Source organism: Eriocheir sinensis, chromosome 14 (genome assembly GCF_024679095.1).
Source record: "Eriocheir sinensis breed Jianghai 21 chromosome 14, ASM2467909v1, whole genome shotgun sequence".
In the NCBI taxonomy this organism is placed as follows: domain Eukaryota; kingdom Metazoa; phylum Arthropoda; class Malacostraca; order Decapoda; family Varunidae; genus Eriocheir; species Eriocheir sinensis.
The window spans coordinates 10940253-11047752 of record NC_066522.1 but is presented as its reverse complement, the minus strand read 5'-3'; the positions used below and the strand labels follow the sequence as shown (position 1 = coordinate 11047752).

At 43.1% G+C, this 107500-nt stretch overlaps 4 protein-coding genes and 1 long non-coding RNA gene across 6 annotated transcripts in view; all 5 read right to left on the bottom strand.

The window, feature by feature from the left end:
• Positions 1-5961: 5961 nt before the first annotated feature.
• On the bottom strand, positions 5962-24872 carry LOC126998438 (serine protease 7-like). The gene is made up of 7 exons (XM_050860120.1): positions 24725-24872; positions 16768-16955; positions 14205-14310; positions 8371-8558; positions 7705-7818; positions 6935-7078; positions 5962-6777 (listed from the first exon to the last, which is right to left on the bottom strand). The coding sequence occupies exons 2-7, from the start codon at positions 16952-16954 to the stop codon at positions 6620-6622; spliced, it is 897 nt and encodes a 298-aa protein (XP_050716077.1). The 5' UTR covers position 16955; positions 24725-24872; the 3' UTR covers positions 5962-6619.
• Positions 24873-29986: 5114 nt separating this feature from the next.
• Positions 29987-31617, bottom strand: LOC126998440 (uncharacterized). The gene is made up of 2 exons (XR_007752874.1): positions 30322-31617; positions 29987-30256 (listed from the first exon to the last, which is right to left on the bottom strand). It is a non-coding gene; the product is annotated as an uncharacterized LOC126998440 (long non-coding RNA).
• A 2842-nt stretch (positions 31618-34459) lies between these two features.
• On the bottom strand, positions 34460-56718 carry LOC126998435 (phenoloxidase-activating factor 3-like). The gene is made up of 9 exons (XM_050860117.1): positions 55533-56718; positions 46552-46631; positions 46239-46365; positions 45837-46045; positions 42826-42931; positions 37825-38012; positions 35339-35452; positions 35016-35174; positions 34460-34872 (listed from the first exon to the last, which is right to left on the bottom strand). The coding sequence occupies exons 2-9, from the start codon at positions 46628-46630 to the stop codon at positions 34715-34717; spliced, it is 1140 nt and encodes a 379-aa protein (XP_050716074.1). The 5' UTR covers position 46631; positions 55533-56718; the 3' UTR covers positions 34460-34714.
• Positions 56719-56859: 141 nt separating this feature from the next.
• On the bottom strand, positions 56860-78945 carry LOC126998436 (phenoloxidase-activating factor 3-like). Of its 2 annotated transcripts, none has more exons than XM_050860119.1 (10): positions 78799-78945; positions 78478-78690; positions 77605-77684; positions 77292-77418; positions 76902-77110; positions 75825-75921; positions 60306-60493; positions 59344-59457; positions 58401-58559; positions 56860-58218 (listed from the first exon to the last, which is right to left on the bottom strand). In XM_050860119.1, the coding sequence occupies exons 3-10, from the start codon at positions 77681-77683 to the stop codon at positions 58061-58063; spliced, it is 1131 nt and encodes a 376-aa protein (XP_050716076.1). In that variant the 5' UTR covers position 77684; positions 78478-78690; positions 78799-78945; the 3' UTR covers positions 56860-58060. The 2 variants fall into 2 exon arrangements, with proteins under 2 accessions (XP_050716076.1, XP_050716075.1); XM_050860118.1 differs by having other exon boundaries at positions 75825-75924; positions 78799-78944.
• Positions 78946-96578: 17633 nt separating this feature from the next.
• LOC126998439 (protein transport protein Sec31A-like) overlaps positions 96579-107500 on the bottom strand; it is a 59159-nt gene continuing 48237 nt past the window's right edge. Inside the window, exons 22-25 of the mRNA XM_050860121.1 lie at positions 98840-98962; positions 98525-98719; positions 98133-98204; positions 96579-97513 (exon numbers count right to left, since the gene is read on the bottom strand). Coding sequence (XP_050716078.1) covers positions 97325-97513; positions 98133-98204; positions 98525-98719; positions 98840-98962 — 579 coding nt within the window. The 3' untranslated portion in view covers positions 96579-97324. The remainder of the gene's footprint in view (positions 97514-98132; positions 98205-98524; positions 98720-98839; positions 98963-107500) is intronic.

The window sequence follows — 107500 nt, the reverse complement described above, 5'->3', positions numbered from 1 at the left end:
AGGCTGTGAGGGCGGGCAAGGATCATCATTAGCAGCTGAGTGCAAACATTCCTCTCGACGCTCATCAGTCTACATGTTTTATAAATCATAACCTCGAAAATCATTTTGATATAATAATAAGGATAATTTGAAATATACTGGAGACACAAAAAGACGCCAAAAAATCGCCAAGCAGGACAGAAATCCCCCCCCAAAAAAAAGCCAGCCCGCCAGCGTCAAATTTTGCCCGCCAGTGAAGATACAAAACCGCCACATTTGACGGGAAACCCGCCAACCTGGCAACCCGCCGACTGGGGTCACTGGGGACTAGGGAGGAATGGGGAGGGCAGGGTTGCCAAGTCTCACGAGGCACGGCCACCATATCAGCCGGAGTTCCAGGCCTATTCTTGACTTAATGGCCAAATCTAAAAAAATAAATAAAATAAATTTTTTTGTCTTAGCTACGAAGGGAGGGGGCGGAGGCCCCAGCCGTGTGATGCCATGAGGGTTCTCCTCTCTGGAGAGCGCCCTATCCCTCCACATGGACCCAGCAACATGAAACTGCTTTAAGATATTTACATAGATTTACATAGAAAATCAGACCACACAGACCCCATGGTCCAGACTAGGTGGTCTGTCCTTAAACCTAAGTGATTTTACATTAATCAGAAAGCTCCTAAACGTTGCATTTCTACTCTAGTTGATATTAAGTTGAAGGAAGTGACGGTCGAGCTTTTTTTTGAAGGAGTCAATCGTGTTACACTGGACCACTGATGGTGGAAGCTTATTCCATTCTCGCACTACAACGTTGGTGAAGAAAAATTTGGTGCAGTCTGAATTTACTTGTCTACATTTGAGTTTTACGCCATTGTTCCTCGTGCGCAAAGTGTCATCGATCATAAACAATGTTGATCTGTCTACATTCGTGAAACCATTAAGTATTTTAAAACATTCGATCAGTTTTCCTCGGAGGCGACGTTTCTCAAGAGAGAACATGTTAAGGGTAGAATATTATAGAAAGCCTTTCTTCGTAGGATTTGTTGCGCAAGGAAGGGATCATTTTCGTTGCCCGACGCTGAACACCTAATTTAGCAATATCCTTTGCATGGTGGGGAGACCAAAACTGTACCGCATATTCCAAGTGGGGTCTGACTAAACTATTGTAGAGCGGGAGTATTACATCTTTATTCTTGAATAAAAAGTTTCTTTTAATGAAGCCCAACATTCTGTTCGCTTTATTTGTTGCATCGATGCATTGCTGTGAGAATTTGAGGTTTGACGCGATTTTGATCCCCAAGTCCTTGACGCATTGAACGCTTTTGAGTTTAACGCCGTGCATTTCGTAATCGAACTTCTTATTCCTCGTTCCAACTTGAAGGACCTGGCACTTGCTTACGTTAAAGGGCATCTCCCATCTATCCGACCAAGCTGAAATTTTGTGCAAATCCTCTTGGAGGCTTTGCCTGTCTTCGTCAGTGAGAACCGAGTTACCAATCTTTGTGTCGTCTGCAAATTTACTAATGCGATTATTGAGTCCAACATCCACGTCGTTGATGTAAATAATGAAGAGCACTGGGCCAAGAACCGAGCCCTGAGGGACGCCACTAGTGACCGGCGCCCACTCTGAGTTAAATCCGTCAATCACTACTCTTTGTTGTCTGTTGCTCAACCAATTCGCGATCCATTGGTGTACTTGACCGTCAATACCTGTTTCCTTTAATTTGTAAAGTAATTTATGATGTGGGACTTTATCAAACGCTTTCTGGAAATCAAGATAGACTACGTCCAGTGATTTGGTTACGTCATAAACAGTGAAGAGGTCGTTATAAAAGGTTAATAGGTTTGATAGGCAGGATCTTTTGTTTCGTAAGCCATGTTGTGAGTCCCCAATTAATGAGTGGCTTTCAAGGTAACTCACAATTTTGTCTCTAATTATGCCCTCAAGTAGCTTACCTACAACCGAAGTTAGACTAATGGGCCTGTAATTACCTGGTTCTTTTTTGTCTCCTTTCTTAAAAATCGGTGTCACGTTAGCCTTTTTCCAATCTGAAGGGACGATGCCTTGTCGCAAGGACATATTGAATACGGTTGTGAGGGAGGAGAGTATTTCGCTCTTTGTTTCTTTCAGCAGAGTTGGATATACTTTGTCAGGTCCAGGACTTTTATTTGTTTTAAGTGATTTGAGGGCTTTAAGGACTTCATCGGGTTTTATTTCAAAGTTAGGCAATGCATGCTCGGGATTTACATTAGTACTGGTGTTGGTGGTAGTGGTGGGAGGACTGTTATTATTAAACACCGAGGAAAAGTAATTGTTTAATAGGTTTGCAACGTGTTGGCTGTCAGTCACTAGTGCACCGTCGCTGTTTGTTAAGGGTCCAATTCCACTTCTGATTGCCTTTCTGTTGTTTATGTAACTGAAGAAGGATTTCGGATTATTTTTACAGTTGGCTGCAATATTTTCTTCATATCTACGCTTTGCCTGACGCACTAATCTGTTTACTCGTCGCCTGGCATCATTGTAGAGTCTAATGTTTTCGGGCGTGCTTTGTTCTTTCTTTAACCTGTAAAACAATTTTCTCTCCTTGACTGAGTGTTTAATTTCGCTATTAAACCAAGGTGGGCTTTTATTAGTATTAATTCGCTTCTCGCACAAGGGGACAAATGTATTCTGCTGAGTGAGTAAGTGATTTTTAAAGCTTAGCCAGGCGTCCTCTACATTGCCATCATCTGATAGTTGCATATCTATTAGTTTTCGTCGGATTTCTACGAAGTTGGCTCTTTTGAAATTGGGCACCTTTACTTTATTTTCAGTCACCGATGTTTGAGCTCTAATGTCAACGCGCACTAGTTTATGATCCCAGGAACCGAGGTGTTCTCCTACCGTGACATTACTGACTAGGTTATCTTGGGTCGCTATAACAAGGTCAAGTATGTTATTTTGTCGAGTTGGTTCAGAAACCATTTGGCTTAGATAATTTTCCTCTAAAAATTTGATCATTCTATGGGACTCACCTTCTGTACCCGACAGTGTCGCCCAGTCGATATGGGGGAGGTTAAAGTCTCCTAGTATCAGTGAGTCGCTGTTATTAAGTGACTGCCTTAAGACGCTGTACATTTCAAGATCGGCATCGAGTGATTGCTCCGGAGGCCTGTAAGTGACAGATATATTTAAATTGACTTTTGCAATGTTTACTCGCACGCACAAATGTTCAACGTTACTGTTTCTTGGTGTTTGTCGGTGGGTTGTAAATAGCTTTTGACAAAAAGGGCGACACCACCACCTCTACGGTTTACACGATCATTGTTGAAGAATCTGTAGCCATCTGTGTTGTATTCGGAACTTAAATCAATATTTGTGGTGTCGATAAATGTTTCAATGAGAATAACTTGGAAGGGAATTAGGCACAAACATACCTTGGCCCCCCAGGGCCCCTTCTTATGCTGACTCTTGACTGGGTCACGGGTGGCAAATGAAAGCTCTGTTAATACAGATTAATAATCAGAAAAAATTGGAAAGCACTAAATAAATAAAAAAGTTATAAGCAAAAAACTAGGACGTGTCCAAATCGCGGCAAAAGGGCCGAAAAACAGGCTATTTTGTGACGGCTCGACGACAAACTTGGAATCGAGCTATCAAACAATCCTTCGAGCTGGTCAAACTACATTGCCAAGAGGGGCTACATGCCAAATTACAGCCTTCTAGAGGCAATAGCAATGCCATACTACACAAAAACGGCAAAGTGTCTGGAGTTCGTCAAAATCGCTCTCAAAAGGGTTTACGTTTCGAACTCTAGCGACGAAACTACTGGGAGTAGGGAAATGTTATGCATCATATTGGAAAGCACATTGGTAGGGCTAAAGTATTTGTTAAATATGTTTTTGAAATTCTCAAAAAATGAGTGGGTTTCAAGGTTGGGAACTCAAAAATAGTTTTTTTTCAGAGTCGTTTTTTGCGAATTTATTCGATTTTTTACCCTTTTGAGTCGTTTTTTGAGCCCGGTATAGTCCTTTAATTTTGCCCTTTAATTTTGCCGTCGATTGATACCAAAAACATTTCTGTAGCCCCAGAAATAAGGGAGTTATGGCGATTCGCACCAAAGCGGTTGATTTTCCAAAATTCGCGGCTTAATGACAGGGCTGGGGCAAGTTTCCGGTCCATAGTGTAGGGTTCACTGACTATAGTTATACTCGACTTGAAATATTCAATTCAATGTTGGTCCCCTTTCTATAGAAAAAAAAGCTTACTAAAATTGGAGAAAGTGCTAAGGAGAATGACAAAACTAATGTAAAAACTGAAACAAATGAATTATGAAGAGAGATGTGGAAAATTATGGCAAACCAAACTAGAAAAGAGAAGGTGCAGATATTTGATTGAAACGCAAGAAATTTCAAGGGGATGAAAATATTGATAAAGGCGTCTTTGAGTAGTGTGAAACAAACACCAAATCCAATACATGCACACCCATGAAAAGAGAGCACTGAAGGCCCATGATCCGAGCAAATTCCTTCAGCATTAGAGTTGTAAATGACTGGAACGCCTTACCTGAAGAAGTGGTAGATGCTCCCTCAATGAGCTCATTCAAGACTAGACTGGATAAATGTTCTAGAATATAGACTGAGTTTTGCCAAAAATTATAAGAGGAGAGAGAATAATAGTAATGGTATCAGCCTTATAACCGATAAAATCTATTGATCAGGAAGAATAAAAAAAATGCCATACAATACGTTTATCTTAACCTCAATTGCAAAAGAAATAGGATAGCTTAAAATAGCAAAGCTTGTCAAGTCAGGCACATCTGCAGGTGCCGCAGTTGCTTATGAGCCCCAAGTTGCATAAAACGTTTCTTTGGGCCAGCATCACTGCTATCCTGATATATCAAATGAAAAAAAGGGCAAAATTATTATACTACAAGCAACAAGAGAGCTCTCACTCTCACTATGAACTTCAAAGGGGTAGGCAGTGGCTGAGTGGTTAGCGTGCGGGCCCCGCATTCACCGCACCATGGACGACGTCGGTTCGAATCCCCACGTTACCACCTGGGAATTTTTAGTCGCCGCCGAGTGGCCTTAGACTACCCACATGCTGTCCAGAAGACCACCCATCAGCCCGGACTCTAGAAGAAACCGTCCAAGTGAATCAAGAATGAGTTCCGGGGGGCAGCATGAGCCAAGCATAACTGGCGCCACTATAAAAATTGCCTGCGCCATGACGGGCTTGGGCCGACCACCAGGCCCCTGAAGAAAGCGCACCGGCGCTACAGGCGGAGATGTAAAAAAAAATAATAATAAACCTATACAATAGGACTACAAAATAACAAATGTCTCATAGTTCTCTTTCTTTCCAAGCTCAGTGCTGCCCCAGCACATATTACAAACAACATTAGGGAGCTCCTTGTCAATATCAACCATTACACGGCGTGAAAAAGATCAGTGAGATGACAAATGTCAATGTCATTTAGCCATCTGCGGGTCGTCGGTCATAGCCTTGCTATCGAGACGGGTCGCTGGAACCGGCGTGGCGGGGACGTCTGGAGGTGGCGGAGCGGCTCTGTCCGTGCGGGGCCGTGCAAACCGAGTTGCACGTACTTGAGTCGTGTCCTCTGGCACGTGACATATGTATTAGATATAATTTTACCTCCCGGATTCAGCTTATTGTTGATGATGGCCAGTTCCCTATTGCGGAAATTGTGCATAAGGTTCTTTCTTGTTTTCCTTAGAATGTCTAATCTGTCTTGTTGTCTGAAGGCCTGTAACTGCAACTCTTCCCAATGTAATATCCTTTTTTTTTGTTCTTATTGTTTTCGTATTAGTAAAGTTGTGTAAATACTTTGTATGAACCTCTAACTGTTCAAATAAATGGAATTTATGTTGTTGCCAGGTATTTTGTTGATTTGAACTATCATTAATGTATTATATGACGCACCCAATATGCCTTTAATGATGTTTATTAAATATGGACTATAAGGGTTTAATAATAATTAATTTTATAATTTATTATGCTAAAGCTTTTATTACTTGAAATATTGTATATATAATTGTAAATTGAGGTTAATAAATGCTTACTTACTTACTTACTTACTCGGGCTGTCTGTTGTGTGTGTGTGTGTGTGTGTGTGTGTGTGTGTGTGTGTGTGTGTGTGTGTTACCACTGTAATCATAGTGGTAAAGCTTCACCATTTCCCAAGCTCAATTAACAGACTGCACCAGAAGGGGAACATGCAAAGTTCTGGCTCGGCAGCAAGATTTTATGTGTGGTGTGAGGTCCTGCTGCACTTCTCGCAAACGATGTTAAGTATTCTACTGCTGCGCGAATGAAGGAGCAGGTCACCTGGGACCTAAGCAAGTGTGGGGGGAAGGGGAGGGGGTACTTCCACACCATGCAAAGCATGAGGCAATCCCTCGGGAGGTTTTTCTGAGATGGAACAGCCGTGGTTTTCAAATTCACTGATGCTCTCAAACCAAAAGTGTTCATTTGAGGTTATCTTTTTTTTCTAAGAGATTTAAAATTTAAAGAAGTCTCATGCTTAAATAAGTCTGAATTTGTCTCATTCTCAAATAATCTTTTGATTTTGTATAATGCTTAAGTAACAGCTCTGATTTATAAAGATCTTTTCTTCCATAAATGTTGGTGTATGGCATTCTAGGGACGAAGATTATCAATAATCCACTGCGCGTAGTAGTGAACGTTGGTGTATACTGACTGAGTGCCGTTTCTGCCGCACGGGACAGGGCCAAAACTGGAGAGGCCGACAACAAAAACTTTTGTTGCAGGGCTGTTGGCGAGCATCAGTGGCATTCCTGTAAGGAAGAGAGGCACGTTTATATGATGTTCCCTGTTTTTTTACATAATTGCAATTTGGTTGCGTTTTGCTGTATAGAAGTTTATTTGCTATGTTTACTTGTGAATCTCAATGAGTATATGAGTTTATGACCAGAAGCGGGAGGATGTGGTCACCTGAATCTCCACCGCAGGTGTCTTTGCCCTGCCCGCCAGCACAAAGGGCCATGCGAGGGTCAGGAAAGTCTCTTTTGAACATCGATAAACAAAAGTCCCCTTCTTCGATGGGGAGGAGAATCTGTCGCAGTGTAGTTCCGCGTTCTGTGAGGAAAAAGAAAGTGATAAGTGGGGGATGGGAACCGCGAAACCTTGAACTACAGGAACTTGAACCACTTTAATTTTTCACTCTAGTGAGGCCTGATAACGATAAGTTGCTTAGCATCATGCATATGATTGCAGAACTTTAAAATGTAGCAAAGTCATTTAACTTCATTACATTAAAAAAAGACAAGGACAGGTGGAGGACGACGAGATTGAAGAGAATGACAAGAAGGGGAAAAAGGAGGACAGCAATGGGTAATGAAGAATGAGAGAGAGAGAGAGAGAGAGAGAGAGAGAGAGAGAGAGAGAGAGAGAGAGAGAGAGAGAGAGAGAGAGAGAGAGAGAGAGAGAGAGAGAGAGAGAGAGAGAGAGAGAGAGAGAGAGAGAGAGAGAGAGAGAGAGAGAGAGAGAGAGAGAGAGAGAGAGAGAGAGAGAGAGAGAGAGAGAGAGAGAGAGAGAGAGAGAGAGAGAGAGAGAGAGAGAGAGAGAGAGAGAGAGAGAGAGAGAGAGAGAGAGAGAGAGAGAGAGAGAGAGAGAGAGAGAGAGAGAGAGAGAGAGAGAGAGAGAGAGAGAGAGAGAGAGAGAGAGAGAGAGAGAGAGAGAGAGAATCTTAAATTTCTACTCACCAAAAGAAGGCGAGTTCAAGGTAGTAGCATAGGCAAATTTCCCTTGAAACTCCTCCTCCGAGAAGCCCATGTCCTTGAGAGGATCGACCGGCAGGCAGATGGGTACCACATGAACTGCCAAAAGAAAGAATCAGTTCAGCAGATGGAGAGTACGAAGTGGAGTCACCGCAGGGATTACATCGAAAGAAGCGGTAAACACAGAGAGGAAGCTAGGAGGAAGCCACTGTCTCTGTCCATGAAGAGTCACACAATCCTGTAGCATAACTAAATGACTGTGGGCACGTTGTAGCAATTTGATAACTGATACTAGAAACCTAAGTTGATAATGTAAATGCTAGTGTATGACTGGATAAATTAACTTCATATTTATTGACCTTACCAGTACCACTCTCTCCCCCTATTTACCTCTCCATTACTTCACGTCAAACACCTCCGTGGTCTAGTGGTTAGTGTGCCTGGCTACTAATACGCGGGACCGGGTTCAAATCCCGGTCCCGGCAGTCGGCGCACAGCTCACCCAGCTGTTCCTCCTCCCTTTCAGGCTTGTCGATAAATAGATATCTGGGGAACCATGGAGAAAGTAAACGGTGGTATCTCAGATGTCACACTGGCCCTATGTTCCGGGCCTAAGGGGTTTTCTCACCACATGCCACCACGTCTACTTACGGGGGTGCAGTGTGGCGGGCCTGGCCAGTCTGAGCAGCGCGATGTCGTTACACGTCCTGCAGGGCGACCTATACTGCGGGTGTACAATGACCTGCTCCACCGGGATGTCCTGGGGAGTGGGGGCGCACAGGTTTTGCTGGCAGTCAGGGTCGGTATCGAGGCTGTGCTCGCCCAGCCTCACAAACTCCCTGCAAACACACACAACAAATGGGTGGCTAATGTTATACTTCTTACTGTTGGGGGGGGGGGGGGGGTCGGGCACGAAGAGAGAGAATTACATAGAATTACATAGAAAATCAGACCACACAGACCCCATGGTCCAGACTAGGTGGTCTGTCCTTAAACCTAAGTGATTTTACATTAATCAGAAGGCTCTAAAACGTTGCATTTCTACTCTGGTTGATATTAAGTTGAAGGAAGTGACGGTCGAGCTTTTTTTTGAAGGAGTCAATCGTTTTACACTGGACCACTGATGGTGGGAGCTTATTCCATTCTCGCACTACAACGTTGGTGAAGAAAAATTTGGTGCAGTCTGAATTTACTTGTCTACATTTGAGTTTTATGCCATTGTTCCTCGTGCGCAAAGTGTCATCGATCATAAACAATGTTGATCTGTCTACATTCGTGAAACCATTAAGTATTTTAAAACATTCGATCAGTTTTCCTCGGAGGCGACGTTTCTCAAGAGAGAACATGTTTAGGGTGGAAAGCCTTTCTTCGTAGGTTTTGTTGCGCAAGGAAGGGATCATTTTCGTTGCCCGACGCTGAACACCTTCTAATTTAGCAATATCCTTTGCATGGTGGGGAGACCAAAACTGTACCGCGTATTCCAAGTGGGGTCTGACTAAACTATTGTAGAGCGGAAGTATTACATCTTTATTCTTGAATAAAAAGTTTCTTTTAATGAAGCCCAACATTCTGTTCGCTTTATTTGCTGCATCGATGCATTGCTGTGAGAATTTTAGGTTTGACGCGATTTTGACACCCAGGTCCTTAATGCATTGAACACTTGTGAGTTTAACGCCGCGCATTTCGTAATCGAACTTCTTATTCCTCGTTCCAACTTGAAGGACCTAGCACTTGTCTACGTTAAAGGGCATCTCCCATCCATCCGACCAAGCTGAAATTTTGTGCAAATCCTCTTGGAGGCTTTGCTTGTCTTCGTCAGTGAGAACCGAGTTACCAATCTTTGTGTCGTCTGCAAATTTACTAATGCGATTATTGAGTTCAACATCCACGTCGTTGATGTAAATAATGAAGAGCACTGGGCCAAGAACCGAGCCCTGAGGGACGCCACTAGTGACCGGCGCCCACTCTGAGTTAAATCCGTCAATCACTACACTTTGTTGTCTGTTGCTCAACCAATTCGCGATCCATTGGTTTACTTGATCGTCAATACCTATTTGCTTTAATTTGTAAAGTAATTTATGATGTGGGACTTTATCAAACGCTTTCTGGAAATCAAGAGAGAGAGAGAGAGAGAGAGAGAGAGAGAGAGAGAGAGAGAGAGAGAGAGAGAGAGAGAGAGAGAGAGAGAGAGAGAGAGAGAGAGAGAGAGAGAGAGAGAGAGAGAGAGAGAGAGAGAGAGAGAGAGAGAGAGATTTTTACATAGACGGATTTACATAGACATAGATTAACAAAGACAGATATACATAAATGTTCAGGTAACATAGACCCTTTGGTCCACACAAAATGGTCTGTCCTTAAAACAAAAAGGTTCCAATAATGGCCATTAAGACACACTTCTAACTTAGGGAATAGTAAGATGAAGGAGGTGTCTGTCGAGTTTGTTTTTGAACCGGTCAGCTGTGTTGCACTGAACCAGTAAAGGTGAGAGTTTATTCCTTTCTCGTGCTACAACGTTGAAGAAGAATTTGTTGCAGAGTTTATTCCTTTATATTTAAGTTTTGTACCATTAATTCTCATTCGAGAAGTTTCGTCCATTACAAACAAATCTAGAGAACTCGTCTTGGATGCTTTTTTCTGTCTTGATCTGAGAAGACCGATTTTCCAATCTTTGTGTCATCAGAAATTTAGTAATGAAATTATTGAGCCTAACGTCGTTGTCACTGATGTAAATCATGAGCAGCACCGGACCTAGAAGTGAGCCCTGAAGGACACAAGTAGTTACAGGTTTCGCCTCCGCCTGTCAACATCTACCTTTCCTTCCTGCTGGAAGTACGCCTTCGTACAGCCTGTACCGAAGAAGGGTGACCGTTCCAATCCCTCAAACTAACGCCCTATAGCTTTACTTTCCTGTCTATCTAAAGCTTTTGAATCAATCCTTAACCGGAAGATTCAAAAGCACTTTTCCACTTCTGACCTTCTATCTGATCACCAGTATGGGTTCCGCAAGTGGCGTTCTACTGGCGATATTCTTGCTCTCTTAACTGATTCTTGGTCATCCGCTCTTAGCCGTTTCGGTGAAACTTTCTCAGTTGCGCTAGACCAGTGAACCCTACACTATGGACCGGAAACAGGCCCCAGCCCTGTCATTAAGCCGCGAATTTTGGAAAATCAACCGCTTTGGTGCGAATCGCCATAACTCCCTTATTTCTGGGGCTACAGAAATGTTTTTGGTATCAATCGACGGCAAAATTAAAGGGCTATATTTTCTAATAAGCGACTTCCTTAATTGGCATATTGACTGATATGGAGTAATGTAGTGACACATAACAAGCAGTCAAGACGATTCACCTGAGTGCACGGACCGTCCAGCCGATTCACCTGAGTGCACGAACCGTCCAGACGATTCACCTGAGTGCACGAACCGTCCAGACGATTCACCTGAGTGCACGAACCGTCCAGACGATTCATCTGAGTGCACGAACCGTCCAGACGATTCACCTGAGTGCACGAACCGTCCAGACGATTCACCTGAGTGCACGGACCGTCCAGACGATTCACCTGAGTGCACGAACCGTCCAGATGATTCACCTGAGTGCACGAACCGTCCAGACGATTCACCTGAGTGCACGAACCGTCCAGACGATTCACCTGAGTGCACGAACCGTCCAGACGATTCACCTGAGTGCACGAACCGTCCAGACGATTCACCTGAGTGCACGAACCGTCCAGACGATTCACCTGAGTGCACGAACCGTCCAGACGATTCACCTGAGTGCACGAACCGTCCAGACGATTCACCTGAGTGCTCTACTCCTCCAGATGACTCGCCTGAGGGTTCTACTCATCGTGAAGACTTCGCTCAGCCAGGTAGTGATACTCACATACACACAAAAAAAATGTTATAAAAGGTAACTGATAACTAATGTGATTAAGCTCAACACCACATGGCAAGTCTGTCACCATTAATTAAATGCTTTCTTCTGTTATTAAGCTAACAAAAATTGCATTTATGCCTTGTTTTCGTTCATTCAGATGGTTTATCCGAGGGCTCTGCCTATCCAGACAGTCCACCCTGTGACCAAAATCCTCAAGGAAGACTTCATAAGCTCCAAGAAAACATAGCACTTCAACGGTCCAGAGCAGCAGCTGGTCAGTAAGCCCAAACTGAGCGCATGGTCAAACGTAGTCGTTTAGATCATGTCCCAGGTAATCCCGGAGATAACGTGACAATTCCCATCCCGTTAGTTGATCGAGGTAAAGGTGATCCACGAAATGTTATTGGTGTTATCTTAGATCGTAATGAAAATGACATGTATCGAATAGCCGTGAGAGAAGGAATACTCAAGGGATGTTACAGTAGAAGTCAATTTGATATTTGTACCCAGCAACTGTATATAGTATTGGTGACGTGAGTGCAGACAAGGATACAGGACTTCGTCAGGCAGTACAGCAGTCATCTAGGTTTGGTGGTCAAGGTGCAAGGTGCAAGTGCAACCGTACTATAAGCAACAGTGTCAAACAAATCGCTGTAAATGTTACAAAGAAGGTTACAAGTGCAATAGTCGGTGCCACTCTAGTTTGAATTGTAAGAATAAAAACTGATTTAATGTTTTATTTTAATGTCACATTTTATTCTTTATTTTTTTTACTTTCACACTCTATCGTCACATAGGTTTTAGAAAATAAAATTTTACTCAAGAATACTGTTTGTTTTTCTGTCAGTACATTACTCCATATTAGTCAATATGCCAAGAAAATAATGAGCTCTGAGCTCACACTGAGAGGGTAACGGCTGGTAGAATAAAAGAACATAAGAACGTAGGAGTCTGCAAGAGGCCGGTAGGCCTGTACAAGGCAGCTCCTTTGAACCTAAGCTCCCGTGTATCTAACCCCACCTAATATCGCTGTCCATGAATTTATCTAATCTATTTTTGAATGTGACAATTGTATTGGCACTCACCACGTGACTGCTAAGCCTATTCCACTCATCCAGTACTCTGTTAGTAAACCAATTTTTGCCAATGTCCCTGTTGAATCTGAATTTATCCAATTTAAACCCATTACTTCGTGTCCTACCCGGTTCTCTTACCAACAAAACCTTATGAATATCCCCCTTATTAAAGCCCTTCATCCATTTATAAATCTCGATCATGTCTCCACGCACCCTTCGCCTTTCTAGAGAATGCAAGTTTAACTGTTTGAGTCTTTCCTCGTATGGCAAGTTTCTCAACCCCTGAATCATCTTAGTCATCCTCCTCTGCACCGATTCTAACATTTTGATATCCATTCTATAGTAAGGTGACCAGAACTGAACCGCATAGTCAAGATGAGGTCTAACTAATGCTAAATATAGTTTGAGAAAGACTTCGGCGCTTCTGTTGCTTACGCTCCTTGAAATAAATCCCAGTACCCTATTTGCTCGATTTCTAGCTTGAATGCATTGGAGATCAGAGCTCACTAACACCCCTAAATCCCTCTTGCACCCTGACCTGCTTATGAGAGTGTCATTTAAGCAATAGTTATGTGAAGGGTTGTTCCTACCTACACTCAGAATGCTGCACTTCCCTACTTTGAACTCCATTTGCCATTTATCCGCCCCGTCATACAATCTGTTTAGTTCATCCTGGAGAATACTGGCGTCCTGATCCGACCCAATTACTCTACCGATCTTGGTATCATCTGCAAACTTACTGACATCACTACTAATTCCTGTATCTAAGTCATTGATATAAATAATAAACAAAAGTGGACCTAATACCGAACCTTGTGGGACCCCACTCGTAACACATCCACAGTCAGATCTTTTACCATTGATTTGCACTCTTTGCTTCCTATTGCTAAGCCACGCCGTGACCCAGTTCAAAACTTTACCCTCTACTCCGTGAGCCTGTAATTTAAGCAATAGTCGTGGCTTGTTGCGGGTTCGTTCCTGATCAGACCTTTTTGAACTACACACACACACACACACACACACACACACACACACACACACCATCATGCAAATTGCCAATAGGAAAACTGGCCAATTACCCATACCAGGATTCATTTCAGTCAATATGCCAAGAAAATCTATCAAAATTTAAGTCACTTTGTAAATTGTCTGCAATTTTGTAGCTGATTTTTAAATTGACTGGGTGAACCAGGCAATTCACATACTGCCTGAAAAGTTCAGTCACTTTACAAATTGTCTGGATTTAAATATTGACTGTAACATATAAATATATATATATATATATATATATATATATATATCTATATATATATATATATATATATATATATATATATATATATATATATATATATATATATATATATATATATATATATATATATATATATATATATATATATATATGTATACAATCCTGATAATTGCACAATCAGTATAGGGACTCTCGGAGGAGTTGGAACATCCCGACACGCTGGTTGTCCAACGAAATATTGTGTGAAAATAATTAGAACGAGCAGCAAGTCAGACTCACAGCTTGGGGGCTACTGGATTTGCGAAGCAATTGCCAACAGAGAGCACGTAGCGGTCGTTGATGAGGACGCCGTTGCAGTACCTGGAGGACACTGGCTCAGAAGGTTCTGCAAACAAAAAAGAACTGCAGATTCTGATTCAATAATATGGTTGTGCAGGTGAATGTCAGGGAAAATACGGTGGTGAGGCTACAGTTGTGACTTTTCTAACATAGAAACATGGAAATACAGGCAACAGAAAGACTTTTCTTACAGCAAGGGAGGCAGCTAAAGGGCAAAACACAAAAATAGCAACAAAAAAGTCCGCTAGACGCTGCTCCGACACACACACACACACACACACACACCAAAAAAAAAAAAAAAGAGAGAGGCCATTTACGAAGTAGCCCGCTCTAGTGATTAAATCTACTCGACAGCCACATCGTGCCCGCAGAGCAGGGCAGAGCACTTCGGTACATAATGTTTGGTTTACTTTTGTCGCAATAAAGGAGCGGTCGATCCGATTTTTAAAAGAGTTGATAGTTTTCTCCCTACATATGAAAGAAAATTGTTTTAGTGGCGGGTAATTCGGGTTCAGAACTCAGAAGAAGCTCCTGCCAGTGTCTGTGCTACTTCACTTCGATTAAATAAGTAGACAGCTGTTTCTAGTTCTTGAGTTGGGTTTTTGCTCAGAGAACTTGAAGTGATCGTCGTTACTGAACATTTTTAGGTACCTGGATTATATCTCCTCGCAAGTGTCTCTTTTCCAGCGTAGAAAACGAGTCGCCCCTCATACGGCTGAGCCCTTAAGAGCGGAATCATTTTCGTAGGGCCTTACAAAAAGTGGCCTGCATAATCAAGGTGAGGTCTTACCATCAAGTTATATAAAAGATAACATTACTACCGGGGCCAGACACTCGAAGATCCTCAATATGAACCCGAGCACAGTGTTGTCTTTGTTAATTATATACTCTTGTACTTTGCTTTGTTTGTTTCACGTCACTGCTGAAGGTGACCCCAGGTTCCGATTTCTCCTCCCCAACTTGCAGAGGCCTCCTATGCATGTTGTATGTATGGGTACTATTTCTTGGCCCAAAGTGCATGACTATTTCTGAATATTAAATGACATTTGCTACTTTTCAGACCCTTAAGTGATTTGGTCATTTTGGGTGATTTCGCTATCGGCCGTCGTCAGCATCAAACTTCGATCGAAAAGAATTTCAACCCTGTTTCTGGATTGTGGATGTATGATATACATCAACGATCTAGAAACAAGACTGAAATCCCTTATGGAGCACCACAAGCATCAGTGCTTCGATCTATTCTTTTTAATATATTGTCAAAAAGAATGCGTCCCCACACTGATCCTTGCGGTACTCCACTAGTGCTAGAAGCCACTTTCTATCTGATGAATAACACTCGTTCTTTTCTATTAGCAAGTCAATCTCTTATCCATGCAGTCAGATTGTTTCCTATATCCACTGGCTGTAGTTTCATTAGGAGTCGCTCGTATGGTACCTTGTCAAAGGCTTTCTGAAGGCCCAGATAAATACCAACACTGGATTGTGATCATCCCAGTTATTGTACATACCTTGGAAGAAGTCCAATAGATTTGTTAACATGAGCGCTTACCTCTGATATCCTGCTATGTATCAGAAATTATATTATTGTATTTTAGAAAAATGACAGTCTCCAATAATTTTTTTTAGGATTTTGCCAGCTACAGATGTCAAACTTGTGGGCCTGTAGATTAAGGCAACGCTCTTGTCTCCTATTTTGAAAATCTGTGTTACGTTCACCATTTTCCAGCCTTCAGGAACCTTGTTCATTTGGAGCGACCGGTTAAATAACTAGTGAGTGGCTGAAATATTTCATATTTCAGTTCTTTCAACAACCGCGGAGTTAAGTTGTCGGGTCTCATTGACTTGTTCGTATCGACTTTGTGCTGGTACTCTCTCACAACTTGGTCGCCTTTTGTGTCCGTTTCCATGGGTGTGATCCCCCTCGGCGAAATAGGCCCCTCGGGTATGGTTTCGATGTTCTCGACCATGAAGTTACTGTTGTGGATTCTGGCCATGTGTTTACTGACATGGGTCAATGATCCGGTCTCATCTGTCAGGGGACATAAAAATACTTATAAAAAGCACTTACCGTATGTCTTGGCGTCTTTTTGTGTGAATGTCAAAATTAACAGCATGTATATATTTTTTTTTATTATGCTGCATCTTCTGACTTTTTTTAAATTGTGCTGTACAGATTTTTTTTTTCGGGGTTGGTGGTCGGAAGGGGAGGGGCCCTTCATTAGCCATGGAATCAAGGGCAGGAGACCCCACCAAGTTTCAGACATTATGAGCTCTATATGGTCCTAGGAACTAGGTGAGAATTGTGGACAGTTTGGCAAACATTAACTGCAGACAGATTGGCAAACAGATTTAGATAAACAGCAGACCGCCAAGCGGCCAGGCAAGAAAGGCTCAACTCGATTTGAGGATTTAAGGATGCAAGGATTCCATGTGATCCTGGAGCATATCTCACACACCCACACACAACGCTCAGTAACCCGTCGCCTTCCCCATCAACACTTACGTATGCCGTAGAGCAATGCCACCCAGGGCCAGGCCAGCGGGTCAGCGTATCCGCCATCAATGATGCGGTTAGTGAGGCCTGACATCCCGCAACGAGGAGGCAAAAGGCCCAAGCTTTCCTGAGCCTCGCTACCCGTCGCCACCACCAGCACCACCACGAGTGTTTCCGCCAAGTTCAGACGACCCATACTGTTGATGAAAAAGCAGGTAGTTTCAACATTGTCAACAAACAGTCATATAATACGGGAATATGCTACAATATTCGTATAGGGCAGAAAATTCAATTTTTTTTGTAAGGTTATTCTAGGAAAATGCAGTTATTGCAAACAACGGCAATAAAAAAACACTGAGCTTGCCTCATTATTGAAATGCCAAAACTGACCATTTTTAATCCCCTCGCGCACTCACCTGGCGCGCACAGGGTTACCTGCCACCACTCCGTTCCGCATATTTAACAGAATTCTTTTTTTACGAAAATTGGCACTGAACGAATTTCTTTCAGATAAGAGCGCAGATTATTTAAAAATGGCCACCATGAGTGGGTGGCGTCCATGACAATTACAAATCCTAAATATCCAAGTTAGAGTAGGGGGGAAACAGATGCAAAATGCTGAGAAATAGTTGTGTAGGAAGTAAAATAAACATATGAAGCATATCTAAAATATCTTGTTGAATAACTGCACAGTCACATGACTTAGTGGTGACAAAATTTTGTAACTGACAATTTCTCGAAATCCAAGTTATTTCATAAAACGATCCCTAAAGTTCAAAAACTTATTAAACTATCTCTAAATGTTTTTTTTTTTACTCAAGAAAGAAATGAAGGCATATTATTATAAGAATAAAAAAAAATCCACTGAGGGAGGGAGGGAGGGAATGAGTGAGTGTGTGTGTGGGTGGGTGGTTGGGTGGGTGGGTGGGTGAGTGAGTGAGTGAGTGAGTGAGTGAATGAGAGAGTGAGTGAATAGGTAGGCGAGTGAGTGAGTGAGTGAGCGAGCGACTGGGTGGGTGGATGGGTGGGTGGGTGAGTGAGTGAGTGAGTGAGTGAGTGGGTGGGTGGGTGAGTGAGTGAGTGAGTGAGTGAGTGAGTGAGTGAGTGAGTGAGTGAGTGAGTGAGTGAGTGAGTGAGTGAGTGAGTGAGTGAGTGAGTGAGTGAGTGAGTGAGTGAGTGGGTGGGCAGGTGGGAGGTGAGCAGTGAGTGGGTGGGTGGATGGGTGGGTGGGTGGGTGAGTGGTGAGGAGGAATGAGAGAGTGAGGAGGAGTGGTGATTAGGTGGTGGTGGGGTGGTGGTGGGTGGGTGGGTGGGTGGGTGAGGTGGTGGGTGGGTGAGTGAGTAGATGGGTGGGTGGGTGGGTGGGTGAATGAGGAGGTGGTGGTGAGTGGTGAGGGTGGGTGGCTGGGTGGGTGGGTGGGTGGTGAGTGGCGTGGTGGGAGTAGATGGGTGGGGTGGTGGGTGAGTGGTGAGGTGGGTGGGTGGGTGGGTGGGTGGTGGTGGGGTGGTGGTGAGTGGTGGGTGGTGGTGGTGAGGTGGTGGGTGAGGTGGTGGTGGGTGGTGGGAGTGAATGAGCCAGTGGGTGGGGTGGGTGGGTGGGTGGTGGTGGAGGGGTGGGTGAGTGAGGTGAGTGGAGTGGTGAGTGGTGAGTGGTGAGTGAGTGGTGGAGTGGAGTGAGTGGTGGGTGGGTGGATGGGTGGTGGAGGGTGAATGGTGAGTGGGTGGGTGGAGGTGGAGTGGTGGGAGTGAGTCAGTGGTGAGTGGGTGAGTGGGTGGTGGAGTGGGTGGTGGTGGAGTGAATGAGCCAGTGGGTGGGTGGTGAGTGAGAGACTGAGTGAGTGGGTGGGTGGATGGGTGTGTGGGTGGTGGGTGGGTGGAGTGGGGTGGTGGGTGGGGTGGGTGGTGGGTGGGTGAGTGAGTGGGTGGTGGGTGGGGTGGGGTGGGTGGGTGAGGAGTGGTGGGTGGGTGGAGGAGTGAGTGGTGTGGGTGGGTGGGTGGGGGTGGGTGGTGGAGTGAGTGAGTGAATGAATGGTGAGGAGTGAGTGGTGGGTGGTGGTGGGGAGTGGGAGTGAGTGAGTGGAGGTGGTGAGTGGAGGAGTGGGGTGGGTGGATGGGTGGAGGAGGAGTGAGTGAGTGAGGTGGTGGGTGGGTGGTGAGTGAGTGGAGGAGGAGTGGGGTGGTGGTGGGTGAGGTGAGGAATGGTGGTGAGTGAGGTGGAGTGCGCCAGAGGGGTGGGGTGGGTGAGTGAGGAGGAGGGTGAGTGAGTGAGCGAGGTGGGTGGGTGGATGGTGGTGGAGTGAGTGAGTGAGGTGGTGGTGGGTGGTGGGGTGGAGTGAGGTGAGCCAGTGGGTGGGTGGGTGAGGAGTGAGCTGGGAGTGAGTGAGTGAGTGGGTGGGTGGGTGGGTGGGTGGGTGGTGGTGGGTGGGTGAGTGAGTGGTGGTGGGTGGTGGGTGGGTGGGTGGTGGTGGTGGGTGAGGAGTGGAGTGGTGGTGGTGAGGAGGTGAGTGAGTGAGTGGGTGGGTGGGTGGGGTGAGTGAGTGGTGGGTGGTGGTGTGGTGAGGGTGGGTGGGTGGGTGAGGTGGTGGAGTGGTGGAGTGAGTGGTGGAGTGAGTGGGAGGAGGTGGGTGAGTGGTGAGGTGGGTGAATGGTGAGTGAGTGGAGTGGTGAGGAGTGAGGAGTGGTGAATAGGTGGGTGAGTGTGGGTGAGGTGGAGTGGTGGTGGTGAGGGTGTGTGGGTGGGTGGTGGTGGTGGAGTGAGTGAGTGAGTGAGTGAGTGAGTGAGTGAGTGAGTGAGTAGGTGGGTGGGTGGGTGAGTGAGTGAGTGAGTGAGTAGGTGGGTGGGTGGGTGAGTGAGTGAGTGAGTGAGTAAGTGAGTGAGTGAGTGAGTGGGTGTATGGATGAGTGAGTGAGTAAATATGTGAGTGAGTGAGTGAGTGAGTGAGTGGGTGAGTGAGTGAGTAAATAAGTGAGTGAGTGAATGAGTGAGTGGGTGAGTGAGTGAGTAAATAAGTAAGTGAGTGAGTGAGTGAGTGGGTGGGTGGGTGAGTGAGTGAGTAAATAAGTGAGTGAGTGAGTGAGTGCGTGGGTGAGTGAGTGGGTGGATGGGTGAGTGAGTGAGTAAATAAGTGAGTGAGTGAGTGAGTGGGTGGATGGGTGAGTGAGTGAGTAAATAAGTGAGTGAGTGAGTGAGTGAGTGAGTAAATAGATGGGTGTGTGGGTGGGTGAGTGAGTGAGTGAGTGAGTGAGTGTGTGGGTGTGTGGGCGAGCGAGTGGATGGGTGGGCGGGTGGGCGGGTGAGTGAGTGATTGAGTTTCTCTCGTGCGCAGAAAGAAAAGTAGATATGAATATTATGAAGCAACATAAAATCACTCATCAGTTTGGAGCATAATAATCGACTTTCAGTATGCAAAAAATATATATAAAAATTACCATATATAATAATTTTCAGGGTCTTGCTAGAGTAGATTTTTTTAAAATACTTATGCAAAACTTCTGCTGCTAAATCCTTCAACCTTGCCCCATTTATCCTGGTCATCCTTGATTTATTGCGTAAACATCGAAGATCATTATATATTTCATATCAGAATATCGCACTAAAACGGCCGCCGTCAAGGTAACACGCTAGAGAATGGTAACACTTCTTTCTTTCTTTGGGAGGGTTATGACTTACTCTGTCAACTAAGAATATTGACAGGGCTTACATTCTCTCTCTCTCTCTCTCTCTCTCTCTCTCTCTCTCTCTCTCTCTCTCTCTCTCTCTCTCTCTCTCTCTCTCTCTCTCTCTCTCTCTCTCTCTCTCTCTCTCTCTCTCTCTCTCTCTCTCTCTCTCTCTCTCTCTCTCTCTCTCTCTCTCTCTCTCTCTCTCTCTCTCTCTCTCTCTCTCTCTCTCTCTCTCTCTCTCTCTCTCTCTCTCTCTCTCTCTCTCTCTCTCTCTCTCTCTCTCTCTTTCGTGCGCGACCGCATCGCCTGACCCGACGTTATGAACTAACCTCTCACTTTAATTTTCGCTTTTCTTCCCAGATATATAGAGCAATGGCGCTGAAGAAATGTTCATCGTATTCCGGGAATTTTTCATGCCATTATTTCACAGGACGCTCGTCCGTCTGAAAGATTTGCCTGATGAGACAACAGATGGAAACCAGACTTCTTGAGCAAAACGAGAGGCTGACAGTTGGCCCGGAGAAAATCACCGAGTTAACCCGTACCGTTGAAACCTTGCTGGAATTTATCCAGGCCGACATCGTCATACTTCCTATCACTGACGCCCCATCACCCGCCACGCCTGCTCTGCAAGCCCCGCCATCAACCGAAAATGTCTCTTCACAGAGGAGTGGAAGAACTTCACATGGCACTGCAGACTTCATTCCCGTGAGAGGAGGAGCCAGACCAGCCCCCCGCGCCATTTACCCTACTCATTGCTCCAACAGATTTGCCATACTAGAAGAGGAGGAAGAGGAGGTGAGCACTTTCTTGGTTGGGGACTCTATGATTCGACACCAGGTGGTTGAATTCTGTGGAAGAGTCCTCCATCGTAGGCGTAATTATTGTTGTCCTGGAGCTGGAGGTGATAACATCACAGCTGCCCTCGACGAGGTCTGCGTTGAGGCTTCTAATGACTCTCTTTTTGTTTTCCACATAGGTACAAATGACATCTATAAGACCCGGTCGGAGGAACTGCTGGATAAGTGCCGTAGGTTTATCCAGCAGTACAAGACTAAATCCCCTAACATTGTTATTTCAGGAATTCTTCCACGGATGTCGGCAGCGAGCCGACCAAAAGTGTAATTGGATTCCTAACTAATACTGACGGCGAATTTGTGACTTAAAGTCAACACGTTGCGAACTTGTTAAACAATTATTTTTTCTCGGTACTTTTAATACTAGCAGTCTTCCCACCAATACCAACAACACCAGCGACGACAATTGTACCAACGTAAATCTCATTCATGCATTGGCTAGCTTTGTAATAACTATCGATGAAGTCCTAAATGCTCTCCAATCCCTTACAACAAATAAAACTCCAGGACCAGACAAAGTATATCCTATACTACTTAAAGAAACAAAGAACGAAATACTCCCTTCTCTAACAGCCGTTTCAATATGTCCTTGCGACAAGGCATCGTCCTTTCGGATTGGTAAAAGGCTAACGTAGCACCGACTTTTAATTTAAGAAAGGAGACAAAAAATACCAGGTAATTACAGGCCCATTAGTCTAACTTCAGTAGCAGATAAGCTATTCGTGAGCATAATTAGAGACAAAATTGTGAGTTACCTTGAAACCCACTCATTGATTAAAGATTCACAACATTGTAAGGCACTAATGTATATAATATCATGTACATTGTACATATGAATGTAGGAATGTAAGTGTAGAAACATAAGCTCTGTATCGCGCGACCAGATGTTTTCTAATCTTTCCACCTTTCAGAAAACATCCGGTGGCGCGATACAGAGATTGTGTTTCGACACTTACATTCCATTATTCATATGTACATGATATTATATACATTAGCGCCATATAACATGGCTTTCGTGACAAAAGATCCTGCCTGTCAAACCTACTGACCTTTTATAACGATCTCTTCTCAGTTTATGACATAACCAAATCATTGGACGTAGTCTATCTTGATTTCCAGAAACCGTTTGATAAAGTCCCACATCATAAATTACTTTATAAATTAAAGCAAATAGGTATTGACGGTCAAGTAAACCAATGGATCGCGAATTGGTTGAGCAACAGACAACAAAGAGTTGTGATTGACGGATTTAACTCAGAGTGGGCACCGGTCACTAGTGGCGTCCCTCAGGGCTCTGTTCTTGGCCCAGTGCTCTTCATTATTTACATCAAAGATGTGGACGTTGGAATCAATAATCTCAAGTAAATTTGCAGACGACACAAAGATTGGTAACTCGGTCCTCACTGACGAAGACAGACAAAGCCTCCAAGATTTGCATAAAATTTCAGTTTGGTCCGATAGATGGGAGATGCCCTTTAATGTAGATACGTAAGTGCCAGGTCCTTCAATTTGAAACAATAAATAAAAAGTTCGATTAAGAAATTCGCGGCGTCAAACTCAAAAGCGTTCAGTGCATCAAGGACCTGGGTGCCAAAATCGCTTCAAACCTCAAATTCTCGCAGCAATGCATTGATGTAGCAAATAAAGCGAATAGAATGTTGGGCTTCATTAAAATAAACTTTTCATTCAAGAATAAAGATGTTATACTCCCGCTTTACAATAGTTTAGCCAGACTCCACTTGGAATATGCCGTTCAGACTTTGCTTAATTAAAAGGTGTTCAGCGTCGGGCAACAAAAATTATCCCTTTCTTGGATAACAAACCTTACGATGAAAGGTTCTCAACCTTTAACATATTCTCTCTTGAGAAACGTCGCCTACAGGGAAAACTGATCGAATGTTTTAAAATATTTAATGGCTATACGAATGTGGACAAATCAAAACTGCGAACGAAAAATAATGACACAAAACTTAAATGTAAACAAGTAAATTCACACTGCACCAACGTTGTAGTGTGAGAATGAAATAAGCCTCCACCTTCAGTGGTCTAGTTAGATGTGGTTAGAAGTGCTGAGTGGATGTTGGATGTTCTGATTGGATATGTTAATTGAATGTTGGATGTTCTGACTGGATGTTGGATGTTCTGATTAAATGTGTTAAATGAATGCTGGATGTTCTGATTGGATGTGTTAATTGAATGTTGGATGTTCTGATTGGATGTTCGTTTCCTGGCGGTGACGGTGTAGGGTCGCCGTGTTCTCCAACAAACACGACGATACTGAGGCAACAGCAGCAAAGGAATTTGGCCTCTTTCTCCTGCATTGCTAAAACATTATTAACTGCCTTACGTCCCAAGTAGTACAATACCATTTATAATGAGCTCAGAGTATGCTTTCACTCTCAGTATGGCCGCCGTCTCCAACACCTGCTACGTGAAGTGTTCTGTATGTTTGTTATGTTGGCTGTCATTAATCTTCATATTGCTTTTTCTTTTCTTAATCTTTACGCTCGCAAATCTTGACTGCAGTAATTTAGCTTTTCTGGGGGATGTTTTTAGCATGAGCAAAATGATGACCTTGGCCTCGGAGCGCATCTTATCTTCCTTGAGAGGACGGAATGACAACAACACAGCAATACCACCGTGTCAATTGAGCGTTGGTTCATACTCAAAGCAGATTAAAAACTGAGCGAATTTGAGTTTCACGCCACCCATTTCATAAACGAAACTCTCATTTTTTCCTTCCAACTTAAAAAAACAAAAACTGAAAAACGAGCTGAAATTTTAGGAAAAACTTATTGGAGGCTTTATCTGTCTTCATCTGAGAGGACCGAATTTCCAACCTTTGTGTCGTATGTTGTAAGCAAATTTATTAAAAAAATATTGAGTCCAACGTCAATGTCGTTGATGTAAATCTTAAAAAGCACTTGGTCAAGAACTGAGTCCTGAGGGACACCATTAGTGACAGGTGCCCACTCTCAGTGAGATCCATTGATCACCCTTCTTTGATGTCTGTTGCTTAACCAATATGCGATCAATTGAAGGAAGAGAGAGAGAGAGAGAGAGAGAGAGAGAGAGATTATCATGGTTTAGTTACCCGTCTCCACACCATTTTCTTTGTGGAGTACCCCCCCCAACACACACACACACACATACACACACACGCAGTGGAGATAAAGTGAGGTAACCTCACTTATCTCGATCTTTGTTATATTACCCTACGCACTCTTAGGTCTAACTGAAAGGTATGTTAGATGGCGCCACTATAAACGCTCGCCTGCGCCAGAACGGGCTGGGCCGACCATCAGGCCCCACCTGGAAGAATCCTTGGGCCGACCATCAGGCCCCACCGGGAAGATGCCTACCGGCGCAATAGGCAACAACGTAAAAATTTTTTTTTAAAAATGTTACAGCTGCCACAAGAAACACTGAAACACAGACTATCAGCCCACCTTGCCCTCTCTCCACAGGTTCCACCAGCAGTCTGTACAGCACGACCCTTCCTAGTGACTGCGGCGCAGCGGCGGACTGGTCACGACTCACTAGGGGTGGGCACTGGACAGGCAGGGTTGCCAAACACTACAGTTGGAAAAAGGACAGACCTGCTTTAAAAAAGGACATTTGCCCCCAAAAAAGGACAGCACTACGAAAATTATATATATATATATATATATATATATATATATATATATATATATATATATATATATATATATATATATATATATATATATATATATATATATATATATGGCATCCCCCCCACCCCCTCCCTGGAGTTGGATCCGCCACTGCGTGGCTTTCATTGATTATTAAGAAGCATTGGTACAACATTAGTTATGCAATTGTTCAGGAGGCAGGACCTAATTACTCAAGTAGCCTGAAGCAAGAAAATTCCACTTAGAAAGACAGTTTTCTAGATTATGCTGTCCAGTTTTGGTGCCCACACTACAGAATGGACATCAACTTGCTAGAATCAGTTCAGAGGAGGATGACCAAGATGATTCAGGGGCTGAGGAACCTCCCATATCAAAATAGGCTGAAACATCTAAACTTACATTCACTAGAGAGACGAAGAGTGCGGGGAGATCTGATAGAAGTATTCAAATGGGTCAAAGGGTTACAACAAAGGCGATATAAGTAAAGTACTGAGAATTAGCCAGCAGGATAGAACTCGCAGTAATGGGTTTAAATTAGAAAAGTAAAGATTTAGGAGAGATATAGGCAAGCATTGGTTTAGTAATAGGGTGGTGGGGGAATGGAATAGACTCAGCAATCACATAGTTAGTGCAGGGACGATATCTTGTTTTAAGAGTAGACTGGATAGCTACATGGACGAAGACGACAGGTGGCAGTGAGGTGTGGGTGCAGTAAGGTGACAGGGTACTGGTGCGTGCATAGTAACGCCGGTATAACGAGGATCAAGCCTCTACCTGTAACCCCTATAACTACACCTCACCCACCGTGAGTAGTGGGGGGGATTCTGGAGCTGCCCTGTGTAGGCCACCCGGCCTCTTGCAGTTTCCCTATGTTCTTATGTTCTTATGTTACTCCTTTATGTGTGTGTGTGTGTGTGTGTGTGTGTGTGTGTGTGTGTGTGTGTGTGTGTGCGCGCGCAAAACTGCAATATTTGGCAGACGGAATCACGCCCCCTGTATCCAGCTCACGCCCCCCAGTTTGGGAATCACTGCTGTAGAGGCTCTAAAGGCTTTTCGTCTCATCGGTTTCTTTCCCCTACCTCTTAAATTCCGCCGCAATATTTCATCGCTTTCTATCTTCTATCGATACTTTCATCCTGACTCCTCTTCTGAACCTGCTAATTGCATGCCTACTCCAAGCCTACTCCCCACCCCCCTCCCACGGTCCCACTGCACGCGACTCTCTCTACCCTCGTATGCAAGAGTCAACCAGCATATTCATTATTTTATCCCTTCCCCTGGTAAACTCTGAACAGCTTTCCTTCGTTTGTATAATTTCCTCCTGCCTTCGACTATAATTAATTCAAGAGGTGAGTATCAAGACACCTCCCCACTCGAAATTGACCATTCGTTGTTTTTGCTTTTGTTCGGAGCAGCGTCTAGCGGGCTTTTTATGTATATTTGCCCTTGAGCTGCGTCTCACTGTAAAAAAAAATAATAATAAAATAAATGCGGGGTTATGTTCGGAAGTAGGCTGGCCGCACATCGGGCAACGTAAAGTCGTGCCCAGTGTGTATTTATTGTTTTCAGTTCAATGTTTGTGTGTGGCCTAGTCTTTGTGGTGACTGCATGTAAGTAAGCATTCAAAATTGCATCGGTGCTACGTTAGCATGCGGTCTACCCGTCCGTTTCTACTTTAGCATGCGGTCTACCCGGCCGTTTCTACTTTAGCATGCGGTCTACCCGGCCGTTTCTACTTTAGTATGCGGTCTACCCGTCCGTTTCTACTTTAGTATGCGGTCTACCCGGCCGTTTCTACTTTAGCATGCGGTCTACCCGGCCGTTTCTATTTTAGCATGCGGTCTACCCGGCCGTTTCTACTTTAGTATGCGGTCTACCCGGCCGTTTCTACTTTAGTATGCGGTCTACCCGGCCGTTTCTATTTTAGCATGCGGTCTACCCGGCCGTTTCTACTTTAGCATGCGGTCTACCGGCCGTTTCTATTTTAGCATGCGGTCTGGCCGTTTCTACTTTTGCATGCGGTCTACCCGGCCGTTTCTACTTTTGCATGCGGTCTACCCGGCCGTTTCTACTTTTGCATGCGGTCTACCCGGCCGTTTCTACTTTTGCATGCGGTCTACCCGGCCGTTTCTACTTTTGCATGCGGTCTACCCGGCCGTTTCTACTTTAGTATGCGGTCTACCCGGCCGTTTCTACTTTAGCATGCGGTCTACCCGGCCGTTTCTACTTTAGCATGCGGTCTACCCGGCCGTTTCTACTTTAGCATGCGGTCTACCCCGCCGTTTGTACTTTAGCATGGGGTGTACCCGGCCGTTTCAATTTTAGTATGCGGTCTACCCGGCCGTTTCTAATTTAGCATGCGGTCTACCCGGCCGTTTCAATTTTAGCATGCGGTCTACCCGGCCGTTTCTACTTTAGCATGCGGTCTACCCGGCCGTTTCTACTTTAGCATGCGGTCTACCCGGCCGTTTCTACTTTAGCATGCGGTCTACCACCATATTTACAATTCAGCGTGCAGCCTACCTCACTACAGGAACCTTATACTTCAGGATAATGAAAACAAACAACAACAACAACAACAACAACAACAACAACAACAACAACAACAACAACAACAACATCATCAACAACAACAACAACAACAACAACAACAACAACAACAACAACAAACACATCTTCATCATCATCATCGTCAGACAAATTCAAGGTGAAGAAAAAAAAAGTAGGAAAAGTTGCCCACATTCTTGATCCCCCCTTTGCCTACAATCCTCCTCCTCCTCCTCCTTCTCCACCTCTTTCCTTATGCTACCCACGGTATTCCCGACAAGCCCTTTAGTTATCAAAAGTGTGTATCCTACACACACACACACACACACGCACACACACACACACACTCCGATAGCTCATTCAGTCAAAGCTCTGCGCTCCCAGGCTTCACGGCGTGGCAGGGTTTTTCCGCTGACTAGGAGTGATTATTGTCCCCCCTTGAGCAAGGGGTTGGGGTGTGTGAAACACCTGTCCCATATTCTTCGACAACACTCAGCTGTCACCTTCTTCTGTACTAAACATCCTCGGTCTATTCTTAACTCAAAATCTTAACTGGAAAGTTCACGTCTCTTCTCTTACTAAATCAGCTTCCTCGAAGTTGGGCGTTCTGTATCGTCTACGCCGCTTCTTTTCTCCCGCACAGATGATGTCCATATACAAGGACGTTGTCTGCCCTCGTATGGAGTATGCATCACGTGTGGGCTCTACGTCTCATCAACTCCCCTCCCTTACTGTCTGTCTCCTACCTCTTAAATTCCGCCGCAATGTTGCATCACTTTCTATTTATTACCGATATTTTCATGCTGACTTCTCCTCTGAACTTGCTAATTGCATGCCTACCCCAATCCCGCGGCCCCGCTGCATTCGACTTTCCTCTCTTGCTCACTCCTATGCGGTCCAAATCCATTATCCAAGAGTTAACCAGCATCTTCATTCTTTTTATCCCGTTATATATATATATATATATATATATATATATATATATATATATATATATATATATATATATATATATATATATATATATATATATATATATATATATATATATATATATATATATATATATATATATATATATATATATATATATATATATATATATATATATATATATATATATATATATATATTGCTAAGATCCTCTTACTCCCCTATCCCAGGTTCTCGGCCTTAGCTACTTTTAATGAAAAACAACACGGGAACAGGTAGACCACATTAATAATTAACAATACTAGTAAGTCAAGTGTCTTTATACCGTAGCTATGAGAAAATATATGATTTTAAATAAAAGCAAAAAAAAATAGTAAGAAAAATATGTGGACGTACGCCGCACGCGTATTTATTTTGGTAGTTCCACCAGGGCCACCAGATGGTAGGTAGAGTTCAGTGATGGACCCAATTGGCCTTAACCTAGGGAGACAGTTTAACGGAACCATACGGCCCAGCTCTAGAAGCTGGGTATTCTGTCTCGGGAGCGTACAAGTAGCAATGCTTGGCTTCCATGTAGTGACCTAGGCTGCCACAACAGCATGAATGTTGTGTGCCTCTGTCCCCGTCCACTTCTGCTTAAGTAGCTTTGGTTAGGTCCCCCAGATTTTTGTTTGGCTGTGAGTATGAGCTGAACGGATGACTGTATGAATGATGCTGACAAAAAAAGACAAGTAAAAGTAAACAAATCCAGCAAACTGAAAAAAAAATGTTTATCGCCAAATAGCCCAGACAGGGCTGGCCAGTGTGGCCAAAATGAAAAAAAACAAAAACTCCTTCCTCATGCTACCCACGGTAGCCGCGACAAGACCTGCAGAATACCAAATGTGTGTATCCTACACACACACACACACACACACACACACACACACACACACACACATCAAGCTTAATCATGGTGACGAACAGTGAGTGCAGTTCGTTTGTGGTGCCGTGAAGACATTGAGGAGCAGAAATGGCCAGCGGGACGCCGACGCGGCCTTTCCATCCAGCCGACGCCCCAGGTCCCCTCAGGTACACCAGCCCGACCATCATGCTCCTGGGAGAAGTCGGTTCAGGTGCAGTGCAGTGTTAAGGGCCGTCACTCAGATGGGGCAGTGCAGTGCAGTGCAGTGCAGACGATAGACGTTCCCACGTCTACTGCCGCTCGGTCGCCTCTTCCCATCTTGTCTCGCCGGCTGCATGGATTATAATAGCAGGTCATCGCTAAGCCCATAAGCTGAGTGACGACCGATACCCCCTCTACCTGCACCCCCGCCATCAGCTGCGACCTTACCCTTTTCGACCTGGGGTTGACCTGGGGCTTTACACCTTACTCCCACCCGGAAGACGACACCGCCTCTCGCACCAACGCACTGAACTCCACCACCTCCACCACCCCGCCTTCTTCTATTTCATCACAACTTTCCCACAACAGAAACCACGGACCCCATATACCCCTTTCATATTGTACTTTTTCAACAATGTATTTTTAATGTGTATATTTTCAGCTTAACAGCTGCAATCACTTGATAAAACGATTATTATTATTTTTATTATTACTTATACACACACACACATAAACAAACAAACATATACCTCGAAATGCTTGTACTTCTTCTCCAGCATTGGTGTGTTCTGTTTCTCTCGCGTGATGATAACTGGGATGTTTGGATCAATTGAACAATTGCCCCCCAGACCTCTCTGGTGGGGCAATTTTTCAGTTGGGCAGAGTTGGGGGGCAATTCTTCAATTGATGACAGGACTATAGCGGGCGGCCAAAAACCTCAGCAGTTGACCTGACCTCACCTTAACACCTCACCGGTAGACCTGACATCAAGGGATCAAAGCCTCAGCAGTTGACCTGACCTCACCTTAACATCTTTGACTAACCTGACACAGTTTTAGCACCATTGGGTTCATGTATTCAGTCTGTAGTTCGCCATGGCCCGTGACACATTCAAGTCTGTCGTGCTCCCTCTGCTGACTGAGGCTCCTTTGCCTGTGATCAATTGGCTTAAACAACATCGACTTTTAAGTAATGAAGTGAAGTGTGGCAATTGTGACAATGCGATGAACTGGACTAAACATGCCAAGCGTAAGGATGGTTATGCGTGGAGATGTCAAACGAAAGGCTGAGTTAAGTTCAAATATACAACAGCGATAAGGACTGAATAATTTTTTGCCAACTCCAATTTATCACTTCAGACCTGGATCCATGCATTGTACATATGGAGTTAAGGCATTGGCGAAAAACAAGCATCCCGTCAAACAGGTGTTTCAAAGAAAACTATGGTCGACTGCTACAGTTTTTTTCGAGAAGTGTGCAGCAGATACCTTCAGGCCAACCCCATCAAGCTTGGCGGTCCTGGGACAGTGGTAGAAGTGGATGAATCCTGCTTTTCTCATAAGCCCAAGCACCATCGGGGTCGAGGACCACACACCTCTATGTGGGTGTTTGGCATGGTCGACACCAGCACATCACCAGCGGTCGGCTACTTGGAAATCGTGGACGCCAGCAATGCTGCTACCCTTCTCCCTATCATCAACACAGTGGTGTAACCAGGGTCCGTCATTCATTCTGATGAATGAAGGGCATACCACAACATCACATGCACAGGACGGTCAACCATTCTCTGAACTTTGTTGATCCTCAAACTGGGGTTCACACTCAAACAATTGAGTCATATTGGAACAAACACAAGTCCCACCTCAAGACGATGAGGGGCTGCAGGCGAGACTTCCTTCACTCATATCTGCAGGAATTTATGTGGCGCGACCGATTTTTTTCCCAATGCCTTTGAAAATCTGTGTATTCATATTTCCACTCAATACCCTATGTGAAAAATGCAAAAAATTAAGTGCTCCACATATGCTGTGTATAAGATTATGCATAATAAATGGCATAAACCAAATATAATATATAATTTCCGATATTTTTAGTTTGGGGGGCGATTCTTCAGTTGAGCAGAGTTGGTGGGGCGATTCTTCAATTGATCCGGATGTTTTTCTTCACGGGTCTGCAATCTTCGATTGCAACACAGTTTGGTGTTTTTCGGGCGTGTAATAACGTCCGTCGGCGGGCAGCCGCACCCATGCCTTAGTTTTAACAAGCCTCAGGGCCGGAAGCGATGGGTGGCTGAGGTGCACATTACTTTATTATTATTTTTTTTTTTCGTTTTCGCCTGTAGTGCCGGTAGGCTTATATATATATATATATATATATATATATATATATATATATATATATATATATATATATATATATATATATATATATATATATATATATATATATATATATATATATTCGCTGAGTGGTTAGCGTGCGGGCCCCACATTCACCGCGCCATGGACGACGTTGGTACGAATCAGCCCGCTACCACCTGGAATTTTTCAGTCACCGCCGAGTGGCCTATGACTGTAAGTGCCGTTAGTGAGTGTTCTAAGCGCTAATTGGTTAACGAATAGAGAAAGGCAATATCCGTCACGGTTATTTATTTGAACAAACATTCAAAAGTCATTAAGACAAACGCAACACATAGAAATGGTGTTTGTGTGTGTATGCGTTTGTGAAGATGTAGTGTAGTGTGAATGACATATAAATGTTGGTGTGTGTAGTAAAGAACTGTAGCAAGACGAGGACAGACAGTGGGAGATAAACAAGTAACAAAAGATAAACAATTGAAGATGCCAAAGAAACACGGAGCACAGGACAAAAGAGCACAACAATATAAACATCACGAGAATACATTAATAGCAAAGTTTGTCCTGCTGCACCATTTTCATTGAGTCACCGGGGAGAGCATACGATGATTTGTATGGGTGACTAGCTGCTACATGACTACCCACATGTTGTCCTGAAGACCACCATCAACTTGGACTCTAGAAGAAACCGTCCAAGTGAATAAAAAATGAGTTCCGGGGGGCAGCATGAGCCAAGCATAAATGGCGCCACTATAAAATTTGCCTGCGCCATGACGGGCTTGGGACGACCACCAGGCCCTTGAAGAAAGCCTACCGGCACTACAGGCGAAGACGTAAAAAAAAAAAATAATAATAAAATAATAAAATAATGTACGCCCCAGCCACCCATCGCTTCCGGCCCTGAGGCTTGTTAAAACTAAGGCATGGATGCGGCTGCCCGCCGATGGACGTTATTACACGCCCGAAAACACCAAACTGTGTTGCAATCGAAGATTGCAGACCCGTGAAGAAAAACATCCCAGTTATCATCACGCGAGTGAGATAGATCAAACCAATGCTGGAGAAGAAGTACAAGCATTTCGAGGTGCCGCGTGTGTGGTATAGTCTGCCTTCTTTACTCCTCTCCAACATGACTGTCATGATTTCATTATTCAAGGAAAAGACCGTGGAAAAATACCGCGGGAGTCCCCGCCATTTTGATTGAGAGAGCGGGAAGTAGTCACAGATCAGGCGGGAAACAGGACCCTATTCAAATCATTTCGTTATTACTGCCAAAGCTGAGCTATGTGTAGGATGCATGACCCACTGATACCTAGTGCATGTGTTAGGTTATTAATAAATAACAATCCATAGCCGTAGGGCGTTTAGTGTAAGTGTTACACAGAAAACAAGATGTCAGTATGGCGAGAGCTGGCATCTTGACCGCGGCCGGGGTGCGGAGCATTGTGGGTCCCGCCGCCATCTTCCAGCATCTCCCGCCCAGACCTCACCGCGAGCAGACGTCACTCACCAGCCTCCCGTACCACGTGTCCATCGTGGTGGTTTACCTGCCTTTGTAGTATCCACAAGTCCAGCGTGACTGTGTACTGCTAGGCGAGGGTAGACGTGGGAGGTAAGGAGGGCACGGCGTGTTGCAGAGAGGACTGAAGAAGTACTCCAGGGCTCCAGACCACGAGGCAGATAAGGTGTGGCTTGGCTTCTCCCACCTACAGTTAAGTACTCTATTGCCTAGGATGTTTTAAGATTTAAGAAGCTAGGTTGCTGTGTGCTTTGGTATTAATTAATTATTCTTAATTTCCAGCGAGTTTCTTTGTTGCTTAAATAAACTTAAGAGCTGGTTCATCTGGTCTTTGCTTGTCCTATGAGAGATGTGACTGGTCAAAATTAAATATAATAAGTGACTAGGAGGGGCTGTGAGTCTGAAAAACTCAATTTTCAGATATTTAATTTTATATTTTTATTGCTGAGAATTTACGGGATTTTCGGAAGTCCAGACCTTTCAAGAACTCCACAATGACCTCACTAAGCAGCAATATCAAGATCTGCAGCATTGCTAGCTATGAACTATTTCACCATCTCATTACTAACAGGAGAGGAGGGGATGTTTCGCTGTACTGCCACTCCGACCTCACTCCTTCACTTATCCAGGTCGACACCCCCGAGGGAATGGAGGCCCTGTGGGTAAGAATCACACCTCCCCGCCATCCTCGCTAAACGCCTCCATCATTTACTGCTGGCATACCGCCCTCTCTGCGCGCCCATTGCCCAGCTGCTTGTCAACCACATCATAGACACAGCTAACGCGCTACGAGTAAGATACCTTACTGCCAAGTTTTCCATCTGTGGGAATTTGAACCACTTGGACGTCAAGTCATACTGGCCCCTGACTGACTCAGCAATGAGACGGTTCGGGCAGTGCCTTTCGCGACACCCCTGTACTGTGACAAATGAACCAGACGTCAACCACAAATGGGAGCAATACCAACATACAATTTAACAGCGCCTGCCACACCTTCTGCTGTGTGTGTGTGTGTGTGTGTGTGTGTGTGTGCAAACCTTTGGCTCGGCAGCAAGATTTTATCTGTTTTCCGAGAGGGCACGAAAGGATACCGTGAGATCCTGCTGCACTCCTCGCAAAGGCTGTTAAATATTCTACTCCTGCGCAGGGGAACGAGCAGGTCACCAGAGCCTGAGCAATTGTGTGTGGGGGTAGGGGGGTACTTCCACACCAAGCAAAGCAAGAGGCAATTCCTCGGGAGGTTTGTCAGGGATGGAATAGCCATGCATGGTTTTCAAACTCAATGATGCTGTCAAACCAAAAGTGTTCATTTGAGGCTATTTCTTATTTCTAAAAGATTTACAATTTCAAGAACGAGTATTGTCTCATGCCTAGATCATTCTGAATTTGTCTCATACTCAAATATATCTGAACTTGTGTCTCATGCTTAAATAACTATGACATAAGTTTCATGCTCAAAGACTTTGTAATTTCTGTCGCATGATCAAATAAATCTTATTTCTAAATATCCCTTTCTTCCCTAAATGTTGGTGCACAGCATTCTAGGGACGAAGAGTATCAATAATCCATTGGGCGTAGTAATGAACGTTGGTGTATAGTGCCTGAGTGCCCCTCGTGCCGCACACGGTAGGACCAAGACTGGTGATGCCGACAACAAATCTTCTTGTTTCAAACTTGTTGGCGAGCATCAGTGGTCCGCCTGTAAGGAAGAAAGGCACATTTGAATGATATTCCCTGAATTATTACATATTAAAAAAATTGAATGTGTTCTTCTGTATTGAGTTACTTGTGAACCTCAATGAAAATGTAAATTTATGACAAGAGACGAAAGGATGTTGTTACCTGAATCTCCTTTGCAGGTGTCTTTGCCCTGCCCGCCAGCACAAAGAGTCATGCGATTGTCAGGGTAGCCTCTCTTGAGTCTCGACAAGCAGAATTCCCCTTCTCCGATGGGGAGGAGAGCCTGCTGCAATGTATCTGCTGGGTCGGGCCTGTTGGGGTCTGTGGGCATGAGAAGGAAGGGTGCTCAGTGGAGGATGGGATGTGTGAAGCCTTGAAGAGCAGGAACGAGCGCGCGTGTGTGTGTGTGTGTGTGTGTGTGGAGAGAGAGAGAGAGAGAGAGAGAGAGAGAGAGAGAGAGAGAGAGAGACTTAATATTTACTCACCCCTGGATTGGGAACCCCAGCCAGCAGCGAAGGCAAATTTCCCTTGAAACTCCTCTTCCGAGAAGCCCATGTCCTTGAGAGGATCGACCGGCAGGCAGATGGGTACCACATGAACTGCCAAAAGAGAATTCATTCGATATCTGAAGAATACGATGTAGAGTCACCGCAGGGATTACATTGTAAAAAGCGGTAAACAAAGAGGAAGCTAGGAGAAAGCCACGGTCTCTGTCCATAGACACACAATCCTGTAGCATAACTAATCACTGTAGGCACGCAATTTTTTTCTTTACAGTAAAGGCAGCAGTTCAAGGGGGGAAAAAAAAAAGAGAAAAAAGAGCCCCCTAATCACTGCCCATATAAAAGAGTGCATAGATGAGTGGCAATAAGAGAGGTCAATGTCGGTTGGAGAGGTATCTTGATGCTCTCCTCTTGAAAGAGATCAAGTAGTAGGCAGGAAGAAATACAGACGAAGGAAGACTGTTCCAGAGTTTACCAGTGAAGGAGATGAAAGAATGAAGATGCTGGTTAACTCTTGCAGAATGATTTGTACAGTACATGGATGAGTTTGAGTAGCAAGTCGAGTGCAGCTGGTCTACGTGAGCGAGAGGCATACAGTTATCAGGTTCAGAAGAGCGGTCAGCGTGACAATAACGATAGAAGAAAGAAAAAGGTGCAGCATGGCGGCAGAATTTGAGAGATAAAAGTCTGTCAGTAAGAGGAAGGAAGTTGAGAGATATGTGTGTGGAGCCCCCTCTCACACAAGAGATGCATATTCCATACAAGGTCGGACAAAGCCCCTGCATATGGATAGCATCTGGGAAGAGGAAAAGATAATAATAATAATTATAATAATAATAATAATAAATACCTGTATTGATGATTACTTCAATATAATAAATACAGTTGTTTTTCTCTCTCTCTCTCTCTCTCTCTCTCTCTCTCTCTCTCTCTCTCTCTCTCTCTCTCTCTCTCTCTCTCTCTCTCTCTCTCTCTCTCTCTCTCTCTCTCTCTCTCTCTCTCTCTGCTTAAAATGATCACCATCCGTTGCTATCATCATTCATTTCTTTATCTGTCTTGTCCCCAGTCTCCTTCCTTCCTTCTTCCTTCCTCTTCCATGTCCATTCGTTAATCCCTCCCCTGCCTCTGTCTACTTCTGCGTCTATGCAGTGTATGCGCACACACACACACACACACACACACACACACACACACACCGCTCCGGTAGCTTAATCGGCTAGAGCGCCGCACTGCAAGGCTTCAAGGCCAAACAGGCGGCGGTTCGAGCCCCGCTCAGGCCGGATTCTTTCCGTTGACCAGGAGTGGTTACTGTCCCCCCTTGAGCAAGGGAGATGGGGTGTGTGGTGTGTGAGGTCCTGGCAGTACCCAGAGATCGACGATAATGAGCACTTGCTCGTGTCGGGAGCGTACCTGCTGGCGAAAGCGAGTCCAACTCGTGATCAGGCCGTGGTGAATTACACACACACACACACACACACACACACACACACACACACAGAGAGAGAGAGAGAGAGAGAGAGAGAGAGAGAGAGAGAGAGAGAGAAAGAAAAGCTATTTATGATGACACTTGTCATTCATTCGTCCCTGGGGAGGAGAGAGGGTACAGGCGGTGCCGCTTCTCCTCCACGTGAGTGTTTGGTGGGCTGCGGAGGAGTGGTCATGACAGTACCTTTCGTGAGCTGACTCCCTATCAATGGCAGCACAAGAACAAGTGTGATTGAACCAGGGTTTTTTAGCATGAGTAATAGATGAAGTATTTGGAATGTGCGCCTCCATTCCAAAGATAATCACCTCCGTAATGCGCTGAGAACAAACAGAGGGGTCTCTTTCCTGGAAGCAGTAATCATTCCACGGGAAATCGGAAAAGTACATCATCAGGTAGTCCCACCGAGCTGATGCGATATGCCAAAAAGCACCGCCTCTTCGATGGATCAAGAGGATGCGAAAATAAGGTTGTGATCGGAGGAGCCCAACGGAGAGAACAGTTTAATAGAATAAGCTGAAGGATTAGAGGTTAGGAACAGTCTAGAATGTTGGGCGTGTCTCTAAGGCGGTCGGGACCAGGGTGCTGAACCAACTGCTCTAGATCATTGAGGAGAGCAAAGTTGTAGGCTTGTTCACCAGGCTTAGTCAGTAAAAGAGGATGAATGCTGAAGCTGGTGGTGAACATTGGAATCTCCTAAGATGGAAATTTCAGCGAAGGGAGAGTGGGTCAAGTTGTGCTCCACTTTAGAGTTCAAATAGTCAAAGAATCTTACATAGTTGGCAGAGTTAGGTGAGAGATAAGCACCACAGACGTATTTAGTAATAGAGTATATCCGTTAGATAACTGATCCTACAAACCTAAGTTGATACAGTGAATGTCAGTGTGTGATAGGATCAATGGATTGCCTATTTATGACCTTACCAGTACCAGTCTGTCGCCTTATTTACCTATCCATCTATTTGTCCACTCCACGTCTACTCACGGAAGTCCAGTGTGGCGGGCCTGGCCAGTCTAAGCAGCGCGATGTCGTTGCACTCTCTGCAAGGCGACTCGTATTGCGGGTGTGGAATGATCTGCTCCACCGGGATGTCCTGCGGCGAGGGAGCGCACAGGTTTTGCTGGCAGTCGGGGTTGCTGTTGAAGGTGTGCTCGCCCAGCCTCACAAACTCCCTGTAAACACGCAACAAATGGGTGGCTAAAATCATGCTGTTATTTTTGTGATGAGAGAGAGAGAGAGAGAGAGAGAGATAGATACACACAGAGGCAAAAGAAAGGAATAATGCAAGATCTGAAGAGGAAAAAGAGGTGTGTGGTTTTTTTTTGGGGGGGGGAGAATTTCTGGGAGATCGGGTGAAGAAGTGGTACATAAGGGAAAAGCCGAAAGAGACCAGAAGCGAGACAAGATTGTAACTAATAAGGGATTAAGTGTGATGTATACGAATGTAGACGGGATAATATCTAGTAAACTGGAATTACAAGACTACTTAACAGAAATTAAACTGAATGAGGTCATCCAAATAGTGTTTGATAGTAACTACAATGTACGGAGGAAAGATAGAAAGGGCAAAGGTTGTGGAGGAGTGATGATAATGACGAGGAAAGAGTTATTAGTAAAATCAGTAGTATATGGAGAAGGAAAGGCGGAAATAGTGAGTGTAAATCTGGAGAACAAAAACAGAGAAAGAATGACGATTATAGCAACGTATGTACCACCAAGAACTAAGTCTTGGAGTAAAGAAGAATATGAGACCATGATTGAAGATACCATCCAGGGTTTAAGTAGACTACTGAAGGCGAACAAAAGAGTACTATTAGTTGGTGATTTTAACTGTAAGGGAGTAAATTGGGAGATGTTTGAAAGTAGAGGTAGTGAAACAGCATTGGGGGAAAGATTTTTAAGATTGACGATGGAAAACTTGATGATGCAATGGGTGAAGGAAAATACAAGATATAGAGGAGAAGACGAACGGGCGCGACTGGACTTGGTGTTAACAAAGGGAATGCACTTGATGAATGAATTAAGGTATGGATGCCTCCTGGGTAAGAGTGACCACGTGACAATAGAGACGGAAACAGAGGAGGAAGGAAGTGCAGGGTATGAATCATATAAAAGAAACAGGTTAAACTATAGGAAGGCAGACGTGGAAAATCTCCGGAAATATTATGGAGAGCTGGACTGGGATGAGTTAAAGGGAACAAATGAAGTGCCAGAATACAGACCTAAAGAAAAAGGGAAATAGGACTGGTTTAATGCAAAATGTGCTAAGGCAAAAGAAATAAGAGACAAAGCATGGAAAAGATTGAAAAGAAATAAAAACCAAAGGAATAAAGAAGATTCTAAGGTAGCGAGAAATGAATACGTGAAAATAAGAAGGGAAGAAGAGAAGGGATATGAAAAGGATATTGTGAAAAAGTGCAAGGAACAACCTAAACTGTTTTATGGAGATCAAACCAAGGGAAACAATAGAAAGGTTGAGTGACAGGAATGTGATAATCGAAGATCCTAAAAACATGACTGAGCTACTAAACAAAAAGTTCCAGCAAGTTTTTACAAAAGAGTCAAAATTCAACGATCCACAAGAAAACAAGATAAATGTTCATATGGAAGAAGTCACAGTAAATAAAGAGGAGATATATAAAATGATGGGGGAGCTGGAAGAGACGAAAGCAGTAGGACTGGATGGAGTCTCAGGTTATATATTGAAAGAATGCAGAAATGAGCTGGTTGGACTGGTATATCATATCATTAAATGCTCAATAACAACTGGTGTAGTGCCAAAGGAGTGGCGGAGGGGCGAAGTGGTCCCCATATATAAAAGTGGAAGGAAGGAAGAACCCCTGAACTACAGACCTGTATCATTGACCAGAGTAGTATGTAAAATATGTGAGAAAGTGATAAAGAAACAATGGACGAGATTTCTAGAGGAGCATAATATAATCACAAGTAAACTATATGGATTCAGAAAAGGGTGCTCATGTATAACAACCTTACTGAGCTTTTACTCAAGAGTGACAGACAAAATACAGGAAAGGGACGGATGGGTTGATTGCGTTTACTTGGACCTAAATAAGGCGTTTGACAAAGTTCCACATACAAGGCTGCTATGGAAACTGGAAAATAAAGGAGGATTGAAAGGGAAAATAAAAAAAAATGGATGGAAAGCTACTTAAGGGAAAGAGAGATGAGAACAGTGGTAAAGGACATAAAATCGGAATGAAGAATTGTAGAGTGGAGCGCCTCAAGGATCGGTATTGGCCACAGTACTTTTCCTAGTATATGTAAATGATATGCCAGAGGGAGTTAACAGTTATATGAGCCTGTTTGCAGACGATGCAAAGCTGCTAAGACATATAAGAAACAGTAAAACTGTGAAATTCTGCAAGAAGACCTGAACAAGATTTGGAAATGGAGTATGGAATGGGAGATGGAATTCAATGTAAAGAAATGTCATGTAATGGAAATGGGTAAGAGTGAAGGGAGACCAAAATGGCCATATAGCGTAGGCGGTGGCTGAGTGGTAGCGTGCTGGGCCCACATTTACCGCATGATGGACGACGCGGGTTCGAATCCCCACGCTACCACCTCGGATTTTTCAGTAACCGCCGAGTGGCTTAAAACTACCCACATGTTGTCCTGAAGACCACCCATCAACCCGCACTCTAGAGGAAACCGTCCAAGTGAATCAAGAAGGAGTTCCGGGGGGCAGCATGAGCCAAGAGAAGATGGCGCCACTATAAACACTTGCCTGCGCCATGACGGGCTGGGGCCGACAACAATCCAGGCCCATCAAGAGAGCCTACCGGCGCTATAGGCGTACACGTAAAAAAAAAAGATTAAATATATATATATATATATATATATATATATATATATATATATATATATATATATATATATATATATATATATATATATATATAACATGGGAGATGGAGAAATATTAAAGACAGTTCACGAAGAGAGAGATCTGGGAGTGACAATACAAGATAATAAACAGCCCGAGAGTCATGTTAATCGGATATTCGGTGATACGTATAATATGGTGAGAAATATAGGATAAGCATTCCACTACATGGATAAGGATATGATGAAAAAGTTAATAACCGCTATGATTAGACCAAAATTGGAATATGCGGAGGCGGTGTGGTCTCCCCACAAGAAGAAATACATAAAGAAACTAGAAAGAATACAAAGGATGGCAACAAAAATGGTTCCAGAGCTGGAGGGATTGACATATGAAGAAAGATTAAAGGAAATGGACCTACCAACACTAAAACAAAGAAGAGAAAGGGGAGACCTAATACAAATTTATAAATTATTAAGCAAAATGGAAGAAGTAGATAATGAGGAGTTGCTACTAAAAGACGGAATACTTATAAAATTTCATAAATTTCAGTCGTAAATCTGGTAATAACTATGAAAGTTTCATAATTTTTTTTCATAAGCACTATGAAAGTTTCATATCCCTTTCATAGCTATAACGTTCATAGCTATGGGTGATTTCGTGATCGCCGACAAGTGTGGGAACCCTGCATACAATTTTTTTCTATTAAGTGATATAGAAGCACTGAAGATATGGAAATAGACATAAAAAACACATTTCCATATTAATTAAGCAATAATTTCACTATATCTTCGCAGTAAATAAGGTTATTGTCCAAAACAAACTGTAGCCTTAGCAACGGCGCTCCGCCGGAGGTAAACATTCGCTCAGCCAGTCAGCCAGTGAGCCACACGCCGCACGCCTTTTCGTTTCTTGACGCCATGGATGACCCTGTAGCTGCTGCCTCAACCCCATCAAAGAAGAGGACAAGGAAGCCGAACTGGACTATGGACGAGTCCTTATAATTATTTGCTTCAGCTCTACAGAGACCACGCTCGTGTTCTCAGGCAGAGCTTCAGCGAGGATGGGTGCACCCATCAAACCAAGCAGAAGGCATGGGAGGACATAAGGAGCAAACTCCAGCAAGCCTTTCCTGCAGGGCAGAGGACAACGAAGGAGTGCCAAAACTTTATAAATCTTTTCAGTATGTCAGTGTGGGGCACTTAGGGCGTCCAGTGTTTCCGTGATGACCCTGCTCACTGTCTGTTGGGACACTCCCAAGTCATCACCATTACAGAGCTGCATTTTCCCCGTCGCTAGGTACCTTAAGGTTATTAAAACTTTATGCTCGGGAGTGAGAGCCTTGTTGGTCGCCGTTGGTCTCAGTAACACGGGCCTCACCAAGTCTGTCACAAAAACAATGCCAGCACGATCAAGTCGGTACCTTCTGATCAGTTCTGTATCACTCAGTTCATTCAGGACGTCTCTCCTTTCTCGAAATTCCCTTGGCTGACGTACACAGGCTTGTTGTTGTTGTCCAGCCATGATGCCTTGATCTTGATCTTAACCTTCATGTACATGTGACCCGTTGAAGAGTCAGTCCTTTGTACCTATGAAAATTTCATAAGCTCGTATGACACCTCTCGCGCTGTCTTACCATATGAATTTTTCTTAACGCTTATGAATTTTTCTTAGGGCTTATGAACTGCTTATGAAATATTTATGAAAAATATCCGCCATTTTGAAGGTTTATGAAAAATTCATAGCGCTATGAACTTTTATAAGTACCGGCCAGGAACACAAGAGGACACAGTAAAAAACTGAGGAAAGGAAGATGCTTGAGAAACATAAAAAAAGTATAGCTTCCCGCATAGAAATATAAAGGTTTGGAACAGACTAAGTGAGGATGTAGTATCGGCGAAGAGTGTGCAAAGCTTTAAGAAAAAGTACAATTACAACTAGGTAAACACACACACACACACACACACACACACACACACACACACACACACACACACACACACACACACACACACACTCCTTATAAATGTACAATCAGTAAAGGAACTCTCCATGGGTTGTTAGAACACCCCGACACACTGGTCGTCCTACGAGATATGGTGTGGAAATAACTAGAAAGAACAACAAGTCAGACTCACAGCCTGGGGCTGATGCCGGTTTTGAAGCAATGGGCGGCAGTGAGCACGTAGCGGTCGTTGATGAGGACGCCGCCACAGTACCATTGGGACCTTGACTGCCCTGGAACTAAAATGAAAAAGGCACTGCAGAATCTGATTCGAAAAGATGGTTGTGCAGGTGAATAGCAGGGAAAATACGAACAAATGAGTCTCCAGTAGTGACTTTTCTAATAGGTGAGTAGCTCCAAGGGAGAAGAATCCAATCGCCATTAAAAGGGATTTTTTTTAATTATTTACATCAAAGGATGCAGCTCTAGGGCAACAAAAAGAGTAGAAAAAAAGCTCGCTACTCGCCACTCCCACAAAAGTAAAAAGTAAAGAGTAGCCAAAAGAGAGGTCAATTTCGGGTGGAGAGGTGTCTTGATACACTCTTCTTGAAAGAGGTCAAGTCATAGGCAGGAGGAAATACAGACGAAGGAAGGCTGTTCCAGAGTTTATCAGTGAAGGGAATGAAAGAATGGAGATGCTGGTTAACTCTTGCATAAGGGGTTTGGACAGTATAAGGATGAGCATGAGTAGAAAGTCGTGTGCAGCGGGGCCGTGGGAGGAGGGGAGGCATGCAGTTAGCAAGTTCAGAAGAGCAGTCAGCATGAAAATATCGATAGAAGATAGAAAGAGAAGCAACATGGCGGCGGAATTTAAGAGGTAGAAGACTATCAGTAAGAGGAGAGCTGATGAGACGAAGAGCCTTAGACTCCACTCTGTCCAGAAAAGCTGTGTGAGTGGAGCCCCCCCCCCCACACACACGTGAAATGCATACTCCATACGAGGGCGGACAAGGCCCCTATATATGGAAAGCATCTGTGCGGGGGAGAAGAACTGGCGGAGACGATACAAAACGCCCAACCTCGAGGAAGCTGATTTAGTAAGAGAGGAGATGTGAAGTTTCCAGTTGAGATTTTGAGTTAAGGATAGACCGAGGATATTTAGTGTTGAAGAAGATGACAGCTGGGTGTTGTCGAAGAATAGGGGATAGGTGTCTGGACGATAGTGTCGAGTTGATAGGTGGAGAAACTTTTTTTTTTTTTGAGGCATTGAAGGACACAAGGTTCCTTTTACCCCAATCGGAAATGATAGCAAGGTCTGAGGTTAAGCGTTCTGCAGCCTCCAGTCTGGAGTCTTGTAATTCCTGTTGAGAGGGTTTTCTGTTGAATTAAGTTGAATAATGCAGAGTGGAGTCATCAGCGTATGAGTGGATAGGACAATTTGTTAAGGAAAGAAGATCATTGATGAATAACAGAAAGAGAGTGGGTGATAAGACAGAGCCCTGTGGAACACCACTGTTGATAGGTTTAGGGGAAGAACAGTGACCATCTACTACAGCAGAGATAGAACGGCAGGAAAGGAAACTGGAGATAAAGGAACAAAGAGAGGGATAGAATCCGAAAGAGGGCAGTTTAGAAAGCAAGGACTTTTGCCAGACTCTATCGAAAGCTTTCGATATGTCTAGCGCAACTGAGAAAGTTTCACCGAAACAGCTAAGAGAGGATGACCAAGAGTCAGTTAAGAGAGCAAGGAGATCGCCAGTAAAACGCCCCTTGCGGAACCCATACTGGCGATCAGATAGAAGGTCAGAAGTGGATAGGTGCATTTGAATCTTCCGGTTAAGAATTGATTCAAAAGCTTTAGATAGGCAGGAAAGTAAAGCTTTAGGGCGGTAGTTTGAGGGATTGGATCGGCCACCCTTCTTAGGCACAGGTTGTATGAAGGCATACTTCCAGCAGGAAGGAAAGGTAGATGTTGACAGGCAGAGGCGAAAGAGTTTGACCAGGCAGGGTGTCAGCACGGAGGCACAGTTTTTAAGTACAATAGGAGGCACTCCATTAGGTCCATAAGCCTTCTGAGAGTTGAGGCCAGAGAGGGCATAGAAAACATCACTCTTAAGAATCTTAATAACAGCCATAAAGAAGTCAGAGGGGGGATGAGTAGGAGGAATATGCCCAGAATCGTCCAGAGTGGAGTTGTTACAGAAAGTTTGAGAGAAGAGTTCAGCCCTAGAGATAGATGAGACGGCGGTGCTGCCGAATCACTCCTAAACTTTACAGACCAATAACGTCAAAAATCTTGGAAAACAACCATACGACTTTCAATAAACAACTACCAAAATATTTTCTGACGCATTAACTTTTCTATGGTATTAAGCAAATTATCATCTGAGAAATCCTCTGAGAGTTCAAGTGAATGTGATTTTTCTTTTTATCTTACTTATAATTAGTTCCACGAGTCGAGCATCTCGTCGTCCTCGTCAGACGGGAAGACGTCTTCTTCGACCCTGTCTGTGAACTTTCATAGGACTATGTTATACAGATGCATATTAGTTAAATGTTATTTAAAGAGCAGGCGTTTGCATTCGTCGTGGTTCGATCAAGCGTAATCCACCCCTTTCTTCCATTTACCGAATGATTTTGCAATTTTTTCAGTGAACAGTGTCAGTATAAATATTTTTAAGGAAACACTGTCCCAAAGTTATTCGTGTTTGATATTAAGGTCCAGCATAGCGGGCAGCTTGGCAAACATTAACAGCAGACAGACTGGCAAACAGTTTCAAACAACAGACCCGTAAGGGGCCAGGCAAGATTTGAGGATATATGGATTCAAGGATTCTATGTGATCCTGGAGCATTTCTCACAAACCTCCGCCTTCGTGGTCTAGTAGTCAGTGTCCCTGGCCACCACTCCTCGGCTCGGGTTCAAATCCCGACCTGGGCAGTCGGCGTGCAGCTCATCCAGTTGTTCATCCTCCTTTTCGAGCTGGTCGATAAATGGGTACTTGGGAAAACCTGGGGAAGGTAAACCGTAGCAATCACGGATTTAACACTGGCTCGTGTCCCGGGGTAACTGGTTTTTACCCACCACAGGCTCAAAGGGTCAACGGTTCGGAGGTGAGCACCGCAGCCACGCGCAGTATGCACCCACCTTTACCTTACCACACACAACGCTCAGGAACCCGTCACCTATCCCATCAACACTTACATTTGCCTCTGAGCACTGCCATCCAGGGCCAAGCCAGCAGATCAGCGTCTTCACCATCAATGATTTTATCAGTGAGACCCGTCACCCCGCACCGACTGGGCAAGAGGTCACGCCCCGAGGAAGTGGCCACAGGGTTAGTCGATGTGGAGTTTGGGGAAGTTCTGCCACAGCACACCAACGGCAAGTTGTTCGCAAAAGAACAAACCGACCTGTCGTGTGAAAAAAATATTAATGTCGGAGTCACTGGTGAAGATACAATTTTTACTGTAAGGATAAGGATAATGGATAAGGAGTAACATGACTCTTGAGCAGCGCGGAAACTAAGGTAAAAAACTGAATATCATGGCTCTTCCAACTCCAATAAATGCTCGGTATTGAGTGACCAAAGTGACGAACATTTACCTTCGCAAAATTTCCAGAGCATTTGGGTTAGGCGTGTTGCCACTCAGTGATTGCAGGAGTTGCCGCAGCGGTGGGCAGTTTCTGATGCTGATGCACCGCCCTGCCAGCCCGCTGGCATCGGTACAACCTGCAGAAGGGAGCAAGGAAATATTGATTACAACACATTTGTGATGCATGACAAGATCTTGTAGATGTATGGTTTGTACAAACACATTGTAGGGATGCAAATGCTTTTCATTCTCATGATATAAAGGTGGGAATGGGGCCTCGTGCCTGTCAGCCCGAGTTGGCACAGGCTTCCCCAGCCACTCACCACTGCCTTCCTGAGCCCGGCTACACGTCGCCACCACCAGCACCACCATGAGTGTTGCCGCCACGTTCAGGCGACCCATCCTGTAGATGAAGAAAAGGTAATTAGCGAGTTCAACAAACAGTCACTTAGGTAACACGTTAGTATGTGATGACACTTTATTCTCTCTTTGAGAAGACAGAAAAAGAGCTAATTGGCGAGTTCAACAAACAGTCACTTAGGTAACACGTTAGTATGTGATGACACTTTATTGGGTTCTACTTTAGTTTGCGGTCTACAGCAGTATTTGTAGTCTACCCCAGCAGGTGACAAGTGTGGTGCTACTTTAGTGTGCAGTCTACCGTCTGACCTGTCTCCCGGGAGTGCTCCCACCTGACACCTGAATGACCTGACCTGTCTCCGGATACCTTAGCTTGAGTAGAGTTAATGACATGATCACAATCAGGTTTACTCTGTTGCCAGTCATTGAGGGGGAATGTGAAAAAGGTTCCGTAATTCATTCGAATGAATGGCCAGCGTATAGTCATCTAAATGTCATGGGTTACCACCATATTACAGTGAACCACCAACATTAAGTAGATCCGGCGACAGGAGCACACACACACAAGCTATTGAACGATCATGGTTGGATGCCAAAACAAAGATTTTAGACAGTGGGAGGAGTCAGTAGTGAGCTTTTTCAGTCTCACCTTGATCATATCTGTTGGAAAATACTCAGAAAAGATGCATCTGATACGTTTGTGAAATTTCTAAATGATATACAAAGTGTGTATCGTTAGAGGATCTATATATGTTTTTTTTCTTCACGTAGGGGAGAGCATTGTTCTATGGTTATATATTTTTAACTTTGATTTGCTATTTAGGATATTTTATAATTATATTATGTTTTGATGATTTTCATTGGTGTCATATAATAACAAAACCTTTAAGCATCTATCCACTTCTGACCTTCTTTCTGATCGCCAGTATGGGTTCCGCAAGGGGTGTTTTACTGGCGATCTTCTTACTTTCCTAATTGACTCTTAGTCATCCTCTCTTATACGTTTCGGTGAAACTTTTGCTGTTGCGCTAGACATTTCAAAAGCCTTTGATAGGATCTGGCACAAATCTTTGTTTTCCAAACTACCCTCCTACGGTTTCTATCCTTCTCTGTGTACCTTTATTTCCAGTTTCCTCTCTGACCGATCTATCACTGCTGTAGTAGACGGTCACTGTTCTTCCCCTAAACATATCAACAGTGGTGTCCCACAGGGCTCTGTCCTATCTTCCACTCTCTTTCTGTTATTCATTGATGATCTTCTTTCCAAAACGAACTCTCCTATCCATTCTTACGCCGATGACTCTACTCTGCATTACTCAACTTCTTTTGATAGAAGGCCAACCCCACAGGAACTATACGATTCCAGGCTGGGAGCTGCAGAACGCTTAACCTCAGACCTTATTATCATTTCCGATTGGGGCAAGAAGAACCTTCCAAACACCTATCCCCTATTCTTCGACAACACTCAGCTGTCACCTTCTCCTACACTAAACATCCTCGGTCTATCCTTAACTCAAAATCTCAACTGGAAACTCCATATCTCCTATCTCACTAAATCAGCTTCCTCGAGATTATGCGTTCTGTATCGTCTCCGCCAGTTCTTCTCCCCTGCACAGATGCTGTCCATATACAGGGGCCTTGTCCGCCCTCGTATGGAAAATGCATCACATGAGAGGGGGGCCTCCACTCACACAGCTCCCTTGGACAGAGTCAAAGGCTCTTCGTCTCATCAACTCCCCTCCTCATACTGACAGTCTTCTTCCTCTTAAATTCCGCCGCCACGTTGTCTCTCTTTCTATCGTCTATCGATATTTTTACGCTGACTGCTCTTCTGAACTTGCTAACTGCATGCCTTCCCCCCACCCGCGTCCGTGCTGCACTCGACTTTCTACTCTAGCTCATCCCTATACTGTCCAAACCCCTTATGCAAGAGTTAGCCAGCATCTTTACTCTTTCATCTCTTACACTGATAAACTCTGGTATAGCCTTCCTTCGTCTGCATTTCCTCCTGCCTATGACTTGACCTCCTTCAAGAAGAGTGTATCAAGACACCTCTCCACCCGAAATTGACCTCTCTTTTGGCCACTCTTTACTTTTGTTTGTTGTGGGAGCGGTGAATAGCGGGCTTTTTTTTCTACACTCTTTTTGTTGCTCTTGAGCCGTCTCCTTTGTTGTAAAAAAAAACTTACATCTTTTTTTCTGAATCCGCCCTGAGATCAACATTCAACAACAGATCACCCGCTCTGGTCAACATTTGGACCCCGCTCTGCTGTCTGATTGTTCCTACTGTTTCTGCGGCTCTTTTGAAGTGTGCTTTTGTACTGTGCTGAGTTTAAACGCGACTTTCCTGTATTGTAAACCCGCCGTAGCCTTGGATCGTTTGTGAGTGTACGCAATTGACACGGCTTACTGTACTGTGTTGTGTTGACGCACCTGTGACTCGCCTTGCTGTCTTATTGTGTTGTGCTGTGTTGTGTTGTGTTGTGTTGTGTTAACGCGTTTCCTTATTCATAGTCTCGCTTTGTTAGTTTATCCGTGTATACCTACTACCCCTCGTTAAATTTGTGCTGTTGTCGTGCATATTGCTTCTGCCACAAAGCCGTTAGAGCTCATTCTCTCCGTTCCCCAGAGAGATTCAAATTAACACTCATGAGTCATGAGTCTTGTCTCCATCTCCCCTTTCTGACTTACTGCCGTACCATATATCAACTCCTTCGGCTGTGGAACATCTTCGCTTATTTTGTGGTACTGCAAAGGCGAAGAGGCTTTTCGCGCAGTGGTGTATACGTTATTGGGAGGCGAAATTGTTGGTATTTGGCAAGGCGTCCATCCCAAAGAACATCCTCGCCTTCATCTTCGCATATTTTGTGGATCAATCCAGTGTTTTACTTTGATATTATAGTAGCAATTTGCTACTTAACACACACTGTTATGGATTTTGACTAACTTATAAAACAGTTAATAAAAAATGAAACTGGCGACTAATCTTTGATTTAACCCTTCTTGAAGTTAAAGTACAGAGCCACCCTCTACACACTAGATGCATACTTCATATACGGAAAGAAAAGCGCACTGAAAAGCATAACGTGCTGCTGCCCGATCTAGAAATAACAGCAAAGCCAGAAGTGTTGTGCTGCACCTCTTGTAGAGTAATCTACCTTCTGTTGCAAAAGGTTGTCTGCATTCTGAAACCTTGCTCTTCTTCAGCTGAAACTTACAGCCCTGTATCCTTAATAATTACTGAAAAGGCAAGAGAACGGTAAGTCACCTGGCGCCCACGGAACGAGGCAGAATGGAAAGGCAACGTACAAATGTCTTCTACGAGGGCCTTCACTTAATTAACAAGCCCGCCACGCCCCACAGCAGATTGAACCGTCCAGTGATGCCCAGCACACTGCCCTGCAAGGCTGTGCAGCTGCGTTCGTCGGTGTTTTAGGAACTAAAGCCGGGTTCTCACTATTTCGTTTTCATGGTTCCGTCAACCGTCAATGACGTCGTCAAGGGCGCCGGCAGTGGGAACAGCCCGGAGCCCGTCCAGAATTCAGCACCCCGGTCTCGGGGCGGTGCTGGCCCGTACAGTGATGTTGAGTATTCTACATAACATGAAAATATGAAATGGAAGTACTTGGATGCAAAATATAATATAGTTAAGTTTCAAGATAATAATAATTTAGATATATTTGCATTATGTACAACTTGCACGTGTGGTGACAAATAATCTTCGTTGAGAACTGGAAGTGTGGCAACAACGCACACCTGCACGCAGGTGTAAGCAAACCCACGGGTATGGCGGAGAGATTTGGGTCAAATATATGTATTCTTCTGCTGCACAGAACACCCGGGGGTCATTTGCTTACTATTTCAGTTCCCCACATATACCAAAATGGTATTGTGAACAGGGTGGGACTTCAATAGGCAGGCAGATGGTTGAGAATTCTATCAGTTGTTGTTTTAGTTGTTCATCAGCTGTCTGCCAGAGCAGACCTCAGAGCCTGCTTTGGACTGGGTTTTCCCACTTCTCCCTTGTAGAATGTATGTTGTCTGCGAGTATGGTTGTCCTGCCGTTCCACACGTAATGATATGTAGCATTTAATAATAATTTTAAGGCAGACCAGCTAGGAGGAGGCGAAGGTTCTGGCCACGCCAACAATTATTTCAAGCCTTAAAATGATTATTATTATTGTCAAATGCTACATGATGACGTATGTTTTGAATTCGAAAATTGCTTGAAATTTGAAAGTTTCTTCCTGTACCCCTTGTATGTCAGTAAATGTGATAAAAGAGATAACCTGCACCCCTTGTATGTCAGTAAATGTGATAAAAGAGATAACCTGCACCCCTTGTATGTCAGTAAATGTGATAAAAGAGATAACCTGCACCCCTTGTATGTCAGTAAATGTGATAAATGTGATAACCTGCACCCCTTGTATGTCAGTAAATGTGATAAAAGAGATAACCTGCACCCCTTGTATGTCAGTAAATGTGATAAAAGAGATAACCTGCACCCCTTGTATGTCAGTAAATGTGATAAAAGAGATAACCTGTACCCCTTGTATGTCAGTAAATGTGATAAATGTGATAACCTGCACCCCTTGTATGTTAGTAAATGTGATAAAAGAGATAACCTGCACCCCTTGCATGTCAGTAAATGTGATAAATGTGATAACCTGTACCCCTTGTATGTCTGTATATGTGATAAAAGAGATAACCTGCACCCCTTGTATGTCAGTAAATGTGATAAAAGAGATAACCTGCACCCCTTGTATGTCAGTAAATGTGATAAAAGAGATAATCTGCACCCCTTGTATGTCAGTAGATGTGATAAAAGAGATAACCTGCACCCCTTGTATGTCAGTAAATGTGATAAAAGAGATAAACTGCACCCCTTGTATGTCAGTAAATGTGATAAAAGAGATAACCTACACCCCTTGTATGTCAGTAAATGTGATAAAAGAGATAACCTACACCCCTTGTATGTCGGTAAATCTGATAATAGAGATAACCTGCACCCCTTGTATGTCAGTAAATGTGATAAATGTGATAACCTATACCCCTTGTATGTCAGTAAATGTGATAAAAGAGATAACCTGCACCCCTTGTATGTCAGTAAATGTGATAAAAGAGATAACCTGCACCCCTTGTATGTCAGTAAATGTGATAAATGTGATAACCTGCACCCCTTGTATGTCAGTAAATGTGATAAATGTGATAACCTGCACCCCTTGTATGTCAGTAAATGTGATAAATGTGATAACCTGTACCCCTTTTATGTCAGTAAAAATAATAAATATGATAACCTGCACCCTTCGTATGTCAGTAAATGTGATAAATGTGATAACCTGTACCCCTTTTATGTCAGTAAAAATAATAAATATGATAACCTGCACCCTTCGTGTGTCAGTAAATGTGATAAATGTGATAACCTGCACCCCTTGTATGTCAGTAAATGTGATAAATGTGATAACCTGCACCCCTTGTATGTCAGTAAATGTGATAAATGTGATAACCTGTACCCCTTGTATGTCAGTAAATGTGATAAATGTGATAACCTGCACCCCTTGTATGTCAGTAAATGTGATAAATGTGATAACCTGCACCCCTTGTATGTCAGTAAATGTGATAAATGTGATAACCTGCACCCCTTGTATGTCAGTAAATGTGATAAATGTGATAAACTGCACCCCTTGTATGTCAGTAAATGTGATAAATGTGATAACCTGTACCCCTTGTATGTCAGTAAATGTGATAAATGTGATAACCTGCACCCCTTGTATGTCAGTAAATGTGATAAAAGAGATAACCTGCACCCCTTGTATGTCAGTAAATGTGATAAAAGAGATAACCTGCACCCCTTGTATGTCAGTAAATGTGATAAAAGAGATAACCTGCACCCCTTGTATGTCAGTAAATGTGATAAATGTGATAACCTGCACCCCTTGTATGTCAGTAAATGTGATAACCTGCACCCCTTGTATGTCAGTAAATGTGATAAATGTGATAACCTGCACCCCTTGTATGTCAGTAAATGTGATAACCTGCACCCCTTGTATGTCAGTAAATGTGATAAATGTGATAACCTGCACCCCTTGTATGTCAGTTAATGTGATAAATGTGATAACCTGCACCCCTTGTATGTCAGTAAATGTGATAAATGTGATAACCTGCACCCCTTATATGTCAGTTAATGTGATAAATGTGATAACCTGCACCCCTTATATGTCAGTTAATGTGATAAATGTGATAACCTGCACCCCTTATATGTCAGTTAATGTGATAAATGTGATAACCTGTACCCCTTGTATGTCAGTTAATGTGATAAATGTGATAACCTGCACCCCTTGCATGTCAGTTAATGTGATAAATGTGATAACCTGTACCCCTTGTATGTCAGTAAATGTGATAAATGTGATAACCTGTACCCCTTGTATGTCAGTAAATGTGATAAAAGAGATAACCTGCACCCCTTGTATGTCAGTAAATGTGATAAAAGAGATAACCTGCACCCCTTGTATGACAGTAAATGTGATAAAAGAGATAACCTGCACCCCTTGTATGTCAGTAAATGTGATAACCTGCACCCCTTGTATGTCAGTAAATGTGATAACCTGTACCCCTTGTATGTCAGTAAATGTGATAAAAGAGATAACCTGCACCCCTTGTATGTCAGTAAATGTGATAAATGTGATAACCTGCACCCCTTGTATGTCAGTAAATGTGATAAAAGGGATAACCTACACCCCTTGTATGTCAGTAAATGTGATAAAAGGGATAACCTACACCCCTTGTATGTCAGTAAATGTGATAAAAGGGATAACCTACACCCCTTGTATGTCTTGTCGCCATCTTGCCTGGACAAACTACGATATCAACACTGTTTGTAAACATCGGGTTCCGCGCATGCGCAAATCAGGATGGGATGTCTTAGGATACGTGGATGGCAGATGACACCACACCGGACCCAAGAGTTCCTTCTTGAGGAACCTTGACCGGACCAAAAAGTTAACTTTCATCTCTGGCCGGGCTCCGCGCTGGGCCCGGGTTCCCACTGGCGTCGCCATTGGTGACGTCAATGACGGTCGACGGACACACACGGGGAAACCCGCAAGGCAGGCGAGAACGTGTACCAGGATTTCTTTCACGCTTCAGCGGGCTGCTTAACAACCAGTTAATAAAACTAAGGGCCACTAATGTCTAAAGATAAGGACCCAGCCCACCGTAAATCTACTTGCCTTAAGAACTGTGATATAATTAGTGTTGAATAATAAATAACAACAAAATCATAAAAAGTATTTTTAATAATACATTCACACGAGTGAACCTTCTCCCACGCCGCCACCGAAAGCCGGATCCATGGGCATCATGGAACGGTCACCTTGGGGTACGACTACAAGCCATCGTGGGTAGGTAGTTAGGAGAGTAGTTAGCAGGCTTGTTAGAGATGTTCCTTGGCGTCAACTGCGTCGTCTGAGCCGGCGAGAGTTGGGCTGTATCCTGATTCCGCATTTGGTGTCTATCAGGTTTTCCCTGAGGATTATCCCGTGCGGACAGGGAATTTGTAAACACTTCTACCACTACTACAGCTGCTCCGACGGCACAGCTCTCATTCACGATGTTTTGTTGTTGTTGACATTATTATTATTATTATTATTATTATTATTATTATTATTATTATTATTATTATTAATAATAATAATAATAAAATCGCTATTATTATGATCATTATTATTTCTATTACCATCCATATTATTGACATTATTATTATTATTATTATTATTATTATTATTATTATTATTATTATTATTATTATTATCATTATTATCATTATCATTATTATATACACCTTTTCAAAGAGATCGGCAAGCTGGTATTCATGGCATTACTGTGGTTACCAAAAGCACTCCATCCAGTTCCTGTTCTTTTTTTTCTTTCTTAACTTTTCGTGCACTAGACTTGCAGTGATTGTTTATCCTCCTTGTATGCGACTCCCTACTCTCAAGTGTTTCGCTCCCGGTCATTATTAGTTGTGCTACCATCTCTTTTTCTGCATATTCATATTCAGGCTTGCTCTCAAATTATCTTTGGAGTTCCTCGATCCTTCACTGCAAGTTTTCCTCAAATTCACTTAATTGCCCAATCATCTCTAGGTTGTTTTCATGCTTCTGATATCCTTTAAAAAAATTCGACCTTCTTAAACTTGCGGGTATCACTAACATTTTTGTTGTTGAAAGTTTTCTTCACTTATGACAACTCTCCCTCATCTCTTTTAGTTCTTACTTTCACATCCTTGTGCTTCTTTATGAACTCTTTTGTTTCGTTTATTAGTTTGCTGCCATGGTTCCTTGGTACCTTTCACCTTACTTCTAGTGCTGCTTCTATTACAATCTTAGTTAATGTATCATTTGCTTCATCTATAGATATTTTTCAACCTCATCAAGTAGAGTCAAGAATTTTCTCCGATTTTTTAAACTAAATTGATTTAAATTTAAAAAAGGATAAATAAAAAAGATATTGAGGTGTTTCTTATTCATTAACTTTTCCATCTCTCTTCTTAAGTTTAAGCCTACTTCAAATCTCACCAAACGGTGGTCCTTTTCAGCCGATGTGGTGAGGAACAATTTGTGAAGTGTCACTGCTATCTTTAAACTTTCACCAGCTTCATGAGAGTGTTTTGGGGATAGATGAATAAGAACAGCATACAGTTACCTATGAAGACACATCAGGCCCTTGTGCTCTATAATACTTTTGATTCGGAAATAAAATATACCACGAGCAAGGAGGTACGTGACACCTCTTGGCTGCAGCGCCACCACTCTGTCCCGCTACAGCTCTTCAAGCGATTGTTTTCTTACCCTATACACTCTTAGCTCTAACTAACAGTGTGCTTAATAGTACCACATGCAACGTCATGCCACAAGAGACACTGAGGGAGCGATTGTCAACCCACCTTGTCCTCTCTCCACCAGTTCCAGCAGCAGTCTTCACAGCACGACCCTCCCCGTTGCTGAACTGTGGCGGACTGGAGAACTATCTTCTCGAGAGGTGGGAATACTGCTTTTTTTTTTTCTTTTCATAACCATTTCCTCCACGCCTTCCACGCTCCTCCTCTTCCTCCTCCTCTCCTCGGCAATGTCTCTGACCCTCACCTGACTGTGGCATTCTCTTTCCCTCATTCCCTTGTCCTTCCCGTGTCCTGCCGATCCCTTACGCCCCTCTACATCACCCTCGATTACCCTCACTACCCTCATCCATTTATCTTGGAGGAGTGATAGAGAAGCAACAAAAATAAACGCTGACGACGACAAGGTCTTCGGCGAAATTAAAGACTAAACAAACAACAACAACAACAACAACAACAACAACAACAACAACAACACGCATCATCAGATCATTGTCATCAGATCAATCGAAGAAAAACGAAGTAAGAAAATTTTAAAACATTCGTGATACCTCCGTTTCCGAATCTCCTCCTCCTTCTCCTCCCCATTATTACTGCAGATTACCAAACGTGCATGTCCTACACACACACACACACACACACACACACACACACACACACACACACACACACATTTTTCTACATGATGCAGACCAAGGAGGTTTATCCACACACCTTACTCACCCCGCCACACACCCGGGAGGCGGAACACACACCCGACTTAACCAGGTATCCATTCCCTGCAGGAGCCACGGATTAAAGACTGCCCTTCCGTCTCCACTTCGTCCGGTAATCGAACCCGGTATGGTGTCATCCCGTATCGTAAGACATCCCATTCTTAATTTCGCATCGCGGAACCCAATCTTTACTGTCACAGAGTAAGTAAGTGAAGCATCTAAGTGTGAAAAAGTACCAAGGAGGTCCTAAAAAGCGATGCAAAGCGGAACAGGTCACAAGAAGAAGAAGAGTGATTGCTGATATCCTAGTTATATACACACATACGTCATCATTTGCTTTCATAATAATATAAATAAACTTGGGTGGGATAGATCCCGACAAGCAGTCGACAAAAGACACGGTACCGTATCGAAATTCATGTATGTATACAGGATGGGATGTCTCACGATACTGAGATGTCTCATGACACCACACCGGTGTGGTGTCATCTGCCATCCCGTATCGTGAGACATCCCATCCTTAACTTAGCATCGCAGAACCCAAGATTTACTATCACAGAGTAACTAAGTGAAGCACCTTACGTTATTATGTTCTTATATAAGTGTAAAAAAGTTACAAGGAGGACCATAAAAGCGATGCAAGGCATATTAGTCACAAGAAAAAGAAGAGCGTTTATTGATATCCTAGTTATACACATTCATAAGTCATCTTTTGCATTTATAATAATATACATAAACTTGGGGGGGACAGATCCCGACAAACAGTCGACAAAAGACCCGGTACCTTGTCGAAATACATGTATGTATTCAAGATGGGATGTCTCACGATACCCGGATGTCTCATGACACCACACCGGGACCTCTCGATTGTGAAGCGACCGCGCCTGTGTGTGTATGTGTGTGTAATTTACCACGGCCTGATCACGAGTTGGACTCGCTTTCGCCAGCAGGTACCCTCCCGACGAGAGCAAGTGCTCATTATTGTCAATCTCTGGGTACTGCCAGGACCTCACACACCACACACCCCATCCCCCTTGCTCAAGGGGGGACAGTAACCATTCCTAGCCAACCGAAAGAATCCGGCCTGAGCGGGGCTCGAACCGCCGCCTGTTTGGCCGTAATAAGCCTCGCAGCGCAGCGCTCTACCGATGGGTGTGTGTGTGTGTGTGTGTGTGTGTGTGTGTGCGTGGTGTGGTGTGGTGTGTTGTGTGTGTGTGTGTGTGTGGAGTGATGTGGTGTGGTGTGGTGGTGTGGTGGTGGTGTGTGTGTGTGTGTGTGTGTGTGGAGTGATGTGGTGTGGTGTGGTGGTGTGGTGGTGGTGGTGTGTGTGTGTGTGTGTGTGCACTGTAATCATAGTGGTAAGGCGTCACCATTTTTCAAGCTCTTGTTGACGGACTGTACCAGAAGGGGAACATGCAAACCTTCGACTCGGCAGAAAGATTTCATCTGTTCTCCGAGAGGGCACGAAAGGATGCCGTGAGATCCTGCTGCACTTCTAACAAGCGCTGTTAAGTGTTCTACTGCTGCGCGGTGGAACAAACAGGGCACCTGAGCCTGATTAAGTGTGGGGGGAGGATGAGGGGGAGGGGGTACTTCCACACCATGCAAAGCATGAGGCAATTCCTCGGGAGGTTTCTCAGGGATCAGTTTTCAAACTCACTGATGCTCTCAAACCAAGTGTTCATTTGAGGCTATTTCTTATTTCTAAAAGATTTACAATTTAAAGAACGTGTAGTGTCTCATGCCTAAATATATCTGAGCTTGTGCCTCATGCTTCAATAAATCTGAGTTTGTATAATGCTTAAATAACTTTTGATTTTTGAAGATTCATTTCTTCCCTAAATGTTGGTGCAAGGCATTCTAGGGCCGAAGATTATCTATAATCCACTGTATGTAGTAGTGAACGTTGGTGTATATTCCCTGACCGCCCTGCACGCCGCACACTTTATTACCAAGACTGGTGATGCCGACCACAAATCTTCTTGTTTCCATGTTGTTGGCCAGCACAAGTGGTCCACCTGTAGTGAAAGAGGAACTTTAGAGGCAAAGCAAGCATAACAAAATATTTTGCACGTCTGAATGATGTTTTCTGATTGTTACATTAATGCAAATTGGTTGTTTTACTGTATGCTATTGTATATGTCAATTACTGATGAGCCTCACTGAGTATGTGTATGCAGAGACGAGATTATGTGGTTACCTGAATCTCCTCTGCAGGTGTCTTTGCCCTCCCCGCCAGCACAAAAGGTCATGCGAGGGTCAGGGTAGTCTCTCTTGAGTCTCGACACACAGCGTTCTCCTTCATCGATGGGGAGGAGAACCTGCTGCAGTGTACTTGCTAATTTGGGAGACTCTGGGTCTGTGAGATGGAAAGGGTGCTAAGTGGGGGGATAGAAGTTCTGAAACCTTGGGAGGCAGGACTTATAGTACTTCACATTTTTTTCATGTCAGGTCAAACACTGAAACGAAGCTATGCATCCACGAAGCATGCATCATGCATGTGACCGCACAACTTGACAAGATAGCTAAACTACTTAACTTCAATACATGAAGAGTAAGAAAATTTCAAGGAGGATTTTCTTTTTTTTTCTTTTTTTTTGGGGGGTGGGAGGGAGGGAGGGGGGATTAATCAGTCGATTTGGTGTATTAGGCCAGTTTATGGTTATATGATTTTTTAAGTATTTTTTGTTTGTTTGTTTATCTAGTTTTCAGTTTCATTTATCATCCTAGAGCATGCACACCATTCACTCAACCATTCACACATACATACAATGTACACAGTGTTTTTATTGGGGCCTATCACAAAGCTATATTATTAGGACAAGGGACATGGAAAAAGGGGTATATACATGTATTTAGTATGTATATCTACAATATTGAATTATTACAATGTACACCATACACACAAGCATCCATTACGTTGTCGTACTCAAGCATACATAAAGAAATCACAACCTCCACAAAAAAAACATGAAGTAATTCATAACTCGCTGATCAAGTTGGTCTCCTTCAGGAAAGCCATCAACCTATCGCACACATCCATATGAAGCGAGGGAAAAAGGAGAGATGAGCAGGAGAGAGAGAGAGAGAGAGAGAGAGAGAGAGAGAGAGAGAGAGAGAAAAAAAAAATTATATCTACTCACCTCTGGATACGGAGCCAAAGCCGGCAGCATAGGCAAACTTCCCTTGAAACTCCTCCTCCGAGAAGCCCATGTCCTTCAGAGGGTCGATCGGTAGGCAGATGGGTACCACATGAACTACCAAATGAAAAATTAAAACAGTCAGACATCAACAACCATACGCCCATCAAATTATCCTCAGCAGTGAATATCGATAAATGAAGAGCAAGAGGCTGATTCAGTCCACCGTAAACATTGAGAAATATGCAAAAATAGAGGAAGCTTGGAGGAAGCCAGTTTTTTTTTTTTTTTTTTTTTTGGGGGGGGGGGGGGGGGGGCGGAAGGGTTCAGAAGGAATCACATAATCATGAAACATATCTACTATCAGTATGGACATGCTATATTCTTTTTATTATTGATACTAATTATCACGTTTATATCACAGACACCCATTTCCTGCCGCCAACTTCCCTCACAGGAACGCTCCTCGAGGGATTGAGGCTCACCACCCATCTCTTGCAGACTTCCTTTAACCAGTTCCTATATACACATTCCACCCTAAGGAGCTCCTTCCTCATTCTCTTCCTCCCCTTCCCAGGGAGTAATGGAGACTTACCCACCTCACTTGTAGCCATTTTTCGTTCACCCACTAAGTGGCCGCTGGCAGTTCGCAGTGCTCGTTCCCGGACGACACTAGGCATCGACTTGTCGGAAATCACAAGCATAACCGCCAGTTCATACGAATTTGATTTTTTTTACACAAAACTAATTCATACAAACCACTACCACAGTCTATAAATAAATTAAGAAATAAAATTCATTAAAAAAAAACTTCATAAAAACAACTAATACTAGCCACCAAATTTGATTGGATGAACGCCAGTGTTTGACGGGGTTAATATTTACTTATCTATTCATTTTAGTGGTGCTTTCTATCAACTTATCTACAACCGGTTCATCTATATACCCACTCCGGATATACTTACGGCGGTGCAGAGTGGCGGGGCTGGCCAGCCTGAGCAGCGCGATATCGTTGCACTCTTTGCAGGGCGACTTGTACTGCGGGTGTTCAATGATCTGCTCCACCCGGAGGTCCTGGGGCGGGGGGGCGCACACGTTTAGCTGGCAGTCAATGGCAGAGTCGAGGTTGTGTTCACCCAGCCTCACAACCTCTCTGCAAACACACACGATAGATGAGTGCCTAAAGTCATATTATTATTGTTATTGTATGTGTCATTCACTTGATGGGCACGCGATCGCTAGCCTCACTGAGGCGTCTGGCAGGTAAGCACCGGAACACCTAGTTCTCTCATACAGAGCACCTGTTGAAAATAGTTTTGACTGAAGTATCTAGATAAAACTAGGTATCAAATCACTTCAGTCATTCATTTCGTGTTTTACCCAGCATCCTTTGGTGCGACAGTTGTTACTTCTGGTTTTGACAAGTTTAAACCAGCTTTGGGTTTTAACTGTAACACACTATAAATACTTGCCTGCGCCAGAACGGGCTGGGCCATACCATTAGGCCCCTCCATACAAGTCTACCGGCGCCATTGGCGGAAACGTAAAACACACACACACACACACACACACACACACACACACACACACACACACACACACACACACACAGAGAGAGAGAGAGAGAGAGAGAGAGAGAGAGAGATTTACATAGATTTACATAGAAAATCAGACCACACAGACCCCATGGTCCAGACTTGGTGGTCTGTCCTTAAACCTAAGTGATTTTACATTAATCAGAAGACTCCAAAACGTTGCATTTCTACTCTAGTTGATATCAAGTTGAAGGAAGTGACGGTCGAGCATATTTTTGAAGGAGTCAATCGTGTTACAACGTTGGTGAAGAAAAATTTGGTGCAGTCTGAATTTACTTGTCTACATCTGAGTTTTACGCCATTGTTCCTCGTACGCAAAGTGTCATCGATCATAAACAATGTTGATCTGTCTACATTCGTGAAACCATTAAGTATTTTAAAACATTCGATCAGTTTTCCTCGGAGGCGACGTTTCTCAAGAGAGAACATGTTAAGGGTAGAAAGCCTTTCTTCGTAGGATTTGTTGCGCAAGGAAGGGATCATTTTCGTTGCCCGACGCTGAACACCTTCTAATTTAGCAATATCCTTTGCATGGTGGGGAGACCAAAACTGTACCGCATATTCCAAGTGGGGTCTGACTAAACTGTTGTAGAGCGGGAGTATTACATCTTTATTCTTGAATACAAAGTTTCTTTTAATGAAGCCCAACATTCTGTTCGCTTTATTTGCTGCATCGATGCATTGCTGTGAGAATTTGAGGTTTGACGCGATTTTGACCCCCAAGTCTTTGACGCATTGAACGCTTTTGAGAGAGAGAGAGAGAGAGAGAGAGAGAGAGAGAGAGAGAGAGAGAGAGAGAGAGAGAGAGAGAGAGAGAGAGAGAGAGAGAGAGAGAGAGAGAGAGAGAGAGAGAGAGAGAAAGAGAATGAGAGCTAGAGAGAGAGAGAGAGAGAGAGAGAGAGAGAGAGAGAGAGAGAGAGAGAGAGAGAGAGAGAGAGAGAGAGAGAGAGAGAGAGAGAGAGAGAGAGAGAGAGAGAGAGAGACCAACTTCAATTTGTCAGACTAAGCTGAAAGTCTAAGTAAGCCTTGGAGGCTTTCCCTGTCTTGGTGTGAAAGGACCGAATTACCAACCCTTGTGTCGTCAGTAAATTTAGCAATGAAATTACAGAGTCCAACATCAACGTCATTGATGTAAATCATAAACAGAACTGGGCCAAGAACTGAGCCCTGAGAGACACCACCAGTGACAGGCGCTCACTCTGAGGCAGTTCCATTAATCACCCGCAATGTTATCTGTTGCTCAACCAATTGGAGAGCCATTGGTGAGCTTCACCTTCAATACCTAGTTGTTTGATTTTGTAAGTAATTTATGATGTAGAACTTCATCAAACGCCTTTTGAAATTCCAAATAAACAGTCTCGCCTGACCTCCTCAAAGGGACGGACGTTGACCTCGCTGCCCTACCGGCATCAAACCTTAACCTTGCTTTTCGCCTCGTCTGGTGAAACGACACTTGTTATTTTGTGTGTAAATCGACTCCGTGTGTGTAAATCGACCTGTGTTACATTTTAACGTCACAACTTTTGAAATCCGTTCATCCACGTTTTTAATTAACCGTTACTTAAATAGGCCCGTACGCCTTCTCAGAAATCGAACGACTAACTGTGCTTGTTTACTTGTCTTATTTAGCACCACTCAACCTAATTAATTAACGTCTAACTCAGTGCTGTGACGCGTCTAACTAGTGTTTGAAGTGTTGCGAGGATTACCTTACAGTGAGAGGACTTCCCTGCTACAGCCACGAGCGGTTAAGTTATTAATCGACTTTTTTGTGTTTCCTGTCTTTCCTCAGTAGGATTACAACTACACGACCTAACACAGCACCCAGTGAAAGACAGTGAGCTTCTTGTGTCTAACTAACGTAGAAAATCTGTCACACGTAGAAGTACAAAGCTTGGCCCGTATACCAGCACACCTGTTTTGAAAAGGAGGAAAAGTTTAATCCCCAGAGAATTTTAATCCCGGAGGAAAACACGTGGGGCCCTCACAGACGCCACACTCAAACTCTCCTGCGGACTCGACCGATTTAAAGCCGCCTCCCTTCAGGTGTTGATACAAAATTCATCTTAACTGTAAAGTTCACCGATATATCGTCTTGCAACAGTAAATAAAAAATTAAAAAAAGTAATCATGTCCAACTATTTCAATTGCTGTAATTGTTCAAAGAAATATGCTGCGATTCATTACCAAACCAGCGACGCGATGTGTAGGTACTGTGTCTTAGACCTACGTATTCAGGCACTACAAACAACCAACGAGGATCTACAACGCTCCAATGCGTTACTCTGGGACATCGTGACGTCACACCCTCTTCTTCTTCTTCTTCTTCTTCTCTTCTTCTTGTTCTTCTTCTTCTTCGTCTTCTTGTTCTTCTTCTTCTTCGTCTTCTTCGTCTTCTTCTTCTCCTCTTCACCCTCCACCACCAGCACCGCCATCACCCCTGCCCCTCCCCACCCATCCCACCATCACCACCACCTACTCTTCCTCCTCCTTCCTCTTCCTCACTCTCTTCCGCCCTTCCTCCTCCTCCAACTCTGCCCCTCCTCCACATCATCAACATCCTCCTCTCTACTCCCCCCAGCCAACCCCTTTCCTCTTCCTCCTCCTCCGCCTCTGCCACCTCCTCATACATCCCTTCTCCACCCTCCTCCACATCCTCCTCAACCTCCTCCTCCGCCCCCTCCTCTTCCTCCTCCTCCGCCTCTGTCCCTCCTCAACCTCCTCCTCCTATCCTCTCCAGTCTACTCCTTCCTCCCCTTCCTCCTCCCTCCTCCCCCTCCTCTCCGCATCCTCAACATCCTCCTCTCTGCTCCCCTGCAGTCAACCCCTTCCGCCCTCTTCCTCTCCTCCCCCTTGTCCCTCTCCTCTACCAGCCTCCTAACGCCTCCACGTCCAGTCGCCACCACACTCCCACTCACTACTCATCCATTAGACGCCACAAGACCATTCTTCCTGCTGTGGTCTGCGTAGATCAGACACAGTTTCGGGGCACAGACAAGCTGAAAACATCTGTTAGACTTGTAGGGGACTCGCTGGTTAGAGGTCAATTAACGGAATTCTGCGGCAGGAATACAGAGACGCGGAGGCGTTATTGTATTCAGGAGCCAAACTGGACGACATTACTTCAGCTGTCGATGCTGTCACGGAACTCGAAGGAAGACACAGTTTATTTGATTCACGCGGGGACAAATGACGTTCAGTCTACTCAAACTCAGGCCCTACTATCAAAATACCGTCAGGTCATTCGGCGTTACAAGACCAAGTCCCTCACGTCATTGTCTCTGGAATTCTACCCAGAATCAGCGCTTACGCCGGCTTCAACAGCAAAGCGAGCAACATCAATACTAGTCTGAAGGAAATTTGTGACGACGAAGGCGTGGCGTTTACAAACGCCTGGCACCACTCCTTGAGCGCCCAGACTTGTTTTGGAACGATGGACTACATCTGAATGAGGTTGGATCGGCGCGTTTCGGGAGTCTTCTGGACGAGGCAGTGAAAAGCTTTTCGAAAAGCCTTTCAAAAACGGCGGGCGAGGACGGGGCAAGGCAGCCCTTGATCAACCAACCCGTAGCGTCGGTGCGACTCACAAGAAACTGTGTAACTAACCACGCCTCCGACAAGCGAACTGGTACAACTCGTCACGGCCACATTTCTATCATGTACACAAATGCACGTAGTTTAATACCCAAAAGGACGAAATTAGGGCGTATATTGCAACAGAGAAACCAGATGTGGTAGCCATCACAGAGACTTGGGCCAACTCTACCCATCTAGAATCCGAAATGTCATTCCCTGGTACGAAAGCTTCCACAAAGTCGAAAGCACAAGAAAGGAGGAGGAGTAGTTTGCTACGTAAAAAGTACACTCCCTGCCATAAAATAGACAAACAGGACGTAGAGAAATACGATTCTGTCTATGTGGAAATAACCGCAAATAACAAGAAACTAACACTTGCAACCGTATACAGGCCTCCGAAACAACAGGCAGCCGATGACACTGCCCTCTACGAAGAGATTCACTCTCTAACACAACAGCAAGGAAGCAATTATAATTGGGGACTTTAATTGCCCTAACATTGACTGGGGACTGATGACTGGAGATCAAGAGGGTAACAGGCTTTAGAAATGGTGGAGGATTCGTTCCTCACCAAGTTGTAACTCAACCAACAAGAGAAAACAATCTGCTGGATCTGGTATTAGTAAGCGACCCGACCTCATTCGCTGTACAGTTGGTGAGAAACTTAATGGTGCGATCACCACTTAATCCGTTTTAATATCAACATATGTCACAAACTCGTAGATAATCCATCAGTGATACCAGATTACAAAAAGGAAATTTCAACTTAGCCCGTGCACTGCCCCCCTACGACCTGGGACCAACTTGGCATCACCGACAATACAATCGACAACGCGTGGAACGTCTTCAAAGATAAGCTGTTGCAAGTAGAGAAGGCTACAGTGCCTACGAAATCCAGGCGAGTAAATGGGGCCGTAGATCCACCGTGGATGACCAGAGAAAAAAAAGGGCAGTAAACCTAAAAAAGGAATTATAATTTGATGAAAGAGAATGCTACGGCCGAAGCCAGCACACAGTACCACAACAGCCTCAGAGCTTGTCGCAGCCTTATTCGGAGTAGCAAACGCAACTATGAAAAGCAAATAGCGCGCGAAATCAAAACTAACTCCAAGAAATTCTTCACGTACATAAGATCGAAAAGAAAGTAAAATCAATATTGGTCCCCTGACAGACGAGACTGGATCTGTAACTCAGGACAGTAAACAGATGGCCAGAATTCTCAACAGTAACTTCGCATCCGTATTCACAGTCGAGGACATCGAAACCATTCCCGAGAGCCCCCGCCGAGTGAGATCACGCCGCTGGAAATTGACTCAATATGCGACCAAAAAGTACTTGGACAAACTCGACACGAACAAGTCAACGGGACCCGACAGTTTGTCCCGCGGTTATTAAAAGAGCTTAAACAACAAATACTTCAACCACTCACTAGCATATTCAACCGGTCAGTTCAACTAAACAAGGTCCCGGAAGACTGGAAGATGGCGAACGTAACACCGATTTTCAAAAAGGAGACAAAAGCGTTGCATTAAACTACAGGCCCATAAGTTTGACATCAGTGGCAGGAAAAATACTCGAAAAGATTATTAGAGATAAACTTGTTAAGTTTCTAGAAAACAATAATGTAATCTCCGACACCCAGCATGGCTTCAGAAACAAGCGCTCCTGCCTAACGAATTTATTAGACTTCTTCCAAGGTATATATAAGAACTGGGATGCCCACATCCCCAGTGATGTTATATACCTGGACTTTCAGAAAGCCTTCGACAAGGTACCGCACGAGCGACTCCTAAGAAACTGCACTGAGCGGCATCGGAGCCAATCTGATCGCGTGGATAAGAGATTGGCTCACCGACAGAAAACAACGAGTACTACTCAACGGACAGCCGATTGGCTTCCAGTCACTAGTGGAGTGCCTCAAGGGTCAGTGCTGGGACCCATCCTCTTTATCATATATATCAATGACCTAGAATCAGGACTGAAATCCACAATATCGAAATTTGCAGATGACACCAAGGTGGGTGGAGATGCCCTCACAAAGACCGACTGCGATGGAAATCATTCAGAAAGACCTCAATCACATTATCGAATGGTCGGAAAATGGCAAATGTCTTTAATGTTGACAAATGCAAGTCATGCAAAGTCATTGGGTCCCAAAATAGTAACAACACATACATAAGGAATTGTAGACCTCTGAAAGCGATGAAGGAGGAAAAGGATCTTGGAGTCACTATCAGCAGTGACCTGAAACACGCGAATCTCTGTAAAAGAGCATACAACAAGGCCAACATTATGCTCGGGTTCATAGCGAGGAACTTCGAGTGTAAAACACCAGACGTGATGCTATCCTTGTATAATTCCATGGTAAGACCGCACCTCGAGTATGCAGTGCAGTTCTGGTCTCCAAATTACAGAAAGGACATTGCTTTACTGGAAAGGATTCAACGACGCGCCACAAAGATGATTCCACTTAAGGGCTCAACCTTACGAGGAAAGGCTCAATCGACTCAATATCTTTACATTGGAGAAAAGACGCCTACGAGGTGATATGATTCAAGTCTTCAAGTATCTAAAAAAGTTCAATAACGTCGATTACTCCAAATTCTTTGAACTGCAAACCAACTCAAGAACTAGAAATAACGGTTTACCCATTCAGTCGAGTCGATGTAACACAGACATTGGAAGGAGTTTCTTTTCAAACCGAGTCATCCGCCACTGGAACAATCTTCCCTCAGAAGTAGTAAATGCGAATACCATCAACTCCTTCAAATATAGAATCGACCGTCATTTCGCTGCGTCAGGAGTAAACTGAATAACGAGGGGCTTCCATCTGGCGGTCGAGCAGATTAAATCACCCAAGCGGGCGACCTCGTAATGAGCCAATAGGCTTTCTGTTGCCTGCATTTCCATGTTTCCATGTTTCCATGTCCAGGATTTGGTTACATCATAAACTGAGAAGAGGTCATTATAAAAAGTGGATAGGGTAGATAAACAAGATCTCTTGTTTCGAAAGCTCTGTTGTGAATCCTTGATAAGTAAGTAATTTTTAAGGTAGCACAACTTTGTCTCTGTGTTCTCGAGTAGTTTGCCTACAACTTAATTTAGACTAATATGTTTGTAATTCCCCGATACTTTTGCCTCCTTTCTTCAGAATCGGTGTAACGTTAGCCATCTTCCAATCAAAAGGGACTACGCTTTTAAGCAAGGACATTAAATAAAGAAGAGAGGATTGAGTACCTCACTTATGTTGTGACCGGCAACCAGGGCCATCTCTGTCCCTATCAGGCAGCCCATAAACAACGAGGGGGGACGATAAACCAAGGACGAGGAGGAAACATGACATGACCAATATAAGGAGGAGGATGCTGAATGGTCAGCGTGCGGGCGCGGTATCCTGGGGCACGGGTTCAGGTCCCGCCCGCCGCTACAAGCTGACTATTTTCAATCATCGTCAAGTGGCTTAAAAGCTACCTACATGAAATCCTGAAGACCTTTTATCAACCCGGACTCCAGCGAAACTCTCTACAGTGGAGTAACAATGAGTTCCGGGGGTACCATGAGCCAAACAAGATGGCGTTACTATAAACATTTGCCTGCGCCATGAACGGGCTGGGGCCGGCCAGCAGACCCTATCAAAATAGCCTACCGGTGCAACAGGCCGAACATAAAAAAAAAGTCATAACACCAGGCCTAAACAGAGGCAGACCGCCCATAAACCACGAAGGGAAAAGACAAACAACGGACAAGGAGGAAACAAAACATGATCAGTGTCTTACAAAACAAGTAAGGTGCAAGCACACATGGCCAGTAGGCGTGGCTAGACAAAAGATGTGGCAAGCAGCACCCATTCTCATCAGCTGAAAAATGAAGTGGGTTGACGACAAATGTTAAAAGCAAATAACAGAGCAGAAAAGTGAAAGTGGGTGTGTTGTCGGAGATTATGACGAGTAGCAGAAAAGTAACATGGATGGTCACTGAAAAAATAAGTTTGGCCAATGAGCGTCGATAAGAAATACAGGCGATTGGTTATGTGGAAAAATAGGCGTGACAAATGTTATCAGCCCGTCCCAAAGCTAAGAAATGAGTTGGGTAGAACTAGTGAGTTTAGCAGAACTCATCTCGCTCCTCCAACGAGCGGATGCAGACTCACCAGCCTAGCTATGGCTGTGCTGATCATCTTAATCGTGAGTAGAAATGCGAGACTCTAGGGCAAGCAGCGACCGTGTACATTATCGGCCTGCAGATTTAGAGCGGAGGAAATGTGTGGTAGTATTACTTGTGCAGTGATTGCTTCGTTTTGGTGTTAGGATTTGAGTGAGATGGAGAGCCACTGCCTGTGATGCGACTTGTGCTTGTGTGACTTTTATAGGGTACAGGTAACTTCAATGTAAGAATTTTGATTGCGTGTCTTTGTTGTATTAATATGATTTATGACGTCGTTATCATATGTTTTGTCCACTGCTGACGTGCCATAATTAGTGTCTTTTGCTACCGAGACGTACCATTATGAGTGGAGTGTTATTTTCATTAACTTAAAATAAATCCAAAATATTTTTTTTTCCCTTGTTTAATCACAGGACCCAATGTTCATATCAACTTGAAACCGGGTCACGTTACCAAGGATACGACACGGTAAGGTTGTTTCAAGCTTGATGTAGCGGGTTTCTAGTGTGTCAGTATCCGCCAGTTACGGAAGAGTAGAGGCAAAAGTGGACCTAAAGGGAGAAACCACACAACTTTGTTATTTATTTAAGTAGTTTAGGATATACACTATCTTGTCCTGAACTTTCATTTGTTTCAAGGGATTGGAGTGCATAAAGGACTTCATCGGTAGTCATTTCAAAATTGGGATCAGTATGAAATGAATTTTTATCAATACAGTTGTTATCGTTGATGACGGTGTAACGGCGGGTAAATCGGTCGCCACTGGATACCGAGAAAAATAATTAATCAACGTGTTCCCAATGAGTTGGTTCGCAGTTACTAAGTTACCTGCACTGTCATTTAGAGTCCAATTTCACTTGTGCTCTCCATTTTGTTGTTTATATAATTGAAAAGACTTCGAATTAATTTTACGGTAATGTTTTCTTCACACCTATGCTTTGCCTGATATACTTTTTCTTTCACTCGTCTTATTTTCGGGAGAGTTTTGCACTTGCTTTTCCCTGCATGTGTAGACCAATCTTCACTCCTGAAGAAAATGTTTGATTTTTCTATTAAACCACAGTTGACTGTATTAGTGTTTATGCCTTCTGGCGTATTGTAAATGTTTCACACTTATCCCTAAGGGATCCTCAGTCATCACCTCGCCCAAATAGTACAGGTCAGTATCCAGTTCTCCAGATCTATCAAAAGTGTTTGAGTGACTACTTGCTAAACCTCTATCTTGTTTCTGGAATGTTAATAACTTGTTATCAGACACCCAATTTAAAAAAAAACGAGTTCCTCTGATGCACACTTGACCTTGGTGCATCAGGTTCAAGCTTCTCGGGATGATGGGTCAGAGACGAGGTTTGTTTCTCTTGCTTTCTCCTCTACATACGATTTAAGTCACCATAACCCATAAGGCACTACTTTTTAAACTTTTGTCAATGGGTATAAATGGCTCATTTTATAATATTCTATCTGACTTCTTTTTATTTAACAAGCACCAACGAGCTACCATTAATGGATATTTTAGTCATTTACTCAGGTGAACCGGGTCTTCCTGAGTGTGTGTGTGTGTGTGTGTGTGTGTGTGTGTGTGTGTGTGTGTGTGTGTGTGTAATTCACCAAGGCCTGATCACGAGTTGGACTCGCTTTCGCCAGCAGGTGCACTCCCGACACGAGCAAGTGCTCATTATCGTCGGTCTCTGGGCACTGCCAGGACCTCACACACCACACACCCCATCCCCCTTGCTCAAGGAGGGACAGTAACCACTCCTAGTCAACGGAAAGAATCCGGCCTGAGCGGGGCTCGAACCGCCGCCTGTTTGGCCGTGAAGCCGTGCAGCGCGGCGCTCTAGCCGATTGAGCTACCGGAGCGCTGTGTGTGTGTGTGTGTGTGTGTGTGTGTGTGTGTGTGTGTGTGTGTGTCGTGGCAATTATTCCACAATTCATCTGGGACGCTCGAAGGAACTATTGGGACTCCCTTTACACTGGTCCTCCTAGAACAGTGGTTACATAAGAACATAAGAACATAAGAACGTAGGAGTCTGCAAGAGGCCGGTAGGCCTGTACAAGGCAGCTCCTTTGAACCTAAGCTCCCGTGTATCATGTCCATGAATTTATCTAATCTATTTTTGAATGTAACAATTGTATGGCACTCACCACATGACTGCTAAGCCTATTCCACTCATCGACAACCCTGTTAGTAAACCAATTTTTGCCTATGTCCCTGTTGAATCTGAATTTATCCCGTTTAAACCCATTACTTCGTGTCCTACTCGGTTCTCTTATCAACAAAACCTTATGAATATCTCCCTTATTAAAACCCTTCATCCATTTATAAACCTCGATCATGTCTCCACGCACCCTTCGCCTTTCTAGAGATTGCAAGTTTAACTGTTTGAGTCTTTCCTCGTATGACAAGTTTCTCAACCCCTGAATCATATTAAGTCATCCTCCTCTGCACTGATTCTATCATTTTGATATCCATTCTATAGTAAGGTGACCAGAACTGAGCCGCATAGTCAAGATGAGGTCTAACTAATGCTAAATATAGTTAGAGGAAGACTTCGGCGCTTCTGTTGCTTACGCTCCTTGAAATAAATCCCAGTACCCTATTAGCTCGATTTCTAGCTTGAATGCATTGTGCCCTTGGACGGAGATCAGAGCTCACTAAGACCCCTAAATTTCTCTCGCACCCAGACCTGCTTATGAGAGTGTCATTTAAGCAATAGTTGTGAGAGGGGTTGTTCCTACCTACACTTAGAATACTGCACTTCTCTACGTTGAACTCCATCTGCCATTTATCCGCCCAGTCATACAATCTGTTTAGTTCATCCTGGAGAATACTAGTGTCCTGATCCGACTCAATTACTCTACCGATCTTGGTATCATCTGCAAACTTACTGACATCACTACTAATTCCTGTATCTAAGTCATTGATATAAATAATAAACAAAAGTGGACCAAATACCGAACCTTGTGGGACTCCACTCGTAACACATCCCCAGTTAAATCTTTTACCATTGATTTGCACTCTTTGCTTCCTATTGCTAAGCCACGCCTTGACCCAGTTCAAAACTTTACCCTCTACTCCGTGAGTCTGTAATTTAAGCAACTCTCGTTGATGAGGAACTTTGTCAAACTCTTTACTAAAATCAAGATAGATTACATCATAATTTTCATCTCTGTCTACTGCCTTAAATACTTTATTGTAGAAGGACAAGAGATTGGTGAGGCATGACCTACCTTTCGTGAACCCATGCTGCGAGTCGTGAATTAAGCTGTGTTTCTCTAGATGATCCCGAATGTTCCTGGCTATTATGGACTCCAGCATCTTGCCTATAACCAATGTTAAGCTAATTGGGCGATAGTTTGAAGCAGCTGACCTGTCCCCCTTTTTGAAAATCGGCGTCACATTAGCTACTTTCCATAGGCTGGGCACATAACCAGTATTTACCGACATCTTAAAGATGTCGGTTAGTGGGTCACTGAGTACATCACCTAATTCCTTTAATACCCTTGGAAATATCCCGTCAGGACCTGGCGACTTATTCTTCTTAAGCTTATCTATCTCATCCTGATCTATTTGTCTGGTAATGATTATATCCCTCAATTTATCGCCATCCCCGCCCTCGTACACCTGAACCCTTTCCGGAATAGTCGTTCGATCCTCTTGTGTAAATACTGAAAGGAAGTAGTCGTTCAACAATGTGCTCATATTTTCGTAATTTTCGACTAGCTCCCCTGTGTTTGTTTTCAGCGGTCCAATTTTCTCCCGTGTTTTTGTTCTATACATCTGAAAGAAGCCTTTAGGATTACTTTTCTCCTCATTTGCTACTTTGATCTCATAATTCCTTTTTGCTATCCTGGTGTTCTTCTTCACTAATCTAGATAGTTCGACATACCGGCCCCTGAGATGTGTTTCACCATTCTTTATTTTCTGATAAATTCCCTTCTTTAACCCTATCTCGTGTTTTAGTCCACGAGTCATCCACTTAGGGTCATTGTTTTCTTTTCTAAGTGTTCGCTGTGGTATATGCTGTCCTTGCCCCTCTACTATTACTCTAACTAAATTATTGTAAGACATTTCTACCTGGTTCTCTTGGCTCTCCAACCCACAGTTCTGGACTTCATGAATTCCTAAATTATCCCAGTTTACCCCTTCAAGATGTCTTCGAAGCCCCTCGTAATTTGCTCTTCTAAAATCTGGCACTAACACTGGGTTTGGTTCGCGGGTTACCGCCCAGTCTAAGCTAAAACGAACCGTTCTGTGGTCACTATTTCCTAACTCTCCGCCCACCTCCAGCTCATGTAGCAAGTTTCCATTATTAGTTAGGACTAAGTCTAATATGTTATCTCCTCTGGTAGGCTCAGTAACTACCTGCTTAAGGAAATTATCTTGTATAACTTCAAGAAAATCCTCGGTTTCCAGGTCACCCACTAGGTCTTTCCAGTCTATATTCCTATAATTAAAGTCCCCCATTACGCAGACATTTTTACTCCTACTCGCCCTGCCAATCTCCTGTAGTAATATACTCGTGTCCTGCCTGTTAAGGTTGGGTGGCCTGTACATAACTCCTAGAGTTAGTTTGTCTTTTCCTTTGTAAACGTCCACCCAAACTGATTCTGAATCCATGATAGTTTTGACTGAAGTGTTAACTAAACATTTAAGTGAGTCTTTAACATATAGCGCAACTCCACCACCCTTTCTGCCCCTTCTGTCTTTGTGAAACATCTGATAACCCGTTATTTCAAATTCCGATCTAAAATTTCTATTGGCAGTGTCTATCCATGTCTCAGTGATCGCTATTATGTCAAAATTTTCTGATCAAGCTTCACCCCTTAGTAAGTCTATTTTGTTTCTGAGGCTCCTGCTGCTGGAAGAGGAGGAAGCGTGGCTTGTTGGTGCTGTACTAACTAATAAGTCTACCTGGGCGGCCATAGGCGGATCCAGGGGGGGGGCCACGGGGCCATGGCCCCCCCCAAACGCTCTGAGAGTATGTTTTGGCCCCCCCCAAAGAAATTCGTTACAGATACTGTCAGCCTCCCTCAATCATATACATATCATGTAGAACTCGATAGTCGATACTGCATCGCTCTACTACATAAAACAAAATCCAATTCTATGGCCTCAATGCACAAGCGAATCGGAATTAAGCGCTGAGAAGGAAGGCCTCTTCGGCCAATCAGCGATTAGGGAAAATACCAAGGTTGAGCTTCAGCAAGGACTTCTAAATATAGAATTTACTCAGGGCGTGCGCTGTCGAATCTTTAGCCCATAAACCTCGGGCTAGGGGTCTATTGTCACTCTCCCAGCGCGCGAGCGATACTGCAAATTTTTGGAAAAATAGGTGTTGTTCACCAATGCCCTGTGTGGTAATTTCAAACGAAAACATAATAGTTTTTACTGCTATCTCATCGCCAATCCTTCCTCCTCTGCTCCTCATGATGAAAGATATTGGAAGTGTCTAGGTTGAACCACGGCAGAGATATGATGTTGGGAAGAGGTACCATTTTCGGCCAAGCCGAGCGCACTTGTTCGTGCGGGTGCTGTTGACCTGGGCCTTGGTCTCCTGCCTCGCCCCGCGCCATCACACAGTACGTAGGCATCCTTTCCTACCAGCTCGATTATTCATATTAGGCTACATATTTCGTATGTTTGACTCTCATAAAAAATACGATGTGATTATTGTGATTCTTATATGTTATATATTAATATATGCTTAATAAAGACCAAAAGTATTCTGGATCTAATTCTTGAGTTATGCCCCTGAAAAGCACAATGCAATCCGATGTGACTTAATTCCATGTGTACAGTCCGTCGTCGATGAACAGTTGGCCCCCCCCCAAAACTCAAGGCTGGATCCGCCCTTGTGGGCGGCGAGAGTCGCAACCCTATTCTGTAACTCTATGATCCTCTGATCATCCTTCTGAGTCTTAACGCAGAACCTACAAACGTCCTTGGAAAGAAAGTACTGCTTGGCCATGCAAAGGCCACACCCAGAACAACGCTTGAGGGACGTCATGGTGAAGATATGGGCGAGGCAAGACAAAAATAATTTGGCGCGTTAGGATAATAACAAAAGTCCGCAGCTGCGGTGAGGTCGTCAGGTCAAATATCTTGGGAAAAACGTGTATCTAGGAAAACAAACCAGCAGCTGCTGTCAGGTCGCAGTCAGGTCAACTCCCCGGGGAAAAGGGTGTGGCTCGGAAAAAAGGCGCGGTTATTTCTACCTACCAAGACAAAACACGTGCCTATATTATTATACTGAGAAATCACTTACGTAAATAAGATAAAACTGTGTTCACACAAAAAACAATATAAAACCGTGTAGCACTCGGTTAGCGTGAAAGTGTTGAAGTTGGTGTAGGTGTGGGAAGCTTAATACACGTGGCCTAGAACTAACTGTGGATCACTATCTAACTAGGTAAATACTAAATCAGAACACTTAGCGGTCTGTAGTATGCAGTAGTCCTCCTGATTATGTAGTCCTCCAGCACAGCACAAGCTCCCAGCACAGAACGCCTCAAAGCACACCACAAAAACAGCACAAAAACAGAGGAAAAAGGCTAGTTGGCACCACACAGCAGCGGAGCAAAAGTCAACGTCTTAACCGTGGGAAGGTCAGAGGCGCCGAACCCTAACGAAAACCTCCGCACAGTAGCCGAATTCCTCAAGTATAAAGAGTATATTAATTTTGGATAATACAAAGAATGGATTCCATTTTAATTCATAAAAAATATTAAAGAAAATTTGATTAAAATTCAATTGCAAAATTGCAATGTCTTTCAGGAGGATCTTCGCCGAACCCCTAAGACTGGCTCGCCGAACCCAGGTTAAGAACCACTGTCCTAGAAGGATGAGTGAACCGATGGAAATCATGACCTTCACCCTTATCTAGGATGCTGCGCCAGTTGTAAATGGTAATCCAAAACAAATCATTATATGTTCTTTATATATAATGTGTTGAGCATAGTATCACTGCAGACTGAAAATGCTCTCGTATTAAAAGCAAGGCGTAGAAAGAAAAAAAAACACATTCAAAACCCTGGTCACTTCTGATCATGGGTAGATAACAATACGCTACATGCTGAATAGATCTCTCAGTTATTTTCTTCAACCTCCTAAGAAAATAACTATAAAGAACACCAAATGAGACTCACAGGATTGTCCTTACGAAGCAGTGAGCGGCAGTGAGCACGTAGCGGTCGTTGATGAGGACGCCTCCACAGAACCATACGAATCTGGCATTCGGGGATGCTGCTGCAAACAGAAAAGGAACTGCAGATTCTGATTCGAAAAGATAGTTGTGCAGATGAATATCAAGGGAAATGTGGCCAAGTGAGACTCCAGTCAACTTTATTTTACTCTTCCAAAACTTTGCTAAGTAAGGGAAGAAGTCAGAGACATCTTTCTGCATATGGAAGAAAGTGCCATTCAGGAAAATGACGTTTCTGCCAACGATGTGTGGCATTCATCACGTGGAGAGAACACAGTGAAAACAGATTATAAGAAGCAGGATCTGATTATCCTTGGGAAGGAAGAGCTCCGCACCAGTAACGCCGTGTGTTTCTTCCCTTTCGTCCAGAATAATTGTTAGAGGAAACATTATTGGCCTGTGTGCCTTTAAGTTTGTTAAGGGTGCAGGGTTGCGAGCCACCGCTCTTGTAAGAAGATAAAGGGATCTGGACAGTGGGTCTGGCCGTGAGACACATCCTAATGTGGTTTTATGTGTATGACTATGAAAGTGGGAGAGAAGGCAGGGTCCATCAGTTCTGAGGGAAGGATAGGGCTGGCATCAGAATGCAAAAAGAAAGAGAAACTGAGGCATGCTGTGAACCTTAATAGGACTTTGTTACCTAGACGTACACTTAGCTTTAAATTAGTTGAATGTTATTTAAAGTGCAGGCGCTTGCGTTCGTCGTGGTTTGATCAAACGTAATCCACCCCTTTCTTCCATTCACCGGATTATTTGACCATTTTATCAGTGAACTGTTTCAGTATTAATATTTTTAAGGGAACACTATCCCAATGTTATTCGTGTTTGATATCATGGTCCAGCATAGCGGGCAGCTTGGCAAACATTAACAGCAGACAGATTGGCAAACAGTTTCAAATAACAGACCACCAAGGGACCAGGCAAGATTTGAGGATACAAGAAATCTATGTGATCCTGAAGTATTTCTCACACATCCACACACAACATTCAGGAACCCGTCGCCTTTCCCATCAACACTTACCTCTGCCCCCGAGCAGTGCCATCCAGGGCCAAGCCAGCAGGTCAGCGTCTTCACCATCAATGATTTTATCAGTGAGACCCGTCACCCCGCACCGACTGGGCAAGAGGTCACGCCCCGAGGAAGTGGCCACAGGGTTAGTCGATGTGGAGATTGGGGAAGTTCTGCCACAGCACACCAACGGCAAGTTGTTCGCAAAAGAACAAACCGACCTGTCGTGTGAAAAAAATATTAATGTCGGAGTCACTGGTGAAGATTCAGTTTTTACTATAAGGATAAGGACTAACATTGATTCTTGAGCAGCGTGGAATCTAGGGTAAGAAATTGGATATCATGGCTCTGCCAACTCCAATAAATGCTCGGTATTGAGTGACCAATTTGACGAACATTTACCTTCGCAAAGTTTGCAGAGCATTCGGGGTAGGCGTGTTGCCCCTCAGTGAGTGTAGGAGTTGCCGCAGCGGTGGGCAGTTTCTGATGCTGGTGCACCGCCCTGCCAGCCCGTTGGCATCGGTACAACCTGCAGAAGGGAGCAAGGAAATATTGATTACAACACATTTGTGATGCATGACAAGATCTTGTAGAGGTATGGTTTGTACAAACACATTGTAGGGATACAAATGCTTTTCATTCTCATGATATGAAGATGGGAATGGGGCCTCGTGCCTGTCAGCCCGAGTTGGCACAGGCTTCCCCAGCCACTCACCACTGCCTTCCTGAGCCCGGCTACACGTCGCCACCACCAGCACCACCATGAGTGTTGCCGCCACGTTCAGGCGACCCATCCTGTAGATGAAAAAACATGTACAGTAATTAGCGAGTTCAACAAAGTCATTTAGGCAACACGTTAGTGTAGGAATTTGTCAATCAAGAGATGCATACTCCTGGACGAGGCCCCGGCATGTTAACCACTCAGCCACCGCCTCCCTAGGTTTAGAGCAAGAAAGAATACCACTACGTAGTACTCTCTTAATCCTGGTTTGGAGAAGAGATGGTGTTGCACAGATTAAAATTCAGTTCGAAGATCACGAATGTTGCACTGTTAATGAAGAGAAAATTATACGAGCTATCAAGACAACTCTTTGGGTCGTCACTGCAAATAGGGATGGACATTGGAACATTTCTGGTCCCCTCCCCAGATGGAGACTCAGAGGCTGAGGGAAGGGGCGGGGTTCATTATCATTTAGTTGCAATTTTCAAACAAGCTTTGGGGGATATGGCGAGTGTTACCGCCAGAAGGCGGAACGAATGATTGGTGGAAGGTACACGTACCTGATCGTCTTCTTCTCCAGCTCTGGTGCAAGACTGGCACTGGCTTTTTTATTGCTTATTATTGTTTTATACTTTTAGAGGATTCTTGTTCGAATCACTTGCTATGTGTAAGTACTTGCCGTAACTACTTGCTTCTCAAAATGAGAGCAGGCAACTTGCCCACTTGACTTGACCCTCTACTTGTCCCGTGTAAACGAGCCCTACAGGAGAGATTGTTCTTTAACCCGAGACACTTTTAGCTCTAAAAGGGAGGTGAATGCTTGCCACAGGCAACCCTACGACATGCCACAAAAGACACTGAGCCTACCTTGAGCAGTGTTCTTTTTCCAACGTTACGGCTGCACAGTCTTCACACTACGACCCACTCCGCTGCTGAACTGTGGCGGACTGGACTGGTCTGGTCCCGGTGAGGTGTGGGTACTGGCTCTCATCATTCAGAGGAGCTTTGTGACGTCATACTTGCTTTGGCTTGGCGAGCCAAGACGTTGCGTACGACATCTTGTTTCGGTCCCAAATCAGCCTGGCAAGCAAAAGCACAGTTTTAAACAGCCCGGAAAAAGTTTCATTTAAGCCGAAATAAATCCACACATCACGTGACCCAAGGAAAAGAGTGGAAGAGAGCGAATACCCAGACGTGGTAGATGTAAAGGGTAGACGCTATGGGTGGGCTGCCAGCCGACTGCCCAGGCCCCGTCTACCCAGTTGAATATGGCCCAAAACGCTCCTCCTCCTCTTCCTCCTCCTCCTCCTCCTCCTCCTCCTCCTTACTCCTCCACCAAAAATCGAATCAACCGTCATTTCGTTGCATCAGGAGTGAACTGAATACGAAGTGCTTTCATCTGCTCTGCGGGCACCAAGTGATTGTCGTGCAGATTACATCACCAGAGAAGGCAACCTCGTAATGAGTCAATAAGCTTTATGTTGCCTGTATTTCCATGTTTCCATGTTTCCTCCCTTCTTCCACACCCCTCCTCCTCCTTCTTTCCTCGGTAATGTCTCTGACCCTCACCTGACAGCAACTTTCTCTTTTCTTCATTCCCTCGTCCTCCCCGTGGCCTGCGCATCTTTTACGCCCCTCTATACCACCCTCGATTACCCTCACTCCCCTCATCCATTTATCTCGGAGGGAAGATAGAGAAAACAATATCAAAAACAGCAACAAAAACAATGATGATTACGGCGACGATGACGCCACCGACAGAAATTAATAACAACACAAGAACAAGAACAACAATCATCATCATCATCATCATCATCGTCATCACCATCATCATCACCATCATCATCACCAGATCAATCGAAGGATGGAGTATAATCGTAACGGCATGAAGTGTGGAGCTATGTCATTAAGTTCTCCTTTGCTATACCCTTCAGTTACAAAGTGTTATTGACAAAAGTATACTTGATTTCATTTTACATTTCCAGTAAGTTGATATATATCAGGAAAACGTGCAATAACAAACTCTAACGTAACGACGACGCCGAACCACTAACATATTATAAGCATTGTCTTTGCCATGCAGTCACCAGAAAGAAATATAATAAACAGGTTTTACTAAATGATGCCTAGTGCAGATCACAAGCTAAGTAACTGTGAAGTTTTTAGCATGAAGAGTAGAGAAATTACGTGGAATGTGTGCTTCCTTCCCAGAGACAATCACCTCCGTAATGTTCTCGACAGAGCATTAACTCACTTGGAATCAATAAATAATCATTCCACAGTAAATCTTGAAAGTTCATCCTCAGGCTTACACACCGAACCGAAACATAATGCCAGAAGCACCATCTCCTAAATGGGTCATGAGGCTGTACCGAAGCGATAAGACAGAATACGTAAATAAGGTGATCGAAGGAGCCTAACGAAGATCATAGTTTAATAAAGTAAACTGAAGAGTTAGAGGTTTGGAAGAGATCTAGTGATGGGCGTCTCCAAGGCGGTCACGGATATTTATTTGTAGGGTGCTAAACCAACTATTACAAATCATTAAGTTTGGAAAACAAAGTCGAAGGTTTGTTCACCAGTTTGGTCAGTGAAAGAGGATCAGAGCTTAAGTTTCTAAGCTGGAGTGTTCTGCGAAGTAAAAGTGAATCAATATGAAGCTACAGGAGATGTAATATTGTGCATTCGATTTATTTCGAATATTGAAAGTCTTGTGACGGTGTGTCTTGATGGCAGAGCGAGGCGTGATTAAGAGCTTTGATGGTGTTTTGTGTGTTTTACTCGCATGCACAAAATACACAAATGTACAGAGTAAGTAGGTAGTCAGAAGACAGGGCAACCCGAGGCAAAACCTCCCTGTGTACATGAAGAACCTCAAGTACACTTGGCAAGAATACTTGAAAAGAAAATAGTGATATTCAAGCATGACGTCACTACTTGGTAAATGAGCAAGTATGACGTCACTACTTGACCAAAGGCAACTATAAGGGGGCACGGAATGGTAGTATGGGCGATACTACCATTTTTTTCTTATCACGATTACAGATTACTTTGGCGAAACGTAATCGATTAGTAACCGATTACCTTTAAGATTACTGGATTCTGAGATTATGGGTTTATTTTTTAGGTCCCCTCCTTACCGTACCAACCCAGCACCCACTATACCTACTGCCATTACTGCAGTGTCTGTACAACTTCGGGCCGCATAATGAAGTTTATAAGGAGCCCAGTCTCCAACGCTCCCACCAGTAAAATGTGCTCCACTTTGGAATTCAAATAGTCAAATGATTTTACATAGTTGGTAGGGAATTAGGTGAGAGACAAACAGCACAGACAAATTAAGTGAGATAATTACTAGAGATGTGCCGATACCACGATGTTGGTCGATGCCGATACTCACTTTTCAGCCGATACCGATACTCCAATACTAACAAATGGCCAATATTTTGCCGATACTGATGTCGATACTTATTTACTTTGATAGCATATCTGTAACATTATAAAAGTACAGATTTACTTATATATGCCTTGAATGACATAATGAACAAACCAGACGGGCATCGGAATATCGGACATATTTTCACCTTGCCGATACCGATACCGATACTACAAATAAAGGTCGATACTGCCGATACCGATACTGATATTGTCGGCACACTTCTAATAACTACAATTAATCACTAGCCAAGTGGTGGAAAATACTGAATAATCAAGATTGTGGGCACGATTCCTATCAGCGGCCTCCGAAAATATTTCGATTAATATATATATATATATATATATATATATATATATATATATATATATATATATATATATATATATATATATATATCTATTTATATATATATATATATATATATATATATATATATATATATATATATATATATATATATATATATATATATATATATATATATTTATATATATATATATATATATATATATATATATATATATATATATATATATATATATATATATATTTATATATATATATATATATATATATATATATATATATATATATATATATATATATATATATATATATATGCATGCACTTTAAAACCGTCCACTCCGGGATTTATTTTCATTGCTCTTTTTTAAAGCCTCTATCTGGTATCTATACTCCACTGTGAGGCTAGCCGCGCTACCAATTTATTTCTTTACTTTGAAAAAAAAAAAACATAAAACTGAACTGAAATAAAGCAACTAACACCAAGCAGCTAAAGACAAAGTTGGTGCTAAGGGCCGTATTGCAAGTCGAATCCGAAAAGGTTCGGGTCCCATCAGAGTTCGGTCTAGAAGTGGAAGGAACATGAGTATGAAGAGACGTCAGGGGATAGGCGAGGAATGAAGGTATTCTAGAAGGAATGTGTGCGCGATGGGGCAGAGAGAGGGAGAGATGTAGAGTGGAGAACAGAGAAAAGGTAAGGGTGACGAGAAGGGGAAGAAGAGGAAAGTCAGGAAGGGGTAGATGAGCTTCAGCAGAACATATGATACCGGGCATGAAGTTTGGGGTGACGAAGCACAGGATGAGGAAGAGAATGTCGGAGATAGTCCCGGCATAGGAATTAGCATGGGAGTCATGTAGAGGACAGGTTTTCTTGGAAGGATTGGGACGGGGGGAGGAGAGGGAGAGACCCAAGGACATGAAGAAGAAATATAATTAGTTGTAGTCCTTGGAAGGAAGGAGAGGGACGTTTAGTTGAACCTACTGTATGGATATCTTGTGGGAGAGGAGTGGAGTAACTGTTCAATTGTACTGTTAGGTCTCTTGAGCGAAGAAAGGATTAGTTAATGAAATAGAAGGAATGACGGAAGCACGATAGGTTTTATATAGATTTACAAAGAAATATATATAGATATTCAGACCACACAAACCCTATGGTCCAGACTAGGTGGTGTGTCCTTAAACCTTGTGAAATTATATTAACAAATGGCACCAAGACTTTGCATTTCTACTATAGTAAATATTAAGTTGAAGGAAGTGTCGGTCGAGGGAGAAGTATGTAAGGAAAGAGGAAAGATGGACGAAAGTGACAGAGGGAGGGAGGTAAGGGATAGGACCAGCCGGTAGAAGAGGCCAGCAGAGGGGTAAGCTGAGAGACGGGGGGAAGGATGGGTGTTAAGATCATGAGCTTCGTGTTGGGCATTCAAGCCACGTTTGATGCATTCTCTCTCTCTCTCTCTCTCTCTCTCTCTCTCTCTCTCTCTCTCTCTCTCTCTCTCTCTCTCTCGTATCAACCAAAATCCCCCTTCCAGTTTTCTCTTCCCACTCTTCCCTCATGGTCCCTCCCCGTTTCTTTTCCTCCCTTGAGCTCCTATTTACTTTACATTGTAGCCTCACAAAGTAACATGAGCAGGCTACACATCTTATTATAATGCAAGGTCAAGGGTCTTCACTCAAGTTGCTCTCCATTTTCTTCCCCAGATTATCACTGATCCTGTTCTTCCTCTACTGCCTCTTTCTCTCTCAACTAATTAACGTTAGTGAGTCACTGTTCTCTGTTGGGGATCCCCTTTTTCAAGGTGTTTTTCTATATAGGAAACAAGGGACACTTAGATACTGACTACCAGATAACAGGTGATCTGGATTTGAGTACAAGTCACCATGTCATACTGTAAGCCATTCCTCACTCCTTGGACCTGCTATCGTATGGGTAGCTTTGTCTCACTGGTATTTGAAAGCCTATAGATAATGCATCGTCTTCGGAGAGGCAATTCTTGTTATGGGAGTATGCCGCTCACTTCACTTTTAAACATCTTAATAATGCGGCCCTTTCCACCCTTCCACGCCGCTGATAGACGAGTTTGCATGTGGCAGGAACTTTCAAATTTCCCTCATTTCTATATAGTTTGCTTCTACGTCGACAAAGAGCAGTGATCCAGTGTGAACGATTTTATGGCTAATGTGATGTGAAATACTATGCAGGACACCCTATGGACGGAGGCAGGACGCTACAGGACACCCCATGGACGGAGGCAGGACGCTACAGGACACCCCATGGACGGAGGCAGGACGCTACAGGACACCCCATGGACAGAGGCAGGACGCTACAGGACACCCCATGGACGGAGGCAGGACGCTACAGGACACCCCATGGACGGAGGCAGGACGCTACAGGACACCCCATGGACAGAGGCAGGACGCTACAGGACACCCCATGGACGGAGGCAGGACGCTACAGGACACCCCATGGACGGAGGCAGGACGCTACAGGACACTCCAGGAACACAGACTGAATGCCAGGCACGCACGCATGGATCCCTTCTACCATGTCTCCCATCTCTATTTTCCTTTGTTTTTTTCCTACTTCCCACCCCCCTCCTATCTTACCAAACCTCATATGATATTGCTCTGAGGGAGGCAGAGGAACATGGCGATGATACAAAGTTGCAGTCTTGACCTTTTACGGTACAACTTGGCTCTCAGTCGCCGCAGGTCACATAGTAGGAAAAGAGTGGACACACCCGTCTTAGCACTCCATTCCACCTATAGTTATTTCACAGAATCTTCTCATCCACGTAGCCATCCGTTCGACCAGCGTTATGGGGAGCTAGGAAGTAAATATATCTCGGCAATAATGAAAATGCATCGTTCCTCCACCCTTGTGTCCCTCTAAAGGGGCTCTCACACATTGGACGAGGCAAGAGGAAGGGAGGATAGATGCTGGAAAGTGTTGTCAATAAAATCTCTATCTATTTGTGATTAAAAAAAGGATGAACTGTGAGAAGTAAAAGCTGGGAAGGAAGTTGTCTACGAAAGAAGGCGCAACGAATACACAGCAGCAGATGCAGATTGAATAGAAAGTGTGGAAGCAAACGAGTTAGATGGCTGAAAATCCACAAAGGAAAGGGGATGGCATTGAGGCGTGGAGACGGGAGCGGTTTCGGAATAGGAGTGATGAAGACAGTGTAGATGCAGGGATGAAAGAGGAAGATACAGAAGAAAGGAGAGGAAGATACAAAAGAAAGGAAAGGGAGTTGGCGGAGCAAGATGCAGGGAGGGAGGAGCGGAGGACGACAGCAAGGTTAAAGGAAGGACAAAGGAAGATGAGAGGGGCGAGGGTGAGGGATGGGAGACAAGGGGGAGAGGAAGGTGTTGCCAGCTGAGCCAAGTGTGAAACCTTCTACGACGGTAGCCTGGGGAGTGTTGTTTTTCAAGGTCAGCAGGATGTATACCAAATGCTTGGAGGTGAATAGTAGGATAATTAGGTGGGCCAATAGGGGTAAGGTATGCCGCAGGTGTGAATGGGAGGTATGAAAGAGAGAGGCTGAGTATGGTAGAAATAACAACAGAGGAGATAGGAACAGAAGTATGGAATAGGATGTGGATAGGGTGGACCACAGGGTTATATACTAGACTAGAGGGTTCAACTCCTATCTCTCGCCACGGAGAGGTGAAGCCACTGTTCTTGCCTGTAACTCTGTGGTCGGCCGCCATAGGGTGACGGATTGGCGACCTTTCCATGATTCCACATGTTCACACTTAACCACTATTAGCTAGCCACCATTATGATATTTTGGAAAACTGAGCCGATCATCGTGTTGATGAGATATTGCTGCATATCATGGTCACAAATTTATTGCACTCAGGTATACCTACAATAAAATAATGAAAAAAATATATGGTAGTGTATAAACATTTTTGTTCACCTTTTTTGCTACAACTCCTTGTCATTAATATACTTTTTATTGCATTAGAGTTTCGCTTACAGTTTCAAATTCAGCACATCTTTCCGATTCAGATGGTATATAACATGTACCAATGTAACAATAATCAGGGGATAAAAAATGTAGAAGAAAATAACAAGTCTATCTGACAGAGGATCGCCGAGGCGCTGCTAACTTGATAATAGCAGTAGCAGACATAACTATGTGATGTTAAATTTCTCTCTGTCTCGCCATCCGTCACCCTAAGATGGCCGCCAGTTGCTTCAAAATCCAGGCTCTGGGAATCCTTTATGTATATAACTCTGTGTGTGGACCCTGAATATGTCCCCGCTTGTCACTACGGGCTCTCTCAGCTAAAGCAATATTTATTTGGTTTCCAGGCTGTTTGTACTGAGGGAGGAAGTCGGACACCGGTACAAAGACTTTAGTCAGAATTACTACCGAAAGGGGTAAATTACCTTCCAAAGCAAGACCAAGGCAAGACCTCTGCCAACAATCATTTCCCTGTTTCAGTCTTGGAGGAATAATACATGGAGTAGCCCTCAGCGGGTCGCTCGGTCTTCACTGTGAGGTGAAGCATGGGGGGTAGGGGGGAGCGGAGCTTAGTCAGTGGGCGGAGTTAGCAATTCCACCCAAAACAACTGCAATTCTCGCTCCCAGATCGTTGGCGTAAATGAGCTTGTCTGCCTTATTTCCTCCACATATCATATGTTTTTAGTTATTCAACTGCTGCAGTATATTCACTAAGGATGTATGTACAGGTTTTAATAGAAAACACCAGCATTTCCTTGTCTTTATTCCGTAGAAGCTGAGAAGAAATGTTTCACATCCGTCTTGATCCCACACACTTCCTTTGTATAATATTCATTATATTTTGCCCATGGTCTTACTTTTACTGTAGAAGCATGTACAGCCTTCAATGTAGAGCATCTTAGATTTAATTAAAACTCATTACGAGTAAACAGAAGGAAGTATTGGGGCAGAGAGGAGAAAAAACTTACCCATACGCAAATAAGTCTATATTTGACTCGACGTCAACCGACCGTATTACACAATCATGCATGTCATTGTTAGAGGTATATTAACCAGTAAATGGAGAAAATGCAACATACAGGTCAGGCACCAATTACTGAGAAGGGTTGGATACATGTTTTTTAGGGAGAGAAATGGTTGTGGAGTGGTGGAGATGGCTTGATCACCAGAGATAAAAAAAAAAAATAAATAAATAAAGAGACATACAAGAGTGGAATAAATAATAAAAGATAACTCCTGTATGAGAGAGAGAGAGAGAGAGAGAGAGAGAGAGAGAGAGAGAGAGAGAGAGAGAGAGAGAGAGAGAGAGAGAGAAAGAATGGGAGAGAGGGAATAAGAATAAAAATGAAAGAATGAGAGAGAGAGAGAGAGAGAGAGAGAGAGAGAGAGAGAGAGAGAGAGAGAGAGAGAGAGAGAGAGAGAGAGAGAGAGAGAGAGAGAGAGAGAGAGAGAGAGAGAGAGAGAATGAAAGAATGGGAGAGGGAATAAGAATAAAAATGAGAGAATGAGAATGAGAAAGAATGAAAATGATATATGATGAGAATGAGAGAGAATGAGCGAGAGAATGAGAATGAGGGAGAATGAGATGCGGGAGAATGATATTGATAATGAGAACGAGTGAATGAGGATGGGAATGAGCGAGAGAGAATGAGAGGCAGAATGAGAATGAGACTGAGAGAGAAAGAGAATGAGATTGAGACAGAATGTGAGAGAGAGAGAGAGAGAGAGAGAGAGAGAGAGAGAGAGAGAGAGAGAGAGAGAGAGAGAGAGAGAGAGAGAGAGAGAGAGAGAATGTGATACTTTGAAGGCGACTTGGTCCTACCAAGAATTGCACTTATTACACATGATTTGGGAAATAACTTTGTGCTCATAGCATTTCTGATAGCACCCAAGGACCTCTACATTCCAGCAATTTGATCGGTTTGTGTGTAAAAGCCATGCAAAAGGAATTACAGATGATTTCCATGAAATTGCTACTAGGCAATCATTCGCATTCTTTTGTGTAGCTCTTTTTTCTAGCTCAGTTTTCTCGCCTCTTATGTAATGTTTCGCCACAAAAATCATTGTATCCTACCGAGGAAGTGTGAAGCTGCCATCCCTGCCTCTGTGAGTGCGACCAAAGGCAGACCAAGCCGGCATGGAGACAAAATGTTGAGGTGTGTGGGTGTCGCGCGTTCAGCCAGTCGGGCAATGTTTTGGGTGGAATTGGGTCCTTCACAGAGATGGACCTGCCATCTGGTGGCCCTGCTGGAGCCTCTGCCAGAGCCAAGCATGCGGCGTGCTGGGGTCCAGCGAAGCTTAATTGACATTTTTCTGTACCAAACTAGCAAAAAATCAAGAGTTGTAATGGTCACTATCATGTTTACACCAAAAAATCTGAGTGCTGTAGCCTACATTATTCATGTCGTTGTAATGAACACTGTTGGCAAAATAAGAGCATTCATCGATACATCCTACAACACTCCATCCCGTGGTTAATAGGAATGCATCAGTGCGGCCTGTTGGGTAAATATTTCCGTCATGCAAGAAAAGAGAAGCCAAACCAGTCTGGCATGGTGTCATGCTCTTAAATTTTATAGTAGTTTTGGAAGGTAGTGTTCAATTTTTTCCACTCAACATCCCTCCGGCTGGCACGCCGCTGCCTCAACATGATGCATTCCTCTGTGCCTCCAATCAGAGCGCGGGAGGTTGTTTACTCTGCTGCTAAACATATTGTTATGCCGGACGTATACTTGGGTTCCGTGTCGCCGTCAAAAGACTCCGTGGGAGGGAGATATGTAGACACCTTGCACAGCTTCTGTAGTTTAATATTCTTCCTTAGTAGTACAATTCACGCTTGACTCTTCACTGGCCACTAGCTTACTAAGACTGGGACTGACTCCTCTCGCCCTCTTCTCCTATATATATACCGAACAGTACAGTCTACAACGTTACAGTATATATTCGATTATACAAGAACATGTAGCAAAAATATGTGCGAGTTGGCAACACTTCCCGCCTGGCGCCTGGCCGCGGGCCCGCCCCCCTGCTCGCTCCTCCCAGAGTCTTCCAGAGGCCCATAGACCCCGGGGGAAGCTTCCAGCACAACACTATCGTACGCTGCCGGCAGCAAGTGTTATACTTATTTTTTTTTTTTTTTAAATCATAACACATACATCTTTAGCATCTTATAATATTACATTTACTATATGGAGCTTTAAAGGAACAACATAGAGCTTGTGTCGATTGTTTATGAGGGAATAAAATGTATTTAAATTTCCTATTTCTTGCATTTCCCCGTTTCTTAAATACTAGGCTACTAGTAAGTCAAGTGTCTCTATACCGTACGTAGCTATGAGAAAAATGTGATTTCTAAATAATAGCAAAAAAATAGTAAGAAAAATTATTCGGACGTACGCTGCATGCATATTTATTTTGGTAGTTCCACCAGGGCCACCAGATGGCAGGGCGGAGCCAAGCTAGCTGGTTTCACTTTTGTGACGTCATGCCCCTTCCTTAAATTCTTCCTCCAAGGTTTCAGCGGACACACCACTTGACTGTGGACATTCCATTACTACTCAAACGAATAATCTGGAGGAAGTGGCTCTCGAGTGAATGAAATCATGAGAAATTAAAATATGCCTGCATGGCATCAGAGCACATTATTATGGCACGCTCAGATGAAGGTATAGACGGCAAGGTGGAGGGAGATACGATGATGCACGGAAAATATATGTTAATAGGTGGAGTAGGAAAAAAGAGGTTGAGAAAAAAAACACGATTGTGTATAATGATGATAAGGGAGAGAACAATAAACTATAATAGGGTGGTAGAGGGAAAGAAATAAAGTAAATGAAGGAAAGCTGCAACTCTGGCAGAAGCGTAGCGAGGGCAGCATATAAATGGTCACAAGCTAGCACACACAAGTTTGCAAGGAGACTACGAACAAGTGGTCAGGCGGCCTACACGTGCAGCTTCACGTGTATGCTGACCACAGTTTTATATATATATATATATATATATATATATATATATATATATATATATATATATATATATATATATATATATATATATATATATATATATATATATATATATATATATATATATATATATATATATATATATATAACTGTGATGCTGACACTCGTCCGCCGCCGCCTAGATAATTTCAACGTTTTTTTTTTTTTTTTTTTTTTTTTTGACGTATTTTTGCACCGTTCTAAGATCATGTATTTTTAAATTTTATATTCTATTTAGCTTTTTTTTTGTTGTTGTTTTGATGATTCTCATTGGCGTCATGTAATAAAAAAAAATTAATCAGCACTATTCAGACAGTTTTCATTATCTTGAAGTATAAGGTTCCTGTAGTGAGGTAGGCTGCCCGCTGAATTGTAGGTGGTAGACCGCATGCTAAAGTAGAAACGGACGGGTAGACCGTATACTAAAGTAGAAACGGCCGGGTAGACCGCATGCTAAAGTAGAAACGGGCGGGTAGACCGCATGCTAAAGTAGAAACGGCCGGGTAGACCGCATGCTAAAGTAGAAACGGCCGGGTAGACCGCATGCTAAAGTAGAAACGGCCGGGTAGACCGCATGATTAAGTAGAAACGGCCGGGTAGACCGCATGCTAAAGTAGAAACGGCCGGGTAGACCGCATGCTAAAGTAGAAACGGCCGGTAGACCGAATGATAAATTAGAACCGGCCGTTTAGACCGCATGCTAAAGTAGAAACGGCCGGGTAGACCGCAAGCTGAAGTAGAAACGGCCGGGTAGACCGCATGCTGAAATAGAAACGGCCGGGTAGACCACATGCTGAAGTAGAATCGGCCGGGTAGACCACATGCTGAAGTAGAATCGGCCGGGTAGACCGCATGCTGAAGTAGAATCGGCCGGGTAGACCGCATGCTGAAGTAGAATCGGCCGGGTAGACCACATGCTGAAGTAGAATCGGCCGGTAGACCGCATGCTTAATTAGAAACGGCCGGGTAGACCACATGCTGAAGTAGAATCGGCCGGGTAGACCACATGCTGAAGTAGAATCGGCCGGGTAGACCGCATGCTGAAGTAGAATCGGCCGGGTAGACCGCATGCTGAAGTAGAATCGGCCGGGTAGACCACATGCTGAAGTAGAATCGGCCGGGTAGACCGCATGCTGAAATAGAAACGGCCGGGTAGACCACATGCTGAAGTAGAATCGGCCGGGTAGACCACATGCTGAAGTAGAATCGGCCGGGTAGACCGCATGCTGAAGTAGAATCGGCCGGGTAGACCACATGCTGAAGTAGAATCGGCCGGGTAGACCGCATGCTGAAGTAGAAACGGCCGGGTAGACCGCATGCTGAAATAGAAACGGCCGGGTAGACCACATGCTGAAGTAGAATCGGCCGGGTAGACCACATGCTGAAGTAGAATCGGCCGGGTAGACCGCATGCTGAAGTAGAAACGGCCGGGTAGACCGTCTTGCTTCAGGCTACTTGAGTAATTAGTCCTGCCTCCTGAATAACTGCATAACTTATGTTGTACCAATGCTTCCTAATAATCAATGAAAGCCACGCAGTGGCGGATCCAACTCCAGGTGAGGGGGGCGCTGATATACAAGATGGGCACCACTTATACTATATATATATATATATATATATATATATATATATATATATATATATATATATATATATATATAGATAGATAGATAGATAGATAGATAGATAGATAGATAGATAGATAGATAGATAGATAGATAGATATATATATATATATATATATATATATATATATATATATATATATATATATATATATAGATATATATATATATATATATATATATATATATATATATATATATATATATATATATATATTTGTAAAGTGTATTGACATCAGTGACCTGCCCAGGGTGCCGAGTGCCCATGACGGCCACGAGGCGACAACTGACAGACTGGCTACGTGGCTGGGAGTACAGCTGGCAGTACAGTAGGGGTGGGCAGGATCCGTTACTGCATTTGAATCCACTAAATCAATCTGTTTATTAATTTCTTTATTGTTGTTATTATTATTATTATTATTAGTAGTAGTAGTAGTCGTAGTCGTAGTCGTAGTCGTAGTCGTAGTAGTAGTAGTAGTAGTAGTAGTAGTAGTAGTAGTTGTTGTAGTAGTAGTAGTAGGTTATTATTATCATTACAATTAGTAGGCTAGTAGTAGTGTTCACAGGAATTATACCCCCCCAGATCTCAATGAATCTTTGAAAGGGCGCAATTTAGGTCCATAATTGCCATAGAGGGAACAAACATTACCGGGGCCAGGAATTGAACCAAACGGGAAGCCACTCCTCTACCAATCTAGCTAAAGAGAAACCACACAATAGTCAGACTCAGTTATGAAGTTTGTTTGGGCAGACCCACCCAGGGAATCCACTGGCCACAGCTCTGCCAAACTCAGCCTTAATTATCAACGTCGGAGCAAGGTTGTCACTTTTTATGGATCTGCATTAGGTGCGGCATTCCTAATTTCTCATCCTCATTCTTCTCAGCTAATCCTATTCCATTATTCAACTCCTTCGACATGCTTTAGCAACACAACACATACAACCCTGACAAACAACACACTCCCCTCCTGAACCCCAAACACTCAACCTCTCTCCTCTCATAACCCGGGTCCATCCTTCACATCCAGTCCCATCAACCCACACAGACCAGTGCGTTCCCTCCGTACGCCTGACGACTCATCACTCACCTCTCACTTCCGTTACTAACATCCCTAGGCCTGCCCTATCACTCGCACCCTAATCCACTCTTCCACTATCGCCAGTCCCTATTTCCTTTTCCTCACTTCGCTCATCACCTCCCTCCTCTACTTCTTCACTCCTTTCCGTTCCTTCTTCTTCATCATCATCTTCATCTATCCCTTTACTTCAACAACCACCATGTCATAGCCACACTTCCCTCCAACTATTAACAATTAATTTTCGTAGTATTAAAAACAAAATACCCCAATTACACCATCTAATCACCACACATAACCCTGACATAATAGTAGAGACCGAGACTTGGTTGACTCCTGACAGAAGAAAGCTTTTCCCTCCCCCTTTTAGTATGACCATTTTCCAAAAAGACTGCCCGACAGACTTCGGCAAAGGTGGCGGTGTTATCATCACCACCAAGCCGGGTCTTTGTGTTAAGCATAGGCCTGACCAAAATTTAATTATAACAAGTCTGGTCACTTTCCCTGAAAATCTCGACGGGCCCGCACATGACGTCAAGTTGCCTTCAAAGGAGGGGTCCGTTGCATGGAACCGAGTCAGTCTGCAACGAGACGGGGTCGGGTGCACAGTGTTGACGTGGACCAGGATGCCTAATAAATGTGCTGTAGGTGGCTTCACACAATTATAAACACAAACATGGAATTATGATTTTTTGCTAAATAAGAATTGTATACTTGGAGTTAATAAAGAAATAACAGAATGACTGAAAAGGTAGTATACAGTGGACAAAATAAAAAAAATACAAGTCACCCATCAATTACTCCGTTTTCTGTCCTCGGACCATGGAGGTAGAATTTGTGGAGTCGACATCAGCCCTAATAAGTGAATCCGCCGAACTGCCATTCTTTAGGGCCGCAAGGTTGTGGACACCTGCCAGGTGTCAGGTGTTGTCAGGTCAGGCTGCCCCTTAATGGGCTCGGCCAGGCTGCCTGGTGTTGTCAGGTTAAGATTTATTAAATAGATCTACCACAACAATAAATGTACAGTTCTCAAAAACACCACCATCATAATGAATGAGATGGGGTCTGTAATTAACAACTAAGGTAGTGGATGTGAGCTCTCACCTGGGCATCCCTCATTTTGCAGCCCTAAAAATGACAGTTCGGCTGCTTCACCTTAATGAATGGCCTCTATACCTCGGACTCACAGAGGCAATATGATGTCACTCCTTTGCCACACCTCTCCTGCGCCTGAACAGACTTATGATTAGTCTTTGGGCCTGACCTTGACACAGACTGCAAAATCACCTGGGTCCAGTTACAAACCTTCAAATGTAAATCTCTTCTTATTGCTGACTTTGCCTCCGGGCGCCAGCAACCCTCGCGACGCCACTGGGTGGATGAAGAACTTTTTGGAAAATAGGAAAATGAGGACGGTGATCAGGGGTGTGAGGTCCTCATGGGAGAAAGTGATAAGTGGAGTCCCGCAGGAGTCGGTGCTGGCTCAGGTCATGTTTGCAATCTACATCAAGAACATGGCGGAGGGAGTAAACAGCTGTATGAGTTTGTTTGCTGATGATGCTAAGTTGCAGAGGAAGATTGGAAGTGAAGAGGACTGTCAAGCTCTGCAACAGGACCTGGACAAGATATGGGAATGGAGTCATAGATGGGAAATAGAATTTAGTATCAGAAAGTGCAGTGTGATGGAATTTGGAAAAAGCAAAAAGAGAATTTTAGGTAATTATACATTGGGAAAAAAGAGATTTAAGAAAACATCAGTGGAAAAGGACCTGGGAGTTACTGTACTGGATAATTTGTCACAAGAGAAACACATCAACAGAATTGTAGGCGAGACATACAACCTGGTGAGAAACATAAAAATTGCTTTTCAATATATGGATGAGATGATGAAGAAACTGATTGTAACCATGATACATCCAAGACTGGAATACACAGCAATAGTATGGTCACCGAGTACAAAGACAAATATAAGGAAAGTAGAGAGGATTCAGAGGTCAGCTACAAAGCTGGTTCCAGGATCTTAAGAGAAATAACATACGAAGAGAGATTGAAGAAGCTGAACCTACCATCACTGGAACAGAGGAGGGAGAGAGGAGATCTGATTGCAGTATATAGAGTGCTGAGTGGGATAGGAAAAGTGGACAAAGATCTAATAATGTGGGATACAAGAGAGTCAAGAGGTCATGGAAGAAAGATGAAAAAGGAAGCCTGTAGAAGAAACATAAAGAAGAATAACTTTCCACAAAGAGTGGTGGATATCTGAAATGGCCTGGAAAAAGATGTGGCCAATGAAAAGACGATTCATGATTTTAAGGCCAAGTTGGATACTAGTAGATATAGAGACGGGACAGCATGAGCGTAGCTCCTCTCCCATATACCACAACTAGGTGAAAACACACACACACACACACACACACACACACACACACACACACACACACACACACACACACATAACCTTGGGAAATGTAAAAAAATAGAGTTTGGTAGGAGCGGTAAAAGATGTGAATACGATTATAAGATGGGAAGTGAGATAATATGCAGAGGAATGGAAGAAAAAGATTTGAGAGTGACTATCTCAGAGAACATGTCACCGGACAAACACATCAACAGGATAACGGGACAAACTATAAATTTGCTGAGGAACATAAGGACGGCATTTGTGTACAGGTAACTCTCAATTTACATGAGTTTGGTATACGCGTTTTTAAAATAACGCGGGGTCCAAAATCAAAATAAATGTTTAATTTACACGTTTTTTCCACTTATACGTGATATTTTATGGAGTGGCCACCATATGTCTCACGCAACTGGACTCACACGGCGCCGCGGCCACACAGTTGAGCTCAGTTCTTCCCGCGCACCACTTGAACAACAATACAGTACCCACGCTGCCACGCTACTCAACAATAGGAGTGGGCAGGTACCGGTACTAACGGTACCAGCTATACAGTATGGTACCGGGCCCAGACTGCTCGGTACCGGTACCAATACTAGCCAGTCGCTCATGGTGTCCCTCATTTCTTCCTCACACGAGTGAGGCTGAGACTGAGTGACTGAGTGGATATCTCGGTGATATGGGTATTCTCTCTCTCTCTCTCTCTCTCTCTCTCTCTCTCTCTCTCTCTCTCTCTCTCTCTCTCTCTCTCTCTCTCTCTCTCTCTCTCTCTCTCTCTCTCTCTCTCCACTAAATGAAGTGAATATTTATTTTTCGACAGAAACCTACCTCTTGTTTGATTTACATTGTTTTTGATTTAAGCAACCTCTTCAAGGCACAATACTCGCGTAAATCGAAAGTTACCTGTATTTGGACGAGGAGATGATGAAGAAAATAATTGTTACAATGATAAGGCCAAAGTTGGAGTATGCAGCAGTGGTCTGGTCTCCTCATGAAAAGAAGAACATAAGAAAGCTGGAAAGAGTGCAGAGAGTGGCAACTAAGATAGTACTGAAACTTAGGGATCGGACGTATGAGGAGAGACTCAATAGCATGGGGCTCACAACCCTGGAGAGAAAAAGAGAGAGAGGAGACCTGATAGCGGTGTACAGGGTGGCAAGCGGGGTGGATAATCTGGGCAGAGAGGACCTGTGTGTGTGGAATGAGAGAAACGAGAGGACATAGAAAGAAGCTGAGGGCAACCACGTGCAGGCAAGATGTGAAAAGTTTAGCTTCCCAAACAGAAGCATTGAGCTATGGAATAGACTGGAGGAGGAGGTGGTTTGTGCAAGAAACATTCATGATTTTAAGGAAAAGCTGGGTAAGAGAGGATATGGAGACGGGACAGCGCGAGCGTAGCTCTTTTCCCGTATGTCACAACTAGGTAAATACACACACACAAACACACACACACACACACACACACACAAAAAAAAAAAAAAAATACTGTTATATATTTCATACTCAAATATTCAATTAGCCTTTAAAGATTTAAATAGCCTTTATAAAACCTTGGCATTTGTAGAAGCATAACAAACCCTACGACTACCAATGTCTCGATTTCAGCCCATGAATACTTGCGTTTATCCCATGAATATTTACACTGATTACATTATATAAAACACGAAGAAAAAAAGATATGATATGAGGCCAACTCTTTGAAATTTTGCAGTAGTGTGGAAACAAAAATTGAAGAAACATGCAGGGACTAAAAATATATAGAACAAGCACAAGATATATTCGAAATAAACAAATGAAACTAGGAAGAAAGAATGACAGTAAGGAAACCTACCAACCTTATTCATTATGCCCTTTGTCAAGTTTATTTCTTCATTTTCACTTGAGATTGCTCCTTTTTTTAGACTAAAGTAAAGTAGTACAGATTCATTCATGTCCATAGTCTTTCTTCATAGCTTTGAATTTTTTCTTGTAATAGTCATGACCTCTCGTTCATTATTTAAATTTCCAGCAGCTTTCTTCTGTCTTTCCTAAAATTCTTCTTCAGGATTTCAAAAATATGAAGCTGAGCATAAACATGTTTATGTAAGATGTCATGTCTTAGTTGTAAAATGTCTTTAGTTATATGGATAGGAAACTGAAAGCAATGAAAGCAAATATAAATTATTTATCAAATCCACTAAATTATTAGTAACAACTTAACTACTATAATGAATTGTTCATTTTATACTTACATTACCTTAACAAGCTGTGTCCACTGCCATATATAGTATCTATAAATGATTTTATCTCTGACTGCCTTCTTATTACATGAGAACAGCTTTCCAAGACAGAGCTCACCACTAACTTTTAAAGTTACAAAACAGCAGTGTGGAAAGACTGTCACCTACATTCCTGTATGCTGCTACGCATTCACTCATGATAAATACAATTATTTGAAAACTAAAAAATTAACTATAGAAAAATTTAAATTACCTAAAAATAATGTCGGTGATAACTGCATTTTTATTCAACAGTTTTTTTAGTTTCAGAGGCAGAGCACATGAGATGTCAAAGAAATATTAATGGTCTTCCTTTGTCCATTCCTCTGAACAATTTACCTCAAATTAAGCTGAACTTCAGTGTTCTTGATGTATAGTGCATACTTCATCGCATATAATAGCTACTTTTCACTAAAATGTTCACAATACTGAAAAGCTGCAATAAAATAATTTCACATTCTTCCCATTACATTTTATACTGCTAACATTCCACCACATTAATTGTAAGAAGCATCTTATTTGAAAAGTTTATCTCTGGCAAAATTATTGGAAAACTTTATATAAGGGCTGATATATACACTGAGTACAACATAACTGCATTAACAAGATTACCAGTGCATAAACCATATGCACTGTCTCACTGGAGGAATACCTGCAGCTGCATGCAATACTGGAGCAGTAGCTTGAGGGAAGGCATGAATGATGAAAGCTCAGAGAAGCTCCCCTTAGCTATCGTCTCTGCATGGACAGTCAAGGCACTTCGGTAATCTCCAGTCTGCACATGACTGATTAACTTGTGCACTCCAGAAACTGAAGCTGGGCTCAGCTGGGGGTAGAAAAATTACATACCACTTAAAATAAAACTAGGAAATGTGCAAAGGGGAATGGAGTGAGAAAGGTCAGGTATAAAATCTAGAGATAGGAATTAAGCATCATAAATTAATGAACAGGGATATGTTAATGGTATTTTCATAACAGTTAAGAATAAGACTTGAGCAGGTCATAGAACTGATAACAGATAAGCACATGAAATAACAGAGTGACAACATAAGAATGGTATGTATGAGAAGTCAGAGAAGTCAGGGCAGAGAACCAGCTGTAGAGTTGAAAGTAAAGCACCTGCTGGAGCAGGATTGAGTAGTCGGACATCAGATGGAGATGAAGGACATTGGGAAAGTGGATGATGAAGATGATAATGTGTAAAAACTATCAGTGAGTAGGTTTAGTGTAATATCAACTGACAGTAACTAAAATTTGAAAATGAAATGAAATGTTAAAAATTTTCATACTTGTCTATTAGTCAAGCCATTTTTCTTTTTTTTACCACTATTGAATATATTTGACAAATGGTATCATATCCACATTTGCATGAGGGAATCATGGGAATCGTCTTTGCAAAAAAGAAGGAAAACTTTGTGCTTGAATCTGGCAGCGTGTACTCTCACCTGGCCTGCCCGAAGCTTGTCATAGAGCACCTCCATCTTGATTCCGATATCTTCCAGACGTTGCTTCATTTGCTGTAAGGAGAATTTGTGATCATGACACAAACACGTGAAGTGAATAGAGAATTCATGAATTCAAGATTAAGAGAGGAGAGAGGAGGAGGGGTAAGGGTATAATGAGTTTGGGTGAAGAGCCAGTGGCAACACCGCTGTTTATAGGATTAGAGCTATCTTCTGTAATAGATTGGCCAGAAAAGAAACTTGAAATGAAAATACAGACAAAAGGATTAATTCATAGGATGGCAATATAGAAAGCAAAGATATGTGTAAGAGTGTCAGAAAAAAGCATTCTGCCAGGAATAGACAATATACAAATCATGCCAACTATGTCTAACCTGATTCTGAACAACCAACAAACACCGATTTCTGATGTCATTGAGGATATCCTGGATGACCTGGTGTTCAGGTGGAAGTGGCCCCTTGACAGCAGGCTCAAGAGCAGCAGCTGAAACAGCCTCATTCACTGGTGGCCTAGCTCCAGTAGCAGAGGGGCTAAGGGCCTCTGTTCCATATTGAGGATGCTGGAAACCCTGTAGATGAAGATAACCAGAGCTAGAATAGGAGAGGTGCATTTCCCTTATGAATGTGGCTTCAAATGAAAAGTAACATCTTTGTGTATTTCAGCTATAATTACAAAGAAGGAGTCTCACCATGAACTGCTGTGGAGGTTCAGGCACAGCACCACCTGGCACTGGACACATGATAGGCTCAACAGGCTTGGCAACTTCATTCTGTTGCTGTTGCTGTTGCTGTTGCTGTTGCTGCTGTTTAGCCTAGAGATAGATAAATTGCTATAGAAAAAAATACAAATGTTTCTAAAATCAAACACCTGGTTCTAGACTGACTAACTACAGTTCTGGTGTGATTCACAATATATAACACTCATGAGGCTAAGCAATGCAGAGAGATAGGTTTCATGATGTAAAGCTTCAGTGCTAATGGTATATTATGAAAATATTTCCTAAATTTCCTACTTAGATTTTTTACTTTAAAACTGATGAGAACTGTAATACTGCTAGATTATGATGTTCAATAATTTTCAACAATGAAACATTTAAAGTATTATAAAAATGCTCAAGAGCTTAGTAACGAGCAGAAGGATAATTAGTAAATTCACTAAGATGCCTTGAGATCTCTGGAAGTCATCAAATATGAAATAAGTAAAACAGAACTAAGCATGTACAAGATAACAAGTAACAACTATACTACTTTGTGCAAGTGGCAGCAGTTCCTAAAAATAAATAGTATCTACACCAATCTTTTCTCTTACCAGCCACACTGCATCCTTATTCACTATTCATTTTTTATGGCACTGCTGAATTGGAATGAGCATATGATATTCTCTAGTAATGTCTTTCAAACCTTATTTCTCTATTTGAATGGTCACAATTGAGAATATTTGAAAGGATAACATATCAGTACTTTGGAACCACCAGGCAAATTGCAAGTGAAAAACTACTAGCTACTATATGAAGTAAAGTGTTTTGCCTCTAAAATCAAGTCATCCCTTCCCAACATTCTTCACCTCTCTCTGTCTGATGTTAGTGTATTCCATAATACTCTGACAAATGCTTTAATTTCATCTCTCTACCTGGTCCTCTGACTGCCCTGACTTATTAAATTTCTGGGTTGCCACTTTTGTTACTTTTATGACCAGGCCAATGATATTAGTAATACTTGATTAAGCAATGAGTTAACATTTCAAATATCCTGCCAAGGGTAGAGCAGCTGTTTGTTTACATAGCTTTCCCATTCCTCCTACCCACCCCTACCCCACCACCGTCCTCACACTTAGGACTTACCCCAGCCAGTTTGGGATAAGGCAGGAAGAGGGAAGGGTGGGTGGACTGGGCCAGCCCAACCATGCTACAGTCATTAGTCGCTGCTCTACCAGTTTATAGGCTTGCAGTCTGCTGTACAAGCATACTACTAGATCTGGCAGACACCAATTGGCTAGCATGTGGGCCAAGCAAGGGTGAAGTGAGTCTACCCAGTTATCTCCACTGTTTACAGGTCTCAGATGCTTTCAATTCACCCACCAGCCCACACAACTCCCCGTTGGTAGGGGGATGAGCCAAAGTGGACAGTCAATTAGCTGAGCACACCCAAAATGCCATCCCACAACAACAGCTCCATCACAATATCCCCCCAGCAGCTCTTAAAGGTGATCATTAACCAGAAACAGCAATTATAGTTGAACAAATTATTCACAAAAAGGTAAGAAGATGCAGCAGAAGTGACACTGGACACTCATATACCAACTTGTCCTTTGTTTACAAATACTGCCCCTGCCACCAACACGACCCTCTGTGCAATGACTCTGTGGGGGGTTTGGCAAATGCTATCATTTTGGCAAATCTTAGTAGCTTCATTGTGTAACATTGCACAACGTTGCATGACTATTGAATGCAGGGCTGTGGTGAGGCAAGCACATGAGGACTGAGGCAGGGTAGAGAGGGGAGGGTAGGAGGCACACGAATGCTGCTCTTTCTGTGGCAGGATATTTCAATAATATTTAGAATTATTTTTCTATGTAAATTTTGACTTACAACCTGCCTGTCAGACCCGAACTTCATTGTAATTCAAGGACTACCTGTACCAGGTTAATATTCATGACAGCTTTGTAAACCAAAAGCCCTCCATCTCTTCCAATTTTCTTTCCCAATTTCTTTTTCATGATCTGGGTTTGCACTTATGTTTGTTCAAGATGTATATTCCTCTACTCTCTTAACTGTTTCATACCCCATCATTATTCATTGTCCTGCAAACTAATTATTAACCTTTTCACATCAGAGGTGTTTACAAAAAAACAGGAGTTATGTGTGACTTCAGCTGAAGCAGAGTTCAACCAGTCATGCAGATATGTTTTTAGTTACACCGTTGGTACCAGTTATTAACCCTTAGCCAACGGCAGAACTACGTATTTACAGTCAAATCTCAACACCTGCGGATTCAAAATCCATGGATTTGAATATCTGCAAGGTACCTCATGGATATTATCAAGTTGAAGAATTAGGTATCTACAGGTTGTCCCAAGCACTTTTATGGCCACCAAAAAACATTGCTGCTCACTGCACACTGCACTGTCACCCCACACATCTTCATACTTGAAGTAACCATGCTAGTGGCTGCAATAAGTATGCAAGTATGTCAGCAGATATCCACGGATCTTCACCATCTGTGGGTGTGTCTGTTACCTCAACCCTGCGGATGTTGAGGTTTGGCTGTATAGACGGTCCAGAATTCATCAAGAAGTTGAGGGGTGACTATATAAAGACACTTCTCCAAATATCATGCCCTGTATTTCCCAGCAGAGACTATATATAGTCGGTCATGTAAAATTACCCTAGAGCCTATAAAAATCATAACTAGCAACTGTGCTTCATGGCTTTAGTGACAAATCAGAGCTAAATAACTCTGTGGACTTCACACTTAAAGTCTTAGCCTGCTCCAAGCTGTTTGAAGTATCTACAGCTGAGATATATGCCAAGTTGCATTCTGCATAACTCCATGCATTAACCTGTACCATACCTCAGAACAACTTTCAAAGTAAGAAAGGGAGATTTCACAGCAAAAAATAAGAAAATGTGCCATAAAAAGCAACTGTAGTGTGTAATGCAACAATTTAAGAAAGGAGGGTGGAAGGCAACTACATCCAGGCCACAAGTCCTGGACACAGCTTTGGCTATGAGTGTGACTGACTCCATTTACCCTGTGAAGATATGAACAAAATTCACTTACAAACTCAAAGGTTTGTTTGGTAAACACAGAACATCACCTACATATTGCAGTAGTATCTATCTATCTATCTATCTATCTATCTATCTATCTATATCTATCTATCTATCTATATCTATCTATCTATATATATATATATATATATATATATATATATATATATATATATATATATATATATATATATATATATATATATATATATATATATATATATATATATATATATATATATATATATATATATATATATATATATATATATATATATATATATATATATATATATATATATATATATATATATATATATATATATATATATATATATATATATATATATATGAGAGAGAGAGAGAGAGAGAGAGAGAGAGAGAGAGAGAGAGAGAGAATGATGATATATATATATATATATATATATATATATATATATATATATATATATATATATATATATATATATATATATATATATATATATATATATATGATGTTAAAACTTCATATAATGCAGTGCAATGTTATTATGCTGCAATCCTATGGTCGCCAGTGCCTAAATAGAGACAATTATTTTTATTGGGCGCTACTCAGCAACTGCTGCTGCTGGCTAAGGGTTAATCATCCTAAAGAGGTGAATTTGATTTCACTGTGAGGCTCAGTATTTGTACAATATCATATTCTGTATAAAAAAGTATATTCAATATAAAATAAAAAATAAAAAAATAAGTTAGCCAACATGTGTGCACTTTAAAAAGATATATTTAAATAACTGTTCATGATAGGATTTTTTACTTTATAACATAGCTAAATAAATATCCTTTCCAATGATGTATAATGCATTTATACCAATAATACTTCAGAAAAATTAACAAACTGTTTTTAGTTTTTGTCATGTCAACACAAGATTAGCATGCATAGGCTGGCAAGCCTAATCAATGGCAAGCTAAGCGCTGCCCACTGGCTGGACAGCATCCCCATCATCACTCTCTACCCTCACCCTGTCACTCAACTTCTGGTGTACCTTAAAATATCTTATTTATTTTTTCCTTTAGCTATTTCTTCCGATGATGGCCAAAGCCTCCATTGGTACGTCTGAGCCTCAGAGGCCCATGACAGCCAAAGTCATCATCAGTACATGAAAGGGTTAAACATTACCTTTATTTTCTCCATATTCATCTTCAGGGCTACTTTCACATTCTCTCTGTGGGGTTCCTTGATCATTTTCTGTTAAGTTTTCCTCAGACTCGCTTAGAAAGGCTGTCATCTGCAAACCTGTAGTTGCTAAGATATAAGTACTAGACCCTCGATTTCCCTGACCTTGATTTCCCAAAATTGAAATACCCCGACAAAATCTAGGGTGCGCCAAATGTTGGATATATGGCCGGTCAAGTTCAGAAACCGAAATAGAAGCCCAAGCCAAAAATCTGAGGTCCAGCTACATTTGACAGTTACCAGACACTTGCTTCGCCAAGTCCCAGGTATTGAAACAAAAGTCTGGCCATACATCAGATTCCGTCCCTCAGTCAATGTCTGCAACACCCATTAGATAACCGTGCGCAAGCCGGATATATTTGTTTATTGTTTTCTCGTACTATTCAACGGCCGCGCTTTGACCTTACATTTGCATGCACATATAGTATGTGAAAGAATGAAGCATGTATAGAAATAATTCACACTAGTATAATATTTTTGGCCAATAGAAAAGCTGTAGAAAATAGTGAACGCTGCATTACCGCCGCCGACAATACATCCGTTTGTTTTCATGTATTAGCTGAGCAGCTGCTTCTAGTTATGATTTAGTTTTTATTACCCATTTCACATTTTCATTACCCAATTTTCATAAAGTAAATTCATAAGGTAAAAAATTTGCATGGCATGACAAATTTAATCACATGATAAATTTAATCACTTTGACCACTGTCCCGCCAAAATTTGTACTTCCCAACATCATATCTCCGCCGTGCTGCAACTGAGGGACTTCTAGTATCTTTCATCATGTAGATGAAAGATTAGCAGTAGAAAAGCACTATGAACTATTGTGTTTTTGTCTGAAATTGCCACACAGGACATTGATGAAGAACACCTATTTCACCAAAATTTAGCAACACGGCACATGCTCTGCAAGCAGAGAATTGCCCTCTAGCCCATTCTTTAGAGGTTAAGCTAGCAACGCACTGACTCTCAGAAACTAATTTACCATCGCTGTCAGTTAAGGATCCAATCCCAGTTCTGATCGCCTTTTTGTTGGTTTATAAAATTGAAGAGACTTCAAATTAGTTTTACAGCTGGCATGTTTTACACTTTCTGTAGCCTGTGGAACAAATTTCTCTCCTTAACTAAATGTTTTATTTAATTTTGAAACCACAAATGACTTTTCTTAGTATTACATCACTTCTCGCAAAACAGGACATGTGTATTCTGCTGAGCGAGTAATTGATTTTTAAAGTTTCACAACACTTTTGAGAGAGAGAGAGAGAGAGAGAGAGAGAGAGAGAGAGAGAGAGAGAGAGAGAGAGAGAGAGAGAGAGAAATTCCATAGAATTACAGAGAAAATCAGACCACACAGACCCCATGGTCCAGACTAGGTGGTCTGTCCTTAAACCTAAGTGAATCTGCACTAATCAGATGGCTCCAAAACATTGCTTTTCTACTCTAGTTAATGTTAAGTTCAAGGAAGTGACGGTCAAGCTTGTTTTTAAAGGAGTCAATCGTGTTATATTGGACCACTGATGGTGGGAGCTTATTCCATTCTCGCACTACAACATTGGTGAAGAAAAATTTGGTGCAGTCTGAATTTTCTTGTCTACATTTGAGTTTTATGCCATTGTTTCTCATTTGCAAAGTGTCATCGATCATAAACAATTTTGTTCTGTCTACATTCGTGAAACCATTAAGTATTTTAAAACATTCGATCAGTTTTCCTCGGAGGCGACGTTTCTCAAGAGAGAACATGTTAAGGGTGGAAAGCCTTTCTTCGTAGGATTTGTTGCGCAAGGAAGGGATAATTTTTGTTGCCCGACGCTGAACACCTTCTAATTTAGCAATGTCCTTTGCATGGTGAGGAGACCAAAACTGTACCGCATATTCCAAGTGGGGTCTGATTATACTATTGTAGAGCGGAAGTATTACATCTTTATTCTTGAATAAAAAGTTTCTTTTAATGAAGCCCAACATTCTGTTCGCTTTATTTGCTGCATCGATGCATTGATGTGAGAATTTGAGGTTTGACGCGATTTTGACACCCAGGTCCTTAACGCATTGAACGCTTGTGAGTTTAACGCCGCGCATTTCATAATCGAACTTCTTATTTCTTGTTCCAACTTGAAGGACCTGGCACTTGTCTACATTAAAGGGCACATCCCATCTATCCGACCAAGATGAAATTTTGTGCAAATCCTCTTGGAGGCTTTGCCTGTCTTCGTCTGTGAGAACCGAGTTACCAATCTTTGTATCGTCTGCAAATTTACTAATGCGATTATTGAGTCCACCACCCATGTCGTTGATGTAAATAATGAAGAGCACTGGGCCAAGAACCGAGCCCTGAGGGACGCCACTAGTGACTCTGAGTTAAATCCGTCAATCACCACTCTTTGTTGTCTGTTGCTCAACCAATTCGCAATCCATTGGTCTACTTGACCATCAATACCTACTTGCTTTAATTTATAAAGTAATTTATGATGTGGGACTTTAACAAACGCTTTCTGGAAATCAAGATAGACTACATCCAATGATTTGGTTACAACATAAACTAAGAAGAGGTCGTTATAAAAGGTCAATCGGTTTGATAGGCAGGATCTTTTGTTACGGAAGCCATGTTGTGAATCCCCAATTAATGAGTGGCTTTTGAGGTAACTCACAATTTTGTCTCTAATTATTATGCTCTCAAGTAGCTTACCTACAATTGAAGTTAGACTAATGGGTCGGTAGTTACCTGGTATTTTTTTGTCTCCTTTCTTAAAAATCGGTGTCACGTTAGCCTTTTTCCAATCCGAAGGGACGATGCCTTGTCGCAAGGACATATTGAATACGGTTGTGAGGGAGGAGACTATTTCGCTCTTTGTTTCTTTAAGCAGTATAGGATATATTTTATCGGGTCCAGGTCTTTCATTTGTTTTAAGTGAATGGAGAGCTTTAAGGACTTCATCAGTTGTTATTTCAATATTAGGCAATGCATGCTTGAGATTTACATTAGTACTGGTGCTGGTGGTAGTGGGAGGAAGACTGTTAGCATTAAACATCGAAGATAAGTAACTGTTTAAGAGGTTTGCAATGTCTTGGCTGTCAGTCACTAGTGCACCGTCGCTGTTTGTTGAAGGTCCAATTCCACTTCTGGGGCGGTATTAATAAAGACTCCTAGCAGTACTTATAGAGGTGCTGCTAGAAGCTGTTTTCCTTCTAGCAGTAGCTTTTAACTTTACTGCTATTGTCTGTCCAAAATAACTTGGCCAATAATAATTATTTGCACAGAGAAGCCCCTCCCCCATTCTGGCTAAGCTCCGCCCCCCCTTCACCTGAGTAGCTGTTCATGACGTCATGCATTGTATCAAAGACAAGTACCAAATATATATGATTGAGATAATCTAACTGAGTTGGTGGGGCAAATCTTCAATTGGGAACTCTGGGGGGGCGATTCTTCAATTGATCCAAAAATATTCGTAATTTAATTGAATGGCGGCACTCTACTGTAACAATCAATGACATCACATAAGAAACAAAGTACAATAATAATTATGCTAGTTTTCAAGGGATAACGGGCCGCCCTTCAAAACAATCAACGTAGCATTGAAGGCGATTATAGTAGGCTACCTAATAAGTAATGCACACTTTTCGTCATTATTTCCTACATAGCTCATTCACATAGGCATACTAAATATAATCACATAAAAAATATCTTCTACAGTAACTTTATACAGGTAGGAATCATTGTATTAAGGAATAAGTTTTGTATCCTTGGCTTGGAGGGACGGGTGTGTACGCTCGCGGAACAGCGGGTGACGGTGAGCGCAGCAGACGACGCACCCGTCCCTCCAAGCCACAGATACGAAACTTATTCCTTAATACAATGATTCGAAGATGCATTACTTAATAGGTAGCCTACTATAATCGCCTTCAATACTACATTGCTTGTTTTGAAGGGGCGCCTCCCCTCTGGAACAGCTGTTTGTCCGTATTTTTATTGACACAACACATCAGACAAGATAATTAATGCGCGCGGGCCATCAGTCAGCTGTTATTATCGTTATTATATTGAATGAGACATCCGAAAAGTTAGCTTTTAAGTCGTTAAAAGTACCCCACGAGGACTTTTACATTTTCGGCGATTCCTAGCAGTAAAGTCGCTACTCCTAGCAGTAAACTCGGTTCGTCAACATGGGCCGTGGCTTAGGCAGGCGAGGGGGCGGGGCTTCGGCCGCCGAGACGAGATGCCAACTAGTCAGTTTCCTTCCGCTTCACATGCAACCACCTCTATAACCTTGGGGACTCCTAGCAGTAAACTCGCGACTTCTAGAAGTTAGCAGCAAAGTTAGGAGGTAACTCACTTTGAAAGTTGAATTTCACTCCTAGGAGTCTTT

What these genes read in the sequence shown, in the direction of transcription:
- LOC126998438 (XM_050860120.1), bottom strand. Translation starts at nt 16,954, where the DNA reads ATGGGTCGTCTGAACTTGGCGGAAACACTCGTGGTGGTGCTGGTGGTG. An exon ending in AATCCAGTAGCCCCCAAGCT is followed by an intron (nt 8,559 to 14,204) that starts GTGAGTCTGACT and finishes GTGTGTTTGCAG; the next exon opens with GGAGTTTGTGAGGCTGGGCG. An exon ending in CTTGAACTCGCCTTCTTTTG is followed by an intron (nt 7,079 to 7,704) that starts GTGAGTAGAAAT and finishes TTTTCCTCACAG; the next exon opens with AACGCGGAACTACACTGCGA.
- LOC126998435 (XM_050860117.1), bottom strand. Translation starts at nt 46,630, where the DNA reads ATGGGTCGCCTGAACGTGGCGGCAACACTCATGGTGGTGCTGGTGGTG. An exon ending in CTGGGGTTCCCAATCCAGGG is followed by an intron (nt 35,175 to 35,338) that starts GTGAGTAAATAT and finishes TCATGCCCACAG; the next exon opens with ACCCCAACAGGCCCGACCCA. An exon ending in CACCTGCAAAGGAGATTCAG is followed by an intron (nt 34,873 to 35,015) that starts GTAACAACATCC and finishes TCTTCCTTACAG; the next exon opens with GCGGACCACTGATGCTCGCC.
- LOC126998436 (XM_050860118.1), bottom strand. Translation starts at nt 77,683, where the DNA reads ATGGGTCGCCTGAACGTGGCGGCAACACTCATGGTGGTGCTGGTGGTG. An exon ending in CCGGGCTCAGGAAGGCAGTG is followed by an intron (nt 77,419 to 77,604) that starts GTGAGTGGCTGG and finishes TCCCTTCTGCAG; the next exon opens with GTTGTACCGATGCCAACGGG. An exon ending in CACCTGCAGAGGAGATTCAG is followed by an intron (nt 58,219 to 58,400) that starts GTAACCACATAA and finishes CTTTCACTACAG; the next exon opens with GTGGACCACTTGTGCTGGCC.